The sequence below is a fragment of the Sprattus sprattus genome (genome assembly GCF_963457725.1).
Source record: "Sprattus sprattus genome assembly, chromosome: 7".
In the NCBI taxonomy this organism is placed as follows: Eukaryota; Metazoa; Chordata; class Actinopteri; order Clupeiformes; family Clupeidae; genus Sprattus; species Sprattus sprattus.
The window spans coordinates 28,671,514-28,778,241 of NC_137926.1; the positions used below are offsets into that span (position 1 = coordinate 28,671,514).

The 106,728-nt window shown below is 44.0% G+C and overlaps 1 protein-coding gene across 1 annotated transcript; it reads left to right on the forward strand.

The window, feature by feature from the left end:
- Positions 1 to 47,770: 47,770 nt before the first annotated feature.
- plxnb2b (plexin b2b) lies at positions 47,771 to 97,763 on the forward strand. The gene is made up of 36 exons (XM_080841654.1): positions 47,771 to 47,856; positions 78,817 to 79,925; positions 80,020 to 80,208; positions 80,692 to 80,817; positions 81,076 to 81,176; positions 81,325 to 81,451; positions 81,775 to 81,931; positions 82,041 to 82,152; positions 82,684 to 82,795; positions 83,231 to 83,332; positions 83,526 to 83,621; positions 84,451 to 84,538; positions 85,030 to 85,193; positions 85,452 to 85,600; positions 86,479 to 86,590; positions 87,202 to 87,338; positions 87,540 to 87,722; positions 88,138 to 88,249; positions 89,598 to 89,810; positions 90,042 to 90,212; positions 90,406 to 90,542; positions 90,743 to 90,843; positions 91,064 to 91,293; positions 91,549 to 91,730; positions 92,171 to 92,237; positions 92,595 to 92,741; positions 93,044 to 93,200; positions 93,760 to 93,860; positions 94,208 to 94,292; positions 94,840 to 94,991; positions 95,268 to 95,428; positions 96,550 to 96,697; positions 96,813 to 96,877; positions 97,061 to 97,136; positions 97,321 to 97,395; positions 97,628 to 97,763. The coding sequence occupies exons 2-36, from the start codon at positions 78,819 to 78,821 to the stop codon at positions 97,730 to 97,732; spliced, it is 5,547 nt and encodes a 1,848-aa protein (XP_080697780.1). The 5' UTR covers positions 47,771 to 47,856; positions 78,817 to 78,818; the 3' UTR covers positions 97,733 to 97,763.
- Positions 97,764 to 106,728: the final 8,965 nt, after the last annotated feature.

Sequence of the window (106,728 nt, forward strand, 5' to 3'; positions counted from 1 at the left end):
CTAAGTGTGAAGTTACTACTGGTCCTGACCACACGTAGAATTCTTCTCAACGAAAGATACACTTAAGCTAAGTGCCGCGTCGGGAAACCCGTCTGCAACGTAGGATTCCTCTTACGAACGATTTCAAGTGCTTTTTAGGCTAAGTGCGCGTTCGGGAAACGAGGCCCAGTACAATTCAGAAGCAGCAAAAATGTGTTATTGAAAGTGATGATGAAAACTTGACTACTATAGTTTGAAAACCTTGTGTTTAACTGTAAATTAATGACGCTGGTGTTGTTCGCCCCGTCGGGATTTATTTTTGGCTAATGACTAGGGGTGCAACGGATCATCATTGATCCGTGATCCGTTCGGATCATCTATTTCGGTTCGGCACACGCATGATCCGCGGATTGATTTATGAAAAAATAAATGACCATGCTGACCAAATAAAACAAAATATGAATTTATTATGATTTTACACCAAGCGCCAAAAGCGGTACTAATGCGACGCAACGTTCCACACGGGTAAATTAAAACAGCGCACTGTAGTTTGCCATGTGTGGTGCTTGTTGGAGAGAGGAGCTACGATTTAAATGTTTAGCTCGCTCCCTATCATTAATGGATCGCTGGGTTTTAAACTTAAGCTGGTAGTCTGCCTGTGCCTGTAGTGGTAACCATAGTGATGATATACAACTGTCTACCAGCTGAGCTGGTGATTTTTCTGCCACATGAAGGCAGAGAAGATTTTTTTCAAGAACCATAAGATGGAAATATCCTATGCCTGTTGACTTTCCCAGATGTTATGTGAATACACAGACATCCCAAGTCTCCCTGAAGTTGGAGTCTCCCGCATATTGATAACGACTCCTTGATGCCCGCAAATTACTTAAAATCTCCCGGAATCTAGAGCGAGCGAGCCAGACCGCGCACACGAGACAGACGTGATCCAAACTGCGTTAGCATCAGTGTAGCGCGCTCACGACAGAGAGGGAGAGGGACCTAGATACTGTGCGTGTGTGAGGCAGTGTGCGTGTGTGCCTCAGGAGCATCCTGATTTACCTGTTTCGGTAAGTCAACAAATGAATTTTCAGTGTGGGCGGGCTTTTATCTCTTCTCCCGACCGAAGTAATCAATAATGAAATTAATCAGTTCAGTGTATCTAGGAACAGGGCACAGGGAGAGTGCCCCCTCAAAAAGAAAATTTAAGACATTTTACAACAGACTATACAAAGGTGTACGTACCCCTGTCTTATAAAAGTAAACCACAATTACAGTCTTGCACACTGTACTATCTGTAACAGTGATTTCAGCATTGCCAATGGTGGGTTAAATGACTGTAAAAGACTTGTTGTTCATTTTGTATGGCCCTACCTCTCTTGCACTTATTCTTATAATGTTAAGTTATACATGTTTATATGTTTTTAAAGTAATATAAGTTTATAATCTTTAAATATCATTTGTTGCAGGTTTTTTATGTGCCCCCCTGGTTAAACCCTGGCCCCTCCTTGGCCCCCCTAGTAAAAATGGTCTAAAACCGCCACTGACTGTGGCACAAGAAAGCCATACAACAGTGGAAACACATCGAGCATGGCCACGCATTTAGAGCGACATCACCCCGGTGTTTCACTGACAGGAGTGAAACCGAAAGCGGCTCAACAACCGCTCATCACCGCGGCATTTAAGCAGCCCCTTCCTCCACATGTTTATTTGTCTTGTCTATTTTTTTTTTTTTTTTTTTGCTGATCCGAAAAATGATCCGATCCGTGACTCTGATCCGAGGAACGATCCGAACCGTGAGTTTTTTGATCCGTTGCACCCCTACTAATGACCGACGGACAATACATTATCCCTTACTTAATTTACAGTTAAACACAAGGTTTTCGCGTCGGGGTGCTGTTCGCCCTGTCAGGGCTTATTTTCCCGACAATGCCCTGCGTTCTATACATTATCCCTTACAAAATCTACAAAATAAATATACAATACCATTTGGTGGAATGACAAGCGCATTTGTTTACGTTTGAAATCCAGCAAGGTTTATGATGTTAAGCTTCATGTTTATTGAATTATTAGTTAAACAGTGCATTCATTACTAGTAACAGTAATACAACATAGCCCCATATGTTGACGTTGAGACTTATGCTGTTTACCATTTACAACACAATTAAATCAGTAAATATACCCACATTATGCGTGAACACTAGTCCCATATGTCGACGTTTAGCCTTATGCTGTAAACTGTTGACAAAATTATAAAACACTACTTTAAATAAACCTACATTATGCGTTAAGAGAAGCCAGATACGTTGATATTGAACCATGTATGAGCATGGGCGTCTTGGATAGTTTGCTCCTGAGCCTTCTGCCGTAAACCGTTTGTGTTTGAGCATGCACGGCTCACATAGAGCAACGACTCACATAGGGCAGCGACAGGGCAGCGACAGCCACTTTATTTCCTGTAGTTATTATGACCGCCGCACAACAGCGCTGCGGCGGTCATATAGGCTAGGTTAAGTCGGAATTTTTTTTCTTTTTTTTTTTTTCTTCAGTTTGCCAATTTTCTGTCAACGATTCCTGGGACACTGAAACACTGGAGTGCACGAAATTTGGTGGGCATGTAGCCCCACTAGATTAGCGTGGAACCATTGATTTTCGTTTTGATCCGTTGCACCCCCGTCGGACTGGAAGTCGAAAACCGTAGGGCCTAGGTGGACCACATTTTTTTTTATATGTTGGTCTTAAGAGGCCACGTCAACCATTCCACTACCACTTATTTCATGTATAGTGCCACCTAGTTACAAATGAAAAAGCAAAAATGGAGTGTTGTAAAAAATGTTAATTGTAAGTTGACAAGGACAGAACTGCACGAAATTGAAGGTGTGGGATCATTATGACACCTTCTGATTGCACGTTAAGTTTTGTGGAATTCCGTTCAGGGGGGGAGCATGCAATAAATTGATTTATATAGTTATACACCAACTGGCCTGTAGGTGGCGCGACACAGTTTTCTGCGAATATCCCGAGAACCGTAGGGCCTAGGAGGGCCAAATTGTTCTTGTATGTTTATGTTAAGGGGCCATGTCAACCCATACCATAACCAGTCATTACATGTATAGCGCCACCTAGTTAAAAATGTAAAAGCAAAAATGAGGTGTATTAATCGCATATGTCAAAGTGCTCGAAAAATTACCAAATTTGCCAGGGACATCAAGCCTGTAACCGTCCATCTTCGGTAGAGTTTTTGTCCATGGATGGAGCAAAATGGCTCTGTAGCGCCCCCTAGAACATTGCGCTTTGACGGCGTTTGCACACCTCGCATCTGATCGAACTCCTCCGACAGATTTAATGGGAACGCCTTGAAATGTGGTCAGGTTACTCTTCAGCCATGGGCGACTAAAAGTTATAAAAGATTTTCTCATTAGTCGTAAGGTGTGGGCGTGGCAGACCCTCAAACTTTGCCAACTTGCCAGTGCCTGCCACAAAACACAAAGGGCCTGATTTACTAACAGGATTGCGCCCATTTCTGGCGTAAAATAGCGGTCGCATATTAACGCTTTGAGGGTGTGTACCTGCCAACAGGTGGGATGGCACGGAGACGTGGGTGGTAACGTAGGCGTGAAGCGCACTTTAATGGGAGGAGTGCGCCTAATGATGTATTGCGTGGTATTTACTAAACTGCCTGGCAAGCGCACGTCTCTGATTTGGGCGCTAATTCTCCGCCTCATAAAAGCACGTCTTAACCAGGAAGCGCATTTCCATTGAGTCTGAAAACATTGATATGGCAGCAGTGATAAGAGCAAGGCGAAGAAAGAAGACAGAGACAGGGCACAGAAATATTTTTTATTTTCTTTAAAGGGCGGAGTAAGCACACACCATGCCCAGCGCAGATGTGGTTTAATAAATACCACGGAAAATGCGCAAAAACACTGTGCGTTAATGTGCGATTGCAGATTAAGCAGCGCTCGCATGTTAGTAAATCAGGCCCAAAGTCTCTTATAACTGTTGCGTACATTGTTTGATCCAGAGACAATGTCTTAGGGTGGAGGCTGGATCCGGCCTAAACGCGTACATATGCCTGACTGATATCACCTATAGCGCCACCTGTTGGTGGTTGGAAACTTCACTTTGTTTCCACTACTCGCATGTGATTTAACTCCTCCCACAGATTTAATGGTAATGCCTTCAAACGGGTCAGGTTACTCTTCAGCAATGGGGAATTAAAAGCTATGAGAGTCTTTTACAAAGTTTGAAGGGTGGGCGTGGTAGACCCTCAAACTATGCACTCTTCACAACTCCAGTCACTTACAACTTATGCATATATTGTCGAAAGGGCACGACATTGAAAGTGGTGGATCATTATGAGACCCTCTGAATGCATGCCAAGTTTCGTGCAATTCTGTCAATGGGGGGCCATACAATATTTTTTTTTTTGATGTGACTGTACACCAACTGGCCTGTAGGTGTTCTGACACAGCTTTCTTCAAATATCCCGAGAACTGTAGGGCTTAGGAGGCCCACATGTTTTTTGTATGTTTGTCTTAAGGGGCCATGTCAACCCATCCCATAACCACTCATTTTATGTTTAGCTCCCCCTAGTTATAAGGGCCATTCTACCGAATTGGTGCAAAGTCAGGTCGGAAATATTTGGATTTTTTTTATGTTTTATTCCCAAAACTTTGTCCGTATGTATATTGTACCATATCTAAAGTACACATATCTAGCAAAAGAACAGTCAATTTTTATATTGTATTTTCAGAATGTGTTGGAACGACTTTCCTCTTCCAAAAATTGTCACTACCGAAACATCACATTTACTATAGTAAAAAAGTATTATTATTGACCTGTTCAGATTGTGTTTTCTTCCATTCTCTGAAGGGTATTTTTACAAATATTTCTTGAAGGTTTTTACAATGAAATCCATAAAAATGAATTATTTACCAAATTTTCAAGTTCAATTTATAGAATTCATCAAAATCTAAGTGCAATATTTCTTTGTAAAATGCAAAATACTGATCATATTGATTCCAGAGTTCTTGATTGATGACATTGAACATACATTAATCCAATCAGTATCGTAACATTTTAGTTGATTACTCAATATACTTAATTTTTTACAAAACATCCTGTTTTTCGGTAGTGCTGCACTGTTTCGGTAGTGACATCCAGTGTTTCGGTAGTGACTGCACTGTTGGATGGATGTTCATTTCTCTCCCAAAATCTTCCAAAAGGTGCTCTGGGCCGCTCTTTAGTCCACACAACACATTTATTTAAAAATTATGGGATTTAACTACTTACCATTTCATTTTGTCACTACCGAAATCATCAGGTCACTACCATATGTTTCGGTAGTGACTGTTTCGGTAGTGACAATTCTAGCTAACTTTAAGCATAAATAAAGAATTCTAGCAAGCACACGGCTTGCAAACACATCTTTGAAAAGGTGAACACACATACAAACATAAGATTTTCCATGAAACCCCAAAAGGTTTACTTAATTGAAGAAAACATGCGTTTCGGTAGTGACAATTCTTAAGGTTACACGTCGATTTTCAGACTTTGGAACACATTTATATAAAAACTATGGGATTTAGCTACTTGCCATTCAACCATGAGGGACAGAGATGCAGTGTCACTGCATGGTCAAAAATGCAGAGTCGTGGCTAAAACACAGGCTCAGCCAATGGACTAAAACTCTTGTGTTTCGGTAGTGACATGAAAACTAGGGACATGATTTTTTGAGTATAGTAAATTGATTTAAAAATTAAACCCACAATAAATCTAAATATTCCAAGTTCTGTTTCAACCCAACCATAAAGATCTTTGTAATTAAATCATTGAAAAAAATCTAAAAAAATTGAAAAGTGTTATTTAAAGGCATTGAAATTTAGATGTCAGGGTTGGGGACAGCTACTTCCCAATAGAAAGTACCCTATAAATGATGATTTTGTATATATTTAGCTTATCACTATCTCATGTAATGCATTGGGTTTATATAGACCATAACATTTTCTAATTAAATATCTATGCCTAAATACCTAATTGTTTTGTAAATAGTTTTTATTGTTCAGGGACTGCATATTACACAAATTCGGTAGAATGGCCCATAAATGAAAAAGCAAACATGAGGTGATGTAATTGCAGGTTCATGAACTGACATGTTCAAAACTGCACCATATTGCATGGTCAAAACTGCAACAGATACACACACATACACAGTAGACATTCGTATGCACACATACAGTACACATCAGTGACGTGCAGTCAGGGTAGGCAAGGTAGGCACTGCCTACCCTGACAAAATTCAAACGTAAAAATGTTTATTAAATAATTTTATTTAATAAACTTGTATTTGTATTTGTACCGAGTATTCTTGTGATTTATATATGCAATACATACGTTATTCCAATTGTTTAGACGTTACGATGACAATTGTATCAGTTACGCATAAACAAATACAAAAAAACGGTAGAATAAGCAGTGCCTTTACTGTCCATTCATTTTGAACGGCAGCGAAAAACTCATGTCGCGCATGCGCACTTAGATTCTGTATTCTTTAATATGTACGTCGAAAGGCACAACTCTACTGTGCCTTTGCACGTAAATATGTTATGCCAGTAATCATCTACGTTACGTATCAAACATGGACCAATTAAAATTGAGATATTACTGGACATTTGCGCAGCTGACGTCATTACACCAGCTAAGCGTAATCCCCGCGAAAATCAAAGTAAAAATGACAACAGCGGTATCTACCGATATTGTGGAACTTAGACATTTCTCCAAACTCGACTTTAATAGAAAAAAGTAGTAACTAGCAAGAGGGAGGCCTATTCCAACACTAAATGAAATTCTGCAGAAAAAGGGACCAAAAATTGTCGTTTCAAACGGACTGGTATGACAAAAAAGATTGGCATTGTGGCTGTGCTATTCAGGTGAGTTAGAAACTATTTTGAGCTTAATTTTGAAATGATAAGTGTGGGGTTGAATTAATGCCGACTGCAAGCCATTTGCTTTCATATTCAATTGAGCAGTGTGTGTTCTCATTGCTGCTGACTGACATACATAATTGGCCGCTGTGCGGATAAAGATGTTTGCATTCTGATGATGGACATTAACTGGTGTGTGCATGCGTGTGCGAGACTGAGAGTACGATATGTTATCGTGATTGGATTTTTTTTATATACATCGATCGACCGTGCCTGTGTGCCGCACTTGTACCTACTGTTGTGACGTAGCCTATTAGCCTAAACAATAAATAAAGTAATCTGGCTTTCATAACTCAGTGCCTACCCTCGTACTGACTTCACCGCACGTCACTGGTACACATAGTAGACATATGTGTTTGGGTGAATTCAACTTTTCTTAACAACTTTATGTGACCTGTTTTAAAGGCACAATATGCAACAATTATGCTTCAGGATTAGGGTTAGGATAAGCAGTTTAACCTTAAAATAACAGCTTAAAAAAAATTGGGGCCCTACAATGACTTTTAATATGGAGAATTGCGTCCGTGCCAATGGCATAGCAGGGTCGATAGGCATATAACTGTGTTCTGTAGTTTTGCCTGCCGATGCCTGCCGACCTGACTTTGATTACCTTCTGCCGATCTAGTAAGTAGCTTATTTGCCGTCTTGCTTAGTCTTGTGTTGCACATGATTGATGTTTGACTGTGGACAGTCGTTGAGTAATTAGTTCGTCATAATGTCAAAGTCAGCACATTTCAAGAGATTTCGTTAGTTTTAGCTGCTAGCATACCTTTAGCGAATAGCTATTAATCCTTAATGCACCTTTAAAGAACTACATTGCAAAAGAAAAATATTCCAAAACAATCCACAAAAAAGTAGTAGCCTACACAAAACATTACATAACCAAATCATCAAAATCTATCACAAATAATTCCTTTAATACATTCAAATGAAACACAAACCAATTTACACACACAAAACACATAAGAACACACAAAAACACTGACAACCATAATTAATTCTGTGCCAAAACCTACTGTTCGGCGGTCATATTTTGTAACGCTTTGTGTTACGTCTAGTTTCCTGTTTGTTGTCAGATTATTAAAAAAAATATAGGTAATTTCACATTGGCTATATATATATATATCAAGGCTTTGAACCGGTTCACGGAACGAAAACGAAAACCAGAAACTTAAAAAAAAAAATTATGTTCCGGATCAGAATTGTTTACCTAAAATAATGGTAACCGGTTAATAACGTTATTTTTTCGTTCTTTCACAAGATTCCTAAATGCAATATGATTGGTGATGTTCACTTCCGGTCGTTCACTTAGATATAGAACCTTGACGCCCCGCGCCACCAGCTAGTAGCCTTATCGGATCAAATCTATGCACAATCTAGCCACCAGTCTCTCAAACTCAATCTTAAGAAGAGGTAAATATTGTACCAAGTATCTCACACATGTTTGTTTTTAAATAGGAATTCTATCTTTTAAGATAGGCTACGAATTTCCAATGCATTGTTGTAAAAATCTGCAGGGTCAAGTTAATGAAATTATAGCTAAGTTGGACAGTTAGCATTGGCAGTAGACTACCTGGCTATTGCCCAGCATACCTAGTTTGTTAATTCTTACAAATTCATTAATTCTTTCATTCATATTGTCAATTTTGTTGCAGTATAGGCAGAATCCTTTTTTCATTTCCCTCTGGGCCCTGATAAGGTTTTGTGTTTATGAGTTAAATATTCACAATGGTAGCTACGTAGATACCATTGTAATTTTGTAATATTTGTATTGTCTCATTGACAAAAATGCACTGATTGGGCCCTGACGAGGTTTGGCCAAATGCTGTTATGTTTTGTTTGCCCAATAAACGTCATAGCATACATTTTCCTTGTCTTAACTCATGTATAATACTTGCAAAATATCAGAATTACAGTTATGCCGCTTACATAATGTAGCCTATACTGCTTTTTTTAATGTTTAATGACAGGATAGAGACATATGAGATTGTTTTAAAGTCCTAATGATCAGCCTACTTATTTGTATGTCCCGCAGCTGACATGGAACGCTATTAACCAGTTCAGGAACTTAATTTTTTAGTTCTAACCGGTTCAGGAACGTCAATTTTAGGGTTGAAACGAAAACCGGAAACATTAAAATACTGTTTCTGGAACTAACCAATTGGGAAAAAATTCTGGTTCAGAACTAACCAATTGGGAAAAAATTCTGGTTCATATATGTGTACGTGTGTGTTTGATTTATTTTACTTTCACTTAAGGTGAACCTTTTATGACAGGCCTACTACTGTTCATTCTAGTTCAAATAACAACTAAAACTAAATATATTTATATATTAATATACTAATATGCATGGATGTTTTAGATGTATCAGTTGCAGCTTCACAACTTTAAAAATGAAAGAAATGTTTACTGGCAGTACATAACTGAAGGGTAGTGGTAAAAGTGGTAGGCCTAGTAAAGGTATCCTACTAATACTTTTCCAAGGTTAAATGACATGCAGGGTGATGACATTGAGAAATTAAGAGATGAAATGTCTTTTTTTATGACTGTCCAGCTTTGAATTTCGGAACAGAAAGATATGTGTGTTGAAGGCCAACAGGAAATCTACTCTGTTGAGGAGTAGTGTGTTCTCTTCTCCTTTAATGCAACACAACAACATTGCATGATCCATCTTGTTTAACAGAACAACCACATGCATCCAAGTTACACATTAGTTTACTCACTCGCTAAATGCTGTTTTTGAAAAAGCACATTAGGTTTTCAACCCCTTCTTACCCCTGCTGCATAGTGACACAATGCTGAAACAGCAGGGGACTCCTCACACAATACACAGTGACAGAACTCTTAAAGAATCTGTCAGCAAGAAGTCAGTCTGTCAAGAACAAACTGTCAGAGCCAATTGCTCTTCACTCAGATCCCTTTTCTTAATACCTCAGCTATAATCCTGCTTAAATATTAATTTGCAATTTTGATTAAATAAACGTAATTGTGATTTTGTCAACTTGTTGAGGGAATTTGAAAGACACTAGGAATTTGCAGATGTTAATAATAATTCACTTATAAAAAGAAGAATTATTCTCATGCCTTTTAGTTCAAAACAGGTAAATAGATTCCCCCCATTGTGCTTAATGCCTTGACTGACACATCATATTAAGTGTGTGAAAAAGCTCCATCATTCTGCCAGCATCCTGTCAGTGCTAATTAGATTCCCCACTTGGCTTGATAGCTAGTCATGCCATGTTTTAAAGTGAAGGCACTTTACAGAACCACTCATGTTGATACGCTGCTATATTATTTGGGTTGTTGAATTGTGGTGGCTCTACATGGAGAATCACACACTATTATATCTGTTATCTAGCCTGGATACCAGCCCGAACTCCGCCTACAAAATGATTGGACTGGGAGATTCGGTCTGGCGCTGAGCTAGTTGGGGAGCGATATCAGAAGGTAGGATTCTGTCGGACCAATCAAATTGTCAGGGCGGGCTTTATACGATGATGGACAGATGACCAACCAACGCTTGAGTTGATTAGAGAGATAGATTATAACTCAAACCAAGATGGCGGCGTCTCGGGACCTTAGTGGGAGATATTTTATGTGATTTAAGCTATCTACACAACTTTTTTATGTCTACATTGACTCGGTTAGTTGTGTATGTGCAACTGGAATGTTGCTGAGGATTGTAGGTCTTAACTGAAGCGCTCTAGACCATCCATTGAAACACATAGTAGCTTGCTAGCCTTGCTGCTAATTAGTACGTGAGCAGGAATATCTCACAGATATTGACCACGCATTAATTTTGAAAGAGGAACAGAGAAACGCGATTTGTCAAGGCATTTGTCGATCGAAAATACGTTTTTGCCGTCCTTCCTACGGGATCCGGTAAAAGTTTTAATGTATCAGATGGTCATACTATGTTGCTCTGATTAGTTGTAGGTATCCAATTGAGTGAGGAGGAATGTTTTTTTCCTGGTTCGGTTAAACACGCCCCATAATTACAGCCCAATGGCTCAGCATCAGACTCATATTCTGACTAGAATTATGAGTATGACATCGTCAGGCTATCTGTTATCACTTTCAAGTGAAAAAGATTCCCATTTAAGAATATGCATAGGTTCATTAAAGGGGTGATGATTCATAGTTACAGGTAATGATACACTAATTAAAAAATAATTATGAATACTATATTCCATTTCTACTAGTAGATGACACTAAAAACACATTGGACACACAGGAGCACACACATGTTAACGGTGGTCATCTGGAAGATAAGAGTTATGTCCAACCGGTGGTTAATACTAAAATACTATCCTCCAACTGGAGTCTCAGTTCTAAAGTACCCTGTGGCTTTATGGGTCTCTGCCTTGAACAAAGAATGAATTCCTGCACTGACAACACAGGCCTACAAGCTGCCACATGTCTTATCCTCCTTAAGGCCTGTTATTTCAGAAGGGAATGATTACTTTGTGTTAACTGATACCTATGCAACCTTGGATAGTACACACATAATTCATTACATTCAGTATAAAGAACATTCATATATTTGAAGATCTAGAACACATTCAAGCACATTCAAGCATAGATAGCATCAAACACATTTCTTACAGGCTAGTCTACAGTCGTGGCTCGTACTTATTACCAGCATAAAATGGTTGCCGTTTGTAGTGGAGCACCTGAGTGGGAATAGATACTGGGGTGGGAGAGCTCAGTAGATAAGGGATGGCAGGATGAAAGCTCCCTGTGTTGACACACCAGGGAAAGGATTTACTCCTGCTACTGACAGGCCAATGGGCCTTGCATTAGTTGGATTGCAGGGAGTCAGGAACAGGTGAGTATGCAGATAAGTGGATTACACCATGTTTGTTCCCTAATCTCTGATGAATACTGCTGCTCCATATATTTAGTAACACTCTGGCACTTAAGACCCATTGTGCCATAAAAAAATATGAAATATACCGGTAGAGAATATACTTAATAGTTTTCTGTAGTAGCCAACAGAAGTCATTGACTTCGTGTTTTGATGCCTATTCGAAACAAATCTTGAAAAACTGCCCAAATGTGTTGACAGAAATATCATTGTTCAAATGCAAATCTCAAAATACCTACTCACTTCTAGTCTAGTTTTACTGAAGAGAAGCAACCTTTCAAAGTCCCCTTTGACTCAGTCTAGGCATGAGGCTGGTGGGCTGAAAATAGAGTGTGGCAGATGGCTGAGTGATGGCACCAGTTCAGCAAGAGGCATGGCGGCACCCACGCAATACCCAGTCTATCTGCAAGGGCCCACAAGGCGCCCGATCCAGGGCTCGTACTCTCTGGCTCTCTCCTTTGATGCACCAACTGGTGCCTCTTTCCTCTCTGTCAACATTAGCCTAAGGTCAAGACCACAGAGTTACTTTGTGTCCCCAGCGTTTTGTCATTGCCAGTGCTATGAACCATATTTCTCAGTACACATCCTCAGTGGCCTGAGCCAAACATTTTCGGTGATTTATTGAGCGCAAATAAATTGGCCCCGACCTTATGATCTGTTCACTTTATTTCTTAAGCTTCCAGCTTCCTAGAAAGTAGCACAACAAGAAACAGTTGCGGATAAACGCCACTATGTTTTTTTCAGTTGAGGGATTCCTAATTCAAAGTCAGTCAAGTCTTACATTTTTACCATGAAATGCAGGCTTGACTTCTGTGTAAAGCTGAAAGACTTTGTTCCAACTGGGCTGATCCAGCTTAGACTTGAGCAGGACTCTAGAGGCCTCCTTCCTTTACTTACTGATCAGGGCCATGTCTTCCAAATGAAGAAATTGTGCCAAGATCATCTAATCTGTAGAAGCGGGCGGTGCTTAGAATGATGTTGTCTCAAGTATCTTACAGTCTGAGACAAGCAGCAGCAGGTCACACACTGATGAATATATCTGTGGTGTAGATTGTGTGTGTGTGAAAGTGTTATATTTCACAAATAAACAACGCACTTCAGTATACCTGACCATGAAAGAAGTGTGACCAGGATTGCAGTTTGAGTTTGCTGATTCAATGAATACATCTGTGGTGTAGATGGTGTGTGTGTGAAGGTGAATGTGTGCGTATATATAGTATGTTTCACAAATGACCAACGCACGTTAGTTTACCTGACCATGAGAGAAGGGTCACCAGGGTTGCAGTTTGAGTTGGCTGATTATGTATTTAAAAGGACATATACATTTGGTCAGTCTTCACCCTTGGTTTCCCTTGGTTTATGTTTTCTGTAATAAAACATAGAAATGTGTTGTGAATGAATGTAAAGGTACATAGCAACACCATATAGTATGTCCTCAGACACTTAATATATTTTATATTTTTTCTCTTTTTGTCACATACATCCCTATGCACATACACACATACAGTACATGCAAGGAAAAACGCTTTATGTTCTCTATAAACAATATTCAGACATGTATGATCTTCACACGTTTTTTTTTTAAATGGGTGTGAATCCCACATGATCTAAACCATCTGATGCTATTTCCATACATTACAAACATGTACACTGTCTAAACAGATAAACATGGCAGATGGCTTGGCATACCACCCTATTAGTGCGTTAAATCGTACTGACAGAAATGAATGTGCTCTCATACCAATTGAACTGTAACAGTGTCTTATGTCTAAAATATGTCTTTTCTGCCAGTATCTTACCTGATTTGCATCTACCTGTGACAGTTCCTCTAATTGTATCTCTTTGGTGTATTGTTTTGTCTTTTCACATCCTTCAATAACGTTCATTTGATCATTTTTATGTCAAAACAGAGCACTTCCTCTGAATAAAGATCATAATAAATGAGGTTATCAGTCTAAATTGAATTAAAATTGTGACTGTTGCAGAGTAAGAAACACACACAAGTTGTTGCGTCCAGCTCAAAAGAAACCAGATTTATGGACTGCTGAATTTATTTTTGAACAGTGCACATTGATAACAGAAGAGGGCACTCAAATTACACAAGACCTGAAATGCAAGGGGAGTGCTCAACTCAAATGTAGGATTGACTCAACGCCTTACTAAGCGTTCGAACATTGAGTGGTTCAATGGTTAAGGTTATTCAGAGTACATTTTGAATAAATGTTAGTAGCAGTGTTTTTTAATATAATTATACATATCATTGAATGTAATGAAAAAATGAAACAAAATGTTATACATTTTTGTATTTTTCCTTACGATATTCAGTTACCCTTACATCGACCTGAAACAGATTGTAATCTATGGACTATAAATGACAGAGTCGTCACTCTTGGAAAGAGGGAGTCACATTCATCTCCTTTATCCAGTACATTTGCCCTGCTTGCCGTCTAGCTCTACTGAGAAAGCCAGTGCTCTCCGAGGGGCTGTCACCACACACAGAGTGTTTGTCTCTCATGCTTACGCTCTCTGTCTGCATGATAGATGCTTTGCCATGGCCCACTTTTTCGTCTTGATCACATCACCAAGTGCGAAGACCTGTGAGGGGTGGGTCTCTGTATCTTCCCCACTCTGCCTCCCCGTCCCACTCATTTACTCTTGCTGCCATGTGATGCCTCTCTGATATGTTGTGAGCTGCCTCAGCATTGTGAGACAGACTTGCGTCCATTGCCTGGATGGCTCCCACTGGCCTAAAGGGCAGAGAAAAGACAGCTCATCCCTCTGACAAGCTAATTTGCATAGCCATAAATCACTCTGTGAAGTGACACCCAGTACACAGCTCAACACTCAAGAGACCTGGAAGCCACACCAAATGCCAGCTACATGGCAGGGCAGTCAAGAGACAATCCCATTCACAGCTGAGGAGTGAAATTATCAAGGTAAGTAAGATGAGTCAAGGTTGGTAAGAGTTGGGCTGATTCCTCTGAACTACAAGTCCCAACCTGCCTTGGCTCCATCGCCTAAAGCTCCGGCTGATCCCCACACAGGAATGTATGACCATGCTATGCAAAAGTACACAGTATGTTCAAAATTAGTTTTTCACTTCTGCTTCACTGCCAAACTGAGTTATGGGGTAGCTCATAAAAATAGGGACAGGATGTTTTTCCAACCTGCACTGACATGGACACGGATTCATAAATGAGGCAGCACTGACAGACCTGTGTGCTTTTTTTTTAAAATTGATGCATTACAGACTAATGTTGCTGGTGACTCAAATAATAAGGCTGTCAAGTCTGTCAGAAATGTAATATTCTTTACATTTGCCTGCATATATTTTTAACCACGTACTTTATGGAAATGTTACTTATGTAACATGTCAAACATACAGTTAACACCAGCCATTTAATTTATGTCAGGGAAAATGATGTGCAGATTCTGTCCAGTACACACCCAAAAGTCTTTGTCACATTCATCCAACAAAAAATGTGACCGGTTCTGTGTGGACAGGCTCCCAGAGATTGGTCCATCTTACCCCACTGATCTACCAGTATGCAAGCAGCCAGTGACAGTGTTTCCTCAACTTCCTTATATTGCCTTTTTCAGCTGTGCCATTCCATTTAAGACACCGTCAGATGCCTCATAATCACAAGACTAGGAACTGTAAAGCTCCTCATGGGGTGATAATGCTGGTGAGATTATCCAGTTATTATGTCAGTTGCTTCTTGTCCATTTAGAGGTTTAAGGTGATTGAAAGAGTTAATTCCCCTGACCTTATTCCAAAGCAAAGAATATAGATGTTGATGAATCCATGTTGTGGAGTTGTCTGACTCTTGCTTCGACCATTGAACCTTAGGCGTATTTGTGTCCTCACACACGATTTTCAAAATAGTGTACCTTTATATAATTTTGCAGGTCTTGTTTCATCTCTCTCAATATCAAGTCAGGAGACTAGGAAGGGACTTTACACACCAATGTTCTACCACTGACCCATGCCATAACTTTTCCTCTCTCTCAATGCCTCCCAGAAAAGAAAGAACACACACACAAAAAAAAAACCTAAAGCCTGTTGTGGGAGCCAGTGAAAATGAGGAGATGTGTCTGTGCTGTGGTGGCCGTTATAGACGTATCAAGGACCAGCGAGTGGTGTGCAAATATTGAACACCCTTCCTTTATTCCCGGAATGTAGATCAGGCATAGCCTGAAGGGGTTTATGTAAGGCTATATTGTTTGTTTCATGGAAAAGCCTCCAGGCCCTTAACAAATAAATAGGTAGTCCTTCAGAATTACGGTCTCAACTGAAATTTCATTTTCTGCAATTCAATAAGGATTAATTGTTCATTTAATCATCCTGGCATATAGGCCTACATCACACATCTTTGTAAGATGTTCCAGAGGATAGTCATGTGAACGTGTCTATTCCACACCGAAAGTTAAGACAAGCAAATGCACTGTCGCAATGATGCAAAATAGATTTTCAACTCGAATGAAGTGCCCCTAATCTCTTTTTAGACAGTAATCTGCATTGGATTAAAATAAAACCACTTTAAGATATGCATGAAATAAACGGCCAGAGGAGAAAGAAAGTGGCATGGACTACACACGAGAGAGAATCTCAAGCAGTATTTTAGACTCAAGACTGGAGAACTGAGAAACAAGTGGTCCTCCTTTATTTGCTATCTTGCCCCAGTCTGCCTCGATTTTATCGGTCCCCTTTGAAACATAGAAAAGGGGAGGAGAATAATGCTCCTCTCTTCTACGCTCAATTGATGTGCGATTCTCCCTCGTCCCGCTCTCTCCCAGTTTCCTGGTTCCCTGTGGAGCGAGAGGGCGAATGAGAGAGGCTCACACAGGTGTGTCTTTTAGTCCGTTGCTGTTCAAGACTCAACAACACACCTGGATTCGTCATGTGGTCTGCTACCTGGGCGTGGAGAAAGTCCCTGTTATTTACTGGTGCCTTTTGTTAGGTAGCTTACACATCGTGTCGGCTTTCACAAGGGATTGTCATTCGGTTCTCAGCGCTTCAACGTAATGGTGCTGGTCGGTTGACATCCAGGGCTATAGGAAGAGTAAGATGTGAACTTTTCATGCATCCTTCCGTGGGATCTATTTTTTTGTTTTAAGGGGGAGGAATCGAGATTCGGGCTGCGAGCGTTTGTGCGACTACTGTTCAACCAAGGTGAGTTGAGATACGTGCGAGCACTGATAGCCTACACCTCTTTCTGAATGAGAGCTTCATATCGGCGCCGTACTATTCAGATAACAAATCCACATTTACGACAAAGGATTCTCTCTTACATTGCATGTCGGATAGCTCATTTTGTACATGAAGTCCAGCGCCACTCTGTCTGATCGGAACATTCTTGTGGATGCGGACATATTTTATGAAAGGCGAATTCTAAACGAACTGACAAACTTGATTACAATCTGTAGACTCCTCTCCCTACGAAATAAAGTTATGCGCGGTGTCACATTGCCCATCGAGCTCGTTACATTTCCGAGCCACCTTTCTGTGGATGAGGGTTAGAATCGTTTCACTGTATCGCGCTGTCATTGTAACTAATTCACTGAGTTCAGAGAGTGACTGAAAAAAAATATTGAAGACTTTTGTTTCCGGCATTCCTTTTACATGTGGTTTTGGCATGTTGACCCAACAAGTTGTGGGCGAAACCGGTCTGACGGCATTTGTTTGGTCAAGATGATGCCCTCTTGTTAAGCAGCAGAACTATAATAGACCACTATGTCAACATCTTAATGAAATGTCGTAATGATCATAGATAAACTTTTTTGTTTCTCTTCATTGGAAAAATATTGAACACTTCCGCCATGTGGTAATACACCTTGCCCTGTCATTAAGCCATCATTATTTTCAGCTATGGGAAATGCATGACTTGATGTCAGGTTTACTCATTCTCACTTCCAGAAATGGATTTGTGCACTAACAGCATGAGGTTTCGCGAGGACTGAATATGTTTAGGGTAGGACAGCAACTGGTCCAAGATTCATGTTTGTACCTTCCACAGTGTTTTCAGTTTCATGTCTGCATGCAATTGTGTGATCCTTCGGAGGAATACACCCAAGAAAAAGCTTTTGTGTCCTTTGGTGAGCAATTCCTCCTGTTTGTTTATCTTGGTGCAAAAAGGACATGTAGACAGTAGCCCCATTCATATCCCTGCTGAATCTCTTGAGTAGTCCTGTCTGCCCGTTTCTCTCTCTCCCTGGCACAGCAGTGAGTGCTCACTGTACTGCCTTGTTGTGAGACTAAATCATCCCTTTTATTCCAGCCCCTGCCTCCTTGGCCCTCACATACAGCCCTACTGTAAATGAGGAGCTCCGTCTCTTGCGGATTATCCTCATTAAATAACATTAAAGAAACGCTCTCATGGAGGAAATGGATTAGCTTCGTTCTCTTTCCAGCTCTGCGTCTGTATTGGGGGGGAGGAGGAGGGAGGGGGGCAGGCAGGGGCGTGTCGGTCCCCTGAACTGAGTTGGGCCCTGGCCTTTTCCAAAAAGGGCCATCTGCTCACATGGTGAACACATGCAACCTAAAACCAAGTCCTGCTTTACACCCCATACAAAGCTCCTCCACTCTCAGCTTATCTCTCGCCGTCTCTGGATACAGAACGATCTGGCCATCTTATCTCTGCTGAGAACCATAATGAACAATTCAGTCTTGAGGATAATCCTTTCACTGTGGAATGTGAACTTCATCCATAACCTAGATAGCTACTTCGGTAGTGATAAAGTGAATGTTACAAACATTCCAGCATGGCTGACAAATGTAATCATGTGTATCAGAGTACATTCGCCGCTCAGTCACGTGTAGCTTACCTTCCACCAGCATGGAAAATATACCAACCAACATGATGGTTAAACTGTTATTCTTTGTGTGTGTGTGTGTGTGTGTGTGTGTGTGTGTGTGTGTGTGTGTGTGTGTGTGTGTGTTACTGGAAGTTGGCCTCCATGATTTGGGTTTGGTGACTTTTTTTTTTTTATTTGTCTGTAGTTGCATCATTTTGGATGGAAAAAAATCTTGCACATTCCTAACTCTCTGACATTAGTCATCAGTAGTGCTGACTACAGATACTGGCTTTATTTACTTCCTTTGTTTCTGGAGATGCAATGGGTGTTTAACCAAGTGGCTAAGTTGCTGAGGAAGTATAATGACTGTCTGTTGTAGAGGGATGCATTTTGGAACATTTGTTTTCAGAGATGTCAGCCGTGTGACAGGCATGCCCCCGCCCCCCCCCCCCCCCCCCCCCTAATGATGACCCAGCCGCTGTATGCATGACTTGTCAGCCGCAGACCTGATTTACCACCCGAATCAGGGACAGGACGTGGAATTCTAATGCCCACCTTGTTTTCACCTCCTGCCTCTCTCTGGGCTGAGGTCTTGGTAACCTTTCATTGATTGTCAAAGATACGCTCTCTGCAATGTAGTACACTCTATTTATATCCTGCCAAGGCCATATGCTTGTTTGAGAGGACGGAGGCGTCCCAGCTCAACCCTGGAGAGAGTTTGTCTTTTTCAGGCTCAGTGACGTTCCACTGAGGGGGTGTTTGATCTCACTCTGGGGCTCACCAGGGGGGAGCACCTACCAGCCAACATCATTAAGCTTTCAGGTTGAGCCTAGGCTCATGAACCTGATATTAATTTCAAAAAGGAAATGACATGGTAATGTGGAATTGGTTGTTCTTTGGTATACTGAGTGTTTAGAGCTTGCAGCAGATAGTAAAGATAGTATCAAATGCATTCATAAAGGTTTGGACTGTGAGGTTACGTGCCTATCACTTTGTCCAACTGTATTTTTAATCAAACCTACACCAGGGTCTTCTCTGGCATCTCATGTAGTTTGGAATGAGGAATTCCAAATGAGGAAGCCTTTCAAATTCCATCACCTGACTTTGGCGTCACCTGCAACAACAGTGAAAGGTGACCTCCTCTCTACCAACAGCTCTTAGCTCTTGGGCTCGGTGTCGGTGGCTGTCAAAGCCAGTGGAGTAATGTCAGGCGTATGAGGTGAGATCACATCCATTCTCACGCTTCCTCACCAACAGCTGTCTGATCCGTCGCACCCATGGGGCCCGATCTGGTCTCGGATTCTTTTTTCGCTAGGTGCCTCGTTACAAGAGTGCCATATTCACACTCGTTATGTGAGTGCCTATCCTTTTCCATTAACTTTCTTCATACTGTGAAGTTTCGAAAAGAAATTGGTTGCTTTTAACAAGGCAACTAGGCTCAGGCTCAGCTAAGGGTCTTGTTAGTTGTAGCCTGCCATCACCAGTTGATGTCAGGCGGTGTATTCTAAGCAAAATGTGGGTGGGAAGTGTGGGAGTGTCCTTAGAATATCCCAGCTGGGAGAGGACTTGAGCCAAGTCTTGCAGTTCTGAAAAGCAGACCCTTGGGCATAATGGGGCTCAGGGTTTCTGAAATGATATGGCACAGGAATGTGGGCAGATTGTGAGAAACATGAAGCAGGTGTCTGTTACGCTGTTCCCACAGTATAGTTGGGTGATCTTCACAAGCCCCTACCATACTTTATTATCAAGAATCAATAGGTAAGGAATTCTGTGTCTGATTAGGTACTTATAATTGTAGGCGGAGATGAAAATAAACATCATATAATGAGTCCTCATAAACATGTCGCTCTAGGCATAGAGAGTGATTCCAAATAGCGTCTCAGTTTAACAGGGACTGTAAACTGAGACAGTCTCGCATGTTACTATGAAAGCTGGAGCAAGACGTACTTATGTACTGAAATAGAGCCTTCAGATGCAACGATGCGTGATTAATTTATTGCTCTTCAGAAAATTTCAGAGTAGAAGCCGTCATGCCTCTACAGATAATTGAAAAACAGTTGATGCTCATGCCACACCTGTCATGATTCCCCAGTCTTTTTGTTTCTCATTTTTTTTTTTATCCCCTTCACTTTTGAGATATGAGCTCAGGCACTCAAGAGCGCAAATCGTTTTTTACAAATGTGATGCATTGTCAGGTCTAATCTTCAAAAGGAGCAATTTCCTTGCGCTAAGATCATTTTAATTATCACGTCTACAGTAGAGCTAATGCGAAGTCCAGCTGGTTTGTGTTAATAGTGTGAAAACTGTTGGATATTGCCTTTCTTCCTTTTTTTCTGGCCCTTTCTCTCTGTGGGTGATTAATTACGGAGTAGTAGGCATGGGCAGCAGCCAGGACTGGTGTGTGACAGATGCACATGGGGTCAGTAAACCGGCAACAGCTGGAGATGAAGGTCAGAGCAACCTGAGGACAAGAGGGGAGGGAGTGGTAGAGATGATGCAATGATACATTTAAACTACATTTGACCTTAGAAGGTGCTTGTTTACATAGATGCATTATGGGTAACGTATACATTTTATCAGTGTATAGGCTCTCTGGGGAAGGAACAAGCTTGTTGTTGGTTGCTGAATACGATCTTAATTACTCAATATGTACTTCTGATCAAATATAGTTTTCTGTGTGGGGTAGGGCATTAACAGTATTTGTTTAAACACCAGGAGCATGGCTTCGTGTATTTGAGCTGTGACTCATTCTGAAATGTTCAGAAAGGAAAACATTATATCGCTGTCGGCAGAGAGAAGTCCTCATAAAGCTACAATTGTTTTTAGTGGCAGTTTCAGCAGCTGAATTTACTGTGTCGTATTTAAAGACTGTCCATAAAATGACAGGACCATGACTTAAACCCAGGAAAAGGCAGACAAGTCAGTGAGTTGTGAGACTATGTGTTCAAAATTACAAGCTCTTTGTGAATAATGTGCATGAGTTACAAATTAGATGGATGAGCGCTGTACATTTTTACAACGTCACTGGAATTGCATTTTATAACCCTGCATCTGGCTTATCCAACTGAAGGTCAGTGTCAGGCTTTTAATATATTTGGCAGACAGGGAGCCCTGTGTCTGCATAGCTTGTTTAGTTTACAGTAGACAGTCTTGCTCACTTGCTCGCCCGTGATATCCGTCTCAATTCTGGCATGCGTGCCTTTCGGTTTTTGGCTATGGAATGTAGTGAAGGTAGAAATAAACACCATCTGAGGTTCTGTCATGTGATCTCCACCCACTAATTTTTTTTTCACCCTGCCAGACACTTTGAGAGGGAGGCAGGGGTCAGCCAAGACGAATCCAGGAGGAGCAATTCGGGGAGGTGAGGTCAGGGATGAGAACCAGCCAGTGGGTAGTTAGTGCCAGGCTTTGACCCTGTGGAGGAAGAGTAGAGGAGTCTGATTGAACTGAGAGTCCCAGCAGACTGCTGTGCAGCGGCGGGGGAAAAGCAGCGAGCTCCAGGAATCCCAACTATGCCCATTAAAGCGAGCTGCAGCACCACAGAAGGAGAGCAAGCACGCGGATGGGGAGCTGAGCTTCCTAGTTTTTGTCAGCGACTCCTCTACGTCTGACCCCTTTTCTTTCCCCCTCTGCTGCCCTTGTTTTCTGTTTGTGTCAGATTCCTTTTTAGAAACGTTTTCTCCCGTATCCTTTTTTTCTTCTATTCTCTTAAAGAAAGAAAAAAACTTTGCCCCCCCCCCCCTCTAGCCTGAGAAGAACCAAACCCTTACCCCCCTCCCAGCCCTCTAGGCTCAGAGCTGTCTCTTGTAATGCAGATTCTTGTAGGTGTCATTATCACTGTGGGTCTTCAGGTGCCTGCCCGTGACCCTCAGCAAGCCGCTTCCTATTCAGGAGAGATGGCGATGATGACAGGCGGCATCCTGAACTGACTCATGTAGACCACAAAAGCCCAGCGCTGGTTTCACACCAACCCAAGGCTGCATTTCCTCATTTCTTTTCTTCCCATCCTGTCAAGGTGTACCCACTTCAGTTAAAACTTTTATTTTTTATTTCGTCTTCTTTCTTTTCCTGCTTTAACACTTGGCTGAATTATTCTTTCTTGAGCTTGCACAGAACTGTTCTTCGGGCTCCCGGCTCAGTGTATCAGTCATGGGGAATTCCTTCCTAAACCAGTGTTTATAGTAGTCCTGCCTTGTGTTTTTGGGTACTTAAACAGAACCAAATGGCATATCCTTTTAACAGGGAAAAAATGTTGTGACCCAAGGGAATGACATCACAGTCTGTGCCACAGGCCCCATAAACAAGGAGGTGAGCGCGCGCACAGACACGCCACCCACGCGCACATGAGAAGTGGCTTTGCAATGGCGGAGCCTGGGGCTGCTTTGTAGTTGCCGTTTCTATTTTACACGCTGGTTTGTCATTGATCTCTTCGCTGCTTCCCAGCTCTAATTACAGTGATTAGCTGGAGAAGGGCTGCGGCTGGGGTCAGGCAACCTTATTACGGTGCCCTCGCCTCCGAAAACAACCAGCGTATGCTGCAGACGCTACACTGTTTGCTGCAGACGGACTGCCAAATTGGATGCCCCTAAAAAAATCTGCCTCCCTGCCTTCCAAAGGATTTGCTTTTCTTTCTCTCTATCTGTTCGGTTGGACAAGGCGACTGGGTGTCCTGTGCCGCTGACAGATTGCAGCAAAGTGGGGTGTTAAGGCATGCCTGGCTTATTTATGATCTGTGTACTGCTACATATCCTGAGCAGGCCGAGATGTTTTCCATCAGCCCTCTAGTGAACACAAGCCTGAGCGTGACTGTCGTCCACCAGGGAGCCAGAGAACTGTTTTGTGGGCGGGCGTCTGTCTTAACCAGACGCGTTCTCAGTTAGAGGTTAGTCTACTCTCTGCTTCCTCCCTATGTTGTGCGTCACTGTGATTTTTAAGGCATGTTTTTCTGGCTACCTCAGTAGCTACATTTCTCTTTTGCTCCGAGCGGCTTCCTTATTTTTGTCTTTTTATTTCTTGGCTAGTTTGTCATCGGCTTATGTTGAAAGGTAACGGTAACTTTATTTATTTATTTATTTATTTACTTTTTCAAAATGTTCATGCCTCCCATAAGAACTCTGCTACCATAGCACTAATGAAGGCATCATTCCTCTGAGAGGTAAAGCAAAACTGAAATGCTGTTTTTAATACCTAAAATTTCAGCAGACCAGAGCGTGCTGACGCTCAAGTTAATGACATTCCCTGCTCTGAAGCGACGCTCAAGAGCCTTCCGCAGTTGACTCCTGCGCAGATATTCCCCCGAGGGTGCTTAAAAACATGTGTGCTGTCAAGTGCTCAGAGCTGCTGGTGAGAAAATCTCCGAACAGTTATTCCACTTACCGCGGCTGGTTGTCAGCGTTCCTTGATCAGGCACACATGGAGCACAGATGACCTGCGCATCCTCGTTCCCTGCTGTGAACCCAACCAAGGGGTCAGCGCTGGGGTGTAGAGGCTGGCGCTAGTGCTCTGTGAGCGGGGCTGGAGCTGTTGTGTGAGTCACTGACCAGCACTGGAGACCGTGGTGACGGCAGCCTCCTCCAAAGCACGGCTGTGGGGCGTGAGTGAGGAGATTTGTTTCCTGAAGTGGGTTAAGCTTAGGAAAAAGTGATGGGGTGTGAAACATGCTCTGTCAGTGTTCACGTTCCTTATGTCGATCCTAGAGTTACTGGGTCAATCTGTGCTATAAATATGCTTATTATGTGGGTACCCAGAAATACAGCCTTTCACCTGGACTCCCCATCAATCTGTTCCGTGATTGCAGCTGCAAGTGCTGAGTGTCTAATGGTCTAACTGGACCCCCTGTAGGTGCACAGTGGTTGCCTCTTCCCAGAGTGGGGCTTTTTAATGCATGCGGCTTCGATTTCTTCTTGGAGTTCAGGATATTTCTGAGCGACCTGAGCCGGGGAGCATGGTGAGTGGAGTGAACTTTACGTAGCCCCCAGTTGTACTCCACCAACAGGGCTGATTGATTCAGTGTTTGCTCTTGCTTGTCAGAGTGCAAGCTCACACTCCTACTCATAATCCTTACTTGGAGCGGCCACCGATCAGGAGCCCCTCCCCCCTCACTTCCCCATTTCTCCCCTCTCTCGTGCTCCCACCAGCCTGGGGGGGGGGGGGGGACTGTGCAGTCAAGCCTGGGGAGGGAGGGGGAATCATGAATTCCTCATAACACAATCTGTCGCTTGATCAATAATTCAATTCTATCCAGGAGACCATGTATCTGGATCCAATCTCACCTGCGCCTCCCTTTGGCCTTCCCTTAACAAGGTGGGCGTTTTTGTCCTTGAGCCGAGGAGAGCAGCACATGCTGTGCCTATGTCCGAGTGTATGTCTGGGTGAGAGCGAGCAAGTGAGCTAGTCCAGGCTTCTCTCTCTCTCTCTCTCTCTCTCTTCCCTTTCCCTCTTTCTCTCTTTCTTTCTTTCTCTCTCTTTCTCTTTACCTCCTTCCACCTCCGACAGCTGGGTCATTTTTATTGAAAAAAAGGCAGAGCCTCATTAGGCTGTGGGGACATGGCTGAGGGGAAGTGGCTAACTCCTGTGATTAGAGCCCCACGTTCCACGGGGACCAGACCCCGGTAGGCACGTCCCTCTCATCCTTGTCCAGCGCTGTGCTCACGGCGGCCAGCCAACCGTCTGAGCTCCACATGCTATCTGCCCAGGTCACGGTCAAGAGACAAGGACACGAAGAGGCTGCCTAGAGTTTGCCTTGCTCGCTATCACCTCATTCTACATTGCTTGTGATTTTGTTTCCATCTGGAGGGGTGTTTTGGAGGAGGTGGGATGTATCAGAAAGGGCTCTCTCTCTCGCTCTCTCTTTGTTTCCCTTTTTCTTTTTTTTTCTTGATAAAAGGCTATGCATAAGGTCCAAGGACAAATGTGCTTTGAATGCGGGTCAGTGTGGAGAGGTTGTCTGGCTGTTTCTCCTCTCTCTCTTTGAAGCGTCCCCTTCTGCACCGGGGCCTGCCAGATAAAGTGGCATCTGTAAACTTTTTCTATTTTTTTCAATCCCTCACAGATAACCGCATTAGCTCTGAAGTAGGGAACTGTTTCTATCTACCCCCCCCCCCCCCCCCCCCCATTCCCCTCCTGCCCATGGAATGCATGGCTGCATTGTGTGTAATCAGTGGAGTAGAATGGGCCTTCTCTCTCTCTCTGCAGGTTGGAGGAGGGAGGAGTGGCGCTGTGGCTGCCTTGTCTCTGCCCACTGTCATTTCCATTAAATGTTGCCGTTGTCATCCTGCCTGGCCGGGCTCTGGGCAAACACAAGTCGCACAGTTCAGAAGAGAAGCCTCTTTGTTTCTCCTCTGCCAGCTGACACCTTTAGGGACTGGAGTGGACAGAAGATGCTTATCTGTTCCCTCCATGGCTTTTTCTGTTGTGGTTTTTACAGTTACACCTTTTCTTACACGTTTCTATATAAATGTGTTTGTGTCTAATGAACTGTTTTGCCTTCATCAACTACACATGTATGCCCTCAAACTTGTATGGGTTAAACCAACTTTGCTAATGTTAGCCTTGCCTGCTCCGGTTTGCTTTGTTCTAAATTCTAGAGCAATGTCTTTGGGTAAGATAAGGAGTCACGGGAATTGAGACAATTTGCTATAAATTTACCAATTGTTTTATAAAGGCCACACAAGCGCCTCCAGTCGTCCAATTCTATGTAGTGGAATAATCAGAGGTTTAATTAATGAAGGCAGTTCAGAATATCAATTAGAGCACATTTAATCTGCAGTCATGTCACATAGCCCAAACAATTATGACTGATTTCACTTCTGTTGTTGTTACTCGTGCCTAATTTGTTGTTTCTCTGTGAATGAATCAGGTTAATTTTGTGTGTGTAAAAACGGTTTGCACCATTTGCATTTTGGCACCATTGTTTACTAGCATTTTATACCTTTAACCCCCCCCCCCCCCCCTTTTGGTGTGGCATAAGGACAATTTATTTTGGAATACAAACAGCAGATGCATTTTATTAGCACCACTGATTCAGCAGTCATCGCCTCCAAACTGCACACATCTATGCAGGGCCTTGTGTTAACGTTGTTGTTCCAGACCTCTTTACACAATGCCACAGTATGTTTGTTTGTTTGCCATGAGCTGTGCGCTTGTGCCTTTTATTCGTGGCGCTATCATCATGCCAGAGGAAGCCCCATTGGGACTTGGTAGAGAGGGTGTGTGTTCCAGCTGTCACACTGTGTTGCTCACAAACTACCATCTAAACATAGATCGTCTTTAACATCAGAACGTGTCTTCATTCACCATTTTCATACAAACTCTTTGTTGGTTGTGAGACCCTCTTCTTCTGGTGTGAGAGAGCCCTCTGTGAGGTTTCAGTGTGCCCGAGGATCCAGCAGAGCCCCCCTCTGTTTCCCATGGAACCACGCGTGAAGCCAATTATTGCATTGTTCAGGCTCACCATCCAAGATTTGTGAATTGGTTGCATAGGAACCAATTAAAGAGGCAGGTTGTTTGCAGAGCGTAGCACAAATGTTTGATCACCATGGAGTGAGCAATGGTCACACATGTGGAGCCTTGTTTTTGGCATGATGCTCCTTTGGCACGTAGAAGAGAGGCCAGTATTGGTATGGCCTGCACGGCCATTCTAAGCTGATTCTAAACAGCCCGGAGCAGGTGGACCTTGGTGTGGGGGAATACGCTCTGCTACTCAACCATTACGACTTCCAGAACATGCACAGTGCAGCAAGTGTCTCAAAGCAGCAAGTCAAAAGCTACAGAATTATGTGTTTATGCCTTGAGCTTGCGCACAAAAAAGGAAAGAAAAAACGGGGGGGAAATCAACGGCTTAGGGCTAGGGGCATTCAGTAGCAAACATGGAGTTGCAAAAAAAGATTTCTTCAGTGAACTTTCTTGGGATTGAATACTAAGCAAATTTCTTATATCTACTGGTGAATGTATGAATGTGCTGACTTAGGTTAATTTTTTCCAGAGCTGGGGTGGGGGGTTGTTGCCACATGTCAAACATGGCCATGTGACCTTCCTCTAATCCCCTAGCTGTAGAGATGTGTACCCAGCCAGAAAAGCTGAAATAAGATGTGCACATAAGTTATTAAGAGCATTGTCTGTATATGTTGTGTTGTTGGGTGATAAGAGCTATTTGAACCTCTCCTTGCTTGCGATGGCAAGAAATGAAATGGTTAATGTTTGTCTGTGCTGTGAACCGTAAACTGTGGGTGCGGATGATGTCTGTTTAGAAAGAAAAAAAAACATGTGGTGAAAGAAAGCGGGGGCCCTGGAATGCTGACTGATATTTGTTATTTTTAAATATGGCAGCCGACTTAAAATTCGCCGCACGGCTACCAGTTTAAGCCAGTTTGGGATTTATATGCACTTGGAAGTGTAGTGTCAGCTGTGTCACAGCCACTACGGGCTAATGGCCTCTGGAGCAGATCCAGATATATCCCAGTCTGGAACCGTGCTGCCGTCGGGGGCTCAGACAGGAGGATCTCTTACCTGTGGAGCTCCAGCCAGCTGAGGAGACGCTTCCCAGACATTTTGTAAGTCATTTCAGGATTACACTTATCAACGCTCTCCAAGCCCAGGCCAGAAACCCGTCATCTGGCACCTGCTGTCTCCCTAATGCGCTAGAGGACTTCCAGAGGAGTCATTTAGCCTCCGTGAATATTTTTGCACCAAAAAAAGAAAAATTGGACAGAAATGTAAATAGGCTCTCATGCTTGTCTGCCCTCTACCTGTCTTTGACTTGTGGCCATGCTTTTTGAACCCAGTGTTTGGATCGGCCTCTCTAAATGAGCGCTGTCATGGCTGCTTGGCATATAGCCCCCTTCCCATCCATCCATCCAGGCTAGACCTCATATAGCACCCACACCCACAGCCATTGCCTGGGCACACACACCCCTGGCCGGATAAGCCTTTTGAGGGATTTGACCTATATCTCTGGATAACTGCGTTGTTCTTCCCTGGAAACGGCTCAGCCAGATGGGTGATTAGTCAGTGTTAATATTAACTGTAGTCTGACATTGTAGCTTGCTAGGTTTGAGGTGATTACTGCTGGACAAGACAAAAACTAGGTTGTATGTGTCTGCATATGATGCACAGTAATAAGTGTATTCAATTCATGCTGCGTGTAAATGTGAAATATTAACATTAGAATTGTGCCTCTGTTGCTGTAAGTCTTCACCTGCGTTGAAGACACATAGACATCTATTGAGACATCTATGACCCAGCAGAGCACAGAGGGTATTTAGAGGGTAACTGCAATTCATCATCGTCAATTCAGACAGTTATGGTCTTCTGACCTTATTCATCGTTTTTCGTGTGTGTGTGTTTGTGTGTCCTACATGTTTTGTCATATCTGCTTAGCTTTAATTAGTTTGGGCTAGCACGGGGATCGTGTTGGAATTGCCAGCGTTTAATAAGGCCCAGACAATAAACATCTCTCTCGGCGTTAATAAAGGAGTGTAAATTTGTTTAGTCTGCAGCCCTAATGTGATTTCGGAGTCTCGTCCTCCTCCCTGTCCAAACCTAAGGCTTCACTCACTGAAACACATCCAAGCTCCCCGCTCTATGCAGATGCCAAAATCCTGTTTTTACTGATTTCTCAAAAAATTTGGAAGGATTTCAGGGAAGCATTCCTCCAAGCTCTCCATCCATAGAGGTATAAATATATTATGCACCTGACCCAAATTTGTCTGTGAATCTGTGACTGCTTTGTTTGCAGTCCTGGTGTTTTTTGTTTTTTGTTTTTTTATTTTCTCTCTAATCAGAGTTGTATGTCCTTTCAGACCCCCTGCCCAACCCTCTCTCGCATTATCATTCTCTGTGTGTGTGTGTGTGTGTGTGTGTGTGTTTGCGCTAGTGTGGTCAGTGGATTCAGACAACACACACACACACAAACACAATCATGGTTTGGCTTTTGTTCCTGACTGGATTTGAGCTGACAGCCCGTCCCACAGACCCCCACCCCCTAAGCCCCAACCTTTCCTTTCACATCTGGGGGAGTTACCTGACGAGGCTCATTTATCACACACACACACACACACACACACCCAATGTGCTCCCAAACAGTCTTGCCACCTGATTCCCTCAAGGCCATGGGGAGCAGCTGAGTTTGTTCTGGAAAGAAAGGAAAGATTGGAATAGGACTCGGGTATCAGGTGTTCCTTCTCTTTCTCTTTCTCTCTCTTTATCGGCCCCTCTCTTGCTCTGCCTCTCACCAACTCTCTTTATCAGTCTATCTTTCTTTCTCTTTACTTTCATTTTGCTGCCTGAGGGGCATAGCTTCATCCAGGCCTCATGGTATTCCTCTTCCCACTTTAGTCCCCACTATTCCTCAGGTACTACATGTCCTGGACACACACACACACACACGCTTCAGCAGTGTTTCTGCCTGTGCCAGGTGTGAATGCTTCTTGCAGCTGCCTGCGTTGTGGCCACCCAAGGGCTCATTTGCATTACTGTACAAAGGTCTGTGTTAACTACATTTAACCTCTGTGAATGCAGACTGTTCTGTGCTTTTCACAATGCCACCCTTGTCCCTTGACTAAATACACATTGTCCTTTAAAAAAAATCTTGAATTGTTTTCCATTTCCCCTTCCATATACTGAAGGACATTTCGGAAGATATCCTGAGGCATGACCATATTGAATCCTCAGGACTCCAAAGGAAGAGCTCTGTGCCATCTTTTTTTTGCATTTTCGTAATGGCTTGGAAAACTGTCCTTTTTCCCGTTTCCAGCTTGTATCTTGCCAGTGATTGATAAGTCTGAGTCCCTGGCAATCCGTGAGTGTGTGTGTGTGTGTGTGTGTCTGCTAGTGTATGGGGAGGGATGTGGCGCCTGCCCTTGTTTATCTACCTTGCCGTTTCCAGATGGCGCTCAGCAGAAAGAAGCCACTTCCTGACACGCTCTCTTTCTCTCACTCATTACCGCCCGCCCATGGGCACACTCTCAGGAGTCTGGGCTGCCTTTCAGGGCCAGAACACGTTGCATGAGGTTGTGTGTGTCAGCGAGAGAGCCAGCCAGCCAGCCTCTGTGGCGGTGTAGAAATTAAAGTAGATACTCAGAATGTGAAATAGGTTTTGGGTGTGTATGTCTGTGTGTTTTGGGAGGGCAGCGAGGTAACTGGATGTCCACACCTGTTTCTACCTCTATTGGTGTTGCTGTTGGTTGTGTTTTAGGTGTGTGTAATTGCCTGTGCACACAATTCTATCTCTTCGCTTCCTGCCGCGGGTCACATCTGTCCTCGCACAATCACCACCACCTCAGCCTCCCGTCACACTGTCATTTGTCGCAGAGCTGACCTAATATCTCGGAGGTCACTGGACCTCTATGCTCCATCTGCCATGGCCATCGAGCTCGGGCTGCTGCTTTGGCTGGGATTGATGGGCGCTCGATTCGTGAGCCTAATCAGCTGCGTGAGTCGCCACCGATCCAAATGCTTATCTTGCTCTCGCATTGCCAGCGCAGCGCTAATGACCAGTGGGGGCTTTGCCGCAATTATCGCCTGTGCCACTCTGTCACGACCACAGCACCAATGCACGTCCTACACAAGGACTCTTTTTTTTTTTTTTTTTCTTATTTTAGTGATGCCGATTCCAGATCAACAACATAGATTTACAGTGAAATGACCTGTTTGCAATGAATGATGACCGCGTCAGTAAGTGTTTTGGCCACTTGTGTTTAGTGCTACCTCTGTTTATCTGGATGTCCCTGAAGCCTGAGATTTTGTCATTTTGGGTGAAACGGTATAATCAGTTTCTCCAAACCATGTCGTTTTCTCTCTGGGAGGCCGCCACCTCTCTCGAAAATGCATTATATTACAGAGGTGTAAAAACCTTCACTTCCTCCCCAGCTACTGTAACCTGACACCTAAATGAACACCCTCATTCAGCAGAGGATGCCTCAAGATTGTCGTCACTTGCAAAAACCAATGAATATGTAATATAACGTGCTGAATTGATTAGAAAGCACTCTGCCTGAGCCTCCCACAGCTGGTAAGCAATTGGCTTTCTCCTTGCGGGCCATCTGTAGTGTGTTTTTTTGGTGCTGAGGGATTTGAACTGAGCCAGATCTATAGCAGGTAGTTTGTCCTTGGTGGGACACCGTCTGCTCTGGGCTCTTTTGTGGGGAACAGGCCCTAACAGAGAAGCTCTCGTCATAGTCCACTGTAATTAACCACGGGGGGATTACCGGCTGGCTGGCCGGCCAATTCCAAACATGCAGCCATTCACACATGGCCAGTCCAGAGAACCTCCCCAGTGAGACGCATTCCACAGTGCTGAGTTACTAAAGCTCTGTTCAGGCAGCTTGCTAGAACCCTCCTAATAGAGTTCGTTCAGATGCTGACTATTTTTTTTCGTTTTGGAAAACCTGAGCATGTTTTTTCCTGTTTTAAATTTTTAATGACATCTTTTTCAGTGCAGACACACACACACACACACAGACAGTCAAGGGCACGCACGCACACACACACACACACTCTCTGTAGTATTATTGTGACTACTACTCCACACATGCACAGCCTTTTTCACACAGCCTCCCAGTTCTTCTGGCTGTTGTCAAGCGTGAGCTTAGAAGAATCTTCCTGTGGTGCCCAGGCCCCTGTGCCATGATGCTTGACTACAGACTCTATTATGGCCACTGGAGCGACTTAGACTGGACTGACTCCACAAGACAACTTGCTCCTGGCTCCTCCTGGGATGTGCGTCTCTCTGTGACATTACCCTGACACGGGCTCCACAGATGCAGGCAGGACGAATGCTTTCGGTGCCAAGCTGGGCGGTATTCGCATAATTGCGTTTACTCAAAGGCTCAGCGGAAGTCGAACTTGGTGGGTTGCACAAATTGAGACCCTGAGTCAAAGCCGGAGGAGCTGTCTGTCGGTGCAGACGGCAAAGACACAGAGGTGCCTTATGCTGCCATAGTGATCCTAATCGTTCTGCAGTTATTACGCTCTTAAACAAAGGCTAATCAACAGAGTGTGGACACAGCAATGAATAGCATGAATAATTGGCATGTTTCCATGCCCATAATGTGTTATTGCTTTCAGTCAGGTAGAATAGAAAAGAGAATGATACGTGGGTGACTTGATGCTCTGATGGATATTCTGTGCTTTGACAATATCAACATCTTCTCTCATAACCATGAGAGTTGTCAAATGTTGAAAAGTAGCTTTGAGTGTCTGTTAGGCTGCAGATTTGGAGGTCACCTTATTATGCCATGTCATACCCCCACCCATACACTCCCTCTCCCTCCCATCAGGCTGATGTATCTCATTGGCTTGAAATCAGGTGGTGTAATGGGGACTTGCTCTAAACAATCCTTGAACATCTGTCTCTGGCGTTAAGCATTTGCACGTCCTCCTCTTACAGTCACGGCGAGTGAACGATTTCCTCTCCCAGGGAAAGTCTTTTCTCCCCCTCCCTCTGTCAAATGAGGCCCTACTTAGGCTCATTAAATGTTTCCAAGACAATAGGAAATCAATGGTGCATACTGGTGTGAAAGAACTTTTTTTTTTCTTAATTCAATTTTCTCCCCCTACCTTTGTACACATCAACACATTCTCTCTCTCTCTCTCTCTCTCTCGCTCTCGCTCTCTCTTTCCCTCTCTCTCTCTTTCACATACGAAACCCATTTATGTATCAGGTATAAAACAGACATTTTCATTCCCACTCAGTATGAAGTTTCAAAGTATGAAGCAATGGTGAACCTGAGAACTTGAAAAATATGCACTTACATTTCAACTTCTGTTGAATTTTGGGGAAATAAACGGACTCATTGAGACTAAGAATGATGAGACCATTCTTCAACAGATTCAAGGTATCACATATTACTGCATTCAAGCATTACATGGTGTTGACCAACAACAAAAACAGATACCACCTTTTGAAATCCATTTATGTGTTTCATACCAATAAGATGTGCTTTGTGCCATTTTAAATTTGGCAGTGGGGGACACTGTTTGTACAGCTTACTTGTCTGTTTGTCTATGCAATATGTGGAAACAGGCAAGTAATCCATCGTTAAATAAGACACTCATTTTTAATTCATGTGTGACGGTTTTGTGAATTTTTGTTTTATTAATAAGCATTGATTCATCTGCTTAAATTGATGAGTTAACAGTTGCTAGGGAGTATTAATATGAACTAATTAGCTGCTAAGGTAAACTTATGTATTTGAGGCAAAGCAGAAGAACTCCACAGGCTGCCTGAGGGTTTCTACCTTTTCCCCCAAGTTTAATTGATGAGAATGTGATGTCAGGTAGATAACTAGCTTTTATTTAATGCAAGTTTATTTTAAGGTTTCCTTAGCTAGTTAGCTGGCATATCAAAGAGGCAGTTAAAGCAACCATGAAACACCATTTGCTGCATAGCCTGGAGCACCGTTTACTTTCTCAAAATCAGTTCACTCTAAACCCAACACTGCCTTAAATTGGTGATCACAACCACTTGATGATGTTAAATGGCTTCATATAGTCATTAAATCCTAACACAAATAATAGGACATCAATGGGGCAAGTGCTAACTCTCAATGTAGTGATCTTCAAAATCATAGTGTCATTTACGTTTTCTTTTGTATTTTACAAAAAAAGCACAAACAACAGGGTTGCTTTAATAATCATCGTCTGTTCAGGATTCCACCTATCAGATTTTGCCTTAGCTTAAAGTTTCCCACATAGTTGTGTGCCAAATGGGTTCCCAAATATAAATACATTTTCTCTGTTGTGTATTTCTACCATTTTAGGTAGAAATTATCTACCTAGCTACCAAAACATGAATAAATGCTAACTACTTGTCAATGAAATGAAGGAGCATGAATTGCTGAGTGAATTATCGTCCAGCTTGTTGGATGTAAATAATGCAACTTCAATACTAAAAACATGACTCTGCAGACTTTCTCACATGGGCAATAATATCGCCATGTTCAGTAGCCTGCAAAGTCTGTTTGAGCTGGTGATGTCATAAAACACAATAAAAATCGTTCACTTTATCGAGGCTCGTTTTAATGTTATGTTTAAAGCAGCAACAAAAACACTGACCTACATGTATATGCCGTAGAGATACCATCCATAGTGTATAACATTTCCTGAAATGCAAATGCAGGGAAAACATAACATTTTATGAATGTATAATAAAATGCCTAATGATCGAAGCTTCAGTTCTATTTTTTTTAGCAATTTCACTAAACCTAAAATAACCATTAGGAATGAATGCTCTGCACTAACTGAACTGTTTTGAAAAAAACCCTCTCCTGTTTGTGTTGAGTCTGATGTGATGGACTTGGCTCTGGATGTAACTCCTGGGGCTTCACCCACACCTTCTAAGCCCAAATAATTAATCTATCGGGGGCTTCTCTGTCGCCTACACCCTCTACGCCTCTAGACCCTCTCTCCCTGGTCGCCTCATTATGGCTGATCTCCCACCTGACCAGTCAGTTCTTCCCGTCAAGACGAACACACACACACACACACACACACTCTCTCTCTCTTTCTCACTCAGCATTTTTCATGCCTGGCTGTTGTCCTGTGGCTTGCTATCTCTAGCAAAACAGCTTGTGAATGCCATTTTGCCAAAAAAGGGAAACAATGCTTTCCCCTCGTGATTTTTTAATATCCTCCCTGAAACTGGCTGCTTCCGTGAGGCCAAGTTGAGTGGTTGTCATGCTGGCTGCGCAGTTCTGGAGCGTCTGTTGCAGCCCTGAGCCGCAGCCCATGCCACCCCACCCCACCCCACCCTGTCTCTCATTGTCTGGAATAATAGATGTAGCGGGTGCAGCTGCTCGGCGATGGGCACTATCACAGGAGTTATCTGAGGGCTTGAGTGGCCTGTGATGAATGTCTGTGTGCTCTCTGCCTGCGATCAATAAGCCACTAGGACCCAGATGAGCGAGATGGGCCCATTCACCACCACCATCCCGCTCCACCTCCACCACCGCCTGCCCACGTTCCCTCCCCCAGGCGGCCCGCACATTCTCCCCTGTGTTTGGGAACTTCTCTCTAACCCACCCCCCCCCCCCCCCCCCCCCCCTCCTCCCTTACCCTTCTTGGCTAAAATGAACCATTGATCTTTACCCTTGGTTTGGTTTTAATAGAAGACTTATTGCTTGCATAGCTCTGGTGGCGGTGATTGCTGCCTGAGTGAACGTGCACAAACACCACTTTGGAGGGATCGAAGGGTGAAATCGGAGACGAGGCCAGCCCTGTGCCCCCCACCCCACAGAGGTTTGATGTCCAGGCGCCCAGCCTCCAGCTCCTCACCCTCGCTCTCCTCCATGCCATTCGATCTCTGTGCTTGGTTCAAGCTCTTTTGGAAATCTTCAAAAGATTTTTTATTTTTTTCTTCAGAATTGCTTGCATTCTTAATCAAATAATTATTTTCCTGGGTTTTCCCCAAGTATACGTTAATATATGCACATGTTAATTAACATGAAACTATTGCAGATTTTTTTCACAATAAAGCACATGTACTATTGAGACATGCTTGCACTTCCACTGGTGGCTTTGCACAGTGGGGTCCCGGTGTTTGATCTGCGCGCACTGTAGCCTCCTCTGCGGTGGTGCGGATTTGAAATGAAAGGGAAAATCTCTCCCAGGAGAGGCCCAGCATGAGCCAAAAAGCCCTGTAAAGCGCTCTGACCAGGGGCTCAGTCTGCGGCTCTTCATGTTGACGGCGGGAGTCAGGAAAAAGGTGCCTTTTCTGTACTGTAATTGCCACGCTGCCCGGCAGCACACCTGTTGCTGTCAGTGTGTGTGTGTGTGTGTGTGTGTGTGTGTGTGTGTGTGTGTGTGTGTGTGTGTGTGTGTGTGTGTGTGTGTGTGTGTGTGTGTGTGTGTGTGTGTGTGTGTGTGTGTGTGTGTGTGTGTGTGTGTGTGGGTGGGTGGGTGGGTGGGTGGGTGGGTGGGTGGGTGGGGAGAAGTAAAATTGGTTAGGGAGGGGGGAGTGCTGCGCCCTGGTCACCCCTGTCGGCGGCCTGGCTCTGGCAGCGCGAGGGCTCGTCAGCCAGGGACTGACAGGGCGAGCTGCTCCCCTGCTCCACACCCAGCCTCTAATGAAGCTGGGGGTCAGCTGTGGTGTGCGGCTAATTGGCCAAGTTTGCCTGAGGCTCCTGCTCCCTTTGATTGAAGTGTCCAGCCAAGGCCTCCTCCGTGCCATGCTGACAAAAGTAAACCTTCCTGTGCTGGATGCAGACTCCAACACACACACTCACACACACATACGTGCAAAGCACATGCCGCTCACAGCCCCATCGAACAACTATGTCTTTTGGCCCTGTCCACCTGTCATTGGCTTATCAATGCCTTAAGAAAAAGTCTGCACTTCAGACGCCTAAATCTGCTTTGGTCTATGGTAGGATTTATAACCTGCTGGCTATTATAAAGAATGGATGCTTGGAGAAAGAAATGTCTCCGGGACGCTTCTGGGTTCTGTAATCAGCAACAGTCCCGCTAGATTCACCAGTCAGGAAACAGCCGAAGACGAGTGTATCCGCGCCTGCCAATTATTTTGTGTGTACACCAGACATCGCTACAAGGGGGTGGACGGTGACTGTGGTTAAGGGTGGCAGAAGTTGACAGGAAATGCTAACATTCCTTCCAGCAACTTTAAGCCATGCACCAGTCAGAGAAAATGCAATTGGTGCCATTTCGAGTCATTTTATTTTGGGACACAATTTGGGTGTTTCTGTCCTTGCCATTGTTATCTGGTCCACAAGACATAGTATTATTTCTGTTTGGGTTTCTCTTGGTGAATGTCTTATTTGTGCCTATTCTCATCCAGGATCTAAGACAACATAGAGCTTGGGCCAAGGGCTTTCATTTTTGTGTAGTCCATAATAAACATAGTCTTGAGAGGTATTGAAATGCTAATGTTCAAAGAGAGGTGCCAAACTACTTACCGAATCTTTGGCAGTACGTTCGAAGTAGCACAGCCTCAACTGTCCTCCCCTCTCAGTCCCCTTCCAAGTGCTTTCACACCTTAAATCATCTTCACTCCCTCTCTCGTAATTTATGTCTCTCTCACCCTTTCACCCTTCCCCCACTGCTGTGTCCCATTTTATATCATTTATTTATTCTATTGCCTCTCTTTCATTACCTTCCCTCACCAGACTCTCCATCCCTCTCCTCTTCTCTGGAGTGTGAGATTTGAGGCATTTCTACGGTCATTTTGGAAGGCTGCCAGAGTTAACCTGCCTCCAGCCTGGTTTCTACCGCTCTGGCCTGCTTTGAGGAATGGAGGGAGGGAGAAAAGGGTAAAGGAAGGGACCATAATTAGCTGTGTCTCTGCTGTCCATCTCATCCTCCCTCTCCCTCTCTCTCTCCCCCACTCTCATACTCTCTCTCTCGCTTCATCGTAAAACCGGTGTTGGCTTCCATTGTTTTGCTGTCACCTCCCGAGCTGTGGAGAGAGATGGTGCCGCTTCAGGGATGGAAGCGGCGGGGGCGATGGAGGAGCTGGGAATGTCTCCCCTGCAGGGAGAGGTGACCCACCTCCACCTGCTCTGCACCTGGGGCCTTCATTCTTGCCTGCACACCCCCCCTCCACCCCCACCCATCCTCTGTCAAGCCCTGGATACTGCTACATCTGCGACAGGTTTTAAAAACCAGAAGGCGGCTTTCTCTCATGGTGCATTTGGCAATGCTTTGCAATCTCCAGCTTGTTCTTAAGTTATTTTTTTCCCCTGGTCGCACTCCTCAGCCCTAGTGCACAGTGGTATTAGCGTAGACAAAATAAGGCCCAGCACATATGCCTCACTACAGGTGGTGCCTCAGCTTCTATTGTTGGGTCTCTGGGCAGGCTTGGCAGGTAAAAAAAACTGCTGCCCAAGGTGTGCACATTTTGTGACTTACAAAAAATTGTTGATTAAATATTTAAGTGTCTTTTTGATCCTAGCTTTGAATTCTTTCTGTCAGCTGCTCCAGTTCAACACAGCTCCCTGCCCCCCCTGGATCAGGGAAATGAATAGGAATCGCTGCCAAATCTTTGCTCTCAACATGGGGTTGACATTGTCAGTCACTTTCTCCATTGGGTGTAGGTGCGGATTGGGCGGTTGGTGGGGGATGGGGGTGAGGGTGTGGGGTGTGGGGGGATGTTACCACCCTTAGCAATATATATGGCCCTGTTAACAGTGTTGACAACCTCAAGGACACATTGCGATCCTATCTCTCGAACTACTTGCAGAGGATGCATTTGACCACATATCTTTTGTAGTGTAAATGCTAATGTGTCCTGATGCGCCTGTGACAAGGCAGTAGGCAGTAGTGAAACGGCGATGTCTTTTCACTTGTGATCTGATTGCCCAAGACACATTTTTTAATCTAGTGCAAACAGGGCCGAAGCTTTTTTCCCCTCCTCCACCCATCCTGTGGTTTGGGTCAGGTGTGTTCAATATTGACATGTGACAGCCACATCTCCAGTGAGGAAGCCCTGCTGTTTTCCTAATTGGAAAGTGAGGCATTTGTATTAAACATACAGTCATGGACGAAAATGTTGGCACCCCTGCACTTCTGTCAGATAATGCACCACTACTCCCAGAAAAGTGTTGCAATTACAAATGTTTTTGTATTCACATGTTTATTTACTTAGTTTGCATTGGAAAAACACAAAAAATCTGAGAAATAATGCCAAATCTGACTTTATTCCACCTAAAACTCAAAAAAGGGCCGGACAAAATTATTGGCACCCTCAACTTTATGATAAGTAGAACACCCTTAAAAATAAAGAAATACAAATATCTGAAATCAATTGCTTCCTGTAACCATTAATGAGGTGTCTTACACCTCTCTACTGGAATTTCGGACCACTCTTCTTTTGCCAACTGCTCCAGGTCTCTCACATTTGAAGGGTGCCCTCTCCCAACTACTGATTTGAGATCATGCCCCAGTTGTGCTATGGGATTAAGATCTGGACTCATCTCGGACACTTCAGAACTCTCCAGTGCTTTTTCTTAACCATTTCTGGGTACTTTTTGAAGTGTGCTATGGGTCATTGTCCTGCTGGAAGACCCATGTCCTCTGACGGAGACCCAGCTTTCTGACACTGGGCCCTACATTGCGCCCAAAAATGATTTGGTAGTCCTCAGATTTCCTGATGCTATGCACACAGTCAAGGCATCAGGTTCCAGAAGCAGCAAAGCAACCCCAAAATATCGGTCCAGCTCCACCATATTAGCCTGTAGGGACCGTGTTCTTTTCTTTGAAGGCCTCATCTGTTGTCTGTAAACTGCTTTACCAAAAAGCTCTACTTTGGTCTCATCTATCTACAGGATGTTCTCCCAGAATGATTTTGGCTTCCCCAAGAAAGTTTTGTCAAACTCAAGTCTGGCTTTTTTACGTCTCTGTGTCAGCAGTGGGGACCTCTGGGTCTCCTACCATAGCATCCCATTTCATTCAAATGGCGACGGATAGTGCAAGCTGACACCGTTGTACCCTTTGTCTGTAGGGTAGCTTGAATTTATTTGGAAGTTGTTCTAGGTTATTTATCCACCATTCAAACAATCTTTTGTTGCATTCTGTCATCAATTTTTCTCTTCCTTCCACATCCAGGGAGGTTATCGACAATGCCATGGGCTGTAAACTTGTTGATGACACTGCGCACAGTGGACACAGGAACATTAAGATCTCTGGAGATGGACTTGTAGCCTTGAGATTGTCCATGCTTTTCTACAATTTTGGTTCTCAAGTCCTCAGACAATTCTTTGCTCTTCTTTCTTTTCCCCATGCTCAGCGCGGTATACACAGACACACAACACAAAGGTTGAGTCAACTTTGCTCCATTTTAACTGGTTGCAAATGTGATTTCTATATTACCAGCATCTGTGGCTCGCCACAGGTGAGTTTAAATAAAGATTAAAGGAGCATTACATGCTTCAAATACAATTATTTCTTAAGGGTGCCAATAATTTTGTCCGGCCCATTTTTGAGTTTTATGTGTAATAAAGTCAGATTTGGCATTATTTGTCAGATTTCTTGTGTTATTCCAATGCAAACTAAGTAAATAAACATGTGAATACAAAAACATTTGTAATTGCAACACTTTTCTGGGAGTAGTGGTGCATTATCTGACAGAAGTGCAGGGGTGCCAACATTTTCGTCCATGACTGTATGGCCTGGAGGAGTTCTATTTTTTTGTTTTAAATCTGTGTTTAAACTTGTCTTTCTGTCCTGATGAACAAAAGTTCCTCTCCTCATGAGGTAAGGAAATGGAAAAATGTTTTTAGGCCACTTACAAATTAAAGCGTTACATTTCACTGGGTTTTAGCCACTTGGTATTCCACAATAAAGCAAGTTCTGTGAAAAGTCTGCATTTCTGAGGTCGTGCCTAAGGCCATCCCCTCCCTTGGTGCACTTTGAAGTAAGTTCAGGTTAATCGTTTATGTGAGGACAGTTAACATAATAAGTCCTATGATGTCTGAATATTATTAAACAGAGAGGTTTCTTAAAAAAAAAAAAAAAAAAAAGTTGTGTTCTTTCTTAGTTGTTAGGAATGTGTATGAGAATACTATCGAAGGGCAAGCATTCATGACCTAATCACATATTCCAGTGCTCTCAATTAAATTATTTAATACAAATAAATGGTTAATAAACATGACCGTGCTTCAAATTTGGAACACTTTACATTAAATGGACCATGCTAAATGCGTACTGAAGCTATTTGTTTATTTCCTCCAACATCTTTAATTTAACCTAAAGCATAAAAAATGCTTCACCTCAGTAGGGCATTTCATATGAAATGTGGAATGTTAACATTTAAACTCAGTGTAGCATAGATATACGTTGCATATCCCAACCATTTTTTTTGCTATCTTAATCAAAGTGCGGTTACAAAAAACTGTAAATGCATTTTTTTTTTTTCTATTTGTAAAGCTTTGTGACCAATCCTGAGGGTAGTAGGGTACACGCACAAATTATATTAAAAAGCACCCTCTACCCCTTCAAACTCCCTCAACATGGTGCAGCAACCCTCCAGTATCCCCATCACCCCCTGTGAGTTTCCAAGCTGTCGAGGCTGACTGGGCTCCATCTCTCTTGCCAGGGCACGGTTGGAACAGATCCGGCCTTCAGGGCTACAAACACTCCTCTCGCAAGCTGCCGCAAACCGGTCCTGCTCGACTCAAACGTTATCTAAATGCTAAGCACTTTGGAATGCTGTGGAGGTTCTTTTGTGCATGTGATGAGCTTGGTGCGAATCATAGCGCACAGCGTAGAGTGTTTCTACATATTATCTGTGGTCAGGACATGCACGTTAAATGTAATTGCATTGCTAAAGGTGAAATCGTTAAGGTGTGTGTGTGTGTGTGTGTGTGTGTGTGTGTGTGTGCGTGCGCGCATCTGAATGGTGTTTGTGTGTTTCAGTGTTTTGTGTTCTGTGACTTAAGCTGGAAGCAAATACGTTTAGAGCCATCAATACCCATTAAATGTTACACGTGACTGGATAACAGCTTAATGCAAAAATGCATCTGAACTCTAACATGCACCCACAGTGAAGGTATTATGTATTATTAATGTTAATCATTCATGAAGACTAACATATTCCTCAGAAGTCTTGGTCATGCCTTCTTGGAAATTGAAGCAATTATTTTAGGCTGGCATAATTCATAGATACCTGTGAAATTTCGCCGGCAGATGACTGATTTTTCTTAAGGCATGTGTGTGTCTATGCAATTTTCAGTGAATCCTGTCACGTTCTTGCTCATGTGTTGTTTTTTTGCCGTAGCGATGCAGAAGATAAATATGTATGCATGCTAAAAATGTGTTCTGCACTCCCTTCAGTGGAACAGATGAGATGAAACAACTGTAACTAAAAAAGACAAGGTGATGTTTTTGTCAAATAATTCTCAATGAGGCATACAAAGGTAAAAAGACAACACTGAAATGGCTGCACATTCCTGCACGTCTGGCTCTTTCTGCAGTTTCTTTCTAAACTCTGGCCGCCTCCCATGACACCAGATACTTGTGTTTTGATATACTACATCACAAGGGGAAACGCATACAGTCAGGAGAGGTGTGGAAGGATATGGCCATGGTTATTAGATCCTAAGGGGAAAGCTACAGGAAGTTATTGAGCTGAACAGGAAGCTGAGCCTCACTATGGAGGAACCTGTATTTGCCCCCCCCCCCCCCTCTCACACACACACACACACACATTTCTGGCCATTAGTCATTATGCTCTGCGAAATCAAATTTCACACCGTAACTGAAGTTATCTAAAACTATTGATTTGCACATGTATTTTATTCAGGTGCCTGCTGTCCAAAAAAAAATCAGCTCCCCTATTCAGGTTTCTGCACACAGCTGGCCCTGCCGATGAGGCTCCTAGAGTCACAAAAGTCCCTTTTATATTCGGGCATGTGGAGCTATATAAATAATTAAAAGGGTCCAGTAATTGGCGGCTCTTGGTAATTAGGGCCCGGCTGTCAGCTAAGTCATTGCCTAGTCCTGTCAGATGAGGGTGCACCAAGGACGGTAATTACTATTATCTGTGGGGGTTGTTGACACAACAATAATCCAGTCCTTAGTGGAGGATATTATGCTGTTGCTTTGCGTCATTTTCCTACACTTTTTAAAACAAACTTCTCCTGACGCCAAAGCTAATTCCTGGCTGCGCGTATCCCCCCCAGTAGCACTTCAAGTTAGACACCCAAGTTTCTGAATTTTACGCTCGCCGATTCTGGAAAGCTTGTCCATATTTTCATTAGGCAAACAGTTTGACTCTTCCCTGCTAGCGGTGTGACGCCCAACCATAAACAGCATTATCAACCATCCCAGCAGGATTTCTAATACCCCTGTAATCCTGTCATTTCATTCATGGATACCTCCAGGGTTATTTCAGGGCCGGAGCATATCTGCTCGCCTGTCTGAGCTCCTCTGTGTGAGAGATTGGATTCCCTCGCTGTCCTGTGTTCCTCAGTACCCTGTAGCAGGCTCTGTGCTCGTCTCCCATCAGATGGACATTCAGACCTGGTGCTGAATTGTAGCTCAGGATGTCTAGGGGTGGCTGTGTATCTTGGGTGTGTAGAGACGGGCAACTGTGCTTTGGATGAGCTAAACCCCTAATCCGTGCACACTGGACATTGGGAAATTTGTTATTTGGCTTAATGTCAAATTGTGTGGACAATGAAGGTTAGCAGGCTAAATCGCAGATGTTTGTGCCTTTTTTATTTTACAAACCAAATTAGCTTGTGTCAAACTGAGAGGGGGGGGGGGGGGGGGGGGAAACATGACATGAAAATGCATGCAGTTTGACGATTCTCTGCTCCCTGTTCAACTGCAGTCATAAGTAGTGAATGTTTTTTCTAGATAAACACGCTATGATGCCCCCCTATCAACTCACACAACACCAAATTGCAGGTGGGTGGGTGCCTCTCCCTAAAGAGGCGCAGCAGCCAGTGTTTTTCAGTGAAGTGAAAAGCGTATAAATTGCATTGGCTTTGAATTAAACATGTGGCACCTCTTTGCTGCAGGCATGATGGACATTCAAACATATTGCAGCCAGAGAAAATGACTTTTTAAGTAGGCTATTTATGGGGAGATATTGTATTCATTTGATTATAATAAAACATTCATTATGGCCCGAACGAACGGCATGGAGAGCAGACGGCAGCTCAAGGTAATAACGCCCCATGCCTGCTCGCTGTGACACAGGAGGGGATGGGTTTCTTAGATTAGTTTTCCTTTGTAGTGCACAGATACAGCGATAAGGTGAAGGGGGGTAATAAAGAAATATATCTGTTTTTATTGGGCCCAGTGACAGAGTTATGTTGGGAGCCAGTAAAAGAGCTGGGACTTGACGTGAAATGATATTATGGCCCATTAGGTAGGGCGCAGCTAAGAGCCCTCTCTTGTAACCACCGCTGAGGGTAATGGACCTCATCACTTTGCGTCTGATCCCTCGGTGATTGTGTTCCCTGGACGAGCCGTTCAACGTGGGGGTGGCTGGGAGCTTTGGCAGAGCCTGTCAGAACATCAGTTGTCCTCGGTGCCGTCAGTCAACCTTCAATGGAAAACTCTCATCTGGAAATAGATACAATGCCAGGGATGGGTGTCGTCGCTCGCAGAGGTCATTCAGTTTGTGACGACGCAAGAGGTATTTGACTCACTGTGGAGTCTCAAAGCCTGGAAAGGTGCGTGTGTGCGTGTGTGCGTGTGTGTGTGTGTGTGTGTGTGTGTGTGTGTGTGTGTGTGTGTGTGTGTGTGTGTGTGTGTGCTCGCATTTTATTCTGACTTCAGGAAGGCCTTCCTATAAGTTTATATATTTCCCCAAATTGAATTCCCCAAAAGATATTTGCACTACATTTTCAGTTTGACTTCCCTGACTGGGAAAAGTAGAACAAGAAACAATGGTCCTTATGAAGCCTTCTGCAGGGACGTAGCTTTGGGAGAGGGGTGGGTGTGTCTGTGTGTGTGTGTGCGTGTGTTATTGGCCTTGCCCAACCGGTCAGGAATGTCCTCCTCTCCTTCTGTGTCTCTTCACTCAATAGCCACTTGGTTGGAGTGGGGGGCTCTTGGGTCCATGTTCTCCAAAGACTTGGAGTCAGTAACACAAAACTGCCAGACAAGGAATCCCAGGCATTCTAAATAGATCCAGATGTGCATGCTTGCTCCCCGCCTCAAGCCCCCTTGCGCCCCTTGTCCCACCTCCTCCAGTTTCTCAGACGGCCGGGCAGGCAGGGTCTGGACTTCCCCCCAGAGGTTTAGAGGAGATAAGAGCTAGATTAACAGCTCTGTTGTGAAAGACCAACCCATGCCTCTTCATGTTTTGGACATCTAGAAACACTAAAACACTTTATTTGAAGGGTGCACATCACATTCATAAAACCTTACATTAATGCTCCATAATACATTTAGCATGAATCAACATTTCAAGTTACATAATAATGGAATAAGGAAGGTTATTCTCAAAATAAGTCCCCTTTTCACTATTTTATTTTCTACACAAATGAAAATATGAGCTTAATAATAAATGTAATTCATTGTAATTCAAACTTCTTGTTATGTCATTAATTAGCTGTTTCTGTATCAAAGTAAAACAGATAAGTGACATAGTCAAGATCAAGATGGACTCAAGGGGGACCTTTTCAATCCAATATTTCAAACTAAACCTACGCTGCCCGTATAGCAAAGTGACATGCAAAGCAGCATTCATTAAGTTATTCATAAATTATTTACAAAGGTTACACGATTAGTAAAGTGATTTTGGACTCCAATGTGGTAGTCCCTGCAATATGATGGAAGATGGAGGGTGTTTGTCAGTGAACACAACCAGATTTAAGAAAACAGCTTTAATAGGCACACAAGGTACATAGGGTACAGTAACATACGGACATATTTTGCAACGCCAAATTTTAGATAGGTTAGAAGAACCATAGCCTGTTTTAAATAAAGATAATTTTCATGTTCTCACTAATGCTTAAGCTGTGCCATCATTTGACAGAGAAAAACATTTAAAACAACAAAACTATTTGATCTCAATTCATTTAAAAAGGTAATTTTTCTTAACATAAGCAGCGCCATCACTTGTCACAGCACTTTACTAAAAATGTCCGTTGTTCTTTATCTTTCAAGGAGGCTCCCTATCTGCTGCTTAGTTTTTCTCCTTCCAACATCTGTCGCCATGATGTGACGTGGCGTCTCACTGATATTAGGGAGGAAATACAACTAATGTTTGGCCTGCATTTGTTTGCAAATAAGCATGACATTCTTGTATTTATTGTTCAGACAATTTGTGCTCTTTCCCTAAAACGGCTAGAGAAGAAGTCTGTAAGTTGGGTTACAAAAGGCATGCTACTTTTATGGGTTATGTGGACATGACTATGTCGAAATTATGAACTAAACAACACTATTAAAATGAACTAACTTTACTGCCACTAGGGCTAAGATAGGGTGACCATATTTGAGTTTGAGATAAAGAGGACACTTCGTCGCGGGGGAGGGAGCGTGGTAGTGTATAGCATACAGATGACCCTGCCCCCTCCCCCCGCGACGATGTTTTGCCATCTTTTCCACATGCAGATGTCATGTGCTGTTGTACACAATGGAACAAGTCACTAGTTGCATTGTTTACAACATCACATGACATCTGTGTAATGTGCTGTTGTAAACAATGCAACTAGTCACTAAGCACCCTTCTTCCGTAGATTCAGCATAGGTTGCTAGATGACACTTGTCAGAGGAAACCGACACATCAGCTGGGATGAGATGATGTGCGGTTGGTGAAGGCAGACTGGAAGTTGAATAAAATTATGTGGCTAATAAACTGCTTTTGTAGTTAGAAGAAGTCATCTTTAAGTTGAATGTGGTGATATTTCCATGGTTCCATATATATACAGTGTATATATACAGTAATATATATATATATATATATATATATATATATATATATATATAGTCAGTTTTAATTGGTTAGCAAGGAGACCTATAGCGCTGAAATTGCCTAATTTGAGTGAAACTATGTTAGCCACTGAAGTTGAGTACTAGGGAAATGTTGATTCCTCCTCACTTGTTGAAGAGTCAAAAATATGACTTCATTTATCGTAACACTAGGCTTATTTCAACAACACCACTCCACTTCCTTATTGTTGCAACACACACAACGTTATGTACATGTGCTTTTGGTATAGCCCAGGACAAGAAATTTTGATAGGTTAAATATTTTGTAGTTGACCTGGAAAATATGATAGCAAATGACCTTTATTTTTTGGGGGGATAATAGAACCAACCTACCATAGAATCCCATAGTAATGTAACATAGTGCTTCAATGTTGACATGCCATTTTTTTTTATGTATTATGAAGCATTTAGGTTTTACGAATGTGCTATCCACTCACCCTTTAAATCTGTCGTGCTGACACAGTGAACGTGTCATCCGATGGTGCCGAAATCCTCACACCACTTAGGCGCTTAACATATCTTGCACATCTGAGTGCTCTGCTTTGACACAAGCGGTGTATGTGTTTTCTCACATTGCAGCCTGTTTTAGGTTTGTCTGAAAGCCGCTTAAAGTTTTTCAGTGTGTAAAATGTTGACAACCTTCCATCTCATTTCAGGCATCAGCCACAGTTGCACAACAACAAGTGGGACCAGCTGTAGATCGCTGCTCAAAGTCAGACACTGTGCAGAGAGAAGAAAAACACTTATGCCTGGATCCAAGGGGGCGCCAGGGTGGACCTGCTCACGCTAATCACCAGTGGATACATACAAATCAAATTGAATCAATTAATGAAAGTAAGTGTGTAGCCTTTAAGTCTCAGCCCTTATCTTTGGTAACTTTATAGACAAAATATGGAGGAAAACGTTAGTGACTCATACTGTTGACTGATCAGTTTTGTACCAGTGCATTACGTTAAGCAGTCAGAAAAGTGTTTTGGCATTATATGATTCTAATACATTTAGATCTAAGTGATGCTGAGTACTACATTATATGAGTTTCTAAGTAATGCTGCCATCACAGTTTTGGTTTGTTGGCAAAGTGTAAGTGTTGCTGCCCCAAAAAAAGGTTTATAAGTCAGATTTGGTGAAAAGAAACCAGCAACACTCTGGCCAGGCTAATCCCCCTTAACGAGCCATCTACTAGTTCAACTAAAATATACATTTAGGCCTATGCTTCACAATGAAACTAACAGTGGACTTCTGTGATGTGTGGATAACTTAGAGAGGACCATATAAAGGTGAGAGTTTATCTTAAAAATGTTGCTGGGTTTTATCGATCATTGGCGTGCTGTGTATCATGCAAAATAGCTCAGCATTATAGCTTGATAGCAGCAGTTGGCAAAGTACTTGGTGGATTTATTGCTAGGCTCATGTATGTTGGTTGTTGGTGATTTTAAGTGTTGATATGGCAACAGTCAGTTGTGTCATTTGTCATTTGCATCATTATCATTTGCCTCTGTCATACGTCAACACAGACAGGAATTGACATTTGAGTGCCATCTGTGGATGAATAGATGCTAAGGAATTGTCAGCTACGCTAGAGGCTGGTGTTCCAGTATCCAGTATCCTATGTTTTAACACAAATTAACATGACCTGTGTGTGAAAAGAAACAAACAGGTGCTGGTAACCTGCGTAAGAAACTGCATTCCTGCACTGGAGTGGAGACCTCACTCTCCACCACTTGAGGCGGGTGTGTTTAGAGAGCTAAAGCCCATGAGAGATAATTATGGTCGTTTGCATGTCTCAAAAGGGTCGGGAGTGATGTTGTCAGAGTTCAGTTACCTTCTGGCCACTGTTGCACTGGGCAGGGATGCATGCCAACTGTTTTAGCATTGATTAACATTTTGGATTAAAAAAGTTCTACACTATCCTACTTATGTAGGATTTAGTGGCAACTTCCAGTGTAGCTGCAGATTGCCACCAACTGAATACTCTGCCTTTCCAAGTGTGTAGAAGAAGCTACGGTGGCTGGAAAGCGACATAAAAACGTGAAAGGCCCTATCTAGTTCCATTTTTTTTAGGTGCCGCCAGACAACTTTGGAGAGAGCAAAAACTGGAGTGTGGGTCAGAATTTGGTATTTGTGACTTTGTGTGTAGGTGTGTCTGTGTGGTGGACTCGGACTGCAATCGAGGCAGGAAATGGAGAAGCCGTTACTTTGAAGTCTTGGCAGAATTTCTTCCCAATTTTTGCCATCAGCAGAGAGACAAGGCGGTTACCCCTTTTCTGCCCCCATGAGAATCAGCCTGGCAGGGCCAAGAACAAGTAGCCATTAGCAGGGCGCCAGAGTGAGCGCTGCCATAGGGCACAGGCTCTGCCACTTGCCACACTGTCACAGGCAAACCCGTGTAATTGCATTTTTTTGTCTGGCAGAAAACCAAATGTAAGAAGTGGTAGACTGTAGAATTTCACTCACCCGCCGCACCCTCTCCATCTCCGTCCCCTTCACCACCCTTTCATATTTGAATCTCGAGAGTGGGTGAAATTAATTGGGTCACAGTTTAATAGCGATCTCCTCGGCTCTGGCGAGTCACCCGTGTCCGTCGTCGAATTGTAGAAGCGGCTGCATCACACAGGAGAAACTCTGTGAAAATGAGGAGCTTTGTGCCGCTGCAGTGCAACATCTTGTAACTTCACGCTGCCTACACCCCCCCCCCCCCCCTCTCCTTTGCCAGCACAATGTTCTAACCATTTTGATCAGTCATTTCCATATGCTGCAGTGGTCTTGCTCACAGTAGTATACAAAGAGCATCCTGTCTGATCTGGTTAATCCAGATCTAATATCTGCCCCAGAAGTGTATTGTTGTTTAGTGGAAGAACACATTTATGATCTCTAAGGTTAATCTCGTATAGAGCGCTTCTTTTTTTAGCTTCAGTCGATATAAGAAAAATTGCTTCAAGAACATTTCTTTGCAGTGGTGAGCTTTGTGTGCATTGGGGTGGAAATGATAGATCTATTCTTTGTACTAGTGATGCTCATGATAAAAGGCTGAAGAGCTGAACTTCATTGTGCAATTTTGAATAACAAATTCAACGGGTTTGTTTGGTCTCAATGTCCTTGAAGCTTTATCTTCTCTCATTTGGGTGTGTATGATATATGATCAGCACTATATGGAATCTTTATTATCAGCTGAGACAGATTTTTATCATGACAAGCCAGCATCTCTTAATACAAATGTGTTTGTTTCTGTGGGCAGGCTGATGTAAGTTTCCAGAGCTACGAATCTCACTACCTCCCTGGCTCCCTTCTGAGAGAGTTCCACATCCTCCTCAGTCTTGGCTGTAGCCTACAGTCCATACGTCCTTCTTTTCATTTTTAGTGTTTGTATTTATCAAGTATGTCATAACATTTACTCAAAATGTGACTCCACATCCTATTATTTTAGATCAGTTCATTGTCAGTTATTCAGGGCCTATGTTTGTCCCCCACCAAAATTATACCTCTTACTTAAAAGATAGAAGCAGACAATTGTGTCCTATTGCCCACTCCTTGAGTACATCTAGGGTCTAGAAATGCCTTTTTGGATCAAACAGGTCACCCCGTTCTCCTCCTTTTAAGCATTCCTCCTTTGAACTGTGTGGCAGAGCGATGCCTTTTCTACACTTCTCTGGCGGCCGCTTCCTGAGGCTGGAGTGATTTGTGGTTGAGAAGGAGTTAATGACACATAACCAGGATTTGTGTCTGTGGAGTTGTGACCGGAGCAGTGCTGGCTCATTGGGCTGCCCTTCTCTCTCTGCTCTGGGTCCCTGCCCTCCCAGTGCATCCATCACCATCACTCGGCCAGACGCTCTCACCTCCAGACGAGGCCGCCCCACCTCCTCCTCCTCCTCCTCCTCCTCCTCCTCCTGTAGTCACTGCTGACTGAGCACCCCCCAACCCCTGCTCTTGCTCCGGCTCGGCTCAACCCAGACCTGCAGTCACGAGGCCTCTAGTCTGGGACTGTGTTAATTAGCCCGAGAGCCAAGAGACTGAGGATTGTTATCAACACCCCCCACCCCCACCTCTCCTTCTTTCCCCTTCACTCTTTCTCCCTCTGTGTGTGAGGGAGACACACACACATACACACACACACACACACACACACACACACACACACACATATACACACACACACACACACACGTACACACGTACACACACACACACACACACACACACGTACACACACACACACACACACACACTTGCTCTCTCTCTGATCTCTTGGGAGAGATCCCACGCCGCTCTGTTTGCTGGGGTTGTGGAGGGTATCAGTGCCAGCTGTCTCAGCTGCGGGTAGCTGCCAGACACCAATATCCTTACTGTGTTCCCTTCAGCTCGATTAGTAGTTTATTCCCATTTATTTACCCATTAGTAATTAGTTCTGTGGGTTATTTTTGGGCTCTGTGTTTGCTAGCTTTTTTTGTAAAGAAAATGGGCAGGCTGTTCTGGCAGGCTTGACCCCTAACAGATGACCATATTCCGGAGATGGCACCAAGGTCAAATGATGCAGAGAGTGCCCAGGTATGCGTTCTGTTTCCCATTGTGCTATGAAGTGTTCGGTGAAACTCCAAAATTGACCTCCATGCATCATTGCTTCTGCTTTTTCAATTACCTCACATGTCGGACACACCAAAACTCCCCTAGTTCCCCGTTGTAAAAAAATGAAATGATAAAATACCGTGCAGGTGTTGGCAGTATGCACAGTAGACTGAGATGTAATGTGTTCTCTTTGAGTGTGACTGAGATTCTCCTCTACGCATGCAAAATTCATATTCCAATTTGGTTAAATTCCTTGGATATGATTGCAATCAGTAAATGTTAGCAAAGAAGAGATTGTAAAGTTAAAGCCAGTGGACAGCTAACTACATTTTTATATCTAGCGACATCTATATCTTACAACGATCAGCCTCAACATTAAAATCACTGACCTGTAAAGTGGATAACATTGATTGTCTTGTTACAATGGCACCTGACAAGGGGTGGGATATGTGTATTATGCAGAAAGTTCATGCTGATGTGTCAGAAGCAGGAAAAATGTGTGCAAGTGCAAGGATCTGAGCAACTTTGACAAGGGCCATATTGTGATGCACAGATTACTATGTCTGAGCATTTCCCAAACGGCAGGTCTTGTGGGGGTTTCCTGGAATGTGGTAGTTAGTACCTACCAAAAGTGGTCCAAGGAAGGACAACTGGTGAATCAGCGACATGGTCATGGACGCCCAAGGCTCATTGATGCGCATGTGAAGGAGCGAAGACTGCTCCCGCAGAAGAGTTACTGTAGCACAGTTTGCTAAAAAAACCTTAATACTGCCTATGGTTGAAGGGTGTCACAACACACAGCATGGGGATGCATGGCCACCCACTGTTCAAAGTGCCCGTGCTGACCCCTCAGGCGAGATGAGAAATGGCCATTTTAGTGTCCACACGAAATGCAATTCACAAAATGTATTTTGAATACATGGAAAGCATATTAAATAAAACTCCAGTATCTACTTTAAGGCCTACAATAGGCACCTGAGTGTCAGAACTGGACCGTGGAGCAATGAATGAAGGTGGCCTGGTCTGATGAATCATGTTTTTCTTTTGTGTGTGCATCGTTTACCTGGGGTGGAGGTGGCAGCAGGATGTTTACAGGGTACATGTTACACACTATTAGGCAGGTGGTTTTTATCTTGTGGCTGGTCAGTGTATGTTTAGACACTATTTAAAGCAGTCATGTTGCAACAGCCTGATGTTACTCTAAGCTGTGTATATTCCTTGGAATCAGAGCTGTGTTTTGATGTGGCTGAATGGCTGGCAATGGAAGATTAGTTTCTTTGTCAAGTGTTTTACTGGGTCCTCCTAGGGTGAGCGGTAAAACTTCCTTACACTCTGTTTGACTCTTATCCTTCCTGTAGCATCTGACCAGCCGATGGGGGAGCTGGACTCATGCCAAAGAGACACATGTTTTGTCTCTTCTATAACAACAAAACAATTTTTTTAGTTGTTGTGTGTGTGTGTGTGTGTGTGGCTTCAGAGGCTGAGGTTTTTTAATCCTAATGCTCCGATCTGTACACAATCAAGCCCGGATCTCCTGAAGTAATCTCCAAGTTGCCATACTGCGCGCGTCAAATTGTATCTTTAATCACTCTGCACAATGGAGCAATTTAAATTTCATTAGTTCCCTGTTTAATCAGTCACTTCATATTCAGTTGTGTGTGGGAAGAGAGAACAACCTAACTCCCTCTCTGACAGCAGGCAACCCCCAGCTGCGGGGGTCTTTGATGCATGTTGTTTCACATATCCTTTGACTGACGCACCAGGACGATTCCTGTGTTGGAGTTGCGGAACTCGCCATTTGGGAGATGTCTTCCCTCTCACACAACGCCCCCACGGCATGATGCTGGGTTTTCATCAGAGACAATGTAGAATTCCTCTGATCTCTCAGTAGCTGTAGGGAAAATATGAACCATCTGTCTGAGTCTTTCTTTTTTTGCTCTGCAGAAGGCCCCACGGTTGGAATCGCATAAATATATACATTTCAAATGATGTGTTTAGACGAATTATAGAACTTGCTAGATTGTGCTGCCTAGAGACAGAATGAGGGCAGACTGAAGAAGCAGGAACATTCAGTGTTCTAATTCTCCTTGATTTGAAGGATATCCTTGTTTAGTTAAGGTATTGGGAGCGGATTATCGAATGGTGCTGAGAATTGAGGCTTTTGGGACTGTGGGATACATCCAACCATTTCATCCAAGACTTGAGTCTGATGTAGAAGTTTGCCAAGTCATCTGCGTCCAACTTTTGAGTAAAATCTAGAGCTGGTCTGTTTTGCAGCCACACAAGTCAGCAACTCTGTGAGCGAGCTCGGAAATGACTTGCACATCATACTGCCACCAAAGGTCAAAGTTCAGACGCAGCCCTGACAGATTCATGTACAAAATTGTGAACATCAACTGTTCTGCCAATCCAAAGTTTGAGTTAAGACGGATTCAATTTTGGTGTATTTGTTTTCACTGATAGTTTCAGAACTTCACTCCCCAGAATCACATACAGTTCATGTGACATCTGGCCTTAGTCATTGTTGTGTTCATGGCTATAGTATAAACCTCAGCAGGCTCTCAGATATAGCAGCTCCACAAGTACCAAAAACGTATGAAGGATTGCAGTTTGTGCAAGTCAGTGTGCCTGACTTCTGTTTATCTGTGCTTTGATATGTCTCTGTTGTCACACTGCTGCTGGACTAAGTGGATGTGTGTTGACAGGATTTTGCCTCCCTGCTATGAAATGGCTCCATGAAGCCCCCTCAACATGCTGTCTCAGTCACTTGGCCAATAAACCCAGATAAACTCCTTCCTCTTAATTCTGTCCACTCCACTTTTATAAGATATATTTTTCTCTGAGGTCTGTTTAAACAGTGTTTCCAGCTCTCTTTGCAAGCCAGACCTCACTTTTCTTATCCCTCAGCGCATGTTTGTGCGATGAAATGAAATCGCTTTCTCATTTTGTCAAAGGTTTCCCTGTTGCCACCCAGCACTGCTCTGGAGTAAGTGCTCCTGAAGTGGCAGGAAGTTCTCTAGAGATTTATACGTGGTGGGGTGAACAAAAATGGAAAATTGCTTTTCATTTTTTTTTCTTTTTTTTAAATTACATTTTCAAGACTTTTTTTCGCAACACTCAAATTAATTCAGGCAACTTGTCGCTTTACATTAAAGCATGAAGTGGCCTGTTGGAGGAGAGAGAGGAAACCAATTTTGTCTTGTTGCCATGGGAGCGATGCTCATTCTAGAATTGGGTACAGCAGTAGTCCTGCTGTCAAACCTACTGCCCACCTATTTCCCACCTTTGTTGGCAGGTTTAATGATCTTTACTGAATGTCCTTTTGTATTGCATCTCCAGTACATGCCATACTGTCCTATTATACATATGAAATTGTTTCAGTCGTATCTTTGCAAAGACATGTTGCCATATGTTCTTGATATCCATTCGTGCAAAACCATCGATTCTGTCTGCTCAACGTATTTCTACTATCCTTATATGGCCAAGATCTCCAAATTCTTCCAAATCTCTGAATAATTGTCTTCATTGCATGTGATCCTGAGCTTTATGAATGCCCCCCAACCCCTTTTAATAAGCCAACCCCCACCCCACCTTCCTATTCTGATCACCATCTGCCTCCATGATTGTGTCCCTCCTGTCGTATTCCCGGAGCCTAGCGTAACAATGCCGGTGATGCTCGGGCGAGTGCCGCCTAAGTTAATCACGTCAGGCTGAGCGCACCTGTGAAAACAGATGTCCACCGGGGGACCGCGTGCTGTTCCCCGTTTACGGCTGGCCAGATCGCGCGTGGCGCGCATCCTCTGCCTCCCAGGGCCCCAGCGGGGGTCACAGGAAGCCCCCTCTTGGCCAAGGCAGCTCGAGGACAGGAAATGGGTCACCTCTTCTCCCTGCCCTCTGTTTGTTTTTAATACCAAGACAGTTTGTGTATGGAGCGTTTTTTGCTCCCCCCCTCCATAGCTGTTGCAAAATGCTTTGAATGTTCCTTTGGAAATTGGTAAATATCCGGATGGGGCTTACCTCCTCCCCCAAAGGTTACCTTCAGGTCCCTAAGGATTACTCTGTCCAGCCAGACAAAGAGAGGCTCTCTGTGTGCCTGTTCAGCAGTCATAGTGACACCATTTTCTCATTTTATTTTCCCCCCACATATCTTTGTTGCCAGGGGCAGTAAAATAGCATTCATTAAAGTTAACATCAATGAGTTTCCAATTGATGTTAACGATGCATTTCAGGCAGTGTCTATTTGTAGATTGAAAAGGAGGGCAATGACTATGGTCAGAACATGTTTTGTGTCCTCCTTCTTCCCCCTTCTTCTCTTTCTTCTCCTTCCTTCCTTCCTTCCTTCTTTTTGCACCTTTCCAACCACCCTTTCTCCTCACCACTTCTTCAGCGATTGCCAACTGGCCCTCAAACCACACTTTAACCACACATGCAAATCGACACACGTCACACACACATGCACACAGACCACCTCACGTGGACTGATTAGGGAGGGGGGTCTTATCTTTACTGTAATCCCTATGTTTATTTCTGGGAGTGCGGGGATTGCCTAATGATCTATTGATCTGTCTATCGATCTCAATCAACAGTGATGGGCAGGTCGCTGCAGGCTAAAAGACATGAAGCGGATGTGGCCAACACCCTGCTTTAGCTCTCTCTCTCTCTCACCCACCTTCCCATCTAGCACACTCTGCTTAACCATGAGGCAATAGTCATTCAGCAGGCCCTGGGAGATTAGGAATTAATGTGCTTTTAACATCTGGCTGTAAAGTAGCAAATGTATTTGGCTAACACTGTTATCCAAAGACAAGCCCTCATATGGAAATCCTCTGCACATGCTGTGGCCGGCTCTATTCTACTTCCTGTTTATCTGATGTCTACACTTCTCATCTGTTTAGTATAGTTTATTTGCTGTTTTTATCAGGCAAATGGAGGCAATGAAGGTCATTCTCTCTATCTCTCTCTCTCCTTTTTTTATTAAACGTATCAGATGGTTTTTGTATTATCCCCCAAAGCCAAACAGCTCTTAAATGGTTTGTGATATTATTTGATGGTCAGTTCCTTCAATTCAGTATAAAGGTTTTGTCATTAGTCCTAATTGATGCATTTTAATGGAATGGAGAGCACACATAAGTGTGGCTTAATGCAGGAATCATTAGAAGAAATGGACTGTGACTCATAAAACTTCAGTGGATGAGTATCATAACTGTACAGACATCAATATATCTGCCTGTCTATCTGTCTGCCCCCCCCCCCCCCCCCACACACACACACGTGTCTGCTCCCTCCCTCTGTGCTCTGTGTGTGTTTGGTTTTCACAGTTATCCTAGCACAGCCAGGCTTAGTCTGGGGCGTTTTCCTGTTTGGGAGGCCATCCAGCTCGAGTGCATTCGGGAACTGGAATGTGGTTTTGATCCAGCCTGCGAGAAGGGAACATTGAGTCAGATAGATATTTGGTATTTATATTCATTGACATGACTCGCCCAGGCACCTCCCCTGCCTCACAGAAATGGAGTGCTATGTGTGCCTGACTGCCTGACGTGTCCTTTGTGTTTGGAGCTGCATGCAAGAAAATTGCCCCCTCAACCCCCCCCCCCCCCCCCACCTTTCTCTTCCACACCTCATAAATCTGTCTCGTCTGGGTGGTAATTCCTGACATCACTGCATTGGCAGAGGGGATCGGAGGGAGGAAATGGACGCAGCTCGGAAACAACCTTTTATTAGAAGCAACCCTGCCTGCTGTGGCCTCGTGATTATGACACTCCATAACTATTTGTGTGTGTGTGTGTGTGTGTGTGTGTGTGTGTGTGTGTGTGTGTGTGTGTGTGTGCCTGCCTGCCTGCCTGCCTGCCTGCCTGGTTTGTTACCATTTATGTGTGTTTTATGCGCACTGTGTTGTATTTGATTTCTGTGACTAAGCATTGCACACACATTGGTGTGGTGGGTTTGTGTGTGTGTGTGTGTCTGTGTGTGTGTGTGTCTGTGTGTGTGTGTGTGAGTGCATGTGTGCGCTTAGGGACAGGCCTCCTTTCTGAAACAAGCCCAGGCACATCTGGTTCTGATTGGCGCGAGAAGAAAGAGCTGGTGTTCTGGGAACTGGCAGCGCGAGTCGGTTTACATTTATGAAATGCCCAGAATATGAGGAAGTCCACCACCACCAAAACACCCCTCCCCATTCCAGCACCCTGCCCCCTCACACATCTCTACGAGCCATGCCAGTGCGTATAATCCCTCGGTGCACCTCCGATTCCCTGGTCCTTACGCCGACCACACGTGGGCGTGGTGGAGGGTACTGGTGTAGGACTGGTCGTAGATAGGGCTCCTTGGATGGAGTTTGTGGGGTCTGTACCAGGAGTCGGGCTAAGCGGTATGGAGAGGGGTGCGAACTTCAGGCAACCCCTGATACGAGACTGCATGGTGTCCTTATGGTCATTGGAGAGACAAGACTCTGGAAGCGATTCTGTAATGGTTTTGAAAAGCTGTTAATCTCCAGGCCTGTCACTCTCTGTGTCTGTATGTGTATGTGTGTGTGTCTTTGTATGCGCTGCCATTGCACAGACACACTCACAGACACACAGATTGAACATGACAGAAAAAGGCCCCTCTCTTCTCAGAGGAGGTTTTTGCCTGCAATTAAAACTGACACTGCCGTTTAGGGTATGAATGTCTGTGTGTGTGTGTGTGTGTTTGTGTGTCTGGTGTGTGTGTATGTGTATGCATGCACGTGTCTCTGTGTGTGTGTGCGTGTGTGTGTGTGTGTTTGTGTGTGTGTGTTCATGTATGTGTGACTAAGTGTGTCAAAGCCTCTACTAGATAACTGGTATGGTGTGGGCTTTGTGCTGACCTGGACAGAGACAGCCCAAGGCAGTGACCTGTACACTCAGAGAGAGACACACACACACACACACACACACACACACACACACACACAAGCATTCACACACAATGTGACCACAGCACTGGTTTTTGCTGTGGATGTGGCTTTACAGCGTATGTGTGTGTGTGTGTGTGTGTGTGAGCGTGTGTGAGCGTGTGTGAGCGTGTGTGTGTGTGTGTGTGGAATGCTGTGTGATCTGTTTTCATCCAATCCCTCCTGATAGGATTTCACATGCTGCCAATAATCCACTGGCATTGCAAGGAACCCCCGTTCTCCTTTAATACTAAAAATAATTTGGCCGCACTGATGGAGGAAGCCGTTTTCATCCCTTAACCATGGTTGGCAATTTTTTTTTTTTGGGCACGGCACCCAGCGTGGAATTAGACGGCAACAATCTCCCACTCCATCTTAGCCAGCATAAAACAGAGCTGAAATGCACTTCTGTGCCGCATTAAATGATTTGTGGAGTTGCATTTAAGGGTTTGCTCGCACACAGCACTCAAGAGAAGGGGGCTTTTACCTGATTCTGTCCCTCTGGGTAGAACATTTTACAAAGACAAAATTGTCTCACACTCCTATATAGAAATTGTCTCTCATTTCAATAAAATCCAAATGCATTCCCAACTCATACTTGCCAGATGTCTTTGAGTAATGTAGTTCTCAAATAGCTGTTTATGTTGATTACTCAATTCAGAGATTATGAAGAGAGCAGATGTATTGAATTCATGGTGACATTCAGTTGCAACTTGCATGATGATCATCATTGTTATCAGACGCCACAGGGCCCATATTGTTTCCTTGGTGATGACAAGGTGTCTGGAATTTATTATCTGAGGTCTGTTAGTGCTCCCCCTCCCCCCACACACACGAGCATAAAAATTGTCCCATCTTGTTCATTATCAACGCCATTGTGTGAAGTGTGTATGACTAGGGGGGAAGGGGGGGTGATCATGTATTAATAGATGTTTTTAGAGTGAAAGGGGAAGAGGGGGAGGAAGAGATAGTGAAGGAGGTTGGGTGAGTGAGTGTTGGTGTAAGCCATAGTGGAAACTAGAGACGAGAAGAGCGTTGAGGGACAGTGTTAAAACTGTTGGAAACCGACTACAGCCCCATGTCATTCAAACTGACCACATATAAAAATATGTTTCATTGTAGTCCTGGAAGGATGATGGGTATAAACTGAGCTTGAGACAAAAGAGGAACCAAATGAGACGATGTCCGTATATGTCCTGTCTTGTGTCCTTGTGTCCATGTCCTGATTCCTCTGCTGGTTGCTTCTCATGTGTTGCTCACTTTTATCCATTTGCATTTTGTGTGTGTGCAAATGTGCGTGTGTGTGTGTGTGTGTGTGTGTAGGGGGGGGGGGGGGGGGGGGTCACATGTGAGAGTGTCTTGTTTTGATGCTGATTTTGAGTCTCCCATCTTACTCAAACCAGAGGAAGACAAAATAAATATGTACCTTCAATTTGAGTCTCCCATAAGGCCAGACTAAATGCTGCTTAATTATATTTGGTGGTGTCTCTGGTTGAAAGCTTTTAATCTTCATCTCACACGTCTACGCTTTTAGTGCCATGGTGTAAGCATTTAGAGGGGTCATTGTTTCGTGAACCATTCTTTGTAACAAAAGAAGATTGAGGTCTCTCAAAAGTAGAAAGCATGGTAAACAAGACAGGGCAATCACAAACAAAAAATGGATGTCAGCCTTAGTTGCCCCTAAGCAGAGCAATTGTCTCTCGTGGGTTATGGCTCAAAGAGACGCTAGCAAGCTACCCCTGTCATCCGAAGAGAAATGTCCTGATGCTCCAAATGAGTCAATGTAATTGACTATAAACAGCCCGTTCCCTTTGCTTTAATTACCGCTCCTGAAAATGGCTGTAAACAACCGCCGGGAGAGAGGGAGGGATGGAGGACTTGGGAAGGCGGTGGGAGGACTGACAATGGGTGAGGACCTCGGTCATTCCCCTGGCGCCACTGCAGTTGAGTGGCTGCGTCTCTGTTATTTACATTTTTCTCCTCTGAACTTCTGTAGGAGTTCAGGAATGTGTATGTAAGGTGTTGGTGTGAAGGGGATTTCATCTTTTGTAAGGTTTTTTCTTTTTTTTGTGTGGGAGTATTAACCTGGGTACTCCTGGTCACCCTCAGTTATGCTTTGAGTGGCCATCCTGTGTCTGCTGCTGGCCGTGTGAGTTCCAGTGGCAGACACGTGTGGTCTGGGCCCGGCAGCCTCGCGGCTGCGGCTGGCCGGCACACTGCCAGGACGGCAGATCTGATGGAAGGGAAGCACAGGGCTGCTCTGGCAGCTGCTGAGACACGCTCCCATCCAGACGTCAGTCCCCACCCCCAACCCACATCCCTCAGCCTCCTCAGCCCATCCCCATGCTGAAGGCACTTCACAGAGACCGGGGGAGAGGGAGGAGAGCGAGGGAGCCAGCCAGCCAGCCAGCGGCGAGCAAATCCATCACCGGCGCTGCCAGCGGTGCTGCGTTAACATTGGAGCGCAGCTTGGGAAAGAAAACAAAAGCGTGGAAAAGAGAGTGTGAAGGAGAGATGGCAAGAGAGAAAACACGTGTACGGCGTGCCGAATGTAACACCGCAGGAGGTCCAATCTTGTCCCAGCCCCCCCACCCCCCTCTGAGTCCTCTCTGCTGTGCGGCGGTGGCACTGACAAACTCGTACATTTGAGTCCCCCCCCCCCCTCAGCCTCTCTCCCGTGGGTGATGTGATGCCTCATTTACATGAAGGCGAGTGGCGACAGCAGCCTCCCGGCTCCCTCCTCCCTCCTGATGTACATCTGTATGGTCTGCTGCCTGCCATGTGGGATTGAATATCACACCTCCTGGAGAGGTTACCCGGCAGCTTTTGAGTGCCTGTTTTCAGAGTTTAGCAGGGGTGGCTTGGGTTCAAACCCCTTTCAACAGGTGCTTTGGGCATGAAGACCCACATAAACACCCTTTGAATAACTCTTTAATGAGACCTACTTGGGCCTTTAGGGTAAAAGGTTCTTTGGCCTCGTGGCCTCTCTTTTAATGAGGTAAAAAATGGGGGTAGAACAAGCCTCACTGAACTCACTGTGTGGACTCCAGATCATGACTGAAGTCCTCATGGTTGGCTGTTGCTAATGTAGACTCAGGGAGAAGATGCCATATATAAGGTGTGTACTCATCTTCTCTCTGAGTGAGCAACACTGCAGTAAGGCAGGAATGAGGGTACATCAGCATTTCGATTTCAGGAGGTTTATTCAACGGAGGCAACTCCTGCTCGCACAACCACGCCGGGAACTGGTTTGCCGTGCATCCCGAGCGCTCCAGTACGGCGATGGCGGCGTAAGCCGACCTTGGGAGCCGCTCTGGTTCTGTTCCTCCATCGACTGGTCGGGCTTGTTGAATGTTAAAGGGATTAAGGGAAAACTTCTGGAGAATCCCCTCTAATCCACGGGCCCTTCTGATCAAAGGGGCCCAGATAGCTTTGAGCTTCACTTAGTTTCTTCCACTCGCTTTATTTTTTTTCCCCCACTTTGGAGCTGTAGATTTTTCCAATTAAATGATTTCTCTGTAGTGGTTGATGTAATACCATCCAGTGTGTGTATATGAGTGAGAGGGTGGTGGTGGGAGGAAACTGTGTGAGTGAGAATACATGTGGGGAAAAGCGCAGAAAAAGGCGCCTCTTAATTTTGGAGGTGCTATAATTCTCAGAGTTCTGTTTTTGTCATCTAATGGGGGGGCAAAGGGGCGTCTCAGGCCCTGCGAGTGTGTGTGAGAGATACTCGAGTGAATTGGCACAAATCTCAGTGGTACAGCATGCAAACAGAACTGTTAAAAACCTCATGATGCACCAATCTCACTGCCAGAGCTTCGTCAGGCTCTGCCCCATACTGAGTCCACATTAAGAAAAATAATTGGCAATTTTTTTACCAGGGCTCTCTGGTCTGAATAACAGGTAGAGGAAACTTACTTTGTTAAGAGTGTTGCTGTTTTGAGCATTTGGTTTCCAGAGATGGTGCCTCACTCCTTGTCACTCACACAAAGTAATATACTTCTGCTACTTAGTGCTTGTGTGTTTATGTTAAGTGCAGTTGACTTCCTTTGTCTGTCTGTCTGTCTGTCTGTCTGTCTGTCTGTCTGTCTGTCTGTCTGTCTGTCTGTCTGTCTGTCTGTCTCTGTCTGTCTGTTTGTCTGTGTCTGCCTGTAGTCACTAATTAATGTCAGGATGTTCTATTATCTGTTTATTCTGAACTATTTATTTTTGAGCAACAACAAAAGTTGACTCTGAATACTACTTTTGGTCCTCCAGGTGCTCCAGAAAAACTGATTACAAATAATTTGCAGGAAGTGGAAGTAGCTCCACGTGCTATTTGAAACTAGAGCCAGCAGTGTTTGTCATTCTACCTGCTGTGTTTTACAAAATTGTCATTTACCTGTTAGTTTGTAACAGACAACCTTATATTGCCTGCTATGATATCATTCAGATCAAGATATTTTCTCTTGAAGATGATTTAATACAAAAATATATATATATATAAACCAACTGAAGTGATTTGATATTGATTAAGTGATTCACTGGAGGGAAGAAAAGAAATTTCATTTTCCAAAAATGACTTTGAAGTGCATTACAAGATATTTTTTTCCAGTTTAATATAACATTGCTATCTTATCCCATGGGTATATGCTTTTTCAATAATTTTGTTTCAGTTGAGCTTTACAATAAAACAAAACCTTAAAAAAAAGGATTTGCAAAAAAAGGGAAATGCTGCTGTCTGCTCACGAGGTGCATTACATAAACATTGACTGCTACACTGCAATTGGCATTTCCGTTCACTGTTTGGAGTTGCATGCTCCGAGCATGGAATGTACTCCCTTATCACTGAATCCGGGAAGAGATGGAGGGGAGGTGGGGCTGGAGAAACCAGAGCATCAGTTCTGAATGTTACTGAAGCTGGCTCTATCTGCTATCTTAGATTTGATAAGAACACACTAGTTTGAGTCCACCCGGGTAGAACTTGAAAAATGCAACCCAAAATGGTATGAGAAGAGAGGATATGGAAAATGTCAACAGAGATGGAAGGGAGGGTAAGGGAGGAAGGGTGAAGAAAGCAGGGCATCCATTTTAGAGACACCTCCTGGAAGGGTGTCTGAGCCCAAACCATGTTATTGACCATGTTTTTCACATAATCTGACAGTGAAGCCCTGAATCTTGCGCCGACCGTTATTTCAAAAACATTGTCTTCATCGCTGTTGACAGCACTCATCTATTGCTGCTAGTCTTTCCTCTATATTGGATTTTGAAAACAGCAGGGACCCTCGGACACCCACAGGTAGCTTTGGCCTACCTTTACCACCAACGGAGGAAAAGTCTTCTGTTTTCAAACACAGCACATCTTGATCAGTTTGTCAGGGCATTCAGGGTTAAGCTCTTGACCTCTCCACATTTAAGTATTCACTCTTAATCCAGTCTGTTTAATAAACCAACAGCTAAGTCTTCCATTCTGACCACAACCTTCAGTCTAGGTTCTCCAGCATCATCTCCTCCCTTTCCCTTGATCCGTGCACATGCCCTTGTTGCACCCCTGTCATTGTGTGTATCCCTCTGTCTGGCTCTGGGACGTGTAGAACACAACTCCTGCCACCTGACAGTCACAACTGGAGAGTTCCTCACGACTCCCCCGGGCGCGTATACAGAGGAACTTTCTTCTCCGATTGTGTCACACATGAAAGGATGAGGGGGAGAGAAAGGGGGGAGGGCTTCCATAATTTCCACGTCTGTAGATCTCCTCTGAGCATATCCCTCACTTGAGCTTGCAGGCGGCCCATGACAGGATGTTGATGCACTTGCTCCTCCGAAGCCTCCACCCGAACCACTATAGGACAAAGAGTTCAAACCCTGGCTGACGAAAAGCTATCTCTCCCTCGCTGTCAGACACACACACACACACACACACACTCATACTCACACCTTGTACGATGATGGGCCCCACAGATGTGACAGCAAAGTTCAGATGTGATCGAGCGATGAGTCAAATTCAAATGTGAGCTCAAATGGGTGCGTTTCTGTGATGTTCAGGAATCATCCTCAGTTTTGCAGACATAAGTCCTTTTTTATCGCGCAGTTTTTTTTTAAAACCACCCCAGCGGTGGAGCATTTTGCTGGAGTGGAGATCCTTGTCGACCCCTTCTCCGGGTTTGCAGAACTTCTCATTTCAGAGGGAGGAAGGAGAGCAGCAGAGCAGACCGGCTGGAGATCAGATCGCTGAAGTGGAAAAATGGCACTTTTATCAAGGCTGTGGAACAGATAGCAGGGCCCCCTGAATCATTTTCCCTGGACTTAGGCTTGGAAAACTGAGTACATGGCTGTTCATGGGCTACTGCCGTTTAAAACCTGCCGTTATACCTATTTGGCACTAGATGCCACAGCATCAGCCACAGCATCTCGTAAGCTGATTAGTGAGTTAATGGAATGTTTTCTCATTTGACATTGCAGCCCTCCCTTTTCTCCTAATCTATTGTTGGTGATGTATTGTTGCTGATCGTTATACATGACCATAATATGTCGTGTAATGAAAACATAAAGTGATTGCTGTGTACTGATGTTCATGCTGTGATGATGTTAATGAATCTGCTTGAATTTGTTTTATGTGATTGACCTGTATAAGGACACATGAGGACAAACTACACATACGTGTGTGTGTGTGTGTGTGTGTGTGTGTGAGAGAGAGAGAGAGAGAGTATGATGGAGATATATTTTTATAATTTTTTGGCTCTCCATATAATTTTTTGATAACCGCATCATTATTTTGGATTAGTCCAAACACAAACAGTTTTCACTAATAATCCCAGATTTAAAAGGTCATCCAATGTTTTGTAAGGCAAACATACAACAGCAGATCAAGTATAACCAGAGCAACATTATTGGAGGCTTCCACTGAGACTTTGATTGGATATTTTGTGTTTGCATTCATCCGACCTAGATAGAGCTGTGATTAACCCAACAATATGCAGCAGTGGAATCACGTCAGAGATCACATGGGACTGTAATTTTCTTTGTATGTTTTGAAGCCAAATGATTACAAGGCTGGATGTAGTCATGAAATGATTGAACTTTGAAGACTTCTCCTTTCGGCTTTTTTTATTCTGTAGGCAGAGTTAGGTTCTATCAGGAGCTTTGTGTTTTTAACAGCAGTTTCAAGTATACATTTCTGTGAGCCAATTTGCAACCTCTTGCTGACTGCACTATTAGCAGTTTGGCTCAGTTTTGCTAAAGCCGATCTGTACTTCTCCTCAGTGAGATTTTCCAGAAAACAGAAAGTTATGATCATAATTATTTCTGTTTTTCTCACACGTCTTTCTTTAATTCGCTGCCAAATGCTGTAAGTATTTCATTTTCTCAGATCAATTTGTGCAGCCTGTCATAAAAGTAGCACATTCCCCTCCCCATCTAGCACATTATTTCCGTTAACTTCATCTTGGATTCAATTAGACTTATTTACTGGGATGGAGATTAACTCCTCTGATTTTGATGCCTGCACCTCCCACTCTGTCACACTTTAGCAACTTCAAGTGCTGATTGTTTCATATATATCCCACAGGATCATGTGTCCAAAAGACTGATATTTTACCCCAGGTCCACACTTCCATGGATTTAGAGTAATATAGCGTTCCTAATGCAAAGGCATTGTGACATTCCGCAATTGTTGCATTTTTTGGTTCGCTCTAAGGCCGTGGCTGCAGCAAGGCTCATGGGTTGATTAGACTGAGCCTCTCCTCATAAGACGAGATATTGTGGATTTTATTTGTGTCCAGACCCACCGGGGGTGGACTGTTATATTAGTTTACCAGGCAGGACTCAACTCTAAACTTACTTTATCCCCCTGCAATTGGAGGGATCAGCACAGAGGGACGTTGGAAGGCCATTGTTTTTTTTTTGCGCCCCCCCCCCCCCTCTTCCTTTTTCTCAGTATGTGGCCATTATCAGTAACTTAGATCACGTGCCATCGGATAAGACTTGCCATGTCTCGATGACTCCCATCATCGGCATCTCTCGTCACCATGGCAACCCTTCTCTCAGGCCCAGGTCCTGTCCAATAAGAACAGTTCCACTTGATCAGCTTCCGAGTACGTTAAATGGGGCTGAGGGTGGGGAGTGATGGAGGATGATCAGGAAAACTGAAATCCCCTCTCAGGATTTTGATGGAGATGCAGCCCAGTGCCTTTTACCCATTTGCATAATACTGAGTGCTGATGAATGCCACTTTTAGAACGAGCTCTCCACATCAAGGGGCTACGCGTTCATGATTTTTGAATGGCAGCCGTTCTTCAGACTCCAGTGATGATCTTTGTGTTTGCATTCTTTGGGGACACCATCTCCAGAGCTCCTACAGCTGTAGAAGCACGGCTCTGGGTGTGGAGCTGTCTGGCTCTGCACTGGGGAGTGCTTGTGTGTGTGTGTGTGTGTGTGTGTGTGTGTGTGTCTGTGTGTGCGTGAGTGTGTGTGTGTGAGCGTGTGCGCCCTCTCAGGTTTCGCTGCTTTGGGTGGATTCTCCCGTGGAGAGGCTGCCTAGTGCGGAGCAGTTAACAAAAGCCATGCTGAGATGAAACGCGGCATGTTCTCTCGCTCTGTCCCAGCTGCGGTGCACTGTGGGATCCCATTATTTCACATTTGTAACGCCTTCTTATGCGGGACAGAGAATGCAAAAGGGGTTGGGTTCTGCTTCAAATAGCCTGCAAAACAGTTTTCTGTGAAGATGATGTTGTCTTGGGTTTGTGTTGACTGTTCTCTGTCTAGCCTTATGAAGCAAACGATTGAGGGTGAGGAGAGCTCTTGCGTATGAAGGCCTTGTTCTTTGCACATCCATACAGACACTCATCATAGACCCCTTGTATCTGCTAAGGATTACAACAGACTGTGTCCACTTCAAAGGTTTCACATTCTGCGATTTTAGCACTGTAAGTGCCAGTGAAGAGAGGCTTCTTTTGAGACGAGTATGTGTACACACAGACCTTTCAATCTAACTGCATTGGCAAATACATAACTGTGGAGTGCTTGTGGCATGTGAAGTCTAAATCTTTTCTTGAGTCAAAGGTTGTGAGATTATGAGGTCTTTGTGAAGTCAGCAGCAGGCATGGTGAAGAGGATTGGTGTTCATCCCCCAAGCATATATAGGTCACGCAATTGCTAAGCTATTGAGTATCAGAATATTGCTATTCATCATTATTCTCCTCGCCATAATTGGAGGCATATCAACATTAGAGGGATTAGGCCTTTTGTGTCTTCCGATTTCCTTTCAGCGTGAGTGTCTTCGTTCCCATCTGCGCTGTAATGTCATCGAAAGGCATCCATGTGGGAGCCGAAGAGGGAATTTATTCACCTGAGCAGTTTGAAACGCCTCCTAATCCTTTCAACCGTCAGCATTGCAGCTCGACTAAGCAAACAAAATGAGACACGGCCTTGAGGGTGAGGAACTTTTAAACCCCTCCTGCCGCCAACATTTTTTTGCCTTGGTACGGGAGAAGATGGTCTCCCTTACTTGGCTGTGGTGGGGGTCGGACATCTGTAATGAAATCATGCTCTTCTGATACAGCCTGACCCACACTGCTCCATGTCAGATATGAAATAGTGAGTCTGAGAAATTCTGGCTCACCCTTCTTGACAATTCAAGGGTGCAGTGCAAAGTGGGATCAGTGGAGACTGAAGTTAGACACTTGGATGACTGCTGCCTGAGGAGGACTCATTATATGTGTAAGGTTACTGCGCAGCAGAGATCTTCTATCATATTGAGTGCACCAGGCTTTGATTCCAACCTAATTGGGTGCACGATAGCCCCTGGTACGATGGATGCAACTAATTAGGCTCTTGTACGAATAATTAAAAAGATGTAGCATGGACTGTTTAAGTGGGATGTGTATTTAGTGGAGCAATTAGGGACTTTATCACCTGGAAAGATTCTTTATCCATTTTCGTCTGCTCTGCCTCCCGGAAGAGGGAAATTGAGTGTTTGTTTAATACAAAAGGATTTTTTTCTTTCTCCCTCTCTCTCTGAAGGATCTAGTTGAAAGGACACGGTGAGTGAAACTTTGGAGAATTTAGTTTGATCCTCTGGGGCTAGTGCTTATCGTTGTGAGGAATAGCTGTGATAGCTGAATCTCTATAACCCCTGCTGTAGTTTCCTCAGTAACCCCCCCCCTTACTTCTCCATTAAAGTTTCATAGCAACACCTCATCTGTACTGTGGGCCTCATCCTTATTTATATCTGTGAATTCCCATAATAATAATATGGAGAGGAGAGTAAGAGTGCTTCAATTAACTCCCTCTCAACGCTCATCCTGCATGGGATTAATCTTTCTCACCCTCTGCAGGGAGAACAATCGCTCAAATGAAAAGACAATGGGCCAGCTTATTGAAGATGTGCCATGTCATTTGTGCCTAGTCTCTCTCTCTCTCTTTTGACTGACCGACTTCCGTTTCCCTGTTGTTTTTCTTTCTGTTCCTCTTTATATACCTCCCTCTCTGACCCCCTTACTACATTCCCTTTGTTTTGGATGCATCCTTAGCCCTTTATTTCAGAAAAAGATTTCAAAATATATTTTATTTGGCCCCATATTCTTTTTTTGGACATGACCCTAAACTGTGCTCACCACCAATGTTCTCTATAAAAGATGCCCCAACTTTTTGCAGGAAATCAAAGTTGAAGCAGTAGGCAAGGCAGTATTTGAATTAAAGTTTAATTTGCAACCCTCAGACTGACATACATCCATTTGAAACATGAATGAGTTGAGGGTGTCCCCGCTGGACTGTGGTAGCAATGATGCACAGATAGAAAACACATTAATCTCGTGATTCCATCTAGCCGGTGCTAATTGATGGTTGAGCAGGGAAATCTGCAGTTATTAATCAGTCAAAGAGCAGAGGACACACAGTGAAAATTACATTTGCATAGCCCACATATAAGTCCCACGGCAATACATGGCCCCCGTAAACTCTCGATGTTGGGGTTTTCACTCTCTCTGCAGTTGGCTGCTGATATTAACAGTGCATGGCTTTAAGCAAGGCACTTTGGTGGCCATCTCTCCACGGCTCCATGGAAGTGGAGAAATTGGCTCTACTCAGCAGACCAGGAAGCAGATAGTGGAGCGGTAGTCAATTCCAAGAGAACTCAGAGTTCCATTCCAGGATTGAATCGTCAATTTCTATTCAGCCCTGCTGCCCGGAAAGTGAAAATGAATGTGTCTTGCACAGTTTCTTGAAATGAAGGCTCTCTGAGTTAGATCGGATGGTGGACTTGAATCAAATATGGAATTGGAGGAGGGCCTGACCTTGGCTCCTCTGCACAATGTTACAGGTGAAATTACGTGTCTGGACTGTGCACATTAGTCTTGGGGATACTCGCAGTCTGTTGCAAAAGGAGACTGGGATAATTATCAACAGAAGGCTGGCCAGATAAAGAGCTGGAATGGGGGAGAGCGACTGGCAGACACCAGTGCTATCAGAGCCGGAGACCAGGCGCGGTAGTGGGCGCACAAGATTCGAACAAAACGCTGCCAACAAAAGCAGGGCTTTGATGTTGCTCAGGCCTGCCTAAGCCCTGACAAAATGTCACCTTGTGTACAACACATGAAAGACTACCCACCTTTTTGGGGGGCGTGGGGGCTGGGATGGGGAGAGGTGATTGTATCTATTGCATTCTTAGATGCTCATTTATCACTGGCACGCTTGTTGGTTATCTGGTCTGTCTAAGACCAGATTAAACCGGTTTGTGTTCAAGAGGGACTCATTTCCCCTCACCCTTTGTTCCCCTTGCCTGATTAGGAATGGCTGCCATTCATAAAGGAGGGTTCAGGGTGGCTATCGAGCCCGGTGGATAATAACCTAAGCTTTAAGGATAGCAGACAGGTAGGTGTGCGGGGTGATATAAAACTCCTTTCTGGCTCTGAGCATTTCACTAATACCATGGTTCATTTTACCAAGATTACTGCTCCCAGACGTGACGGCCATGCCAATAAGAAATCATGCCAAACAGTAAGAGGTTCTTTTTTCGGTTTTTCATTTTCACAAATTCCTCTGGATTACAGAGCGGCCACGGGGAAGAGACACCTCTCTCTTTGAGGTCAGAGCCAAAGACTACAGAGGTTTATTTTTCCCGTGTCCCTTTACTTGGAGAGGAGAGATGACTCGTCATCTCAAGCCTCACACTTGTCAGACAGGCTGCAGAGCTGTTGCTGCTGGCCTGACTGACAGCTGGCTGATCATCTCCCCGATTTCAAACTTAATTAACCTCCACGTCCAGCCCGTCAATTGCCCCCCCTATCGCTGCAGACATCTGCAAGACAATGAGAGCGGGACAGTATGGTAGCAGCCAGCGTGGCTCCAGTCCAGGAGCAGCTAGTCTTAAGAGAGATTGTATAATTAAAGATCAAATGTCACTCTGGCAAAGACACAAACATTGAGAGAATGCAGTCATTGAGATCCTGTGGTATGTTTCATCAGAGAATATTCTCTCCAGAAGAAGTTTGTTGTTGTGTGATCAGCCGTATATTTCAATTTTATGTGGTGCTGGCTTAAGCCTGGATGGTACATGCTTTATTGCTTTCCAAATGGCATACTTACTGTTACCAGGAGCCAATGAGGTTCTAAAATAGCCACACTGCAATTTGGCATGTAAATGAGACAACAGCAGTGAGAGGGTGCAGATTGATTGGCAGATTTTAACTGCTGACATTTCCATGTGGGGAGGCAGTCGCTCCACAGCATCTGTAAAAGCAGAGGAACGCAAGGAAGTTGATCTTGAGGAAAAGGTCAGGCCTGTCACCTTATCACTTGCTCCTAGTCAATGAGCGTCTGCATACTTCTAACTGGTGGGCTCTGCAACTTGTTTGTGTGCATATGGGTATTCATATCTGTGTGTGAGCCAAGGATCACCACCACGTTGGTCCCTCCTGAGAGAGAGAGACACCGGAGAAGTCAGATGGCAATGGCTTCTGCCTAGCCTCATTAATTCTGTCCCTCCTATGTTTTTTGAAGGAGGAAAATTGGCCAACACAGAGAATTTGCTCCCTCTCGCCCTTGGCTGTGCGGGTTCTAACCCTCCACTAACCTGTTGTCACCAGCTGCCACTAGTAGAGGCTCCACGCTCGAGTGGGCTTGGTGCTGATGAAGAGCACTTATTAGCTGAGGCAGACCACAGGGAATAAAGCTGTGCTCTAGTGAGACCTTAGCTGTGAGCAAGGCCGTCAGGCCAATATAATGGTGTTTGTTTAGCTATTTCCAAAGCCCATGCCCTGTCCAACCGCACCGCGCAGGCTTAGCAAGGCTTTTACGAAGTGCGATTGCTTAAGCAGCCCGTGGTTTCATATTACTTTGGGCATGGGAGGTTTTGAAAGGCATTCATGTGACCTTTTGCTTAAAATATTCATGAATATAGGATTCATGAATATTTCCTTTAATTTCATATTTTAAAGTACATTTTTAATTGCGTATTGGATCATCCTTATTGGTTAAGCACTTCATGTTGTATGACACTGGGATCTTAAAAATGAAAACCTGTATGAGAAAAAGTGTTCTGGTTCAAATCCTTCTACTGACCATAGGTACCTTGAGAGGATGCTGGCTTGCTAGCCTGCCTACTCACTTGATTTCATTGCAATTATACCTCACATGGCTAAACGGATCACTCTCCCCATTAGACAATTTTCCAGGCATTTGTATCATAGCAACCAGTCAGCCATCGAGCATCTACCCTCTTAAGCCAGTGACCATAACATTATTGTCATTGTAGCTTTAATGTAAGTGCTCCAGAAAATGTTATCCGCCGCTGAGTTGAGTCATTGTTGGTGTCTCCGCTGTAAGCCATTTGGTGTCTTGCCGTCTTGAATCATGAAGCAGATGTCTCCCCCTACGAGACTGATATGCATTCATCATTGCAAACCTAACCCTGACCTCTCACTCCCATCTCTGAGCAAAGCCTACTGCTACCAACAATGAGGCCATTTTTCTGCTCTACTGTAAAATGTCAAATATTCCATTCAGAGAGTCCTATAATATTTGTTGTGCCTTGACCTTTTAAAAGCAGTTTGTTGAAATAAGGAAGAAAAAAGGAATGCGTGTTGAGGAAAACAAGTATCTTGAGCAACAAACTAATAACACACAGAGACAGCATGTCGGTGCTTCTATTATGTGCCGAGAAAAAACAAGGGTGACTTCCGAAGTTGAATGATATTGAGTTGCTGGAGGATCAGTATTCCCCTTGAAACCCCTGCAACCGAAGAGTGAAACCAAACCATATTAGGTACCTTCATGGCTCATTGGCCTTAATGCTCCCACAGTTAAATCATTGTGACCAATAAGGTGTGTAATGGATTCTTTCCACCGTTCAGTCTCTGACTTCTTAATTGTACGGCAGTATGAAAATGTTTGTCAATGACCGAGAGTTGAATTACAAGAGGGAGAGAGACAGAGAGAGAGAGACGGAGGTCTGTCCCTCATCCAGTCCTGCATTTAATCGTGTTTTGTTCAGGCCAGCTGTGTCCATAGCAGAATGGCCACATCATGCCTGTGGAACAACAACTCATCCAGGCATGGCAGAGGAAGCCAGAACAGGCTGGAGATCATCCCAGCCTTTGTGTGTGTGTGTGTGTGTGTGTGTGTGAAAGAGAGAGAGAGAGAGAGAGAGAGAGAGAGAGAGAGATAGTGTGTGTGTGTGTGTGTGTGTTTTGTATATTTGGTGTGTTTGGTGCTTGAATGCAGTTCCCAGATGGCAGCAGGAGGAGCAGCAGTAGGAAGAGGGACGTGGCCGCTGTCAGTGAGGGAGAAAGACTGATAACACTCCAGACACTTATAAAGAACCCCTACTTTAGATAGAAAGGCTCGCAGTGAAATGTTGGGAGAGCATCCTGATCCTTGAGACCCCTAAAACAAGTCTTTTGCTCAGACAAACTCAATCTCTCTCCCCTCACACACACACACACACACACACACACACACACACACACACAAACACAAACAAATGAGCTCTCACTGGTAATTTGTGATGTACATTTGTAAACCTCCTGCGGATGTGTGTCCCCCGCACATCTCCAGGGAGTGTTTGTGTCGGCGTGCTCTGGGGTGCAGTTTGCACTCAGGACAGCTGTGCCCCCGCTAACTCGCTCAGCGAGGGCTGTTTCAGCCACACAATGGCTAGGCCGCCTGCCTGGGCGAGGCGAGGCGATCTCCGAGTCAGTCAAATTGAAATAAATGAACTGCCAGGCCTGACGGCGGGGTAATTGTTCATATGGAAATTGGATTGCCGTTGTCACATGAGCTTTCCCAAGCACTTCTAAAACAATTTTCTCCTGGCTGTGACTGTGTGACTGTTTGGGTTTCTGCTCTGAATGAGATTTCCCCTTCCCTTTATGTTTTGGGCCATTTACAAAAAAAGAAAAGCATATAAAGAGGAAGAAGAGGCACTCATTATGAGTGTTCCGTGTGGAGGCGTTCATTCACAATGCTTTTCATTGTGTCACACTAACCCACTTTTCCATGGACTGTACATTTTTAATTACGCCTCGAGAAGAACGTTCCAACTGGGAGCAGAAGGGTTAATTCTCCTCACCTCTGCCGGTCTGTGGGAGGGGACATACTTAATGGCTCCTGCTTTTACCAGTATTCATCTGTGAAGCATAAACATAAACAAGCCATACATTTTAACCTTTGGATGCAATAAAGTGCATTAGTGCTAGCTGGTGTGTTCACCTGTTCAATTTTCAAAAGTGGATGTGATCTATATGAATGTGTATCTAAGTGCTTGTGGAAGTCTGAGAGTTGCAATCAGAGATGTTTAAGAAGCATTAGAGGCTGAATCACAGCCTGTACCCTGGAGGCTGACTCATCAGCCATTCTCACTTCCTTAAAACATACTTGACTTCCTGGTGGTCAAGTAGGGGCTTCATCAATGGACAGAACATTCTGAGGCAGGATCTGAGTCGCTGCCTACAGCTCTGTGTGGCCTTAATGGGGTTTAATGTTGACCGATTACTCAGACATAGTGTTGGTTGCTCAGTGTACAAACACTGAGAGTGTAGTCTTGCTCTTTCTCCCTCGGGCATCTCCTTACCTCCCTGTCTCTCTACCCCCTAATCTAAGTTTTTTCAAAGATCTTCTTGTGCTTGTTTAAACACATCCTCACCTCCCCCAGAATGAATAACTTGTCTGTATCTTGCCGCTAGAAGGAACATGTAGTATCTCATCCCATATTTCAGATCTGCGTACCCTCAGATAGCAGAGTCTGCTCTCAACATGCTTAGCTAAACATGTTCCAGCATTAACAAGCAGGCACTAATGAGAGTAGTTCCCGCTTTATTTTATTCCTCGAGGTAAGGCTTTCTCTCTTCTCTCTGTCCTCCAAGACGATTATAATTTCACATCCTGGGCTTTCTGGGGCTGCGTTTTCCAGATGTGCCAGCCTCATTAGTGACTAGGCCATTTCATTATTATTTATCTGTGGCCATTAGAGACTGTTGCTAGCTGCAGGGTAACACTGCATGACCATGCTAAACTCAGAAGTTCATTTATCCAGCGGTTTGTGTGGCCCACTTTGGCGGATTCCTTGTCTTGGTGCGTGCACTTGTATCCTGGACCAGCCATGGCAAACAGATGGGCTAGGAATGCTATATACACCCTTCCTCAAGTCCCAATTGTAGTATACTGATTTCCCCTTGTAGGTTTTTGAAGCTTTCTGAACTCAAGTGTCACAGACTTAAAAGTGTGTAGAAATGATGATAAGAATAAGAAAGCATCCTTTGAATGTCTTTAAAACACCAAGGGCCGTATTCACAAAGCCTTTTATCTTACCACTAGGAGTGCTCCTAACTCGCGCTAAAACCTTTTACGTAGGAGTAATTTCTTAAAAGTGATTCACAACGGCTCTGAGACCTACTCATACTAAGGATAATACCAACTCCTAAGCTTAAGATAAAAACTCCGTTGCTATGGATGACGTCGCTTCTCATGCACGAGTTTAGAAGGGGTGAGGACGGTGATTGGTTGTTGACAGGCTCTCTCATTAAAAACTCAGTCCTAACATCCCCCTAACGATCCCACTAAATAAACAGAAAATAAGAGAATAACCTAGGCTTCAAATTAAGTCATATTAAATAGTTATGGACAGTGCACTTAGCAGAATGCACACGCATGATGACAAGTTTGTGCATCCAACGAGAATGACGCTTTGCACGTTAAGAGAAAGAGAAATTGCCGAAAAAAACACGGAAATTGCATGAAATCAAAGAAGTAATAATTAAAGCACCCTGCAAACTATGCGTGAGGCATGGGAGGACATATGTGTTAACATAAATGCTTCATTCCCTGCCGTGTGTCGCTCTGTCGATGACTGCGAGAAGCGGTGGTATGCGCTCCAGTCACAATGTAGGATGGAGATTGCGGAGTGGACTTTAAAAGAGCCGTCGCGGCTACAGGTATTGTGTCACCAAAATAGGCCTCATGCGTATACTTGCATGTTGTAGTTCAACTGTGCTCCCGGTTGTGGATTGAGGAAGGGTGTCAAAAGCCATGTCTTGCATGGATGGCCACTGTCACGTCACCCAAGTGGCATCCAGCAGGTACATGGTGCCGCTCAAAAAGCTGGCGCAGACCGCGCTCTCCATTAAACTGCGCGAATCGTGAGTAGATCCAGGCCACTTCGCAACAATATCCATGATTGTGAAATTTGGATCAAACACTATCTGTGTATTAATTGAATGTACCTTTTTGCGGTTTACAAAGACGTCCTCATCTCTGGATGGAGCAATTATTTTAATGTGTGTTCCATCGATGGCACCCACGACACCGGGCATTCCTGCAAACGCCATGAAATTGACCTTGATCCTTTGAAGTAGCCGATTGTCCAAAGGGAACCGGATAAACTGTTGTACAATGTGTGGTCTACAGAGTGCGGTGATTGCGATATTCTGAAGTCGTCTGCGTTGCAAAGTTGCATTTTCCCCGTAGCCAAAACTTAATGTTATCAAACATTTAACTTCCGGACTGATTGGATTGTTTCGGATAGTTGGAGACGTGATTGCATCCCGCACTAATTCTAGTAAAATGTTGATGCCTTCACGGTTTAAACGATATCTTCTCAACAATTCAGAGTCGTTCATTGTCTCCAACACGTTACGTCTGGCTTCAGCCATTTTAAGACTTTTTGTGAATAGGTCTTAGTGACTTAGGAGTCCTCATGAGGAGTTTTAAGCTGTCCTAGACTTAGGTGCTACTTTTAGGGATAAAATATTTTGTGAATTGCTCTTAGTAAAAAAAAATAGGAGTCCTAAATTTAAGACTGACACGCCCATTATTTTTAGGAGTTTCTCCTAAATTCGCCACTTATGAGCTACTTTTAGCCCTAAGATTCTTTGTGAATACGGCCCCAGACTTCTTAAAGGCAGAAATAGATTTGCATGAATCAGCAAATGATTACGTTCCTGTAGTTACATTCCTGTATTTTCTCATCATACCAATACTTTTCTGTGCTCATACCTTTACGAGTGTTTTGCATTCAGTTTTGACTTGAAAGAGAATTTGGTGAAACAGTGGAAAAGTACCTATGTAAAGAAAAGTTATTATGTGATATTTGTGAATGGCATTAGGCTGCCTACACACAGACAATTTCTTTCTGACTGATTGAATTTTGCAAATACCATTTCTGGTCCTCTTCATCTTTAGTGAACCAATTTCTGTTCAACCCATGATGATGGCCAATAAGCACATCACTGCAGCAAGAAACAATTTTATTCAAATGTCGAATTTGTATTGCGACACTGATTACATTTTCTAAAACAATTTAGATTAATGAAGCCCTGTTTAATCAGACAGGTTGGTGAACGCTCTGTCCGCCTCCAGTCCATTCAGCTTCAGTGCTCGTCAGTGATGGATATGGGCTAAGCCAAGGGGTCATGACCTTAAAGGGCATTACTAAACAGATGTGTCACAGTAATTGAATCACCAATGGCCATAATACAAAAAGCCACTGGTCACCCATCCATCTGAGCCCATTTGCTTCATAGCCAAAGCTCTAGGATTGAATTATCTTCACGTTCGGAATCGAATCCATCAGAAGCTCCCCGTACTTGATCTGACAGTTGCTGAGAACAGTGCGTGTCTGCTACGTCAGTAACACCGGTTATCCTCAGACTCACACAGCTGGAGTTGAAGTCAAGAAACTTTCTGGACAAAACTAGTTTGTATCCCTGTTTCAGTTTAAAGGAAACCATTTAAGAGTGTGAATTCAAATAGGGCAGATACATTTACAAATGGAGTGTGTGTGTGTGTGTGTGTGTGTGTGTGTGAACGTGTGTGTGTGTGTGTGTGTGTGTGTGTGTGTGAACGTGTGTGTGTGTGCTCTCACGGTGGGGCTGGGTTGGGGGGGATTAAGTAAAATCAGGCTATAAAGCAGGATAGGCACTTGTATGTAAATGTGAATCCAACCTGAAATTAACTGGGCCCAGAAGCCAAATGTATAATCAGTCGTCTCCCGCTAAGTGCTCTGAGGCAAAGAAGGTTAACATAATATAACAGCCATTCATGGGCAGCCCACTGGGAAACTCCATCAGGGTTTTTCAATTTGGCAGCGGTGTCTCAGGGCCTGACAATGTGGCTGAAATGAGGAGGAGGACTACTTCTGACTGAGAGCGCTGAGTGCCATCTGAAACCCAAAGGCCCAGGTGAAGAGGAGAGGGGTAGAGGTGCAAGTTGCCTTGTAGCCATATTCAACTTATAATACAAGCTGTGTCCTTATAATTTGTGCACCAGAAGTAAAGGAAGTGAAATTATTTTTGTTTGTTTGCAGTGTTGTTGTTCTGAGTTGTTCTTAATAGATCCCAGAGATGCGTCTCTCCTCCCCGATGTGTAGGAATCACACTCACCTCTCCCTCTCTCCCTCTCTTCCTCTCTCTCCCTCTCTCTCACTCTCACTCTCACACTCTCTCTCTCTCTCTCTCTCTCACACTCTCACTCTCTCTCTCTCTCTCTCTCTCTCTCTCTCTCTCTCTCTCTCACTCTCACTCTCACTCTCACTCTCACTCTCACTCTCACTCTCACTCTCACTCTCACTCTCACTCTCACTCTCTCACTCTCTCACTCTCTCACTCTCTCACTCTCTCTCTCTCTCTCTCTCTCTCTCTCTCTCTCTCTCCCTGTTACAGTCACTCTTGCTTTGTGACTTTTTTTTGCTTGAATGCTCGATCTGTCAAACAACTCAAAACAAGGGTAAATTAGTTTTGGTCATGAGTGGGTTTCTTTAGAATCAATCTAGATACATGCACTCTGAACAGCTCTAAGGTGGTGGTGAAGGATTTTAATAGGACTTTCCCTGACCGATGTCCCTGTGTTTTGCCTCCTAGACATGGCGAGCCTGGCATGGGCCTCCCTGCTCCTGCTGTGTCTTCCCTCAGCCAGCTGTCAGGAAACAGAGTTCCCAGAATTCACCTCGGAGACCCCCATCAACAACGTGGTGCAGGAACCCCGGACTGGTCGGGTGTACGTGGGCGCTGTCAATGCCGTCTACCAGCTGGATGGCTCATTAGCCAAGGAGCACAAGGCTGAGACAGGGCCCAAAAAGGACCTGCGCTCCTGCACACCACCCATCCTCTCCAGCTGCCCCGCACCCAAAGACACCAACAACACAAACAAGCTGCTGCTTGTCAACCCCTCCAACAACTCCCTCATTATCTGTGGCAGCGTATACAGGGGGATCTGCTCGCTGGTCAATCTGAGCAATATCAACCAGCTGATCTACTACAGTGACAACAAGGGCGAGAAGACCTATGTAGGCAGTATTGAGGACAGCGTGTCTGTGGTGGGCATCATGTCTAACCTTCAAAACTTCACAGTTTTTCTGGTGGGTAAAGGCTACGGCAGCCTGGACAGCGCCAAACTCATTAGTACGCGGATACTGCAAAGCAATGACGAATGGGAGATTTTCGAGAGCATTGTGGAAGCCGCTGCCGTGCAGGCCATTCCGTTCGTTCCAAAGTACCTGCACGACTTCCGCTACACCTTTAAGGATCAAGGCTTTGTCTACTTCCTTTTCTCGCGAACAATGGGTGGGACGGACAACAAGAACAGCACTTTTATATCGCGCCTCTGCGAGAAGGACGACCACTACTACTCGTACACAGAGTTGCAGCTCAGCTGTGGCCCTGACAACCGTTTCAACAAGGTGCAGGCGGCCTACGTGGCGAGCCCTGGGAAAGAACTCGCCCGCAGCCTGTCTGAGAAAGGCTTGTACGGCAATGTTCTCTCCTGGGACAAGGTGTTGTTTGTGGTGGCCAGCCCCGATGAGGACCACACAGAGTCGGCCTTGTGCTTGTACCCCCTGAAACGAATCAACGAGAGAATGGTGGACATCATTAGTGCCTGCTACAGTGACTCAGGAAAGATTGGCGGAAAGCCTGCAGTGGATATCCCTTATTCGTCCAAAACAGATGACTTTTGTGGGGTGGCGCGCGGTGTAAGTTGAAGTCTACTGTATCAATATGCTGGGATAGTTATCGTGTTGTTTTATAAGGTACTATAAAGGTTGCTGTTTTGTTGATGTTTTGCAGAAAGATATGGCGACACAGTACCAGTGTGGTGCAGACTTCCTGCCCTCCCCTCTGGCCAGCAAGCCTGAATTTGCCCTGAAGGCTGAAGCCATCTACACTAGGAAGGGACTTCTGACTGCTGTGGCCATAGCTGTAGAGCATGATCACACTATAGCGTTCCTAGGCAACTCTGTTGGGGAGGTTTTCAAGGTATGTGATGTCAGTCAAAATGTACTTCTAGACGCAGTTTGAGATTGTTTGTTTGTTTGTTTGTGCCTGTGTGAAACCCTGTCAGTGGGTGTCAGCTCTACAGAAGATTGGAGGTTTTTCAATTTCACATTTCATGTTGTCTGCTTAACATGGCATGAAAACACATCAAATTCTTTCACAGATGGGTAATATGAAGGCACCCATTCGCACCAGACGTCAGTGGCATTAGAGACAGAATTTGGATTTTTTAAGATATCATCTCAAAGAACCTCCAATAAACATTAAAACTCCAAGGGGAGCCACCATAAGACAATAAAGCTTGCTAATTATGGACTTAACTATACTGTCTCTTAGGAGACTCTATACCAGATCCTCACAGATTAGACTGTGTGTGCCTCATTTGGTGGGCTTGACTATATGTACTGTGGAATGAGACCAAGTTTACTTTGAACTTTCATTTCACCAAGCCTCCTTTCTCTCCAGCTTCATCTGTTAGGCTACCCAGAGGTGTACAACAGGGGCCCGGGCGACACCACAGGTGATGCTGTCAATAAGAACCTCTTTTTTGACACGAGTATGACCCATCTGTACATCACTACCAAGAAAAAGGTAAGAGATATACCACATGTCTAAGTATCATATTGCTGCCAACCTTCTGTTTTTGTCATTTTGCTTGGCTGCAGTTGACATTGTGTTGGCTGGTGGAGTTGTTGTTTCTGTATTTGGTGGCTCCACTGGGGCTCCCTGTCTGTTTTGTTTAATGGAAGTTCTGAAAAGAGGATTAGAAATGTTGAATTAGTTAATCAAAGCACTATTGCCATGTGATCTTCCAGTGGTGTATTGTAATAATTAGCTGTTGTCTCACAGATTGCCAAAGTTCCTGTGCAGGCATGTGGTCTGAAGAAGGACTGTCAGTCGTGTGTTGGGCTGAAGGACCCTTACTGTGGTTGGTGTGTCCTGGAGGGCAGGTAAGGACTGCCTAAGATTTACTGCATAAATAGCAGTGTGCTCTTGGGCCACCGTCTGATCAGACTCAAGATAGAAGCTCTTAATAGTGGCTGCAGATTGCAGTGCAACTGGATAGATGGTCCTGGCTAATGGCCATTTGTGAAATAGGTGCACCAGGAGGTCAGACTGCCGCCGTGCTGAGGAGAAAAATGGCTGGTTGTGGAGTCCCAAGCAACAGTGTGTTAAGATCGTCTCTTTCAACCCCCCAAATCTGAGCTGCAAAAAGACTCAGCAGGTAGGCAACTCAGTCAAAATGCCAAGAACGCATACATATCATCCATCATCCATCATCTCAGATCAGAGGAACACCTTTGCAAAAAAATGACCCTAAGTATACTAAATACTGAGTGGACCTGTTATGTAAATGGCATATTTGCCAAAATGTGGTGATGAAATAGAGCAATACTGTCAGTGAAGAACCATAGCTAATTCTAATGCATAAATGATCTTGGACTTGGAGATCACTAGAATCAATATTTCTGAAACTACAGTTTATAAAATGATAATGATAACGATAATGCTCACAAACGTTTCTCTTGTTGGCCTGTTTACTTGCAGGTGGACTTCAACATCCCCTCACTGCCCAGCCTTGGCAGTGCTGACCAGCTCCACTGCTCCTTTGGCACCTTCAAGAGCAGCGCGGTCATGATCGACTCAATCGTCACCTGCAGCCTGCCTGAGCCCGAAGCCATCCCAACCACACCTGATCAGCAAGGTTTGTCCAGCCGCGCGCTCTCCCAGACAGCCATTGTGAAGAATCTCTCCCAGACAGCCATTGTGAAGAAGACCCGGTGTCCTCACATGTTGCCTTCTGCTTTGCGTAGATTTCGTGGCTGTGCCGGTGAAGATCTTTGTGAACATGACTGTGGAGGTGGCGTCCAGCGAGTACAAATTCTACAACTGTGCAGCAGCCGTACACAAGACAGAGAACACCCCGTGAGTTTTCCCAACCTCCCCTTCTGCTGTGTCCGCACGCAGGCAGGATGTTTGTGCTGACGATTGTGGGTGTAATGAATACAAGGATGCATATGAATATATTAATAAATAAATAAAGTACATGCAGAGGGTCTAAATGTTATTCATACACTATGATGCATGACTGATGCAAGACCTGAATACGCTTCTTTAGATACTCCTTTTTTTTGGGGGGGGGGGGGGGGGGGGGGGCGGGTCTGTTTTTCCAAGGATGAGGAAATTGCTTTACATTCCTATTCATTCATCAAAGTGAAAGTCAATCTTTTCTCCTCTTTTTTTTTGTCCAAGATTTCCCCGTAGTGTTTTTAAGCAAGGGGAGAAATGTTTGATGAATGGGTCTTGTTCATGAGATGTTTGGAAGATTTATTTTGCTCTCAGTATTAATACACTCTGAGAAATACAATTACAAGCCCACGCATCTCTGACCAAAGAGACACCCCCCCAACTCCTTCTCTCCTCCCTCTCTCTCTCTCTCCCCCCCCCCCCCCCCAGGTGCCTCTCCTGTGTCAGTAGCAGCTGGGGTTGTCAGTGGAACACTCGAGAACACACATGCAGCGACAAGAACGAGCTTGACACAGACCCGAACATCATCCGACCAAAAGAAGTAGGACATGGCACTTGTATGATGCATGCCTTTTTGTGCCACTCTCCAGTTCTTTTTATTTCATTTCCTTTCATGGGAAGTAATGAAAGCATTGACAAGAAAGGGCCAAGCAATAGAAAGGGTGCTGGCGTTATTTATTTATTTGGTGCTGTGAAATGTAGTGTTTGAAATGCATCAATGACTTGTGACACTCCAAAGCTCATGGCTGTAGGAAAACATTCTTGGTTGGAAGGAAAACAGCTGCTCTTGGCGGTCACAGGGTTGAACTGGGGATGGCAGACTGGAATATTTGATAGCAGATACAAAAAGCGGAGGATACAAATCCTTGGCGAAGCGTGTCAGAACATGCCAAACATAATGTGCCCACACACACAGACAAGCAAATGCTCTTCAAACACCATTGCTGTGTGTTTCTCTCCTCTATTATGTACCCAGGGAGCAAACTGTCCAAGATTTGAGAACCCTGACCCAATCCTCATTCCCGTCGGTTACAAAGAACTGATCAGTTTTGAGGGAATCAAACTAGACCCATACAAGGTGAGTAATGCCAATGAAATTGGACATTTTTTTCAGTACCTATCAATGGATGTGGATTAGGAGACTCCATGCGAACCCACAACTTGCAAAAAAAATGTCATAACTTCAGTCAGACGTGTTAGCTGTCCGTTCTCTCCTTGACATTTGAATCTCTTACTTGATTTCGCCCACAACTCTGTCTCACACATACCAGGATCACGAGTTCACCATTGGCACAGAACTGATGGAGCACACTGAGGAAGACGTCAAGCAAGAGGATGGACCGTTCTACAGTTTCCCCGGATATGAGGTGAGTCCTAGACCCATGATGTTGATATCAGTCAGGTATTTATGTGCAGGCATGTTTGCAAATGGAGTCTCAATAGACCAGGGAGTCCTGTGCTCAGAGAGAAAGCACAGACTTATCTAAGGATCAGGTTCCTCAGACAGATTGATACTAGCTTGAAGTGAGTTGTTTGTTTTGTTTGGTAAGTAGTAAGCGTTGAAGGTAATGGTCCTTGATATGCCAAATGGTTGGCAGAGGTCACTCCTCACGGTGAAGCTCTACTCATGTGGATAATCACGATTGAAAACTGCATGAACAGACAGGTTCTGTGTCAGAGGAAATGTTTATCATCACCACCATTTCAGTGATATCTTCATTGTCTATATGTACATACATACATCACACAATGAAAGGCTTTGGTCATGTAAGGTCAGGGTCCTGCTTTACCTGGTACAAGCCTGTCTGACACAGAGATCACAGCACCCCCTGATGGTCACAGCCCTGTCTGGATGCAGTTTCATAAAAGAATCTGCTCTCACTGCTTTTGCGCTTTCCTTGCTTAGAAATGGAAATGTATAGAAAAAAAAAAAAAAAAATGTTGCCCATTGCAGCAAAAGGGAAGTCGCCCCCAGCTACGTTCTTGTTTTGCACTGAATTCTTTAGCTGTGTTGTTGAACGTCTGCCAAATGTATTCAAAGGGAACTTTGCACGGAAAAAAAGGCCAGCAAAATGTGGTGCCTGTAGAAATGAAAGATGATCTTTTTCAACCAACATCGTGGGCTGATGAGAGTCCAAACAAATATGGGGGCCTTTGGTTGCTCTGGCTCACTGTTTTTCTTGCCGTGCCTTGCAGTTTTCCTACGACAAAGCGCACGAAACCAGCGTTCTCTTTCATGTGAAAGACAAACACTCAGGGAAGAAGATTGACAGCCATTTTAACGGTACGTTTCACTCATTATACAAGGAGTACTTAAATTGAACTTTTTGTGGTGTAAATGACACGTAATTGCAGAATCTTGAAAGCAGTCTGATAAATTATGTGATCCCTCAGTCTTTCCACACAGTCACTGCTGTTAATTAGTGTGAGGAAAAAAAATGTAGGATTACAAAATCATCTTTTTTCATCCTTAGTTATGTTGTTTAGTCTTTGAGAAGAACCACAAGTCAAACAGTTTAGACGACTTCTTTATATATCCTCATACAAGGAAATATCGTAAATTGGTGCTACTGCAGAGTACTAGAAGCTTAGATCATTAGCGAGAGTCTGAGTTATCACACGGAATTGCAACCTGTAATCTAATGAGCGCACTGCTACTCTTCATGCATATCTTGCCAGAGAGAAACGCTGTTTGCTTTTGAAGTAGATGGGCTTCAGTGACCTTAATCCCTCATTGTCCTGTCTTAACGTGTCCTCATTTGTGTCCACACGCAGTCACCTTATATAACTGCTCCGTGGGCCGCGAGGACTGCAGTCTGTGCCGGAATGCAGACCCAAGCAAGTACCACTGCGTGTGGTGTGCCGCCAAAAAGGCGTGCGTTTATGAGAAGCTGTGCCCGATGACGCCTGTGCCATGCCCAAACCCTGAAATCACAGACGTGAGTCAAACAGTACTAGTGGCATGCCAGCACACAAAGTTCAAACTTGACCATGCCCATCGACTTCCCATGGCTCTTATATTAAATTAGAAGTCTTAATTTAATGTAATTATTTCAGCAGCTACTTCATGACTAAGGTGATGTACTTGTCAGCATGTCATATTCTTAATAATTCTGCAGACAACTTGAAATAACTCTATAAACCCAGGGGAACATGCATGTGGTACTTTCAGTAAATTTCCCCCTCATTTTGTGCAGATTATACCTAGTTATGGGCCTCTCAAAGGGGGCATCTCCGTCACCATCAAAGGCTCCAACCTGGGCATCAACAGAGAAGACATCAAGAATATCACTGTGGCGGGAGTACCTTGTGGGCACCTGGATCAACACTACTCCGTCTCCACCAGGTAACTTCTGCCCACTCCCCTGAGCGCTTCCTGATGCTGCCCTACGTGGTCCATTTCCCTTCCATTTCAGATGTGTGTGTGCTTCACCTTAGCGTTGCACATTCTCCCAAAGAGTGGCGCGGAGGCCATCTGGCAGGTGTGCACACCTGCTCTCAATAAGAGATGCTGCATGGGCTGGTTCTCGCCACGGCCCCCTCGCTATTTTCGCCACTAATGTGATTTGTGCCTCCATAGACTAAACCAATCAATGGCAAAAAACCTGCCCTTACACATGTGTTCTAGTGCCATATGGATGCACACAGAGGAGAAGATGAATTGAGAAGTAAGCTTATAAAACAGAAAGCACGGGTGCAGTCTGTTTAGAGATGCAGACCTCATCAATTCTGGGTTTTTACTGAGGCACTGAGGGAGTTCAGTGGATGAATTCCATAATTTGTCTGTCACCATGTTGCTGTTGCTGGTAAGGAAGGAAATCTTTCTCCTCTGGCATTCCACACAGCAGGTGCTCCTCCTCTGTTCACTTAGAGGCCGCCAATGAAGCACAGATATGATGACACAAAAAAAGGCCCAACTCTTCCCTCATGTTGCAAGCTCAACAAAGCCCTTAACAAGCAGGCTGAAGTGCTGAGAAACTTTTTCTTGTTGTTTTTTTGCACTTCAAGGCAGGAGTTGTGCGTCTGGGCCCCCGGCCCTTGGTACACATAAGCATTCACAGCACACCACCTCCGTTCTTTTAGGGGAAGGTGAGCCCTATTGATTTCAGACAGCTGCTTCTTGGGTAGTTGGTCTGCAGCTTGGTGTAACCCTTGGTAACTGGCCCTCATTGTGTTTCTGCTATTGACTCTCCCCCACACCCTCTCTTTTTTTGTTTGTTCCAGTGTGGTGTGCGAGATCGGCCCTATAGACCCACACAGCTCATTCACTGGTAAGGTGGAGGTGCTGGTGGAGGGGGGGAAGAGAGGGACTTCATCCGTCAATTTCACTTACCGGGTAAGGGATCCTCACCACCTATTACAGCTAAGAGAGAAAGAGAAAATTTAGAGAGAGGGAGAGATGAAAGAAATTCAACATGCAGTGCTGTGAACTTCTTTAAACAGTTGCCATCCATTTCATCATACATATGTTATACACACACCACACACATTTGCACACACACACACAATCACTACATTATCAATACATTCCACCAAAGTCCCATTAACCATATTCATTTCAGACTGGTTTATATTGCAGTCTTTAGATTCATATTTATATTACATTTTAACACAACACATTCAACAAATGTACCAGCTGAATGCTGCACTGATTTAGTGTTGAGCCTTTGTGCTAAGTGTTCGTTCCGCAAACTTAGAAGAGCTGTCCCGGGCTGGAGTCCCAGTGGACACGATGAACAAGGACTTAGTTCTTACACCACAGCTGCTTTTAGATGCTGGTTTAGTGTTTAGAGGCTAATGTTTATGTTATTTACAGTTTACAGTTAATGTACTACTAGTATAGCATCAGGGAGCTCTGTATCAAAAAGTGTCTTTGATTGGTTAATAGCAATCAAATAGTTGTGCAAATCATTCTAAACATTCCCCACTTTGGTCACCCTTCCTTAGGACCCCAGACCTATTGCCGTCTTCCCTCGAAAGGGTCCTAAAGCTGGAGGAACGGTCATCACCATCATGGGAGAAAACCTGCACACCGCTTCCAAAGAGGACATTCTCATCATGGTGGGGAACGTGCCATGCAAAGTGTAAGTACAGTTGTGGGTCTTGAAAGCAGATGGAATTTTTTTTGACCTTTGTTCCAGAGATAATTACTCTGAGCGGCTGATGTAATGGCACATTCCGTCAGATCTAATTGGTTGTGACAGGGGAGAGAGTGGGAACAAGCGATTATGGCGTGACTCTGTTTGGCCCTCATTTGATGCAGAACTTGTCATGCTCTCCTGCAGGGAGACGTTTGGCACCAACATCACCTGTAAGACAGGCAAGTACCCGGGGGATAAGGTGCCCTCCCAGCCACTTGATGTCAGCGTGACGTATGGGAAGTACACCACGACGAAGGTGCCCAGTGCCTTCCTGTACCTCAAAAACCCCACTGTGGTTGATCATCAGCCCAGAAAGAGCTTCGTCTGGTAATGACAGTCCTGCATCTGTGTCTCTGTGTCTCTGTGTGTGTGTGTGTGTGTGTGTTTGCGTAGTATGTGCTGAGTCCATGTGAGTTCTGAAGTGAAACTATTTATACAAAATTATGTAATTTTTTTATAATTATTGTATAGTTTTAATTGATATACTTAATATTTCATTAATGATTAAGAACATACAGGTTTAAAGTATAAAGTGTAAACCAAATATATTTTGGTTTGAGTGGTTTGAGACAGGCTGTATTTCAATGTCAGGGACATCATTTGAAATAGGAGGACAAATCTCAAAATGCACAACTACCAGACAGAGAAGACATTATGCGCTGGAGTGGGTTTGGCATAAGCTTAGAGTAGGTGTTGTTGGAGTGTAGGTGATCAAAGGGACTGTGTTGCATTTCTCTTTCAGTGGTGGCAGGAGAATCGTGGTGACGGGCTCCGGGTTCAACCTCATCCAAAATGCCTCCATAATGGTGAACGCCTCGGTGGACGAGTGGTCCCAGGTTTCCTCGCCTATGGAGGTTTGTCTTCACCTCCAGCATGTGCTAAACCATCTCTCTCTCTCTCTCTCTCTCTCTCGCTCTCTCTCTCTCTCTCCACCATCTCTCTCTCTCTCTCCACCATCTCTCCCTCTCTCTCTCTCTCTCTCTCAACCATCTCTCTCTCTCTCGCTCGCTCTCTCTCTCTCTCCACCATCTCTCTCTCTCTCTCTCTCTCTCTCTCTCTCAACCATCTCTCTCTCTCTCTCGCTCTCTCTCTCTCTTTCTCTCTCCCTCCACCATCTCTCTCTGCTATCTCTCTCTCTCTCCACCATCTCTCTCTACCATCTTTCTGTCTCTCTCTCTACCGTCTTTCTATTTCCACCATCTCTCTCTACTATCTTTCTCTCTCTCTCCACCATCTCTCTCTCAGCCATCGGTCTCTCTCTCTCTCGTCTATCTGTTCCCTCCCTCCCTCCTCTCCCATCCATCTAGCTGTTTCTCTCATTCACCCACTCGCACATAAACCCACTCTCGTCTCATAGCACGTAGAATACCAATAAGTTGCAAATCCGTTGCCGTGCTGAGAGGGAGCTCGGGAACTTCAGGCCCCAGAAATAATAAAGCAGGTCTGGCTTGATGAGCTTGTGGTGGGAGTCTCAAGCGCCTGGCTCTGGTACCTTGTGGCAGGATAAGCGGTGCATTTTTATAAAAATTTGTTTCATTTCAGATGCCTGAATTAAAACAGGAATTAAAGTTCCAGCAGATTAGACTGGCTATGGCCAATGTGACTCTCAGCCCCCCCGCCCCCCCCCTCTCTCTGCGCTTTCTGGGTGGCAATACTGTGACTAAACAGCCCTTGGGGGCATGGTGTGTGTGTCTGTGTAAGAGTGTGTGTATGCGAGTGCACATTTTCTCCTCTCTTTCTTTCTTTTTTTTCATTCCTTGGCTTCTCCTTTGCTTCCCACTCGCCTCTACCTTCGTCTGTCTCACCTCCCCGCGCTGTCTCGGTGTCACCTCGCATCTCTTCGCTGTGCATTTCTCAATCACCTCAACCACACACACACACCCACACACCCACACACCCATACACCCAACACACACACACACACACACACACACACACACACACACACACACACACACACACACACACACACACACACACACCTCCAACCCCATGCTGTCGTCTCACAGCCTGTCTTAAAATCTTTAACTCCCCATCAGTCACTCTTTGTGTATTTCTCCTGATGTATTGAGTGAATTCCTCGTTCTCTCTCTCACTCGCTCTCTCTCTCTCTCTCCCTCTCTTGCATTCCCTCACTTAACTTACTTTTTGTGCTTATTTCTCTCTCTCTCTCTCTCTCTCTCTCTCTCTCTCTCTCTCCAGTTTTGGCAGCATGCAGAGAGCAAGAACGACACCACACTTGTTTTCCTCTCTCCACGTGTGAATAAGGCCCATGACGCCCAGTCCTTCTGCACCTTCCTCCACCTTGACAACCTGGTGGAGGAACTGAAGCCCTTTGACTTCCACCCAGATCCCTCCTTTGATGATTTCATCAACATTCTGCAGATCACTGCAAACAGCACCATCAAAGTCACCGTTAGTATTTTTGTACCTTTTTTTTTCCCGTTACCTAGTTAATCAGCCACTGAATGAAAATTGAATGAATTGGAAATATCAATGTCAGTGCTGATTTGTTATTAAGGAATTTTGATCAGAGACCAGTATTTTGATAAAAGAATGATGTGAATATGATGTGTATATGAATATATACATTTATGTGTATATGTGTCTATACATACGTATGTATACACTCATCTTGTTCTTCAGGGTCGGGGATTTTCAAAGGCCATGACCACTGATGAAGCCAAGGCATTTGTGGGAGACGTGCCTTGCATAGTCAACACTCTGGAAGACGACAAGCTGTACCTGGAACCTCCAGCCGAGCACAAAGTTCGCTTGATGAGGAACGACGGCACCTCTGAACCTCTGAAGCTGAAGGTAGCCCCCCCCCCCCCCACACACACACACACACACATCAGCCACAGAGGCCTCCTGATACTCTGAAACTGTATGCAGTTTTGCCACGCGTTCAAATAAAAAATATAAAAGATCAAACCCTGCTGTGTTGGTTGGTTGCCATGTAATAGCTGATTGCTTTTGAATCTGGTTGGTTGTCTGTGTTTCCATGCAGATCAAGTTTGGAAATGGCGAGTGGGAGGTGGGCTCGGTTGTCTATGAGAGTAAATATGAAGTCCCTCTAGCCATCATCATCCCCGCTGTGATCATCCCCATGCTGCTGATTATTGCTACATCAGCCTACTGTTACAGGTAAAAAAGCATGTTTTGAAGTGGTTTTACTGATGAGCTTAGTGTTTAAACACGTGTTAGACATTGACATTCAGAGCAAAATGCTTAAAACACACAAAAATAAATAAATTGTGTCCATAACTATTTCAAAAGCTATTCAGTAACCTGTGTGTGTGTGTGTGTGTGTGTGTGTGTGTGTGTGTGTGTGTGTGTGTCAAAAGGAGGAAGAGTCAGGAAGCTGAGCGGGAGTACGAGAAGGTCAAACACCAGCTGGACAGTCTCGAGGAGAGTGTGCGAGACCGCTGCAAGAAGGAATTCACAGGTCAACCCCAAAACATCCACATCCATTAAGCAAAGCTGTAAAACATTATTGTCAAGTTCCCTGTCAGCCCTTGTGCTAACCATGAATGCTAACAACACTAAGCACAGTTAGTAGACCATGGGTTTGATCTACCATCTACTACTGTAAGTTTGGATAAAGGTGCCAGCCCACACACACACACAAATGTAAATGTCTCCCAACTCCCATCCTGTCCTCATAGATCTGATGATTGAAATGGAGGACCACACCAACGACATCAGCGAGGGTCGCATGCCCTTCCTGGACTACAAGACCTACACGGACCGCGTCTTCTTCCTGCCCTCCAAGGATGGAGCCAATGACGTGATGATTACGGGCAAACTGGACATCCCGGAGAACCGTAAGGTTATCGTGGCCCAGGCTCTAAACCAGTTCTCCAACCTGCTCAACAGCAAGACCTTTCTTATCAATGTAGGTTTCAAGTGGGTGCTTAAAAAAACCATCTCAGATTTATGATCCACTGTATAAACCATTTTTCTCCTCTTGACAACCACTTATTTGCCTGTTTTATTCCTAACTGAGGCATAACATTTCTTACAAATAACCTCAGACCTGCGTGTGCATGTGTGTGTGTGTCCTGTGTCGCCTCCATGTATTCACGTGTGCAGTGTGTCGCTTGTGCGATTAAAGTCTGACGATTAATGTTTGGGTGTGTTTGTCGTCCAGTTTATCCGCACCCTGGAGTCAAAGCCGGACTTCAACGCCCGGGCGAAGGTGTACTTTGCCTCGCTGCTTACGGTGGCTCTGCACGGCAAGCTGGAGTACTACACCGACATCATGAGGACCTTGCTGCTCAACTTGATGGAGAGCTACGTGGACAGCAAGAACCCCAAACTCATGCTCCGCAGGTATGCTCCCCAGGCCATTAGAAAATAGCCTAGATTATTTACTTACTGAGATTAATTTGCAGAGCTATCATATGAGAGGTACAGAGTTCAAAATACATTTTCTCAATTGGTTATGATTTGGTAAACATAATGATAGTTCTATTATTTCTCTGTTGCTTTGATTAGCAAATAACTGCCAATTAGATGTGCCAATTTGTAGCGTTCTGTACATCCGGAGAGAAGAAAATACTCAAAGCAGTATTTGCACTCAAATGATGTTGATTATAATTGCCGTGAAACCGTGTCTTTTCCTGGTGTCCTACTGGGCTCTCTGTGGGCATGAGCAGTGGCGCGTTCCCTTCAGGCAGGTCTTACTGATTGTTCTTAACTGCTCTATGGACAGACGAGACATCAAACGCACACGCAAAGCGCCAACCCACACACTGTTTTTACCCCTTTAGGTCGGAGACAGTGGTGGAGAGGATGCTGTGCAACTGGATGTCCATCTGTCTTTACCAGTTCCTCAAGGTAAACCCGCTCACGTGGGTCACCGTGACAACCTGCTGTTTGTGAAGAGCTATGGGCCTGGCCTCCACCAGGGCGTTGTGCTATTCGTTTTTGAAATACATGCAAGAAAATTGCCAGCAGGCTGTTTTGATGTCCCAAACAATGACTCAATTTGTCTCTGGCCAGTGGGAGCCATTTTGAATGTAGTCATAGGTTTAATAGCTGACACTGTCACACCATAAAATCTTGTCCACTCCCTTTATTTATGAACACTTCAGATAAAGGCAGAGAATAATATGCACACCTTATGAAATATAAACTTAATGTATTCATTTCATGGTTTTTGAGGAGACTGTTGTGCCTTTTTGCTCTATACAGGACAGTGCAGGCGAACCCTTGTACAAGCTCTTTAGAGCCATAAAGCATCAGATTGAGAAGGGCCCTGTGGACGCGATGGTCAAGAAGGCCAAGTACACGCTGAATGATACAGGTCTCCTGGGAGATGACGTGGAGTACTCCGTTTTGGTGAGGGTGCTTTTGGCTCCGCAGTTACCATGGTTACCACACACCTGACACCTCCGCAGACAGCCCTTCATTTGCAACAGAACGTATTGTTTTTGTCACTGTTGATGGTGGCTAATTTTCTCATACTTTTTTTCTTTTATCACATTTTAGCTTTTGTCACAGTATCATTTGAAATACAAAAAGAAATTCGGAAAGAGACCTTAATAATCACAAGTAACCAATGCTCTGAATGCTCACAATTTTCCAGGATATTTCACTTGGACTCGTTGTGAGGTAGTACTCCCCTCTGTTCTGTGCCCCAGACTCTACAGGTGTTGGTCCATGGGGAGGGTCCAGACATCACGCCAGTGAAGGTGCTCACCTGTGACACCATCTCCCAGACGAAGGAGAAGATCATCGAGCAGGTCTACAGGAACCAGCCCTACTCCCAAAGACCCAAGGTGGACTGCGTCACTTTAGGTGAGCCCACCGTGGAGGTGCAGATGCAGCATGTTATAGGGGTGCTGCCATATTTAAATAGAGTTTCAGATGCAACAAGAATTTAACCTTGTTAAATGCTGAATAAGACATACTGTGCCTCATATTGATTTTAATAGGAGCCCAATTCTATTCCCCCTCATAACATTTAGTATGGGTTGATAGCCCAGAAAAGTATCTATCTGTCCATGCAGAGTTTTCAGGGTGCTAATAAGATTGATATGCAATTCACTACATCTGGGTGTACTGAGAGGTTATCAAAGCACTATGCTAGGCTGTGAGAATAAAGTGCAGAACAAAGCACAGGTATCCAAACACAAGGCAATCCAAAGCATATTGGATGTGGGATTGGGCCCCAAATTGAGCACACTTTTCTTATTGACAACATCTTTAAGGCAATTTTCAGGAGATTGGATACCGACACAGACATGCATCGTGACCCCTTTTAAAAGGAGCTTTATACTGTTTCAAGCCCACATCTATTGTGGGAGTATCATATAGTCAAAAGACAGCAAGTCTAACACCGAGATCTGTTGTACAGAGTGGCGCCCAGGCTCAACTGGACAGATTCTGTCTGACCTGGATGTGACCACAGTGAAAGAAGGAAGATGGAGACGTATGAACACACTGGCTCACTACAACGTGAGTACTGCCCAGTCCGGTAAAAAGTCAGAGGGAGTTTACAAAGTGAATCTTTAGTTAATTTTGTGAAAGGTGCTGAAAGGTCCGTCTTATCTTGGAATGTCATGCCACAGATCAGCCTTCAGCTCAGTTTAGACGGTTGATTTTTATCGGCACTCAGATCAACATCTAATTAAGAGTTAATCAACTGCTCATTAAAGCCCTGGCTGATGGGTAGAGGTAATTCATCAATGCTCAAACTTAATGAAAAACAACAGACCTTAGTGGGTGTTTTTTTTCTTTCCCCTAACGTGTGTGTCCGTGTGTGTCCGTGTGTGTGCCCACCCGTGTGTTTGCGTATGTGACAGGTTCGAGACAATGCCACACTGGTGCTGTCTAGAGTAAGGCAACCTCCACAGGCCTTTGACCAGAATCAGGACAATCATGAGGAGAGTAAGTGATCGCTAAAGTAACTGCTACATTCTTCACTAAAGTAACTTATATGTTTATTTGTTTATATGTTATATCTTGTTATGTTATGGTAGTGTGGTATGGTGTCCTGTCATAAGAATTTCAGTGCCCAGTCCAACTCTGTTGTTCTGTGTATCTGACAATAAAGACTTGACTTGACTTCTAACTGCTACATTCTCCGCTAAAGTAACTGCTACATACTCCGCTAAAGTAACTGCTACATTCTCCACTAAAGTATCCGCTACATTCTCCACTAAAGTAACCTCTACATTCTCTACTAAAGTAACTGCTACATTCTCTGTTAAAGAAACTGCTACATTCTCTGTTAAAGAAACTGCTACAATCTCTGTTAAAGTAACTGCTACATTGTCCGCTACTATCAGCTCAAAAGCTAAAAAACATAATGGCTAAAGATGGGGAACTGAACTGTATACACACACACAGTTGGTACACAAAAGATGTGATGTAAAATGTAAGTCATTAAAATGTGAAAAATCTGTAACTCTTCCTTGGTCTCTCTTTTTCACAGGAAAGGCTTTGCTAGACGATGACAAGGTGTTCCATCTTGTGCGGCCGATGGACGAGCTGGATGAGATCAAGTCAAAGAGGGGCAGCATTAAGGACAAGTCCATGACTAAAGCCATTACAGAGATCTATCTGACTCGTCTACTCTCAGTCAAGGTGAGCCGCCTCAGTTTCTCTCATTCACAACTTTGTCCCTTACAACCCACACTCATGGGGTATTTCTTATTAGTAGCCATCACACAGTGCCTTTTATGCTAAACAGTGTCTCTGTTAGGCACTTTTGTATTTTGAGCTGCAGTGTTAATGTCCCCATGGGGTGTGTTGGTGTATTCTCAGGGCTCACTGAATCCCAGCTTCTGTTGGCAGATATTTGTATTAGTATATTTGCCTTTGCTGGATCGGTCATTAAAACAATGCACGTTGGTGTTCCAGGGCACGCTGCAGCAGTTTGTTGACAACTTCTTCCGGAGCGTTCTCTGCTCCGGGTCGGTGGTTCCGCCTGCTGTAAAGTACTTCTTTGACTTCTTGGACGAGCAGGCCCTGAAGCATGACAATGTGGACGAGGAGACCATTCACATCTGGAAGACCAATAGGTGCGCATCTCCTCTTTTTCTCTTTCTTTCTTTCTCACTCTCTCTCTCTCTCTCTCTCTCTCTCTCTCTCTCTCTCTCTCTCTCTCTCTCTCTCTCTCTCTCTCTCTCTCTCTCTTTAGGTCTTTATTTCCCTCTTTCTCTCACTCTGCTTGCCATTGGGGCCAACAAGCAAAATGCACATTCACAGCACAATAAATCGTGAAGAAAAATAAAACAAAAACATTCCCCTCTTTTGTATTCGTAATGACTGCCACAGGGGACCTCTGGGCGCATAAATTAGCACTGAGTCGATGTTTGTTTATTTGAGTGAACACTTTGCCCATGGACGCGGGTGATTGACATGTGGATCCGGGAGTTCTGAATGGGGTGATGAGCAATACAATTACACCGTCGACTTGGTTGGCCGTGTTATTGTTTCCTCAAAGCAGCAGGGACCTTTCTATTAAGTATGAAGGCATGAAGCTGCCAGACTATCAAACAAACATGGTAATTATGTCCCTTGCTAATTTGATTAAACCATTATTTCCCAATGTACATCTTGGAGATTGCTGTTCAGCTTGGCCCGTTGAGAGTCCAGCCAATCCAATATGGGTCCCAGAGTCCTTCATCTCAATTAGGCAACCCAAAAAATCTGATGAGCAAAATAAATAAATGAATAAAAAAAAGCCAAGCAATATCCCTTTTTTCTGAGTTTTTGAAAATTTGAAATGAGCTGCATGCTGGTCCCCTAAGCGTGTGTGCTTCGAATGACTAACAAGACTTGATTTTTTTTTAAATTTGTGTCTGAAATGTAAACGTCAGTCTGTCTTAAATAAGGTACTGTGTCAAATGTGCTAAATAAATGATACATGTGCCCTTCTGAAAGCATATTTGAATATTTTAACCCAGATTCCAACGTCTCAAAGTTTTTTTTTTCTTATTCAAAATTTAAGCTCAGTTGTTGTGGTGTGTAAACAAGGACGTACGCTTTCTTTGATGCACAGAGGAATGTCTTAGTCCTTTGGTGCATCGCAGCATTTCACATTGTACAGCAACAACAGTCTTAGCGAGGCCCGGGTGCTAGTATCTATAATGCAAGGTAATGGCAGAAGGAGTGGCTGACATTGTGCTGTTGTCCACAGCCTGCCCTTGAGGTTCTGGGTGAACATCCTGAAGAACCCACACTTCATCTTCGACGTCCACACGACCGAGGTGATGGACGCCTCGCTGTCGGTCATAGCCCAGACCTTCATGGACGCTTGCACGAAAACTGAGCACAAACTCAGCAGGGTGAGTCGGCCGTCTCCGCCGCAGAGGCCCAAAGGCCATGTGGACACGGGGCGTGTGATACGATTATACAAGGAATTGGAATGCTAAATCTTATCATTGAATTTCCTCTATCCAGGACTCTCCGAGCAACAAGTTACTCTATGCAAAGGAAATCTCTACCTACAAGAAGATGGTAGACGAGTGAGTAATGAATTTTGTCATTTTGTTAGTATGACATCGAATCAAAGGATGTTCTGATGATCAGATAAAAGATGGTTAACACTGATCTATGTGCTTGATAATGTTTGATGGTGTCTCTGCAGTGTACACACCGTTTATTTTTTATCTTCCTCCCTTTCACCCCCCTCTTCTTTGTCTCTGCAGTTACTACAAAGGCATCCGACAGATGATCCAAGTCAGCGATCAGGACATGAACACTCATTTGGCTGAAATATCGAGGGTAAGAACGCTGGACCTCACTGACTCCACTTAAATCTTAATATCTCCCTTGGGAAGGCAGGGCTGAGCCCGGGGCTCCCAAGGTCAAGATAAGAAACGACAACTGACAACACCAATAAATATAAAAAGGAAGCGCGTCCCAAATCACTGTGAGTAAAAATGTTTATCCTCTCTGTGCTCTCCAGTCCCACACCGAGAAACTCAACACCCAGGTGGCCCTGCACCAACTCTACCAGTATGCTAGCAAGTACTATGACGGGGTAAGTGGCTTCCATTTTTTTGTCGGACGTGTAGAACACTGCTACTTCAGTGGGAAATATATTGAGTCGCTGGACTTTTAGGACTTTACAGCCCTAAGCTATTAAAACTGTTTTCACCCTCATGTATTACCTATTTCATTTATTTCATTTTTTCTCTCTCTATCCTTTCTCTCGCCCTCCTCATCTCTCTTTCTTTCTCTCTCTCTCTCTCTCTCTCCCTTCTCTCCCTTAGATCATCCAGTCCTTAGACGAGGACCCAGCCGCGCAGAGTAAACAGCTCACCCTGCGGCTGCAGCAGATAGCCGCCACGCTGGAGAACAAAGTGACTGATCTCTGACTGCTGGGAGGGAAGACAGCGTGACCGAGAGGGATGAGGGCTTGGGGTGGGAGGGGGGTGGGGGAGGGGGTGGGGGGGTGGGGGGGTTGCTGTGGTACTGAGCTGCCAGTGCCTTTTAGGGTTGAGGGGAGGGAGGCCTGGAAGGGTATTTTACTGGCCTGAGGACGGGAGGAAGGAAGAATGATGAGGGGATGCAGGGGCACAACAGGTTTAATCCAACATGAGTGAGAGCGTCCAAAACCCCTCTTCCAGTCGTGAGATAGGGGTGTCACAGGGTCCACTTTGAGAAGCCCTCAACCCCTGCCTGCAGAAATACTGATGGCTGGATTGGTGTGGCTGTAGATTATTCAATGCACCATATCATACACAGCAGAGTTCATTTAGAAAGCCTACCCAGTTTCCTTTCCATTATAAAATAATGGGAAGCAGGCCAGTAGAATAGGCCCTGGCAGAACACTGGCCTCTTAAGATAATCAGATGTTGCATTTCTTCTTGTGTAGAGAGAAAAAAAAGTTTTAAGAATTGTATTATATTTTTGTTAATCGTGCAGTCTTTATGCGGAAAGCTTTATAAGGAAATATTAACTTTTTAAATAGACAGCCTTGTGTTGATTGTGGTTGGCCTGTGTGTGTTTGTGTGTGTGTGTGTGTGTGAGTATATGTGTGAATGTGTACACATGGCACCCATGAAAAGCAGCGGATGCCTCGTCCAACCAGGAGGCGAGACGTCTTGTCTCGCCCCTTGAGATCTCCACGCATCCAGACCCAGCTGGACATCGTCTCTCTCTCTGGTTGTGTGTGTGTGTGTGTGTGTGTGTGCGCGTGTGTGTGTGATTCCACAGTAGGGTCATGACTGGGGGTATTGGCTAACAACAACTTGACTGGTTGGTGCTGACATGCTGGCATTGGTGATTTTGTCAACCAGTTGATTTTTAATTGAATTTTTCTATCGATCGCCTCACCCTGTGCAGCCAGTCTGCTCATAGGTCCCAATCGCCAACGCACCCTTGGGCATGATGAGTGTTTTTTGAAATCAAAGTTTGCAGGGAAACACTGGAAAAACCAATACCAAGATCAATAGCACATTTATTTCCTCACATGTTCACGGTGTAGTATTCACTGTAAGGACCAACTTAAAGCATAGATTTTTTGGGGGGGCGTTTCAAGAGAAGTGTTTATTGATATTGGCAATGTCACTTTGATGCTTTTATATTTTCCAGAGTTTTTTTTATTTTGGAGGGGTGGAGGCTGAATTGCATTACTTTTGTTTTAGAAAAAAATATTATTTTATTAATAGGCTGATGCAAGTTATATCATTTGGTAGATTGTACACAGCAATTGATTTACTTATCTGATGGAAGCAGCCTAATTTTCTTCTAGTAGTGTATACATGTGTCATAATGCTGCCAAACCAATTAATGCTATGTGATCATTTGACTGAATTAAACTCCATATAGGGTGATTATGTGTTCTTATATTTGTACTGGAGGAGGTGAAGAGCGATAACTTGCTTCATTCCTAATAAGCATCTTTAACATTTGTCAGGTTTATTTGGTGTTGTCTTCATTGTACATTTCCCCTGCTGTTTCAGAAATGGATTTTCTTTTGTATCGATGTGATGCAGTATGGGGGTGTTTGGTGACCAGAAGGGGAAATGCTACTAGCCTTGGGGGAAAACATTTTAAATTTTACTAAAGAATTGAGTGTTACTAAACAAAACAACTACTTTTAAACCACTGCAACTGATTTGGCTGGAGGCAGTATTCTGTAAATTCATGTCTGAAATATTAGCTTCAGTGCACACGCTCTGTTCTGCTTCAAGCGGGTACATTAGAAACAATACCACCACTTGCACTCAGTCCATTCCTTGAAATTACCCTTCTCACATTTGCATGAAGGTTGCAAGGCATCACTTAGTTCTTCGTTGCAGCACTCGTATACGTAATCAGACAAGATTGATTGGCAAAGCCAGAACTCATACAAGTAGGGCCTCTCTGTGTTTTTTTTCTTTTTTCTTTTCCAAATTACACTGACAATACTTATCTGAAAGCAGCACATCGCAAACATGGGCTGCCAGCGCGTGGTGGCAGATGGTTAGAATGTAGCCCCCAGATCGCTCGGATGCCTCCCATTCTGTGGCGTGAGGATCCACTCAGCCTGAGCGCCATGGCCTAGCGGCTCTTGGCACTGCCCACTCACACTCACTCTGCATAATGGAAGCAGCGGGGGACGCTTTTGATCTTAATTGCATGCAGGCTGCTGACTCCATGCTTTTAACACTGCTGATTTCCTTTTTTTTCTCTCTTCTCTCTTTTGCTCTCTCCCCATTCAGACCAGGCCTGCCCCACGCAGCTTTCTTGAAGCCTTTCTTTTACCGATATGTGCCTTATTGAGAATATTATTCGAATTGCTATTATTGTTATCAATAACATGAGTGCTGATGGCAAGTACGTTGATAGAAGCACAGTGACGTCGTTGAGACGTGGTGTAATGTGGTATTATGTGGTAGATGCGTGCTGCTGCCAAAATGTGCCAATAGGAGACGCACGTGTTGAGTGGTGATGGCTGTTTTTTGTTCTTGACAAACAAAGTGTGCATTTTTGGTGGGGGGGTGGGGTGTCTGTGGTGTGTGCTTTTCTAGGAGGTGGATGGCACTAGCAAAGAGCCCAAAACAAACTTAAAAAGAAGTTGTGGGGAACGTAAGACTGTTTCCCATCATTTCTGCCATTCCTCAATTTAGTCTTGATGCAAAAAGAGTATTCTAAGTAGAGTGTTGAATAGCGCAGATTGTTCAAATGGTGTGTGTTATCCCCATATGTTTCTAAGATAGTCCACTGTGTGTATGAAGAACAACTGTATCTACACTCGACAATGACCTTTCTTACTGCTGTGCAGTTATTATTTTTAAAAGTCTACATGTTCTATAATATATGCCTTTGTTAAAAAGAAGTATCCTGTTGACACTGTATTCTATTTGTGTAATCCTATGCATTGATTTTGAGAAATTCAAATTGTTGTGCTGTTGTCGAGATGTTTTCTTTTTCCTTGTAAGTGTGTAGTACTTTAAGAGAACTGGGGAGTGTAAAAATGCAGTAAATGTTGGAGACCTGTCACTCTTTCATCAGCGGCATCTCAGAATCTCCACAGACACACACACACACACACACACACACACACACACACACACACACACACACAAACGCTGTGGTCTGTTTCTACTGGGTTATTTACTTCTCAGTTGTGTGTGATCAAAGAGATCCAGGCTGTCCCATGCATTATTAATAAAGAGAAACTTTCATTTACAGCTGCCTTGTGAGTTCATTGTGTTATTTGGCTTGTGTTTATTGTAACTGAAAGTGCTCCATGTGTTCTACCATGTCATAAAACGTATAGTCACACACAAATCATCATTAAAGACAAACAACTTGGAATTACACTCTCAAACCATTGTCGGTGGCATTGCACTTTTGTGTTGCAGATCACTGCCATGTTACCTCTATCAAAGTTAGCCATTATAATTTAATGCTGTGAAGTTTTGCAGTCTATTTGAAATGAATCGTACCCTGAGTTACTACAAGCTGCCCAGGCCCAGAGGCAGCAAAGCAGCCCCAAACCAAGATGTTCTCTCTGCCGTGCTCCACTGTTGGTATGGGGCTTTGGTGGTTGATGTGCACTGGTTTCTGCCAGAAAGTTCAACGAATATTGTGTCTACGGAACATAGTCCCAGTACAGATGGTACATCCTCCCCTATCAACTGGTGAAAGATGGCAAAGTGAGTATCCTGGTTTGGGGCTGTCTAGTTGTTTCAGGACCTGGACAGCACATCATCACTGAGGGAACTATTAATTTTACACAAGCATATTGTGGCAAGCTGATGCACAAAAAAGACAACATAATCTTTTCTTCTTCTTGTTTTAAAAGACAACATAATATCTTGAAAATGGTAGGGGGGTGGGGGGTGCTCATGTAACGGGCGTATTTCGAAATGAATCTAGCGGAAATGCGGTAGCAGAATATTACTAACTGATCATTTTTCAAAAAGGAATGGTTTTACATCCATCTGACCACTGTATTAATATGGTCAGCAGCTACAGGAAATGTCTGTTTTACTGCAGTTCGGAGGTTCAGCTGTTCACTAAATCCAAGGGTTCACCGTGAAACAGTGTTCAGTGAGGGCCAAAAGAAAGTATTGTTTGTTATTAGGTCACACAGTCTGTTTGTCTTTTACTGTGATTTAGATCATACCACATTTTAGCATTCATTCATGCAATACCCAGGATGTTCCAAACTTCTTTCCAACAACTGTTTATTCGAGAAGAAGTCTTACCCAACAGAAAACACACTGTTCAAAACCATTGTAGAACATGGGAACACAGCAAAGCATTATTTTTGTTCCTCTAGTGAAAAACAGAGCGCTGTGCAAAGAAATATTATTAGAATCATCAAAAAATGCAAAATAGAGAAAAATAAATAAGATGAAAGAAAAAAAAATGCCTGAAGTCTTGCTCCATAACAAACCTCTGAGCAGGGGAGGGAATATCAAAGGGATGCCTTACCCCCATGGAGCCAAAGTTATGAGCATACTGTGTGATTCAACACAAGATACCCAGCCAGGAAAAATGACTCCAAGGACTGCACCAACGAAGAATAATAAAACTTCATTATTACAATCCCCATTGCTTTCCCCACAAAATCCAGCTTCTCCTGCCGGAGTTAGTTAAATAAAGTGATTGCAGGGAGTAACAGATTGAATGCAGAAGTTTCCTCAGTGCATTGTGTACGCTGGAAGGCCTATAGATTTTTCACACACTCCACAAGCACTGATTATTTCAGTCACTTTTGTGTAGTAAAATCTTTTCTTCTTCTTGTTTTAATATGGATTGAGTGCTGGAGCAGATGCTGCCAAGATAATGAATGTCTCACCAGATGCTGGAAAAGTAACAGGCTGCGAGTCTGGAAAGCTTGTCACTGTATGGGCATTCCATCATAGGGGGCTTCGTGGTTAATGCCCAAAGGGAATTGATGCTAGAATTACACAGAACCTTTGACAGTTCCCTCATCCATTCAAATCAGTGTTGTACCTTAGCTACACCCATGTATTTCAGGAACTGGAGGTACAGGCTGGAATATAATTTTTCTGTAATTTCAGAGATGCTGCATGCATGTCTTACATGTGAAAGCCAAGGCTGAAGTTGCGTTTTTATTTCATATCTGAGCCCCATCTTTCAACTTCACATAAAGTGCAGGTCAAATGTACCTCTACAATACAGCAAAGCAATGTACTCACTATTAGGTTACCTCAACAGCAGCCCTTCAAACAGAAACACAACATCATCGTGCCACCTGAGGCTGGTCAAACACCAAATCATGCCATAAGCAAACAGCAACAGTATTAATGTACTAGTATCAGTCAGTATATACTTCATTTCTCATCTAATATAATGATACTTGTGGTCAATCATTTAATATATTTCAAGCCCAGTTCAGAAGCAGTTGTAGCTCAAATTAGATGCACTGACCGTAAGTAAACATTCCCTAGTGGTGCTAGCTAGTAGGTACTCCCTGGTATCAGTGGTCTTATGACTCATGCTCTGCTCAACGTTCTGGTCAGATAGATGACACCAAACTCATCGTGTATTGATGGCCATTAACAAAGAGGCAAGCTCAATGAAAAAAAAAATAGGGCTGGCAGTAGCAGCGCTGCAGTAGCAATGTTGGCGGTATGAATAAACACAAGACAAAGTGAGCTGCAGCAGTTACGCAACAGAGCCATCATGCACACGCAACACATCTGGTGTGAAATGGCCCCCAGCCAGTGATTACCATGGCTGTAACCAGCTATGAGCTCTCCAGAAGCAGTTGAAGGTCAAACTGGTCATTCTTGTGCGCACTGGCACCTTATACTTGGCACTGGTTGGTACCACTAGGGGGAGCTCCAGAGTCTGTTCCGAGACCGGTCAATGTCTCTGGCATGGCCTGCGTGACTGGTCTCCATGACCACCTTGAGCTAACTGTTAGAGAGTGTAACTAGGGGGAGCTCCATAGTGTGTTCCTTGCAAGGTGCTGGAGGTCATTGACCAGTCACATAGGCCATGCTGGAGGCATTGACTGGTCAAGCAGACCAGAAGTGGCACACCTACAGTGGGGTGCCGACCAAAATCTACTGGAGGACCGATGTACGCTTGCTATCTGGGGTGTTAAATATGCAAACACTGGTCATGATGAAGTGTAGCTTATGTCATTCATAGTACCTACATTGCTGGATAACAAAAGCATCACAACATGCACAGTATCAAGAGCAAGCATACAGTTATGAAATATATAGATCTGCACTTTCACACATGTTCTAGCTTCTTTCCACAGGTTTCTCAGCCTCTAACAAGATGACTTCTGATTTTTCCTGCTACCAAGTGGGAGGCGATCGATCCACCGCTCTCAGCCAACAAATAAACTACATGGTACACATTACCTGGAACAGTGCAGTCCCCAAAATACAGTTAGATGAAAACACAGTTGTCCTAATGAATTATACACCAGCAGACCACAAACAGATGTTAGGAGTTCATTTGGCATGTTCAAAGACTTTTTGTGTCCCCTCTGACATGATGAAATGTGTTTGAAGTGGAAGTTGTTCTGGTTGTGTGCATTATGCGAAGGAATAGTAAATTGGCTGAACTAGTTTCTGATGACACTCCCGGCTTCCATTCCTGTTTCAATATTTTTAACATTTTTCTCAAAATGTTCTTCTCGTACATCATTATCAAGCCCCCCAGGACTGGTGTGATGTATAATCATGGATCAGAACCTATAGCTATTGCATGTTTGCTTATTGTTATAGTACTATTGCAATGGAGCGAATACCGCAAATAATAGGCTATGACACATTGACATGGGATGAGGGTAGAAAATGTTATTTTTGGGGTCTACAGCTCTCAACACTGTAGTGTGCAAACCCAAAACTTGGACTTCCACTTCTACTCGCAACCTTTAACCTGACAAATCATCAACTGGGATTGTTGAAAATCCCTCTAATTCCTTGAATTATTCTGGTTTTATATAGTAATATATATGGTATAGCATACATGACATGACATGTACAGGATGCCATCTCTTTCATTTGTATGAAAGCTCTTTTTTTGCATTTATATGTAAACAGCATGCCAAGCTTATAGCCATCACACCCGCACTGGTTCCAGTTGTCTTTCCAACAAAGGGACATGTGTGGGGAAAGGTGCTGATTACCTTTAAGCTTAAAGCACTGTTGATTGTCTTAATTAACCCACCCCACTTCTGAAGTCATGGTATACTGTACGTCACCACAGGCAAAAGCTTATGTTTCAGCCTGGATTGGCACAGGTAAGGTCTGTTAGTGGACTAGTGGAATCACAGTATAAATTAAAGGTTGAAATATCCATCTCTTCAACAGTTTTATATATGATTACCACTCAATATTATTTTCCATGCATTACCCTGCGTAGGTTTCAGAATCCTTTTACAGCCTAAGCATTACCAACATTTTAATTATCCTCAATCGATGCAAAATGAAACTATAGGGCCATTCTCCATGGCACCCTGATTTTATGTTTTATATATAAATATATTTAAATATAGGTTGATGTCATGCAATGGCTACAAGTGATGTGCAGTTTAGTTTAAGTCTTTACATATCACACGATAGGACACATTTTCAGGCTACTTGTTTGTCGCATAGGAAGGATCTGATTTTGTTGACAGTAATGTGCCTGTAATCAAACCTGGAATGTTTATCTTCTTTGATGGAAGTATTCTGTTGCTGCAGAGAGTCAGATCAAAGGTTCAGTGGTATGTACTACTAATGATAACCTCTTTCAGGTTGCCATAAATACACGAAAAGCCCTGGCTCGAGCCAGTGTTTTGGTAAGTCTGTTCTGGGTACTGTAGAAATATAGTGGCACAACATGGGGGCCTCTGTGGAAGAGGACCCGCTCCTTATGTAGGCCTACATATGAAGGGTTAATTCTACGCTACTGAAAACACACTCATTTGTTGTAACAGGTAATTATAATATTAGCATTAATACTATATTCCATTCCTACTAATAGATGGCCCTAAAACTGCACACTGTACCTTTAATGTAGCCTATAAGCAGTGCTGATAAGCACCTAGAGTATGGTAGGCCTATCTGCATGATGTTTTTCACGTGAAATATGCGGCCAATAACAAATGTGGTGTAAATATAGTTTTATTCCAGCAGTGGCTGGTGAACAACTGGTCTAAATTGTGCACAAGGTATGTCAAAACACAGTTAGGCTACAATCATAGGTCCGACACAAATTCTTGGTGTGAATTCAAGCACCATGCCAGCCACAGGAAAACTAATACTAGCAAGACAGGCCAGACATCTCTCTAGTCTGTTTTTAAATGTATATTCCTAATGCAAACACATAGGCCTACGACAGTGGCCCATTATGGTGTAGGTGTAGACTATCACTGTAGGCCTATCAGTCTAAAGTTTAGACTCTAAACACTGTACCTCCACTATAAATCCCAAGTGAATGATAGCCTATATTACCTATTAACTGGTCAAATGGCTTTTCAGATATTTATAAGTGCTCTAATTGATTACTCTGCCAGTACGCACCTGAAAGTGCACTCAAAAGTCTCTTAGGCCAAATAATCCACTGAAATGAAGAATAGGAATAGGATAGCCCCTTATGACCATACGTGGCCCCTATCTCCCAAACAAACAAATTAAGCAGACTTTTTTCTATAGGCTTGCAAATACACTAAGTAGACTGTTACGAAAGGTTCCCAAATATTTGGATCATAAGCATCGGACCCCTATGCTGTTCCTGCTGAAAAAAAGTTTAACCAGCCTAAACTGGTTGACCAGCTAGTTTCACCACGTTTTTTTGATAGTTTACCTAAAGCTGGCTAAACCACCTCCCAGCATATTCTACGCCTACGACTGGTAGGCATATCTCTTGGTAGAAATAAATATCCGTGATACCCAAGTTA

Excerpts from the sequence above, each read along its gene's own strand:
- plxnb2b (XM_080841654.1), top strand. The coding sequence starts at position 78,819 with ATGGCGAGCCTGGCATGGGCCTCCCTGCTCCTGCTGTGTCTTCCCTCA. Across the intron at positions 81,932-82,040 it reads AACCACACCTGATCAGCAAG|ATTTCGTGGCTGTGCCGGTG; the intron begins GTTTGTCCAGCC and ends TGCTTTGCGTAG. Across the intron at positions 97,396-97,627 it reads CTAGCAAGTACTATGACGGG|ATCATCCAGTCCTTAGACGA; the intron begins GTAAGTGGCTTC and ends TCTCTCCCTTAG.